Source organism: Macaca fascicularis, chromosome Y (assembly GCF_037993035.2).
Source record: "Macaca fascicularis isolate 582-1 chromosome Y, T2T-MFA8v1.1".
NCBI lineage: Eukaryota > Metazoa > Chordata > Mammalia > Primates > Cercopithecidae > Macaca > Macaca fascicularis.
The window spans coordinates 11199385-11343563 of NC_132903.1; the positions used below are offsets into that span (position 1 = coordinate 11199385).

A 144179-nucleotide genomic window follows, 5' to 3' on the forward strand; every position below is an offset into this window, starting at 1 on the left:
CCCCACACTCATGTTCTTACACATACCTGCATTCCCAGCCCAGATACTTTCATGCAGAGGACCCTGGATCAGGGGGTCCCTGGCAGAGGTCTTTCTTGGCTGCCTCTACTGAGGCCACCTTTTTGGGGGTTCCTGAACATGACATGCTTTTCTCCATTCTTCTTCTTCTTCTTCTTTTTTTTTTTTTTTTTTTTTTTTTTTTTTTTTTTGAGACAGACTATTGCTCTGTCATCCGGGAGGGTGCAGTGGGTGATCTCAGTTCACTGCAACAACCTCCGCATCTACGGTTCCAGTGATTCTCCCGCTTCAGCCTCCTGAGTAGCTGTAACTACAGGCACATGCCACCACACCCAGCTTATTTTTTTATTTTTTATTTTTAGTAGAGACAGGGTTTCACCATTTTGGCCAGGATGGTCTCGAACTCCAGACCTCATGATCCACCCACTTCAGCCTCCCAAAGTGCTGGGATTACAGGTATGAGCCACTGTGCCCAGCTGCTTTTCTCCATTATAACTCAATATTCAGTATCTTCCACTCCTAGCCTTGCCCAGACTCCCACCCTTCACTGCAGGGTCCATAAATTCCCACCAAAAACGAAATAGTAGGATCGTCATGTTTGGCAGCCCCTATCGAAGCAGGGAAACGATCACCCTCATATCCCAAACTCCCCTCCTCAGAGCTGCTCCATGGGGAAAACATGGAACATTCTGGGAGCTGGTACTTCTTCCTGTTTTGCTTCTTGCTTATATTATTGTATAAGTGAATAAAATCTTGATTTTTTTTTTTTTTTTTTAGTTTGGTTGCTTTCCTAACTGACCACCTTAAAACCTGGCACCTCAGCTCTCTCTACAGCTCAGCTCTTGACAGAGGCTATATTAATATAATGAAAATAAATCTGAGAGTGAAAAATGTTAACATAGAGTCATTTCACAATGACAAATTGGTCAATTAATGAAAATGTGACAATCCGAAGTGTTTCGAAATACATGAGGGCAAAAACTGATAGATTGCAAGGAGAAATAAACACATCCATAATTGTAGTTGGGAATGTCAATAATCCTTTCTCAATAATTAATTGAACAAGTGGACAGAAAATCACCAAGGATATAACAGATTTGAACAATACTATCAAACAACTCCTAATGGATATTTTCACAACACTCCATCCAATGGCAGAAGAATACATATTATTTTCAAGTACACATGGGCCATTTATTAAGACTAACTGTATTCTGAGCCATAAAACAATTCCCAGAATATGTAAAAAGATTCAAGTCATACAAATATGTTCTTTGACACAATGAAATCAAATTAGAAATCAGTAGAAGAGGGATAACTGAAAAATACCCAAATATCTGGAAACTACATAACATGCTTCTAAATAACTCATAGTTCAAAGAAGAAATCAAAAGGGAAATTCCAAAATATTCTTAACTGAATGAAAATGAAAATACAGCACATCAGAATCTCTGGGATGCCACTAATGGAACTGTAAAGCACTAAATAACTATTTTACAAAAAAAGAAATGACTCATGGCAATGACCTCAGGATCCATCTCAAGAAATAAATAATAAAAACAAGAGTAAACATTAAGCTCAAAGGAAGCGAACAGTAGGAGATAATAAAGATCAAAAGAGAAATCAATAAAATATAAGACAGAAAAACAATACAGAAAATCAACAAAAACAAAGCTGTTACCTTGACAAGAAAAATAAAACAGGGCAGGGCGCAGTGACTCATGCCTGTAATCTCAGCAGTTTGGAAGACTGGGGCAGGTGGATCACCTGAGGTCAGGAGCTTGAGATAAGCCTGACCAATATGGTGAAACACCATCTCTACTGAAAAATGCAAAACTTAGCTGGATGTGGGAGCACACATCTGTAATCCCAGCTACTCAGGATGCTGAGGCAGGAGAATAATCTGAACCTGAGAGGTGGAGGAGGTTGCCCCATTGAGCTGAGATAACTTCATTGCACTCCAGCTTGGGCAACAAGAGTGAATCTCTATCTCAGAGAGAAAAAAAAAGAAAAAGAAAATGGATAAATATTGAGATACACTGATTAGTAAAAAAGAGAGAAAAAATTTTCGTATTAGGAATGAGAAAAAGGGTATCACTAGTTTCTAAGATATTAAAAGGATAAAAAGGAATATCATTTAAAAAAATTTATGCCTATAAATTTCACAATGGAAATGAAATTAACACATTTCCTAAAACACATAAAATGTCAAAGGTCAGTCACAAATAAACATTCAATAGCTTATATGTTTTAGAAAAATTCAATATAATGTGCACAGTGGCTCACGCCTGTAATCCCAACATTTTGAGAGGTTGAAATGAGCAGATCACATGAGGTCAGGAGTTTGAGACCAGCCTAACTAACATGGCAAAACCCTGTCTCTACTAAAAATTCAAAAAAATTAGCTAGGCATGCTGGCACACACATGTAATCCCAGCTACAAGGGAGACTGAGGCAGGAGTATCGCTTGAACCCAGGAGATGGAGGTTAAAGTGAGCCAAGATTGCACTACTGGGCTCCAGCCCAGGTGACAGAGAGAGACTTCACCTCAGAAAATAAATAAATATATAAATGAAAATAAATTTTTAAAATTTCAATTTGTAGTTAGAAATCTTCCCATAAAGAAAATTCAAGACCCAGATAGCTTTGCCAGTGAATTCTACCAAACATTTAGTGAAGAAATAATACCAATTCTATAGACACTATCCCAGAGAATTTATGAGGTGAGAATACTTGTAAGAGAGCAGAATTACCATGATACAAAAACTTTACAAAGATATAACATAAAACAACTATAGGCCAAGATCCTTCCTGAATATAGAAGAAAAAAAATGAAAATTTTAGCAAGTTGAATTCAAAATATATAAAAAGAATGAAGTGTCAAGATAAATTGGGATTTTCCTTCCCAGAAATTCAGGATGATTTTACACTGAAAATAATACAATTCTCTATGTTAGCAAAGAGAAAAATCATATGATCATCTCAAAAGACACAGAAAAAACAGGTGGCAAAAATGTAACACATATTATTAAATAAAAACTTTCAGGCTGTGCATGGTGGCTCACGCCTGTAATCCTAGCACTTTGGGAGGCCGAGGCGGGTGGATCACGAGGTCAGAAGATCGAGACCATCCTGGCTAACACAGTGAAATCCCGTCTCTACTAAATATACAAAAAATTAGTTGGGTGTGGTGGCAGGCATCTGTAGTCCCAGCTACTGGAGAATGACGTAAACCCAGGGGACAGAGCTTGCAGTGAGCAGAGATCCAGCCACTGCACTCTAGCCTGGGCAACAGAGTGAGACTCCGATTCAGAAAAACAACAACAAACAAATAAACAAAAAACTTCCAGCAAATGAAGCCTAGAAAAGCATTTCCTCAAACTGATAAAGGGCATCTCTGATAGTTAATACTGAGTGTTAACTTGATTGAATTGAAGGATGTAAAGTGTTTTTCCTTGGTGTGTCAGTGTGGGTTGGCAAGCCACCCAGGTGCTGAGGCAAGAGATCAAGGGCACAAGCTGTTCCAGTATAATAAAATATATAAAATAAGAATAGTCATACTATATATTGATAATAGATATGATTATATATGAATATCATTAATCATTTATAGCAATAACTCTTTACTCCAATATTATAATAATCCTTGTTCTACAATTATAACTTAAGAAAAACCAGGCCATACAGAGATAGGAGCTGAGGGAACACAGTGAGAAGTGACCAGAAGACGAGAGTGTGAGCCTTCTGTTATGCCCGGGCAGGTCCACTGGAGGACTCCTTGGTCTAGCGGTAATGCCAGTATCTGGGAAGACTCCCATTGCCAAGTGGACCTTGGTCTAGCAGTAGCATCAGTGTCAAGGAAAAACACCCACTATTTAGCAGATTGGGAAAGGAAGCCTACCTTTCCCCACAGTAGTTCAGAGAAGACTCTATTTCTCCATCCCTTGTGGAGGGTCTGACATCAGTCAGGCCTGCCCACAGTTATCCATAGGCCTAAGCGTCTCCCTTTGATGCTGTGCTTCAGTGATCACACTTCTACTCTGCTTTCATGTTCCATCCTGTACACCTAGCTCTGCCTTTTACATAACAGTAGCAAATTAGTGAAAGTACTAAAAGTCTCTGATATGCAGAAATAATGGCATAAGCTGTCTCTCTCTCTCTCCTCTCTTTCTCTTTGCCTCAGCTGCCAGGCGGGGAAGGGCCCCCTGTCCAGTGGACACGTGACTCACGTGACCTTGTCAATCTTTGGAGATGACTCACACTCCTTACCCTTCATATTTTGCCTTGTGTCCAATAAATAACAGCGCAGCCAGGCATTTAGGGCCACTACCGGTCTCCGTGTCTTGGTGGTAGTGGTCCCAGGGGCCCAGTTGTCTTTTCTGTTAACTCTTTGTCTTGTGTCTTTATTCCTACAATCTCTCATCTCCACACATGGAGAGAAAACCCACTGACCCTAGGGGGCTGGACCCTACAGTCAGTGAGGGTGTTGCCAAAGGAGATTAACATTTGAGTCAGTAGACTGGGAGAGGCAGACCGGCCCTCATTCTGGGTGGGCACAATCTAATCAGCTGCCAGCACAGCTAGAATAAAGCAGGCAGAAGAACATGGAAGAACTAGACTTGTTGAGTCTTCCGGTTTTCATCTTTCTCCTACGCTGGATGTTTCTTGCTTTCAAACATTGGACTCTGGGTTTTTCAGCTTTTGGAATCTCGGACTTAACATCAGTGGTTTGCCAAAGGCTCTCAGGCTTTCAGCCACAGACTAATGGCTGCACTGTTGGCTTCCCTACTTTTGAGGTTTTGGGGCTCAGACTGGCTTTCTTGCTTGTCAGCTTGTAGACGGCCTATCATGGGACTTCACCTCGTGATCATGTGAGTCAATACCCCTTAATAAACTCTCTTTCATATATACATCTATCCTAATAGTTCTGTACCTCTGGAGACCCCTGAATTATACAGCATCTATGAAAAATCTATAGCTAACAACATACTTAATGATAAAAGACTGAATGCATTTCCTCTGTAATCAGGACTAAGACAAGGATGTCTGCTCTCACCAGTTGTGTTCAACCTTGTGCTGGAGATTCTGGAACATATAATCAGACATTTAAAAAAAATGCATCCAGAATGGAAGAAATGAAACTGTCTTTATATATAGTCAACATGACCGTCTATGTAGAAAATCTAATAGATACCACAAAATAGTTAGAAGTAATAATTTGATATTAGTTAATGTTTTACGATAAAATATCAATATAAAAATCAATTGTGTTTCTACAGACTAGAAAAGAACAATCAGAAGTTGAAATTTTAAAAATATTTTGAATAACATAAAAATATAAAATACTTAGGGATAAATCTGACATAAGATATGAAAGACTTGTACACTATAAACCATAATACATTGCCAAGAGAAATTAAAGACCTATATAAATGGAGAGATATACCATGGATTAAAAGACTCATTATTGTTAATATGCCAATATCTCCAAATTATGGATTCAATGAAATCCAATCAAAACCATAACAGACACTTTTAGAAATTGACATGATGATTCTAAGATTAATATGGAAATAAAAAAGACTTATAGTAGATGAAACAACTTGGGAAAAGAAGAACTAAATGGATTAACAGTATCTCACTTCAAGACTTATTATTAAGCTACAGTAACCAAAATAGTGGGTGCTGACATCACAATAGATAAGGGATATCATTAAAAATATAGAGAGCCCAGAAAGTGACCTATACATATATGGACTCTGTGTGTGTGTGTGTCTGTATACAAATGTGCAAATACAATTAAGTTGAGAAAGGATAGTATTTTCAACAAATGGTGCTAGAATAATTGGTTACCATAGGCAAAATTCATACTTCACACTATACATAAAAATGAAATGAAAAATGCGTCACAGGCCTTAGTTAGAAACCAAAAACTATAACGTTTCTAGAAGAAAATCTTTGTGACTTTGCATTGGGCAAAGATTTCTTAACTATGACACCAAAAGCATTATCCATAAAAGAACAAACTGATAAACTGGATTTCATCAAAATTTAAAACTTCTGTTCTTCAGATGACACTATTAAGAAAATGTGAAAACAAGCCAGACTGGGAGAAAATATTTGTCTAATAAGAGCCTTCATCCAGAGTTATAAAGAACCCTCAAAACTCAGGTAGAAAAACAATGAAAAAATGGGCAAAAGATTTGAACAGACACTTCCACAAAGATGGGAAATAACCACATGAAAACACGTTCAAAATCTTAGTCGTTAGGAAAATGCAAATGAAAGGCACTATATGCCTACAACAATAGCTAAATTTAAAAAGATTGACAACACCACATGTTGTCAAGGAGGTGGAGGAATTGGAACTCATATACTGTTGGAAACAAAAAATTGAAAACAATGTGGCTACTTCTTAAAGAGTCAAATGTATACCTGCAATATGATCCAGCACTTGTATTTATTTATCGAAGAGAACTAAAAGCATATCGTAAAAAGACTCATATATAAATGTTTATAGCAGCTTTATTTGTAAAAGTCCCAAATTGGAAACAACCCAAAAGACCTTAACAGGTAACCAGATAAAGAAACTTTGGTATATTCATACAATGAATACTATTCAGCAATAAAAAGAAAGGTCTATGGATACATATGACAATATGAATGAATGTTAAAGTAATTATGCTCAGTAAAATAAGCCAGACCCAAACAAGTACTTACTGTATTATTACATTTTTATTAGCCTCTAGAAAATTAAAACTAATCTATATCATAGAAAGGAGATTAGTGTTTGCCTGAGAAGAGGGTACACAGAGAGAGACAAGGAGAGATTACAAACTGGCACAAGGGTACCTTTTGGGGTGATGTATATTGTTCACTATATTGACTGGCTTCATGGGGACATACATATGTCAAAGCTTATCAAACCATACACTAGATATATTTGCGGTTTATTTTATGTCACTTATACTTCAAAATGCTGTTAAAATTCTCCACAAATTAGTTATAGTAGGAATGTTCCTCAACATAATAAAGACCATATTTGACAAGCCCACAGCCAATATCATACTCAGTGGTAAAAAACAGAAAACTTTTCCTCTATGATCAGGAACAAGGGTGTCCACACTCACCACTTCTATCATGCATAGTACTAGATGTGCTACCTAGAGCAGTTAGGCAAGAAAAAGAAAAAGAAATACAAGGTGTTCCAATCAGAAAGGGAGCGGTAAAATTGTCTCTGTAGGTGACATGACCTTGTATATAGAAACTCCACCAAAAAACTGTTAGACCTAAAAAATGAATTTAGCAAAGCTGTAGGATACCAAAATCACCAAAAAAAAAAAAAAAAAAAAAAAGGAATTGCATTTCTACACACCAACAACAAACTATCTGAAAAAGAAAGAAAGAAAATAATCCTTCTTACAAACACAATAAAAATACTTAGGAATAAATTTAATCAAGAAGTTTAAATATCAATATATTGACAACTATAAAACACTGAGAAAATAAATTGAAGATGACACAAATAAAAAGAAAGATATCACATGTTCTTATATCAGAATGAATATTATTAAAATGTCCATATGACCCAAGGTGATCTATAGGTTCAATGCAATCTCTATCAACATTCTAATGACTGCATTCTTCACAGATAGAGAAAAAATGATTCTAAAATTCATATGGGAGTGGCGCCCAAGATGGTCGAATAGGAACAGCTCCAGCCTCCAGCTCTTAGTGTGAGTGACACAGAAGATGGGTGATTTCTGCACTTTCAACTAAGGTGCAGACTACTACAGCTCCTAGTGTGATGTGTCACACGGCTGGGTACACCCTTAGATGAAGCATCCAGAGCAAGAATCAGACAGCAACACTCACTGTTCACCAATATTCTAACTTCTGCAGCCTCCGCTGCTGATACCCAGGCAAACAGGGTCTGTAGTGGACCTCAAGCAAACTCCAACAGACCTGCAGTTGAGGGTCCTGACTGTTAGAAGGAAAACTAACAAACAGAAAGGACACCCATACCAAAACCCCATCAGTATGTCACCATCATCAAAGACCAAAGGCAGATAAAACCACAAAGATGGGAAAAAAGCAATGCAGAAAAGCTGGAAATTCAAAAAATTAGAGCGCATCTCATCCTCTAAAGGAACGCAGCTCATCACCAGCAATGGAACAAAGCTGAATGAGGAATGACTGATGAGTTAAGAGAAGAAGGCTTCAGTCGATCAAATTTCTCAGAGCTAAAGAAGGGACTACGTAACCAGCGCAAAGAAACTAAAAACCTTGAAAAAAGAATGGATGAATGGATAACTAGAATAATCAATGCAGAAGAAGACCTTAAAATAACTGATAGAGATGAAAACCATGACATGAGAACTATGTGACAAATGCACAAGCTTCAGTAACTGACTCGATCAACTGGAAGAAAGATTATCAGTGATTGAAGATCAAATGAATGAAATGAAGGGAGAAGAGAAATGTAGAGAAAAAAGAGTAAAAAGAAACGAACAAAACCTCCAAGAAATACGGGAGTATGTGAAAAGACCAAATCTACATCTGAATGGGGTGCCTAAAAGTGATGGGGAAAATGGAACCATGTTGGAAAACACTCTGCAGGATACCGTCTAGTAGAACTTCCCCAACCTAGTAAGGCAGGCCAACATTCAAATTCAGGAAATACAGAGAACGCCACAAAGATACTCCTCAAGAAGAGCAACTCCAAGACACATAATTGTCAGATTCACCAAAGCTGAAATGAAGGAAAAAATGTTAAGGGCAGCCAGAGAGAAAGGTCAAACCCACAAAGGAAAGCGCATCAGACTAACAGCAGATCTTTTGGCAGAAACTCTCCAAGCCAGAAGAGAGTGGGGGCCAATATTCAACATTCTTAAAGAAAGAATTTTCAACCCAGAATGTCATATACAGCCAAACTAAGTTTCATAAGTGAAGGAGAAATAAAATGCTTTACAGATAAGCAAATGCTGAGAGATTTTGTCACCACCAGGCCTGCCCTAAAAGAGATCCTGAAGGAAGCACTAAACATGGAAAGGAACAACTGATACCAGCCATTGCAAAAACATGACAAAACGTAAAGTCCATACTAGGAAGAAAATGTATCAACTAACGAGCAAAATAACCAGCTAATAGCATAATGACAGGATCAAATTCACACATAACAATATTAGCTTTAAATGTAAATGGACTAAATGGTCCAATCAAAGGACACAGAATGGCAAATTGGAGAAAGAGTCAAGACCCCATCAGTTTGTTGTATTCAGGAGACCCATCTCACATGCAGAGACACACATAGGCTCAAAATAAAGGGATGGTGGAAGATCTACTAAGCAAATGGAAAACAAAAAAAGCAGGGGTTGCAATCCTAGTCTCTGATAAAACAGACTTGAAATCATCAAAGATCAAAAGAGACAAAGAAGGCCATTACATAATGGTAAAGGGATCAATTCATCAGTAAGAGCTAACTATCCTAAATATATACGCACCCGATATGGGAGTACCCAGATTCATAAAGCAAGTCCTTAGAGACTTACAAAGAGACTTAGACTCCCATACAATAATAAGAGGAGACTTTAATACCCTGCTGTCAACATTAGACAGATCAATGAGACAGAAAGTTAACAAGGATATCCAGGAATTGAAGTCAACTCTGCACCAAGCAGACCTAACAGACATCTACAGAACTCTCCACCCCAAATCAACAGAATATACATTCTTCTCAGCACCACATCACATTTTTTTTCCAAAATTGACCACATAGTTGGAAGTAAAGCACTCCTCAGCAAATGTACAAGAATAGAAATTATAACAAACTGTCTCTCAGACCACCGTGCAATCAAACTAGAACTCAGGACTAAGAAACTCAATCCAAACTTCTCAACTACATGGAAATTGAACAACCTGCTCCTGAATGACTACTGGGTACATAACAAAATGAAGGCAGAAATAAAGATGTTCTTTGAAACCAATGAGAACAAAGATACAACATAGCAGAATCTCTGGAACACATTTAAAGCAGTGTTTAGAGGGAAATTTATAGCACTAAATGACCCCAGGAGAAAGCTGGAAAGATCTAAAATTGACACTCTAACATCACAATTAAAAGAACTAGAGAAGCAAGAGCAAACACATTCAAAAGCTAGCAGAAGGCAAGAAATAACTAAGATCAGAGCAGAACTGAAGGAGATAGAGACACAAAAAACCCTCCAAAAATCAATGAATCCAGGAGCTGGTTTTTTGAAAAGATCAACAAAATTGATAGACCACTAGCAAGACTAATAAAGAAGAAAAGAGAGAAGAATCAAATAGACTCAATAAAAAATGATAAAGGGGATATCACCACCGACCCCACAGAAATACAAACTACCATCAGAGAATACTATAAACACCTCTACACAAATAAACTAGAAAACCTAGAAGAAATTGATAATTTCCTGGACACTTACACTCTCTCAAGACTAAACCAGGAAGAAGTTGAATTCCTGAATAGACCAATAGCAGACTCTGAAATTGAGGCAAAAATTAATAGCCTACCAACAAAAAAAGTCCAGAACCACACGGATTTACAGTCAAATTCTACCAGAGGTAAAAGGAAGAGCTGGTACCATTCCTTCTGAAACTACTCCAATTAATAGAAAAAGAGGGAATCCTCCCTAACTCATTTTATGAGGCAAACGTCATCCTGATACCAAAGCCTGGTAGAGACACAACAAAAAAAGAGAATTTTAGACCAATATCCCTGATGGACACCGATGCAATAATCCTCAATAAAAGACTGGCAAACCTAATGCAGTAGCACATCAAAAAGCTTATCCACCATGATCAACTGGCCTTCATCCCTGGGATGTAAGGCTGGTTTAACAAACGCAAATCAGTAAACGTAATCCAGCATATAAACAGAACCAAAGACAAGAACCACATGATTATCTCAATAGATGCAAGAAAACACCTCTGACAAAATTCAACAGCCCTTCATGCTAAAAACTCTCAATAAATTCAGTATTGATGGAACATACCTCAAAATAATAAGAACTAGTTATGACAAACCCACTGCCAATATCATAATCAATGGGCAAAAACTGGAAGCATTCCCTTCGAAAACTGGCAGAAGACAGGGATGCCCTCTCTAACCACTCCTATTCCACATAGTGTTGGAAGTTCTGGCTAGGGCAATCAGGCAAGAGAAAGAAATAAAGGGTATTCGGTTAGGAAAAGAAGAAGTCAAATTGTCCCTGTTTGCAGATGACATGATTGTATATTTAGAAAACCCCATTGTCTCAGCCCAAAATCTCCGTAAGCTAATAAGCAACCTCAGCAAAGTCTCAGGATACAAAATCAACATGCAAAAATCAAAAGCATTCTTGTACACCAGTAACAGACAAACAGAGAGCCAAATCATGAATGAACTCCAAATTCACAATAGCTTCAAAGAGAATAAAATACCTAGGAATCCAACTTACAAGGGATGTAAAGGACCTCTTCAAGGAGAACTACAAACCACTGCTCAGTGAAATAAAAGAGAACACCAACAAATGGAAGAATACAGCATGCTCATGAATACGAAGAATCAATATTATGAAAATGGCCATACTGCCCAAAGTGATGTATAGATTCAATGCCATCCCCATTGAGCTACCAATGACTTTCTTCACAGAATTGGAAAAAACTGCTTTAAAGTTCATGTGGAATCAAAACAGAGGCCGCATTGCCAAGACAATCCTAAGCCAAAAGAGCAAAGCTGGAGGCATCATGCTACCTGACTTCAAACTATACTACAAGGCTACAGTAACCAAAACAGCATGGTACTGGTACCAAAACAAAGATATAGACCCATGGAAGAGAACAGAGCCCTCAGAAATAATACCACACATCTACAGCCATCTGATCTTTGATGCTCATGGATACGAAGAATCAATATTATGAAAATGGCCATACTGCCCATTCTTGACAAAACAAGAAATGGGGAAAGGATTCCCTGTTTAATAAATAGTGCTGGGAAAATTGGCTAGCCATAAGTAGAAAGCTGAAACTGGATCTTTCCTTACTCCTTATATGAAAATTAATTCAAGATGGACTGGAGACTTAACTATTAGACCTAAAATCATAAAAACCCCAGAAGAAAGCCTAGGTAATACCATTCAGGACATAGGCATGGGCAAGGACTTCATGTCTAAAACACCAAAAGCAACAGCAACAAAAGCCAAAATTGACAAATGGGATCTAATTAAATTAAAGAGCTTCTGCACAGCAAAAGAAATTACCATCAGAGTGAACAGGCAACCTATAGAATGGGAGAACATTTTTGCAATCTACTCATCTGACAGAGGGCTAATATCCAGAACCTACAAAGAACTCAAACAAATTTACAAGACAAAAACAAACAACCCCATCAAAAAGTGGGCAAAGGACATGAACAGACACTTCTCAAAAGAAGACATTTATACAGCCAACAGGCACATGAAAAAATGCTCATCATCACTGGCCATCAGAGAAATGCAAATCAAAACCATAATGAGATACCATCTCACACCAGTTAGAATGGCAATCATTAAAAAAATCAGGAAACAACAGGTGCTGGAGTGGATGTGGAGAAATAGGAGCACTTTTACACTGTTGTTGGGACTGTAAACTAGTTCAACCATTATGGAAAACAGTGTGGCGATTCCTCAAGGATCTAGAACTAGAAATACCATTTAACCCAGCCATCCCATTACTGGGTATATACCCAAAGGATTATAAATCATGCTGCTATAAAGACACATGCACACGTATGTTTATTGCAGCACTATTCACAACAACAAAGACTTGGAATCAAGCCAAATGTCCATCAGTGACAGACTGGATTAAGAAAATGTGGCACATATACACCATGGAACACTGTGCAGCCATAAAAAAGGATGAGTTTGTGTCCTTTGCAGGGACATGGATGCAGCTCGAAACCATCATTCTCTGCAAACTATCGCAAGAACAGGAAACCAAATACCTCATATTCTCTCATAGGTGGGAATTGAGCAATGAGATCACTTGGACCCAGGAAGGGAAACATCATACACTGGGGCCTATTGTGGGGAGGGGACGGGGGGAGGGATATCATTAGGAGATATACCTAATGTAAATGATGAGTTAATGGGTACAGCACACCAACATGGCACATGTATACATATGTAACAAAACTGCACATTGTGCGCAGGTACCCTAGAACTTAAAGTATAATAATAATAAAAAAATACAGCTGAAAGGATGTTGTAAAAAAAAATAAATAAATAAAAAATAAAATTCATATGGAACCACAAAAAACCTTGAATAACAGAAGCAATCTTTAGAAACAAGAGCAAAGCTGGAGGCATCACATTTCCTGATTTCAAACTATGTTACAAGGCTATATTAATCTAAACAGCATGGTACTGGCATAAAAACAAACACATAAACTAAAAGAACAACGTAAATTTGAACAGTAGAGGTACATTTATATGTGAATATTCTTCTGTTTCTGCCACACCTGAGACAGCAAGACCAATCCTCCTCTTTCTTCTCTTCTTCAGTTTACCCAACAGGAAGACAAGGAGGATGAAGGTCTCTCCACTTTGACTTAAAAAATAGTAAATATATTTTCTTTTCCTAACGATTTTCTTAAAAACATTGTCTTTTCTATAGTTTACTTTAGTGTAAGTATACAGCATATAATGCATGTAACATATAAAATACACGTTAATCAACTGTTTGCTATTGGTAAGGCTTCTGGTCAATAGTAGGCTATTAGTAGTTAATTTTTCAGGGATTCAAAAGTTTATGCAAGAGCTGGCCACAGTGGCAGACACCTGTAGTCCCAACTACTCAGGAGCCTGAGGTAAGAGGATCCCTAAAACCCAGTAATTCAAGGCCAATCTGGGCAACATAATGAGACCCCATGTCTTAAGAGAAAGTTATGTGCTGAGTTGTGACTGTGAAGTGGTCAGTGCTCCAACTTCATGTTATTCAAGGGTCAACAGGATATTATATGCAGAATCTAAGAGAGACTTGAAGTCATCAAAACATAGAGTACAATGGCAGTTGCCAAAGAATGAGGGTGGGGGAAATGGGTAGATTTTGACCTAAGGGCAGAAACTTTCAGTCATAAATGAGCAATTTCTGAGAATCTAAGTATATATGTGATAATGTATATATTAATTTGATTGTAGTAATCATTATACAATGTATTAGGTTGGTACAAGCTAACTGCACTGGCCTAATATATGTATATCAAATAATTACATTGTACACCTTGAATATTACAATCTTCACCAATTAAATAAAAATAAAAATGGTCAGATGAGTTTAACAATTAAGAGTAAGACAGAAGGAAAAGTCAGTTAAGATTTTGTTTGTAGTTAGAGAAGAAATAGAGCCAAATATGTAAAATTTCCTTGTTCAATTAAAAATCATTTAAAAGCACTAATGTGAATGTATGCTAATTGTGCAATGGTTTTGTACAGTGTGGTCATCTACAAGTTCAAATGCTACACAAGTATTTAAAAAACCATTGTGAGAATGTTTAGAGTCTAATGCTGAGTAAAGGAGATTGAAAGATTGTGCCTAAACTAATGGGTGACAACTTTCCTTCTTACTATCAAAACTTGTTTTGAGCAATACTTAGTAATAAAATAGGAATGGAAATATTTTAAGGCTATTAATTTTTAATCAATGACTTAAAGACAGTCACTCATTTTTTTCTAAATGATTCAAAACCTAAACAGGTGGTATGGAGGAAAACCCAGCACTTTTTGAGAAGTTTGAATAACAGGCAATTGACCACATCAAACAAATTGATCTCTAGGTAGACGTTGAAAATCCCTCCTCTAAAATGCTTGAAACCAGAAGTGTTTTGGATTTGGCATTTTAAAAAATATTTACATATACATAATGGCATATCTGGGAATGAAACCCAAGTCTAAACATGAAATTCATTTATGTTTCATATATACCTTAGACACATAGTCTGAAGGTAATTTTATACAATTTTAAATAATTTTGTGTATGAAACTGTGTACACTGAATCATCTGAAAGTAAACTTTCACTATATCATGTTAGCAACTCAAACACTCAGATTCAGGGGCATTGCTGGATTTGGAATTTTTGAATTAGGGATGCTCAACCTGTACTGATTTTAAAAGAAGGCTTTCCTGGGAATGATATGGCCCAATAGCAATAGCAACTGCCATTAAAACCAAAAAGCTAGATTGAAATATTATCAGAATAAGTTGCCACATCACTGATTATTCACTAAAACACTTCTATTCAAAAAGCCCAATTTTTGTGTATTGCTGAAATAAGACCTGAGACCAGGTATCACAAATTTACAAATGTATCACTTAAGCTTTTTAAAACTTTATTACCAGGATCCCTGGTCCTCTGGGTGCCATGACAACTCCAACTGGAAAAATAAATGAAATTCCCTTTGGCTAGAAACTGTGTTCATGTCATTCATGAGGCCCCTAGGTGTCTACTGAAGATGATATAAGCTACAGTTCACAAAATCATGTTGCATTTGTTCCATAAGCCCACTGAACACCTGTTTTGTAGCTGGTTCCCCATGCTGGGCATACAAGAATGAATAAAATACAGTCTCTGCCCTGGAAGAATTTACAAAGAAATTGTGGTTCTACAGGTGCTGTGGAACTGCAAAGAGCACGTAAATGTTAGCTTAATGGTATCTTTCTAACATAAAAACTTTTTTTATTTTATGTCTTCTGTTTTCACATTGTCATTGCAAAAAGAAAAAAAAAGCAACTCAATTCAGAAAAGAATAAACAAGATTATTTAAAACTCTCTGAAATCGTACCATCAAGAAACAAGCATTGCTAACATTTGGTGAATATCTTTCTTGAGCATTCATGTATTAAACACATGAGAATTATATTCTAAATGCTATTTTTATAAACTCAGTACTATTTTTCAACATTCCCTTTCCTAAGCAGCAGCATGTAGTAGAGCTCATGAGACACTGCATCTTATTTTAAAGTGATGTCAGCTATTATCATTTATATGGGTTGGCCCATAATGAAAGTCTGCAGAATCTAACACAAGCCACCTATGTTCATTTACCTCCACCTTATCTTGTAGGTGCTGCCTCTTGTACCAGTGCGCAAGGAACCTTGACCTTATAACTAAAAGGCCTTGCCTCTGGTGCTGACCATGTTCTGACCCTCGGCCATCCCTTAAACCTCCCTAAGTTCCAATGTTCTCTTCTGTAAAATGAGGGTTGTAAATATTTGCACTGATAGTCTTCTTCCCACTGGCTATTCCCTCTACAAAAACTGGGCTGCTTGACCTTCAGGAATCTACAGGCCAGTGGGGGAGACAGGTAAGAAAAAACGAAATTGCAAAACACTGTCAAGGGCTACCTCTACTCTAAAACCCTAACAGTTTGTTCTCAAATTAGTATCTAGAGTGACTCTTTAAATACATAAATCAAATCTTGCCACTTGTATTAGTCTGTTCTCATAATGCTAATAAAGACTGGGTAATTTATAAAGAAAAAGAAAAAGAGGTTTAACGGACTCAGTTCCACCTGGCTGGGGTGGCCTCACAATCATGGCAGAAGGTGAAGGAGTAGCAAAGGTATTTCTTACATGGTGTTAGGCAAGACAGTATGTTCACGGGAACTGTCCTTTATAAAACCATCATATCTCATGAAACTCATTCACCATCATGAGAATAGCATAGGAACAACCTGCCCCCATGATTCAATTACCTTCCACCAGGTCCCTCTCCCAACACATGGGGATTATGGAAGCTACACTTCAAGATGAGATTTCAGTGGGGATACAGCCAACTGCTCTACTCAAAAATACTTCAGTGGCTCTGAACTCATTGAGTGAAATCCAATGTCCTCATTATGATCTCTGAGGGCATTTGTGATCTGGCCACTCATTACCAATCTGTCCTCACTCCTGCCACTGTGTTCCTCCCTCATTCCACCTCCGCCACACAGACAACCTTGCTGTTCCTCAAGATTGCTAGGCATGCTTTTTCCTCAGACCCTTTGCACTGGCTGTCCCCACTGTCTGCAATGCTCTTCCCCAAGGTATCAGTATGATTTCCTACTTGACCTCTTTCAAGTCTTTGCTTATTTATAACTTTCTGAGTAAGGCTTGCTGCGACCATTCTATTTAAAATGGAAATCCCACTCTGCTGAAGCCATCTGGATCTCCCTTGCCACCTTGCTCTGGTACTACTTCCTAACCTTCCATATGTGTCACTCCTTATTCTCCTTATCGTCTTTTTCCTTGACTAGAACACAAGCACTACAAGGGCAAACATTTTTGTATGCTTTGTTTCCTGATGCTTCTGTCTTAAACAATGTCTAGTGTAGTAGATGCCAAACAAATGCTTGTTGAATTAATTGGACAGAGTTGAACAGAGAATGGAAGGTGGGAAGACTCCCTCGTCACACAACTCTGGTGGCACCCTTCACATAGTAGTTCATGTGATGGCATCTCCTGGAATTGTGTAACTGCACAGGCTTCACAGCTGTGTGGCAACCCCAACAGCAACTATGGAAGTACTTTGTCAAAGAGTATGAATTATTAAATAAAAATATTTTTTCTAGTAATGAAAAATATATAAAAAAAGGAAAACAATCATCTCAAATTCTCCAACCTAGTAATAATACCTTCATCAATATTTGCTGAACATCCTTCTAGACACTGCTGCACTGATATTTATACATAACAAATCTTCATTTTGCATGTGACATCATATCATAAATGCTATACTAATATCTTTTATTTTTACCCAATATTATATTACAGTGAGTTCTATGTGTCAGTAAATATAAATCCATATCCTCTCTTTAAACAAGGGGTCTGAAAATTAAGGCTCATAAGCCAAATCCATCTTTTTTTTTTTTTTTTTTGTAAACAAAGTTTTATTGGAACATGAACGTGCTGATTCCTTTATGTACTACCTATGGCTGTTTCTGCACTACTATGGCAGAACTGATTATTTCTGACAGAAGCCATCCACAAATCTACAATACTTACTATCTACTCTTTTCCAGGAATGTTTGCCAGCCCTGCTTCAAAGCTGAGTATTAAATGGTATGAAAATACTCTATTTTAATTATTCCTCTATTAGAACATATTTACCTTGTTCCAATTTTTTTGATGAATAGGTTGTATATACATATTTCAACTCATGTCCAGTATGTTACTTTAGGATAACTTCCTAAAAGTGGATTGGCTGGGTCCAGACATGAACTCTGTAAAGGTTCTTGATTCACATGATTAGAATGCCCACAGCATGGAACCCTCATCTATTTCTGGACTTTTGTATCTCTTTATGTAGTTCGGTTTTGTTTAATTGACTCAAGTAAAATTAGAGCTTGTGTGAACTCAACTAAGGGTAACAGGAATTTCCACCCACAATCCAGCCAGTAGTTTGCCAGAGGCCAAGAGAGATCCTGTCCAGGCAGCTCCAAAGAGGCCAGGGATCTGTTGAGGAATGGAGAAACACAGAGGCTAAAAACTTAGAAGAGAGCAGCCAGGGACGATGCAGGATCCTTTGACCATGCCAAAAGATCTGAACTCTGGGCCACATCTGTCCTTTTGACCCCATCCAGATACCAAGAGTTTAGCCATCCATGCTCCACACCGCTGTAGCTTTTCTTCTCCTGTGAACCTGTAACTGTGTCTCATTAGATTCCTCTGAAATTTGTTATTGATTATCTAGGAAATAAATATAACCAACTTTTTGTCTATTTCCCAATTGTTATGACTGGTGGAAATAATCAGCATAAAATAAAACCGACAACAGATGATAAAACACATGGCAACATTGCTATTAATTAAAAATGGACAGAAGACTCACATCCTTTTAATATAATGTATTCAAATTTTATTTTTGTTTTTATTTGTTATTTCAATAGCTTAAAGGGTTCAAGTGGCTTTTGGTACATAGATGAATTGTATAGTGGTGAAGTCTGAAACTTTAGTGGACGCATCACCTGAGTAGTGTATATCCTACACAATACGTAGTTTTTCAGTCCTCATGCCTCACCCACCTTCTCCCCTTTTGATTCTCCGACGTCCATTGTGTAACTCTGAATGTCTTTGTGTCCTTATATCTTAGAATATTTTTTAAAATTCTGCAGAGATATTATTATATACTTATTTCTAACAATTCTGGGGAGGTAAACGTTATTGTACCATTTCAAAGTCTTTTTTATAAAGTGTACATTTCTTTTTTTTTTTTTTTTTTTGAGACGGAGTCTCGCTCTGTCGCCCAGGCTGGAGTGCAGTGGCCGGATCTCAGCTCACTGCAAGCTCCGCCTCCCAGGTTCACGCCATTCTCCGGCCTCAGCCTCCCGAGTAGCTGGGACTACAGGCGCCCGCCACCTGGCCCGGCTAGTTTTTTGTATTTCTTAATAGAGACGGGGTTTCACCGTGTTAGCCAGGATGGTTTCGATCTCCTGACCTCGTGATCCGCCCGTCTCGGCCTCCCAAAGTGCTGGGATTACAGGCTTGAGCCACCGCGCCCGGCCTAAAGTGTACATTTCATAGCAAATAAGATTTTAGTTTGACTACATAAATTTACATGTGAGTTTTGTTGGGTTTATAGGCCATATTATTTTTTACCCATCTACTATATTTTTTAATGGGCTTCTGGGGAGGATTTTATAATGTTATGCTAGCTTTTCTTATTTTTATTGGAATATGCTGTTTATTGAAGATTTCCTATGTCAAAGAAACAAAGGAGAAAAATAAAATTAGAAATTAGTCATGGCCTCTATGGAGTGCTGTCACCAATGTGCAAATACCAGAAGCAAATTGTTTTTGTTTTATTTTTATTGGTATGACTCATATGGTGACTTCATTTAAAGACACTGTCCCCGAAGTTGAATTATACATGAAAGCAAATACGGGAGACAGGAAGCAGGAAAGGAAAAGAGCAAAATCAATAAAGCGACATCTCAAGTACCATGAATGATCCTGTTATTTTTTCCCTCTCATCAGGGCTGACTCAAGGCCAGGGCTGCAAAATACAGAGAAATATCAATTAAAAACTAAACTGTCTGTATTGACTGTGGTCACACAGGTGAAATTTTCTTGAGAGAAAAAACAAACTTGTTGGCTTCTTGAGGGCAGAAATATTGTTGTAGCATCTCTATATTGCCAACACTTAGTAAAGAGCTAGTATAGTTCTTTTTGAATAAATGAATGGGTAAGGAAAAAAATAATATGCAAATGAAAATATGTCATGATTTACAAACTTGGGACTTGTCTAGTCTTGCTCAGTGGTTCTCAACCTTGACCACACGTTAGAATCATTTAGAGAGTTATTTTTTCTTCACTTTTTACTGATGTATTATACGTATTATATACAGAAAAGGACACATTTCTAAGGGAGCTTTTAGAAACTGCTAATGACACCCAGGCTGGGCGTGGTGGCTCATGCCTGTAATCCCAGTACTTTGGGAGGCCAAGGTGGGTGGATCACGAGCTAAGGAGATCAAGATCACCCTGGCTAACACAGTGAAACCCCATCTCTACTAAAAACACAAAAAATTAGCCAGGCATGGTGGTGGGTGCCTGTAGTCCCAGCTACTCAGGAGGCTGAGGCAAGAGAATAGCGTAAACCCAGGAGGCGGAACTTGCAGTGAACCAAGATCGCGCCACTGCACTTCAGTCTGGGAGACAGAGTGACACTGTCTTGGGGGAAAAAAAAAAGATTTGGAAATTTCTTATAAAGTTAAACAGATACTTACGGTATGACCCAGCAATTCCACTTCTATGCATTTACGCAAGAGAAATGAAAACATATCTCCACACAAAGACCTACAAGAATGTACATGGAAACTCTATTCATAAGTCAATACATGGAAACAGCCCAGATACCCATCAACAGGTAAATGGTTAAACAAAATGTGGTACCTACATACAACGAAATACTAATCAGTAGTAAAAAAGAATAAACTAAGGATATATGTAACAATATGATGACTCTCATAAACACGCTGAGTGAAAGAAGCCAGACTGTTAGATTCCGTTTATATGAAATTATCAAATAATCACCATTAATCTATAGTACCAGATCAGGGGTTGCCTGGGATTAAATGTATGGTATTTGAGGATGATAGAAATATTCTATACTTGATTAGAATGGTGTTTATAGGGAGGATACTTATCAAAATTCATTGCACTGTACACTTAAATGCATTTTGTTGTACATAAATCACTACCTTGGAAGGATGGATAAAAAAAAAACTACTGACACTGAGACTCCACCTCAGACCAATTAAATTAGAATCTCTAATGGAATCCAGACATTAGACCTATTTAAAAGAGCTCTCTGAGTTGTCTGATGTGTAGGAAGGGGTAAGAACCAGTGGCCTTAATTTAAGAGAATATCAGGAGAAAATAAAATAACAAAATAAATATTTAAAGAGTGACATGAAGGATCACGGATGATTTTCATTTTCTTCTTTAAGCTACTCTTTATTTTTGGATTTTTTCCATCATGAATTACATGCATAATTTTAAAAGACAGTGTTATTTTATTTACCTATTCTATTCCTCTCATCCTCTCCAATTTTGTCCTATCATTCATTTTGGTTCAAAATCATATATGTTCAGATAAGCCATTATCTGACATTCATTCATCCAAAGCTGATTAATCATCCTCCTATGCAAAGGACTGTTTTAGGAACCGAAGGTGCAAAAAATGACAAATAAGTCTACTCCAGGCAATCAAAGATATAGGTGACATAGATGCACACATTTATTTTTAAAAGAATCTCCAAATATTGTAGTAGCACAAAGATGACAAGAGATAAGAATATGTTAATTTATTCTTGTGTGTTTCCAGAAAGTGGTGTGAAAATTTCTTTAAAAACTTAAAATGCACCTAACATAGGACCTTGATGTTCAATTCCTGGGTGTTTGCCCAAAATAAATAAAAGCATACATCTACACAAAGACTTATACACTAATGTTAATAGTAACTTTATTTGCAATAGCCCCAAACTTGAAATAGCCCAAATGCCCATCAGTAGAAGAATGGAAACACAAATTGTGGAAAATCCTTATTATGAAATACTACTCAGCAATAAAAAGGTAGAAACTGATATATGCAACAATATGGATGAATCTAAAAATTGAATGAAAAAAGTCACAGATCAAAGAGTTTATACTGTATGATTCTATTCATATAAACTTCTAGAAAGCTTGAACTAATTTATAGTGACAGAAAACATCATTAGTTGAGGGTGAGGTGGTGAATGAATTACAAGAAATTATCTTCACTGTTTGATGGTTTCACAGTTGTATACATATGTCAAAACTCAGCAAGTTGTACAATCTAAATATCTGCAGTTTATATACAGCTTATGCTGCAACGAAGCTGTCACAATTAAAAGGAGGGAGGGAAGGAAGAAAAAGTGAAACCAACAAGGCTGTGAATGGGCCTGAGTGAGACCCACGTCAATCAATTTGTATCTTTGCTAACAATAGAGAATCATTTTGTGGGTCTGGGCTAGGGAGAAGAATCTGGTGTCTTCCTAGGTTTTAGAGTTTGTTACTAATAGGAGAAGCAGCCAGTGGACAGGAGGACACCTGGGATGGGCCTTCTTTGAACATGAGAAGAATCTGTTTGGATGACAGACATATCAAGAAAACATGCAGCGGAGTCCCAGCACTTCTGTTCTCACTGATTCTTTGGATTAAGTTAGTGATTTCAATCACTTATTCAACAAACAAAAAGATACCAAGACCTTTTAGTGGGGGAAACAATTGTCTTTAATGGTGCTGGGACAACTGAATATCCAAATGCAAAAGAAGGAAGTCGAGACCCTACTATATAAAAAGTTAACTCAAGATGAATCAATAACCTAAATATAATATAAAGCTAAAATTGTACCCCTTAGAAGAAAACATAGCTGTAAATATTCATGAAAGTGGATTTGGCAACAGATTATTACACATGACACCAAAAGCATGAAAAGCAAAAATAAATAAATTCTATTTTGTCAAAATTTTAAAATTTTATGCATCAAAGGAAGGACATTACCAAAAAAGTAAAAATCCAGTCTACAAAATGGGTGAAAATATTTTTGAATCATATTTTTGATAAAGATCCAGTATTGAGAGCATATATATAAACAACTTTCAACAACTATAACAAACCTAACAACCCAATTTAAAAATGAGCAAAAGACTGAATAGATATTTCTATAAAGAATATATACAAATGGCAAACAAACATGTTTTACCAGTGGTCAATAATATTATTCATTAGGGAAATGCAAATAAAAGCCACAATTAAGTATCACTTCACAGCCTCTACGATGGGTATACTTTTTTAAAAATGGAAAATAACAAGTGCTGGTGAGAAATTAGAACTTGAACATTGCTGATTTTAATGTAATATGGTTAAACTGCTGTGGAAAAGAGTTTGGAAATCTCTCAAATGATTAAACAGAGAATTACCATATGACCCTTAAGTTCATCTCTGTGTATACACTGAGGAGAATTAAAAATAAGAATTCAACAAAAAATAATAGATGCTGGTGAGATTGTGGAGAAAAGGGAACGCTTATACTCCAATGGTGGGAGTGTAAATTCGTTCAACCCTTACGAAAAGCAGTATGGCAATTCCTCAAAGAGCTAAAAGCAGAACCACCATTTGACCCAACAATGCTATTACTGGGTAAATACCCAAAGAAATATAAATAATTCTACCATAAAGAAAAATGCACACAAATGTTCACTTCAGCAATATTCACAATAGCAAAAACAAGAAATCAATCTAAATGTCCATCAATGGCAAATTGGATAAAGCAAATGTGGTATATATACACTATCAAATACTATGTAGCGATAAAAAAAGAACAAGATGATGTCTTTTGCAGGAATGTGGATGGAACTGTCTGGAGGCCATTATTCTCAGCAAACTAGTGCAGGAACAGAAAACCAAATACTGCATGTTCTCTCACTTATCAGTGGGAGCTAAATGAGGAGAACTTTTTTTTTCTTTTTTTTTTTATACTTTAAGTTCTAGGGTACATGTGCATAACGTGCAGGTTTGTTACATATGTATACTTGTGCCATGTTGGTGTGCTGCACCCATCAACTCGTCAGCACCCATCAACTCATCATTTACATCAGGTATAACTCCCAATGCAATCCCTCCCTCCTCCCCCCTCCCCATGATAGGCCCCGGTGTGTGATGTTCCCCTTCCCAAGTCCAAGTGATCTCATTGTTCAGTTCCCACCTATGAGTGAGAACATGCGGTGTTTGGTTTTCTGTTCTTGTGATAGTTTGCTAAGAATGATGGTTTCCAGCTGCATCCATGTCCCTACAAAAGACAGGAACTCATCCTTTTTTATGGCTGCATAGTATTCCATGGTGGGATTGTAAAGTAGTTCAACCATTATGGAAAACAGTATGGCGATTCCTCAAGGATCTAGAACTAGATGTACCATATGACCCAGCCATTCCATTACTGGGTACATACCCAAAGGATTATAAATCATGCTGCTATAAAGACACATGCACACGTATGTTTATTGCGGCACTATTCACAATAGCAAAGACTTGGAATCAACCCAAATGTCCATCAGTGATGAGAACTTTTGAATACGAAGAAGGAAACAATAGGCACTGGGGAGACCTTGAGAGAAGAGAGAGGAGCAGAAAAGGTAACTGTTGGGTATTGAGCTTAATTCCAGGCTGATGCAACAATCTGTACAACAAACACCCCATGACATGAGCTTATCTATGCAACATACCTTCACATGTGCACCCAAAACTAAAATAAAAGTATAAAAAAAAGAAAATAGGGACTCAAATAAGTATACATGCACACATGTTTATAGCAACACTATTTATAATAACCAAAGGTGGAAACAGTCCAAATTTCCAGCAGGGAGAATGGATAAACATAATGTGGTATATTCATAGAATGGAATATTATTCAACCATAAAAAGGAATGAAGTGTTTGATACATGCTACAATGTATGCTAAGTGAACAAAATATACTAAGTGAAAGCAGACAAAAGGTCACATACTGTATGATTCCATTTATATGAAATATCCAGAAAACGTAAGGGAGCACATTGGTCGTTTCCAGGGATTTCAGGTGTAGTGGGATGGGGAAAAATTACTTAACAGTATTTTTACTTTGACATGATGAAAACATTTTAGAACTAGATAAAGGTCCTGTTTGTATGACATTATGCATGTACTTAGTACTACTTTAAAATGGTTAATTTTATTATTTTAATTTCACCTCAACATATTATTTTTTAAGAAGGTTCTCCATATTCTAAACATATCACATCTGTTCTGTGTAAACCACTGCATTCTAAGAAAAGAGCATGGAGTAAGATGGGATTGAAGTTTAAGTGACAGAAGAATTTAGGGTGGTAGTTAAACTGGGGGGCTCTGCAGTCAGATGCCTGACTTTGTAGCTAATTAGCTCTGTGACATTAGGTAAGATATTTTATAAGTATTTGTGTTCTCATACATAAAAAATAAAAACAATATCTAACTTCACTAGGATGTTGTAAGGATTAAATGAGGTGAGTTACTTAACAAAATTTTGTACAGAGCCTGACATATGGTAAATTTTAGCTCAACCTATTCTAAGTGAATTTTTTTCTCCCTCAAATTTTAAGTTGTCCTCAAATTTCACATTATAGTCCTAGTTATAGCTTTTATAAAGCTCAGTAAAAATACTTCTATCTCTTTGATTAATTAAGAGCAAGGCTGACTAGAAGCCCCTAGTGCTTGTTTCCATCAGAAACAAGAATGACTAAAAAAGACCCTACCTTTTAATAAGAATAACTGAAGGAGAGTTCCAGACAAAATCAGAGAAGAGCAGGAACCTGATAAGCACAGAAACAGAATAGCCACAAAGAGAACGGAGGAAATGTCAGGCCTTTACCACTCCCTCCCCAAACTGAGATAAGCTGGGAACAAAGAGGAATTTCTCCACACAGTGAGGAGGTAAGCAAGTGAACCCCAGCAACCCCCAATACCACCTTGGACACGCATAGACCTCACTATGGCAGAGGTGCCCTGTAGTCATCACAGGCAGTATCTAAGCCCAGTTGAAGGAACTGTCTAGAGCCCACAAAGCTGTGTGCTCTCCAGAGAAGCAGTTAACACTACTTTCCCCTCTGTGGCCCATATGGTTACTGTGCTACACCATCTTGCAGCTAGACCTATGGCTTGCACAGGGTGCAAGTAGGCACAGGTCCCCTTCATCCCTGAGGCTAAACTGCCACCAAAACAACCCCAGACTAGTGACTGAACATCCCCAAGGTGAGCTGTAAGCAGCTGTTACACCCTTCCTAGTGGGGCCAAGTGGAGCTGATCCACCTACTCTTTCCCTGACCCCTCAGGCCAGATATGAAACAGTACTCTGCCTCCTAGAAAACAATACCTTAGATACTTTGAGCAGTCATGCCTCCCTGTGCCTAAGTTTTAGCAGTGCCCCGTATCCCAGAAAATGGTGTCTGGGCCAAGTGGGGAATCAGTGCCCTGGCCAAGCTGAGCAGCTGTGTATCTCATGGCTAAACTGCTGTAGTACCCTGCATCCCAGAGAAACAAAACAGTGGATGAAATGAGACAATGTGGCTTACAGGCCAAACAACTCTACTTTCCTAAGTACCTGGAGAGCTGGACTAGACACTTACAGCTTGAGCTCTGAGACACCCCTCTTTCTGGGAAGTAAAATCACCATGGTGCTATTTTCTGCCTAACAGGGCCCAAAGGACAGCTGTGCTCCACTATTCAGGGTACTTGCTACTGCTACACCTGGCCTCAGAGAGTCTGAATACTGCTGACTCCACCATCACAATGTCTAGAGGAGGAGGAGGAGCTGCCTCCACAGCCCCAACCTGCTCAACGTTGCCATTGATCCCTATTGGCTTGGGTTAGTGAATTGCAGCACTACCCTGCTACCTAGGCCCAAACATCCAGAGCAACACTTCTTCCCCAGAGCTGGTCCAGTGCTATTCCCTGACTACTAGGGATAGAATCACAGCTACAACCCAAATCCTTGGACCCAAGCTTCTAGAGAGGACCTCAGAGTCACAGATCCTGGCTCTTTGGGCAACTTGCATTCAGCCTCACCACAGAGAACAAATAAACACCCCAAGACCCAAGTGCCGCAAAAAGTTCATGAGACCTTCAGCCTAGGATGCTAGCACCATTCAGAGCACCTAAACCTGGAACCCAGCTATAGCTACTTACAGGCCATGTCAGATCTGTCTCCTAAAGGGATACTCTAGCCTAAATCTCCCCAATGTGTGGAAAATGAGAATGAAGAAACCCCCCAATACCTTTGACACAGAGGATATTAACAACCTATGCCACCAAGACTACCACAAACTTTTATGGCCTAGGCAACTGAGGTACCTACAGCTACTGCTGACATTGAATGCAGCCAAAGAAGCTACATGAGGTCACACCACTGCACCTGTCTTGAAACGCAGTCACTATACCCTTCTCAACTGGCACATTAAAACTCAGATGCACATGAATGTCTCCCTGTACAAAAGCAAGAGAAAAGTATAAGTCACATATAAGGGAGTCTCCATTAGACTCGCAGTGGATTTCTCTTCAGAAATCTTACAGGCCAGGAGAAAATGAGATGATATAATTCAAAGTACTAAAAAAAAAAATCAGTCAAGAATACTATTCCCAGCAAAGCAATCTTTCATAAATGAGGCAGAAATCAAGTCTTTCTAAGGCAAGCAAAAACTGAGGAAATTCATCACTACTAGACTGGCCTTACAAGAAATGCTCAAGGAAGTCCTATATCTGGAAGTAAAAAGATGATAATCACTACTATAAAGACACATACAAGTATAAAGATCACTGGTAGAGCAGATATACAAAGAAAGGAAAAATAATCAAAACTTACCACCATAGAAAACTACCAAACTGCAATGATAAACAAGACAGAAATAAATGAACAAAGGATATACAATACAACCAGAAAATAATTAACAAAATGACAGGAGTAAGTCCTCACCTATCAATAATACCTTGAATTTAAACAGATTAAATTCCTCACATAAAAGACTTAGGCTAGCAGAATGGATTGAAAAAAAACAAAAATGACCCAACTGTATGCTGCCTACAAGTAACTGACTTCACCTGTAAGGATACTTGTGTGATTATATAGACTGGAAGTGAAGGAATAGAAAAAGATATTCCTTGTGAACAAAAACCAAAAGTGAGTTGGAGTAGCTATACATATCAAATGAAACAAACTTAAAGTCAAAAACTGTGAAAAGAGACCAAAAACGTCATTAAGTAATGACAAAGGTTCCAATTGAGCCAGAGGATATAACAATTGTGAATATATATTCACCCAACATCAGAGCACCCAGATACATAGAAACCAAATGTTATTAAATCTAAAGGCAGAGAGAGACTTCAATATAGTAATAGTTGGGGACTTCAACACTCTTTCTCTGCCTTGGACAGATATATACACAGAAATCAATAAAGAAACATTACATAGGAAATGAATCTGAGACCACACAGACCTAAAAGATATTTCTGGAACGTTTCATCCAACACCTGCAGAATACGCATTCTTTTCATCAGTACATTCAGTACATGGAACGTTCTTGAGAACAGACCACATGTTCATCCACAAAATAAGTTTCAACAAATTTAAATGAACTGAAATCGTCATAAGCATCTTCTCCTACCACAGTGGAATAAAACCAGAAATCAGTAACAAGAGTAACTTTTGAAATTACACAAATACATGGAAATTAAACAACACGCTCCTTAATGAAAAGTAGATCAATGAAAAAATTAAGAATTCAAAAATACCTGGAAACAATGAAAACAGCAACATTTGAAAACCCATGAGATACAACAAAAGCCATATTAAGAAGGAAACTTATAAATACTTCTATCTGAAAAGTGAAAAGAAAATTGAAAACCTAACGATGCATCTCAAGGAACCAGAAAAGTAAGAGCAAACCAGGACCAAAATTAGTAGAAGAAAAAAATAATAAAGATCAGAGCAGAAATAAAATAGATATGACAAAAATACAAAAGATCAACAAAAGATAATGTTGGTTTTGTGAAAAGATAAACAAAATTGGCAAATGGTTAGCTACAAAAACCAAGAATAAAAGAGAAAATGGTCAAATAAATAAAATCAGAAATGAAATAGGAGACATAACTCCTACTACAGAAAGATAAAGGATCATAAGCTATTATTCTGAACAACCATACACCAAAAAATTGGAAAACCTAGCAGAAAGAAACAGATAAATCCCTGAACACATAAAGATTGAACCAATAAGAAACAGACAACTGAACAGACCAATTATCAGTAACAAGACTGAATCTGCAATAAAAAGCCGCCCATCAAAGAACTGAGGAACTGTGGGCTTCAATGCTGAATTATACCACAGGTTTAAATAAATAATAGCAATTATTCTCACACTCTTTCAGAAAATTGAAGAAGTGAGAATTCTACAAAGTTCATTCTTTGAGGTCAGCATTACTCTGATAACAAATCCAGACAAGGACACAACAAAGAAAGAAAACTAAACAACAGTATCTCTGATGAACATAAACACAAAAAACCTCAACCAAATATGAACAAACTAAAACCAACAGCACATTAAAAAGATCATTCCCCATGACCAAGTGGGAGTTATTCCAGGGATGCAAGGGATTCATCTTGGTAGAGCAGATATACAATGGAGAAAGGAAAAAGAATCAAACTTCATCACTATAAGAAAATACTAAATGGCAACAAGAAACATTAAGACAGAAAAAATCAACAAAGGTTATACAAAACAACCAGAAAATAATTTAAAAAATGACAGGATGGTTCAACAAAGCAAACCAACTTAAATACAATGCATCACATTGACAGAGTGAAGAACAAAAACTATTTGATCATTTCAATAGATACAGAAAAAACATTCGATAAAATGCAATAGGGTTTCATGATAAAAACTCTCCATAAGTCAGATGTAAAAGGAACACATCTGAACACAATAAAGGCCATATATAACAAACCCACAGCCAACATTATACTGAACAGGGAAAGTTTCAAAACTTTTCCTCTAAGATCTGGAATAGACAATGATACCCACTTTCATAACTTTTATTCAGCATAGTACCCAAAGCCCTAGTCACAACTGGGCAAGATAAAAAAGTAAAGAGCATCCATATTGGAAAGGAAGAATTCAAATTGACCCTGTTTGTAGACGACATTATCATACATGTATATAAAACCCTAAAATCACCACCAAAAAACTTTTAGAAGTGAAATGAATGCAGTAAATTTGCAGTACACACAATTAATATATGAAAACCAGTAGAATTTCTGTGTACCAACAACAAGCCAGCAGGAAAAAAAAATCAAGAAAGCAATCCCATTTATAATAGGTACAAAAACTAAAACAAAGTATCCAGGAATAATTTTAATTAATGAGGTAAAAGACCTCCAGAAGGAAAATTATTTAAAAACTTATGAAATAAATAGGACACAAAGAAGTAGAAAGACACCCCATGTTCATGGATAGGAAGAACTAATATTGTTAAAATTACCATTCTGCCAAAAGTTATCTACAGATTTCTTGCAGTCCCCATGAAATGCCAAAGACATCTTCATAGAAATTAGGAAAAAAAAATCCTAAAATTCTATGAAACCACTAAAGACTCCCAAGTAGTGAAAGCAATCCCGAGCAAAAAGAATAAAGTTGAAGGCATCACACTAGTGAATTTCAAACTGCAAAGCAACAGTAACCAAAACAGCACGGCATATTGGAGTGATCTCTGCACTCTCATGTTCATTGCAATACTATTCACAATATCCAAGATTTGGAACCAACCTAAGTATCCTTTAACAGATGATTGGATAAAGAAAATGTGATACATCTACACAATGGAGTACTACTGAGCTATTAAAAAGGACGGCATCCTGTCATTTGCAAAAACATGGATGGAACCAAGGATGTTATGTTAAATGAAATGAACCAGGCACAGAAAGACAAATGCTTTTATTCTCACTCATATGTGAGAGCCAAAATAATTTATCTCATGGAGGTAAAGAGTAGAACGGTAATTAACTGAGGCTATGAAGAGTGAGTGTTGGGGCTGGGGCTGGGGATTAAGGGAGGCTGTTTACTGGATACAAAAATATAGTTAGAAGGAGTAAGTTCTAGTGTTTTATGGCACAGTAGGGTGACAATAATTAACAATAATGTATTGTGCAGTTCCAAATAGGTAGAAAATTAGGAATGCTCCCCACACAAACAATGATAAATGTTTGAGGTGATGGATATCCCAATTACTCTGTTTTGATCGCCACACATTGTACGGAAGTATCAAATTGTCACATGCATCCCATAAATATGTATAATTACTATGTATCAGTAAAAAAATTTCTGTACTTTGATTTGTAGAGTCTGCTATCTATGAGACAGTATAAAAAGCAATGGCCCACATGTAAAGTCTGTTTCTCATTTATCTGAATCTCAGGGTGTATAAAGTTAAGAAAATTACACCTAAACCTAGACAAGCCTAGTACTTTCAAAGGAGCTGATGAAGACCAAATGAAATCATATATATGACAAACCCATAGCCAATATCATACTGAATGGGCAAAAACTGGAAGCATTCCCTTTGAAAAGCAGCACAAGACAGGAATGCCCTCTCTCACCACTGCTATTCAACATACTGTTGGAAGTTCTGGCCAGGCAATCAGGCAGGAGAAAGAAATAAAGGGTATTCAATTAGGAAAAGAGGAAGTCAAACTGTCCCTGTTTGCAGATGACATGATTGTATATCTAGAAAATTCCATCATCTCAGCCCAAAATCTCCTTAAGCTGATAAGCAACTTCCGCAAAGTCTCAGGATACAAAATCAATGTGCAAAAAATAACAAGCATTCTTATACACCAATAACAGACAAAGAGAGAGAGCCAAATCATGAGTGAACTCCCATTCGCAATTGCTTCAAAGAGAATAAAATACCTAGGAATCATCTTAACAAGGGATGTAAAGTACCTCTTCAAGGAGAACCTACAAACCACTGCTCAATGAAATAAAAGAGGACACAAACAAATGGAAGAACATTCCATGCTCATGGATAGGAAGAATCAATATCGTGAAAATGGCCATACTGCCCAAGGTAATTTACAGATTCAATGCCACCCCCATCAAGCTACCAATGACTTTCTTTACAGAATTGGAAAAAAAATAAAGTTCATATGGAACCAAAAAAGAGCCCAAATTGCCAAGTCAATCCTAAGCCAAAAGAACAAACCTGGAGGCATCACACTAATTGACTTCAAACAATACTACAAGGCTACAGAAAGCAAAACAGCATGGTACTGGTACCAATACATAGAGAACAGAGCCCTCAGAAATAATTCCACACATGTCCAATCATCTGATCTTTGACAAACCTGACAAAAATAAGAAATGGGGAAAGATTTCTTTATTTAATAAATGGTGGAGGGAAAACTGGCTAGCCATATGTAGGAAGCTGAAACTGAATCCTTTCCTTACACCTTATACAGAAAACAATTCAAGATGAATGAAAACCCTCAAAGAAAACCTAAGCAATACCAGTTAGGACATAGGAATGGGCAAGGACTTCATAACAATGGCACCAAAAGCAATGGCAACAAAAGCCAAAATTGACAAATGGAATCTAATTAAAACAAAGAGCTTCTGCAGAGCAAAAGAAACTACCATCAGAGTGAACAGGCAACCTCCAGAATGAGAGAAAATTTTTGCAATCTACTCATCTGACAAACGGGTAATATCCAGAATCTACACAGAACTCAAACAAATTTACAAGATAAAAACAAATAACCTCATCAAAAAGTGGGCAAAGTATATGAGCAGACACTTCTCAAAAGAAGACATTTATGCAGCCAACAGACACATGAAAAAATGTTCATTATCAGTGGCCATCAGAGAAATGCAAATCAAAACCACAATGAGATACCATCTCACACCAGTTAGAGGGGCCATCATTAAAAAGTCAGGAAACAATAGGTGCCGGAGAGGATGTGGAGAAATAGGAGCACTTTTACACTGTTGTTGGGACTGGAAACTACCTCAACCATTGTGGAAAAAAGTGTGGCAATTCCTCAAGGATCTAGAACTAGAAATACCATTTGACCCAGCCATCCCATTACTGAGTATATACCCAAAGGATTATAAATCATGCTGCTATAAAGACACATGCACATGTATGTTTATTACGGCCCTATTCACAATGGCAAAGACTTGGAACCAACCCAAATGTCCATCAGTGATAGACTGGATTAATAACATGTGGCACATATACACCATGGAATACTACTATGCAGCCATAAAAAAGGATGAGTTCATGTCTTTTGTAGGAACATGGATGAAGCTGGAAACCATCATTCTGAGCAAACTATTCCAATGACAAAAAAATCAAACACTGCACTAATAGGTGGGAATTAAAAAATGAGATCACTTGGACATAGGAAGGGGAACATCACACACCAGGGCCTATTTTGAGGTGGGGGCAGTGGAGAAGGATATCATTAGGAGATATACCTAATGTAAATGACAAGTTAATGGGTGCAGCACACCAACATGGCACATGTATACGCATGTAACAAACCTGCATGTTGTGCACATGTACCCTAGAACTTAAAAGTATAATTAAAAAAAAAATCATGAATATGAAGTAGCTCTGAAAACCCTAAAATCCTATGCAAATATCAGAGTAGGCTAATGTAGTAAGAATGGGATATGAAATCCTCCCTGCCACCTCCAGCATTTCATGAAGGAAAAATAGAAATTATACTCAGGGAATGCTGGACTATGTACAATTATTCACTCATTTATTAGTGTTCTACTCATTCAAGGTCCTCTTGGAAAAAGGGAATCATTCTAGAACATATCCCAAAGAGCCTAGCATAATGAGCTACTTCCTATTACCAAAGAACGTACACAAAAGACTACATGTCAGGATACAGTCATTCACCAAACTATGGCTGCTCTGTACACAGACCACTTGTGAAGTTCTAGTTACTGAAATGTAAAGGCTAGATAAAATTTAGGTGGGTTTCAGAGGGAGGCAGGGGGGTAGACTGGTGGATAGGAAGCTAACCGCATTGATGTGTTGCCTAATTTAATCTCACAGTAACATTATACAGTAGATATTAGTACTGTTGTTTTACAAAGGAGGAAACAGAGGGTCAGTGAGAAACTTGTCCAAGCTTACTGAGGAAGTATTTGGGGCTAGGATGTAAAGTTCACTGTTTTTTATGACATTATAGTATCTAAGTGATCAGAGGCATTTAAGAATGTTTGTAGTAGCATGGTTTGTAACAGCAATCAACCAATCAATACAATTTAAACATTTAAAATTTTAAAATGAAACAGAAAATCCAACTGTCCCTCCAAGCAAGGGAAATAATAAACCATAAAATTTTCAACTGATACAACTAAAAAGCAGTGAAAATAAATACAATCTCAACTAAAAAGCAGTGAAAATAAATACAATCTCCCAGTCAGCACGCATGAGTCTAACAATGTGCCAAAAAGAAAAAAAGAAAAAAAAAAAAGTTGGCCCGGCGTGGTGGCTCATGCCTGTAATCTCAGCACTTTGGGAGACCAAGGAGGGTGGATCACAAGGTCAGGAGATCGAGACCATCTTGGCTAACATTCGTGAAACCCTATCCCTACTAAAAATACAAAAATTATTCAGGCATGGTGGCATAAGCCTGTAGTCCCAGCTACTTGGGAGGCTGAGGCAGGAGAATGGCATGAACCTGGGAGGTGGAGCTCGCAGTGAGCTGAGATCACGTCACTGCACTCCAGCCTGGGTGACACAGCGAGACTTCATTTAAAAAAAAAAAAAAAGTTTCAGTATATGTTCCTTTAAAGTTCAAAATCATGTGAAAAGAAACACTTTCTTCAGCAGATGATTAAACCAAAATTCAATTTAGTGGTTTCTTCTTCTTGGGGAGGAAGAAGGTGTGATCAGGGAGGGCACCTTGTTTTAATTAATTAAATGTTCTATTTCTCAAGTTAACTTGGGTATTATTCTTTACATAAATACTTTTATAATTTTTAAAACACACATATATACAAAAAGAATATGGATATCAGATGCTAAGGCTGTCTCTGGAACTTGATCTCAACATATTTTTGATACTGATTTGTTATCATTCTCGATTAAAGATGTAAGAGGTATTAGTTAATTCCACAGCAGGAAAAGGAGCAATGACAGGCCATACTTTTCTAAAAACCATTGGTAATACTGTTTGTAAAATCTGTCAAATGGGTTACAGGCACAGTTCTTCACTCCAGGAGGCAAGGAGTGTCTAATCCCATGATATCCACTCCACCCCTCCCACTCGAGCCTAGTCTCTCACCCTTGGCTTCCCTGCTCTTGGCCTTGGAATCCAGCTTTGCCTCTGTAGTCACTCCCTCCTGTCACTGATTTCTGGCCACAAGTCTTGGTTTTCAGCCTTTTTATTCAATCTGGTTTAGCCCATTCATGAGTCACTCTTGCTTGTGGACAGCTTGCATTTCCAGGCATAAGCTAGGCAGGGAAAGATGAATTCGATAAATTAAGCCAATGAAATCCTTTACGAAAGTCATAATGGACCTGACAGGGCTGTTTCTATCCTAAATTCAGGGGTAGCTTGAGATGATATGAGAGCTCCCCAATTGAGGCCATATTTCTCAAAGTATGTGTCACAGTGGTCAGAATCACCTGGGGCACATGTTAAAAATGCAGATTACTGGGCCCATACAGAGCATTAAAATAGGAGCGTCTGAGAATGGAGCCCAGAATTTGACCTCTCTGAAAAACACCCCTGATGATAGTTCTGATGCTGCTTAATTTCCATGTAAAATTGGTATCGAGGAAACCTGCCCTATGAAATACTGTGCTGATATAATCATGGACACAACATTGGATGGTGAGCATATGGGTTTGTCAAAGAAAGAAGACACATCACCAACTAGAATGATGAGCAGCAACCAAGTTATGTCCAGGAAAAAAAAAATGCAAGGTCAAGCTTTTCTCATATAGCAGGTTTACTGCTTAAACACTGTTCAGATTTTACTCACACAGTGATGCTGCTCCAACACTACGTAGCAGATCAGCATAGAGAGACCAAAAACAAAGAGAAAATGTCCTCTGCCTTTTAAATTACCTCTCTCCATTCTTATTGGCCCAGTCAGACTTATGGAGGGTGTGGAGGCGGGAAGAGTCACATAAAAAATTTTAAACAAATGTAAAAGGGGAGAGGAAACATGTCCATTTAAACAGCTGGACTGGTTGTATCAGTATCAACTGCCTTTATTCTACAGTAGAGTTTCATCTAAGATTGAGCCAGAAGAGAGGGTGTCTCTATCCATTTTATTTTGAGTAAATACAATAGATACAATTAGAACCTTAGTGTAATTTTGCTACATTTTTCCATAAAAAGAGCTAATTAAGGATTATAAAACCTCCAACTTTCCGAAGTGCTTAAAATGTTACTATCGCTTCACATTTATAAAGACTGTGTATGACCTGAATATCCCAGTCATGCAAGCATTTGTTCAATTGTTAAATACTTAGTGAACTGGTATCTGGAAGTTTTACACGTGGAAAAATGCACATTTCTGGCATGCGGCCTTAATGAAGGTGTACATAAGATACAAAGCCTTGTCTTGGAAAAATGAACTACAGACTTAACTAGATAATTTTGTTTCAGACCAGTTAAAATGTAAAATATAAGCTACCATAGAATTTAATTGTACACTGTTAAGTTTCAATTTCTGTATCAAGAGACAATTTTTTTTTTCATTTTTTTGGGACTGGCCCACAGCTACAGCCATATTGGACAGATGTTTTTAACTCTAAACGCAATGTAGAATTACCTATCATTTCTTTGCTATGCAGATTGAATATTTCACGAACATTCAAAAACACCCATTTATGGTTTGAACTTATGTCTATTGTTTTCTACTACAAAATGTACTGTTTACAGATGGAAAATTCTGTCTTTGATAAGTGGTGAGGAATTGCTCACAACCATCAGTTACATACAGAGACATACTACAAATAACGCTGGGAAGTGATATATTACAGTTACCAAAATATATCCAGTAACAATCCTCATCTAGGAATTCCAAATGATCATACTCAACAGCTGGCCCCATTTGCAAGACTTGGTCAATGGAAAATACTGCTCCTTTTCTCTCCCATATGTTTCTCCACCTTCTCTATTGCCATCTTTGTGAAAGCAGAGTGGCATGCTGTCTTATCATTCCTGTTCCCTAATTATCCTCAATTGACAGTAATGAATGCAGGCAAGGTGATTAAGCAATGTGGCAACCCATTTTTATTAGTTTATGTTTAAGGCCAAGAAAATTTTAGTGAAGAGGGGCTAGAGGTGCTTTATCATGAGAGGGAAGTGCTGTGGAGTATTTATTTTTAAAAGTCAATGACTTCCTTGCAAGACAGTTACTATCAATTTTGAAGTTATTTTGAATTAAAGGTAATCTGATTTTAGAAAAAGAAAAAAACCAACATGTAGAATACACTTACAGAGGTGACCAACCTTTTTAGAGTTGCTTGATTTTGCTGTAACTTGAAGTTTTTACAAAAAAGTGCTGAATTGTATTTTTCAATTCCAAAGACTTGATTTTGTGTTAATAATTTAATACTAAACTATACAAACATGCTTGAGATAACAAAACTGGTGTAAAGCAACTATCTTAACCCATATGTAGTCTGGTTTTGGGGTCTGAAATTACTATAAACTTATTCAGCTTGATCAGCTAGAATCAAATATTCTGGATAATGGTTATTACATATGTAACCATAGATACATGCATATACAGACACACATATGTATACATATATACACATATTCACATAAAAGAATTATGAATTTTTAGCCTATTATTGGACACTAAACTTCACAGTTTAACCTTTGGTTATGCAGAAAGCACTGGTTGGTACCCTGCAGCACTTTGGAGTCATATTTATGGTTATGAATCAGTAAGCTTATGAACTAATGAAATACAGGAGTGTCTGAGGAGAGTTTCCTCTCCACTGGACTCACTTACAGAACTGAGTACTAAAACTAGAGTTATAAGAGGTGGTATTGATTTTTTTGATTGTATCCATGTGAAGTATATGCAATATAAAACATTTCAGCCTTATTAGGCAAATATGGTACCCCAAAATAAATTATGTAGAGACTAGGTCCAAAGTGTACAAAAACACAGCATGTTTCATAGGGTCCAAAATGAGGGGGACAATAGCCATGAGACAGCAGAGTCAGATGTATGTGTCAACACTCCTACTTCACACTGCTATTGATGAACCTCTTAAATTTATCTTTGTACCTAAATTTGCTTTTATAAGCTAACTCTGCCAGATTAGTAAACTGAACTTTACCCTTTTGCATTTTAAGAATCTAAACCTTGTTACACAAATCTAAACCCTGTTACAGTTCCCACCCAACTCCCCACAATTTCTGATTATTACATCAGAAATCTTCAAAAAACACTTTTGAAGAAAAAAATTTATTTTTATTCATTTATGCAAAGACAGTATCAGCAATAGGTAACAGAAACATATTTCTAAGTTTAGAATTAATTTTCCATTTTGAAAGGTTCAGGACTTTATCACTTTTATCTTACTCTTTTAAATACTTCACTCCAACAAAGGCAAACATTTATTCCCTAACTTTTCCTTAAGGTCATATTGGAATAATTACAACTAGCTCTTTAGAATATAGGTATCATTTATAGAAATCTGGAGACTTAATCACAGAATGATATATGTCAGAATGTCAAAGCACTAAAAAAGCTACAGATAATTTTTTAATGGACAAATGGTGCTTTCAATTTCTCAGGTGTAATAAAGCCCTCTTGGGAATTCTAAAGTTAAAAGACTCTTTCCTTCAGATTCAGAATGAAAATTTTGAGAAAAAATAGACCCCACTGGGCGCTAGTAATATGGCCCATAGTAACTACATTAATTTAGAGTCTCCATGTTTTAGGGATGAAGCCATTGAAAGGCCAGAAAGCCACTTTAAACTCATGTCCATGGCAGATAAAATGATAAAGACACAATTGTTTCCCTTAGAAAGGTATTATATCCCATGGCTACCATTCCAGGGCTTGGCCCTTGAACTGCTCATACAGCTACTTTCATTCTTTAGATCACCAGTTCTAAGAGCAAACCTCCTAAAAGACTAGTAAAAGAGGTGGGGAAAACAAGACTGTGGGTATAGCAAAAGAGCTCTGGGGCTCCAGCTGTGTGTCACAATGTAAAATGAGGACACCTGCTAATCTAGAAACAATGTTAACTTACTCAGTTAAGAATTCTAGCACGTTCTTAAGATATACTTACTAAACAACTTCATATACAGGTATAGTTATATATAACTAAACAACTTTCGTGGTTTAGAAATATTAAAACTACCTACTTTGACTCTTCTGGACATATTTTACTTTACAAAAGGAAATATAACAGGTTAAAAAACAAAAATAAAAATCTATAGCAAATAACTAATACTTCAATGTTTTTATAAAAACAATTCTTTTTCGCATACTCTGATTAACCTTTGAGTGACATAAAGAAGTTACAGCATTCTTTAATACCAGTTTTTGCACAATTAGACATAGTCATTAAGTTTAGCATTTCAAAGAACAATGTTTTTACAAAAAAGAATGGTAACTCCTTGAGAAAGAGTTTAGTTTGTTAGTAAAGTTTAGTTTGTCTTGGATTCTTTAAAAAATTGGGCCCAGAATTTTAGTTATCTTAATTACTATCTCAATCAAATTAGATACGTATGTGTAGATTCTAGATAAAAGATAAAATATTTTTAATAAACATATGTATGACTCACTGATTGGACTGTTTGCTTGGAGTCTGTTTTACTGGGTTTAGATAAGAAAACTTCAATAAAGCTAACTACATATTGAGTGCCACTAATTAAAAATACCATTTTAAAAATTTTGCTTTTGTGGTAAATTTCTAGATAAATCATAAATGCAAAACTCAATATTGTAAATACTGTACTGTTCACAGGTACTTGCAGAAATGAAATGCTTGTATTCAGACTATCAAAATTCTTGTCTTTCAAATTCGGTTTTAAAAACTTTTTTTTTTGAAAATCAGTATTTCCTTTTTAACACTTAAAATGCAAATTTCAACTTTTTAAAAATCCTTGCAGATAAATCTTAATTTACTTTCAGTCTCAATTATTTTTACTTTCTGCAATATATTCAACACAGAACCAGGTTCTAAACAAACATCTAATGAAGAACAGTTTCAATGTAAGATTAAACTAGAGTTGAATAATACAACTTATACAGGAAGTTTCAGTGTGATTTACCAAAATTCGGAATTTCTGTAATAGTGGAAAACTTTCAGCTTAATATTCAAAACCAGCAACTTCCCATGAAACTGGATAGCTGAGAAGATCAAACAGATTTAAATACTGCCCAGCTTCTTCTAAAGTGATGCACTCTTTTAACCTGGAAAACATAGAAATAGTAATTTTATTTTACCGAAAATTTCTGATGACTACCATGGATCTGAAAATTGTCAAAACTTAAACCATTTGTTTTGGGTTTAAACATTACAAATAATGAGATAAAAAGATGATTCTTTTTGAGAAGGATTTTTGAACACTGGGATAATAAATATACCAAGATGGCTAATTTTATTAAACAGTTTAGTTAAAAAAGAAATCAATAATAAATCCCAGTAAACTCAGGAATAACAGGACTTAGACTCAATGTCATTTTTTTTTTTTTACTTCTTAGTTAATAATTTTGCAGTAATGTCCCAAAGACAGCTGTAGAAAATGAAATTGTAAAGAATACTGTTTTCACTAACTGAACTGCATCTAATAGGAACCACAGCTTGCAAACAGCTCTCCAATCTGAAATTTCATGTTTTTAGGTTAAAATATGTACGTTTTTGGCATTTTAAGACATATCATTAACCTATAAAGGTATATCATATTTAGAAATGAAGATAAAAATTTAAAATACATGCAAAACTTTCTTTTCACTCTATGTTCCCTACGGTGCAGAGAGAAGTGAGATGCCTTACACAGAGGAATGGGAATGAGCAAACAAGTAATAATATAATAGTATTTCCTTTTCTATAAAGCTAACTGTGCCCTTTTTCTAAGACTTCAGTTTCACTGTCATATAAATAAAAGTGGTTTCTGGAAGTTACCTCATCTGACAAAACAGTGATACACTATTTAGGTTAAAATCTAGAAAACTGGTCACCAACATGTATTTTCAGAGGTCATGTAGGAAACAAGATTGTGAAGGGGATAGAGAATTAAGACAACGAAGAGTGAAATTAGTTACGGAAATTGTTAAGTACATTCAAAAATACCTCAGGCATTCTAATTCAATACAACAACATGTAGTCAATCAAAGTAGGTCTAGATGTCAGACAACTGCAGGATGCCAACTTCTGATTCCTCTCCCAAATAAGCAGAAAACTCTGAAGTTTTAAAGGGAGTCTTCTGTCTAACACCGGGTGAGAACTCAAGTTTAAAAATATTTTCTGGACTGGGCATGGTGGCTCACACCTGTAATTCCAGCATTTTGGGAGGCTGAGGCAGAAGGATCACTTGAGCCCTGGAGTTCACGACAAGCCAGGGAAATACGGTAAGATGCTCTCTCTTTTAAATAAAAAAAAAAAATCTTTTGGCTGGGCGTGGTGGCTCATGCCTGTAATCCCAGCACTTTGGGAGGCCGAGGCAGGAGGATTACAAGGTCAGGAGATCGAGACCATCCTGGCTAACAAGGTGAAACCCTGTCTCTAATAAAAATACAAAAAAATTAGCCAGGTGTGCTGTCATGTGCCTGTAGTCCCAGCTACTGGGAAGGTGCAGGCAGGAGAATGGCATGAACCCAGGAGGCGGAGCTTGCAGTGAGCTGAGATGGTGCTGTCTCAAAAAAAAAAAAAAAAAAAAATTAACTAGCCAAGTGTGGTGGTGCATGTCTGTAGTCCTAACTATTTCGGAGGCTGAGGCAGAAGGATCCCTTGAGTGAAGGAGATTGAGGTTGTAGTAAGTCGTGATTGCGACACTGCACTCCAGCCAAGGTGACCAAACGAGGTCAACTCAAAAAAAAAAAAAAAGATTATCTTCTGCTTTGAAAATCATTTAAGTAGTACTGTAGACACCAATGTAATCATTAGAACTTTGGGCAAGGTAAGCTGATGTACAATTCCAGTTCTTTCTTTTCTAAATTGTAGAATGAAGCAACAAGAGAACCAACGTCAACTTTAAATATGTTTACTCCCTGTTGCAATGATGTTAAGAACTTAATGCTGCCATATGGCTCTACTCTTCTACATTATACAGGAGATCAATAATATAACCCTTTAAAAAGGCTGAGCTTCATCCTATATCCAGTCACAGATGGGGGGAAAAAAAAAGCTAGTTCTGTTTTAAGGCACAAAGTAATGGTTAAACATTCCTTTTGTATGTCAACTGTGTAGCCAGTTTTGACAAATCTGGCAGTTCCACTAAAGGTTAAACATGACTTAGCAATTCCATTCCCAAGTGTATATGCAAGAGAAATAAGAATATCCATCCACACAATAACTTGTACATGAATGTTCACAGCATTATTTATAACAGCTAAAAAGTGGAAATAATCCAAATGTCTTTAACAGATGAATGGATGAACAGAATGAGGAAGTATCTATAAATAAAAAAGTGAAGTTCTGATACATGCTAGAATATTGATGAACCGTGAAAACATTATGCTGAGTGAAAAAATCCAGTCACAAAAGGCCACATTATATATGATTCCATATACATGAAAGTCCAGGAGAGGATAATCCTTACAGAAAGAAAGTAAATTAGTGGTTGCCTAGGGATACACGAGTTCCAGGAAAATGGCAGGTGACTGCTAAGGTAGGCGTGTGATTTTTGGGGTGATTTAAATATTCTGAAAATGATTGTGGTCATGGCTGCACAACTTCAAATATATGAAAAAACAGTGAAGGGCACACTTTAAGTAGGTAAATTGTATTTCTCATATTATTTCAATAAATCTATTATTTAAAAAACACCTTCCCTTTATTAACCAGAATATTTCTTTCCCATTGGACTGACCAAGTTAGTTCCTTTTCATATTCATAGACTTAGAACTACAAGTACCCAGAAACCTTTAGTACTGTACCTTCTCATTTTAGAGTTGTAAAAACTGGAGATTTAATAAGATTTATCTACTCAACATAGAAAGTGGGATCAGAAATCAGATCTTTCTGGAATTCAACTAGCCACATTCTCTTCTAATTCACCAACTCTGAATCAACCTATACTTCTTTTTACTCAACTTTTTACTGCTTCACTTTATCCCTTCACACTGTTCAGGTGTATCATCTGAGTAAACCATTTCTTTTCTTTAGTTCAATATGTATGCATTAAGTTCTACTTCTTCGTCTTTTTTTTTTTTTTTTTTTTTTTGAGACAAGGTCTCTCACTCTGTTGCCCAGGCTGGAGTACAATGGCACGATCATGGCTCAATGCAGCCTCAACTTCCCAGGCTCAAGCGATCCTCCTATCTCAGCCTCCTCTGGAGTAGTTGGGACTACAGGCATGTACCATCACAACTGGCTAATTTTTGTATTTTTTGTAGAGATAGGGTTTGCCATGTTACCCAGGGTGGTCTTGAACTCCTGAGCTCAAGCAATCCATCCACCTCAGCCCCCAAAAGTGCTGGGATTACAGGCTGCACCTGGACAAGATCTGCTTTCTGTATCTAAAATTTTCTTTTACTATTTCGTCAAGGCAGTCAATTAACCCTCTTCTCTAGTAAACCCTTGCAGTCACAAATTTCTGCTGCAAGATTCTTCCCTAAATGTCACTACACTGTATCAAGGTTCGGCAGCAGAAAATGCACTCCAGGTAAAACCCACTCTGGTTTACTGGGTTACAATCAAATGCCAACAGTTCAATTAAATGCTCTAAGAAATCTCAAAATACATACACCACAGGAAAACAGTTTAAGGCTAACAGGTGCTTTTAAATTATGCATACTGCTCCTTTCATACCTTGAAGTAGTCATCCTGAGTAACAACAGAATTTATCAGTCTGTTCTCTTGATTAAACAGACAAGATACCACCGTTTGTATGCTTCGGTCCACAGATTTCTGAAACATAGAAGTTTTCAGTAATATAAAGATAACTCTTTCTTTCACTCACTTTTATTTTTTTGATGGTTTAATGAACATATTAGTTTATTTCTAAAGAAATGCAAAAAAAAAAAAAAAAAAAAAGCTAAAAGAGGCTCTGAGCAGTAACTCATGCCTGTAATCCCAGAACTTTGTGAGGTCGAGGCGGACTGACCACTTGAGATCAGGAGTTCAAGACCAGCCTGGCCAACATGGCAAAACCCTGTCTCTACTAAACCCCATCTCTACTAAAAATTAGCTGGGTGTGGTGGTGGACATCCGTAATCCCATCTACTCAGGAGGCTGAGGCAGGGAGAACTGCTTGAACCCAGGAGACAGAAGTCGCAGTGATCCGATATCACACCACTGCACTTTCAGCCTGGGCAACACTGTGAGACTCCATCTCAAAAAAAAAAAAAAAAAAAGACATTCATAAAAATGAGATTCACAGTTGTTACCACACATCACTCAGTGTGTAGTTTTCTGACAAATCAAAGAATTACTTTAGAACTTTAGTGACAGAATACTGGTTTAAAAAGCCCAATTTTTTAAATCCCTAATTGAACTCCAATGTTTCAAGAAAAAATACTCAGGACAAAACCTGACAATTATACTGTAACATTATGTTTTAATATTTATTTGCATTTTTAAATCAGGTATCAAATCAAGGAATTTACATTCCATTGGGACTTCTTCAGTATTATACATATTACCAGCACATCAACTACTTCCACACTCTCACCTATTTAACAGAACTTACGTGATGCAAGAGTGACAGTATTGTTATTACAGAAATTTGCAGTAATGATAAAATGAAAAAACAACCCTGTCTATTTCAATATTTGAATAATTACTACTGACTTCACTGTTGGGAACTTCTGCCACACGTTATGGAGAGCATGCCATAAATATTTTCCACTGCTTAAGATGAAAATTGTTGTAAAAGAAAAGGGAAACAAAATTCATACTAATTCTTCTTTTGAGGAGCAGAATAGATGTTTCCCTTTTGTGGGCCATTTCCAGAGGGTGTAGTAGTTTCATGAATTAAGCATTCATTTGGCACAACATCACCTCCTGTATCAACTTTACTACAGTGATAATAAAGAGCTGATTAAGCCTATATTTAAAATAATGAAATATAATTAAACAGATACATGAAACTTTTAAAAGCCACTTATTTATTCTTCAAAAAGGTGAGCTGGTATCAAAAGTTTCAATGTAGGCTGTGTTGAAATTCAATTGTATTACTTCAGAAATCTTGTTTTAAATGAAAAGTTGAAATACATTAAGGCAGCCTTTTGTTTTAAAATGTCTTCCAGAAATCAACATAATCAGAACTAGAAGGACTATAAGAAACGAATGCAGTAAGGGAGTGTTTGAGAATTTTAGCACTTATTATACCCTTCAAATATCCAATTGTGATGCAAGACAGCAGCTCTGGTGTGTTAGAGGTAATACTTTTGGTTTCATTACTATTCTTATGAGTAATTAGCAGCAAAACATTTGTTTCTCTTCAACAAATTTTTTATGGCTGGTAAAGCCAGAGGCATATTCTAGGCAGATACATGCCAATTCTAAAGCCACATTAACACTACTATTCCTGGATTATATCATCTATCAACAAGTAACTGAACACTTATCAGATATGTGGACCAGCCATTGTTTCAGCACACAAAAATCTGAGAGAGAAAAAGGCACTGTTGCTCCATGGGAGTTTACAACTGGGTTAAAAACAAGGTAACAAAATGTAAAACATTAATATAAGGCACCATTTAAAAATATCTATAGGCATATATGAAATAGAAAAAAAATTCAAGAAAGATGAAGTATGTTTCACTAATTCACTTTACTCAATAACCCCTTTTGCTATTCAACAGGCCACTGTGATGGCATCTTAAAAAAAAAAAAGGAAAACAAAATTATTCATATATTCCTACACGTTTTGAAAAACACATGAGATATACAATATTGAAGCACTTATCATGTTGGCTCCTTTGTTATTAAAATGAAAGAGGCGAAGAGTAGGAAAAAGAAGTACTTTGTTTCTATTCCCTCATGTTTTTGTTGTTACTTCTGTATATAAAACCTCACCGCTTTCCCAATTTTCTGGAGTTGGCATTGTGGAAATCTCAAAGATACTAGTTCTTTCAATTTATTATTTATTACTATAGACATGATTATGGGTCACAGATACAGTCATATCTATGAAAAGAGGCCCAGAGAACTATTATCCTCAAGCAGCCAGTTAAAATAATAAAAAACTGTAATTCTGTGCTCTAAGAATGGGGTAATAATTTTATTTCACTCTATCTCCCTAAAAAAAAATTATGAAACTCAGTTTGGATATTTCAGCTATTTGATAGCAAACACACAAAAAAATAGATGCTGAAATACAGATGGGGACACCAAATCTCAGGAAACTGTTCTACAGAAAAGTCATTGCTAAGTATAGTTATTCCATTACTTCTAAATAATACAGAGGTCTTCACTACAGACCAATTCTAAGTATTTTCTTAAATTTTAGGTACATTCCTCTAGATTAAAATGACTATCCAGGCAATTTGTATAAACAAGTTAAAGGCCTCAATAATATCTGAAAGTAAAACATTTTATTCCCTCTTCAATTACCTGATGATTATATACAGGCAACTGATATCCAGTGATGATCTGACCTGGTGAACCTGGATAAGTAGGATACGCCTAAAAGTAAGTTTACAGAAAGAATTAATTAATACGGTAAAACATTTTTTTAAATTAGAAAGAAATATTATTCCCAATATAAAAAAAATGAAAAACTTGAAAATATTTCTTACTTTTCTATATACAACAATGCAGAATTCTAAATGAATGACTTTAGGAAAAAAGAAACATTCTCTGTCAAGTGCTAAGTCCCGTTGGGTGGCGCGGGGGAACAGACAAATTACAAAGTAGTGACCATTTCACCAGGCAAAGTTTACCTTACTGTGTACTTATTCCCACCCAAAAGTTATTTCTTACACTGGTGATAAGGTTCCATTAAGATAGATTTGCTATTTATTTGTCAATATACTTCCAGACAGTTTTGTGTTTGACAGTATTATAGGTTAATATGTAGTTCTCCTATAGATATTATGGTTTTTTTGGTACCTCATTTTGAAAAACTAAGGGGAGTATATAATCCAAAACTGGAGAAGAGGCAGTACAACGTCTTACATATTTCAATAAATACTTATTGTTTGAAAACATATAGGTAGCAGCATACATGAATACACCCGGATTCACCATGTATTGGCTCACTGTGAATGTCAGAAACAAGGAGGGCTGTTTTCCTAGCCATTATTTAGAGAAGGAAAAAGAAGAGGAGGTATACCCTACATGTTTCAAGTACATGAAAAATGCCAACAAATGAGAGACACTGAAGAACTATTTCACTACTATTTTGTTACTTTATTTTCCATCAAAGAAAATGTCTTTTAAACTAAGACATAAATAAAATGAACTAAGAAGAAAATAAACATTATTTATCACCAGTAAGTGATAGAGTATGTCAAATCTTACTTTAATTATCAAAATTACCAGGATCAGAGAAATCAGATGCCAAAAATTCACAGGATTTATATGTATAGTAAAACACATCAGAAATCTACATATTTCAGAACCAGAATTTATCCAGCAGTTTACATGAGCAGTCATCTGGAAATCACTGCAAGTAAAGAAGAGCTAGATGAACTGCTAACCTTAGAGAACAATAAACTAGGCAGAAACGTAAGAACAGCCGCTTTCAAATATTTTTGCAACTAGTTATAAGTGGGGAAAGCAGCTTGGGTGTTTTAGAGGTAATACTCCTTTTTATTTGTATTCTTATTTAAGAATAATTAACAGCAAAACATTTCCATTTCTCTTCAATTTTTTTTTTTTTTTTTTTTTTTTTTTTTTTTTTTTTTTTTTTTTGCGGCTGGTAAAGCCAGAGGCAGATTCTAGGCAGATGCTAATTCTAAAGTAACATTAATACTACCTTTCTTAGATTACTCACTCTATCAACAAGTAACTGAACACTTACTATGTGGACAGCCACTGCTTAAGCACACTAAAACCCGAGAGAGAAAAAGGCACTGTGGTGTCCCTGGGAGATTATAATTGGGTTAAAAAGAAAGCAACAAAACATTAATATGAAGAACCACTTAAAATATTTATAGGCATATATGTTATGGAAAATAATCAAGAAACAACAGGAAGTACACGGTAGACTACTTCACTTTACCAGAGGACAAACTTACCTCCTTTGATCTCCAACAGGCCACTGTGGTGGCATCTTAAAAACAAAAAAAAGGAAACCAAAATTATTCAAATATTCCTACACATTTTCAAAAACACATGAGATACATAATATTGAGGTACTTATGCTGACTCCTTTATTATTATTATAATAAAAGAAACAGAATGGAAAAAAGAAATACTTTATGGTTTTAATCCCTGACACTCGTGTTGCTACTTCCACATATAAAACCTATTTCCTCAATTTTTTGGATTTTGGCATTGTGGAAATCTCAAATATGTTAGTTTTTTGAATTTATTATAATGGATATGATTATTGGTCACAGATACAGTCATATCTATGAAAAGAGAACCAGAGAACAACTATCGTTGTTTTAGCATTTTAGCAGCCTGCTAAAATGAAAATAAATATAATTTGAATTCTGTGCTCTAAGAATTGGGTAATAATTTTATTCACTCTATATCCCTAAAAAATTCATGAAAGTCGGGCTGGATGTTTCATTCAGCTATTCGACAGGAAAGGTGAATACTACATGCTGAAATATAGAAGGACACCAAATCTCAAAAAACTGTTCTACAGAAAAGTTATTGCCAAGTATATTTCTGTCAAAATACTCCATTACGGCTAAGTAATACAGAGGTCTTCATTCTAGACTAATTCTAAATGTTTTCCTAAATTATAGGTATATTTCATGAGTTTAAAATGACAAACTATTCAGGAAATTTGTATAAACAAGTTAATGGCCTCAACAATATCTGAAAGCAAATCACTTTACTCTCTCCTACATTACTTGATAATTATACACAGGCAACTGATATCCAGTGGTGACTGAACTGGTGAATTTGGATAAGTAGGAAATGCCTGAAAATAAAGTTTATAGAAAGAATGAATACGATAAACCATTTTTTTAAAATTAGAAATATCATTGCCAATATCACAACATGAAAAACTTTAAAATATTGTTTTTCTATATACAATAATGCAGAATTCTAAAGGAATGACTGACTTTATGAAGAAAAATATTCTCTGTTAAGTGCTACATTTTGGGTGGGGGAACAAATGACAAAGTAGTGACTATTTCACCAGGCCAAGTTTATTTATACTGTGTACTAATTCACACCCAGAAGTTATTTCTTTCACTGGCAATAATACTCCATTAAGACAGATTTCAATGTAAGTTAGATAAATACATTTGCTATTTCCCTGTAAAGATACTTCTAGACTGTTTTGTATTAGACATTATAGGGTAATATTTAGTTTTACAGATGTTATAGCTTTTTCTGTACTTCATTTCGAAAAACTAAGTGCAGTATATAATCCGTAACCAGAGTAGACATAGTACAGTATCTTGTATGTTTCAATAAATACTTCTTGTTTGAAAATATGTAGGTAGTAGCATACATGAATACACCCAGATTCAATAATAGCTCACAGTAAATGTTAGAAACAAGTAGGGCTTTTTTTTCTAGCCTTCGTTCACAGAACGAAAAAGCAACAGAGGTATACCCTACACGTTTCAAGTACATGGAAAACGTCAACAAATAAGAGACACTGAAGAACTATTTCACTACTATTCTGTTACTGTATTTTCCATCAAAGAAAATATCTTTTAAACTAAGACATATATAAAATGAACTAAGAAGAATATAAACGTTATTTATCACCAATAAGTGACAGAGTATGTCAAATCCTACTTTAAGTATCAACGTAACCAGGATCAGAGAAATTAGATGCCAGAAACTTATAGGATTTACAGATATATACTAAACCACATGAGAAGTCTACCCATTCCAGAAGCAGAATATACCCAGAAGTCAGCAATTTATATGAGGAGGCATCTGGAAATCACTTAAAATAAAGGATATCTAGATGACTTGCTAACCTTAGAGAAGAATAAAGTAGGCAGACAAAAAGGAGAGCTGCTTTTATTCACTTTAGGAACTGGTTATATGGAGGGAAAGCAGCTCAGGTGATTTAGAGGTAATACTCTTGTTTATTCCTACTCTTATTTAAGAGTAATTAACAGCAAAACATTTCTGTTTCTCTTCAAGAAATTTTTTATTGCTGGTAAAGCCAGACGGAGATTCTAGAGGGATACATATTAATTCTCAAGCCACATTACTACTACCTTTCTTAGATTATATAGTCTATCATCATGTGGACCAGCCATTGCTTAACTACACAAAAACCTGAGAGAGAAAAAGGCACTGTTGCTCCCTCTAGAGTTTATAATTGGGTTAACAAGAAAGTAAAAAAATAAAATAAAATAAAACAACAATATGAAGAACCACTTAAAAATATTTATAGGCATATATGACACAGAAAAAAAGCAAGAATGAACAGGGAGTGTATGTTTGGCTAATTCACTTAACCTCAAGTACAACATAACCCCTTTGCTCCCCAACAGGCCACTGTGGTGGCATCTTAAAAAAAAAAGAAACCAAAACTATTAAATTATTCCTACACATTTTCAAAAACACATGAGACGTACAATATTGAAGTACTTATTCTGCTATCTCCTTTTTTTAAAAGAAGTAACAGAATCGAAAAACGTTAAATACTTTGTGTTTCTAGTCCCTGACGTTCTTGTAACTCACATACATGAAACCTCCCATTTTTCCCAATTTTCTGGAGTTGGCGCTGTGGAAATCTCAAAGATACTAGTTCTTTCTGTATCTAATAATTATATCTAATTACCATAGATATAATTATGGGTCATAGATAGTCATATCTATAAACAGAGATCCAGAGAACTACCATCATGAAACAGCCAACTAAAATAAAAATATAATTGGAATGCTGTGCTCCAAAAAGCGGGTGGTAATTTCATTTCACTCTATCTCCCTAAAAAATTCATGAAAGTCAGTATGGATATTTCATCCAGCTATTTGACAGTAATGATGAAAACCACATTCTGATATAAAGAAGGGGACACCAAATCTCAGAAAACAGTTCTACAGAAAAGTTATTGCCAAGTATATTCCTGTCAAAACATTACTCCATTACTTCTAAATAATACAGAGGTCTTCATTCCAGACTAATGCCAAGTGTTTCTTAAATTTTATGCACACTTCACTAGTTTAAAATGACCAACTATTCAGGCAATTTGTATAAACAAGTTAAAGGCCTCAATAATATCTGAAAGCAAATCATTTTACTCCCTCTTACGTTACCTGATAATTATATACAGGCAACTGATGTCCAGTGATGACCTGAACTGGTGGATCTGGATAAGTAGGATATGCCTGAAAATCAATTACACAGAAAGAATGAATTAACATGGTAAATCATTTTTTTTAATTAGAAAGAAATATCAATCCCAACATAACAAAAATATGAAAAATTTGAAATACTAGTTATTTTTCTATGTACAACAATGCAGAATTGTAAATGATTGACTGATGAAGAAAGAAATATTTTCTGTCAAGTTCTACCCTTGGGTGTGGAGGGGGAACAGTCAAATGACAAAAGAGTTGAGTATTTCACCAGGGTAAGTTTGCTTTACTTATACTGTGTCCTTATGTCTACTCAGAAATTATTTCTTACACTGATGATAAGGCTGTAATAAGACAGATTTCAGTTTAAGTTAAATTAATACATTTGCTATTTGCCTGTAAAAATACTTCTAGACTGTTTTGTATTTGACAATATTATAGGGTAATATGTAGTTCTAGAGATGTTACAGCTTTTTCTGTACTTCATTTCGAAAAACTAAGTGCAGTATACAATCTAATACTGGAAAAGAGACAGTATAATGTCTTCTATGTTTCAATAAATACTTACTGTTTGAAAACATATAGGTAGCAGCACACATGAATACACCCAGATTCAAAAATGGCTCATAGTAAATGTTAGAAACAAGTAGGGCCTCTTTTCTAGCCATTGTTCAGAGAAGGAAAAAGAAGAAGAGGTATACCCTACACGTTTCAAGTACGTGAACTGTCAACAAGTGAGACACACCAAGAACTATTTCACTACTATTGTGTTACTTTATTTTCCATCACAGAAAATGTCTTCTAAACTAGGACATAAATAAAATGAACTATGAAGAAAATAAACATTATTTATCACCAATAAGTGATAAGAGTATGTTAAATCCTTCTTTAAATAGCAAAGTAACAGGGATCAGGGAAATTAGATGCCAGAAAATCATGGGATTTATAGATATGTTAAACCATATCAGAAATCTACCCATTCCAGAACCAGAATATATCCAGAAGTCAGCAATTTACATTAGGAAGCATCTGGAAATCATTTCACATAAAGAATAGCTAGATGAATTGCTAAACTTAGAGAAGAATAAAGTAGGCAGACAGACCATAAGGAGAGCTGCTTTCAAATACTTTAGGAACTAGTTATTTGGGGAAAAGCAACGCGGTTGTTCCAGAGGTAATACACTTTTTAATCCTTATTTAAGAGTAATTAACAGAAAAACATTGCAAATTTCTTTATCAAATTTTTTATGGTTGGTAAATCCAGATGCAGATTCTAATCAGATACATGTTATTCTAAAGCCAAATTAATACTACCTTTCTTTGATAAAGGCACATTAGGTCTACCTTTCTTTGATTATACAGTCTATCAACAAGTAACTGAACACTTATCATTATGTGGATAAGCCATTGCTTAAGCACACAAAATCCTGAGAGAATAAGGCACTGTTGCTCCCATGGGAGTTTACAGTTGGGTTAAAATTGTAACACATTAATATAAAGAACTATTTAAAAAAATTAATAGGCATATGTGACATGGAAAAAAATCAAAAAAGAAGAGGAAGTATACATTTCACTAATTTGCTTTACCAGAGGTACAACATAACTCCTTTGCTCCCCAACAGGCCAACGTAGTGGAATCTTAAAAAAAAAAAAAAAAAGGAAACCAAAGTTATTCAAATATTCCTACACATTTTCAAAAACACATCAGATACCTAATATTTAAGTACTTATCGTGATGGCTCCTTTGTTATTATAAGAAAAGAAACAGAATGGAAAAAAGAAGTACTTTAGATGTCTAATCCTGACATCCTTGTTGTCACTTCTATAAATAAAACCTCGTGGTTTTTCCAAATTTTCTGGAGACGACATTATGGAACTCTCAAAGATATGAGTTCTTTGAATTTATTACCACATACATGATTGTATGTCACAGATATATTTGTATCGTTGAAAAGAGACCCAGAGAACTACTATCATGAAGCAAAAAGCTAAAATAAAAATATGATTAGAATTATGTGCTACAAGAATTAGGTAATAAACTTGATTTCACTGTATCTCCCTAAAAAATTGAAGAAAATCAGTCTGGATATTTCAGCCCTTTGACAGAAAAGATGAAAAAATACATGCTGAAATAAAGAGTGGAACACCAAATCTCAGAAAACTGTTTTACGAAAAGTTATTGCCAAGTATATTCCTGTCAAAATATTATTTCCTCACTTCTAAATAATACAGAGGTCTTCATTACACTTATTCAAAGTGTTTTCTTAAATTTCAAGTACATTTCACTAGTTTAAAATTACAAAATATTCAGGCAATTTGTATAAACAACTTGAAGGCCTACATAGTATCTGAAACTAAAACATTTTGCACTCTCTTCAGTTAGTTACCTGATAATTATATACAGGCAAGTGATATCCAGTGATGACCTGCCATGATGAATTTCGGTAAGTAGGATATGCCTGAAAATAAATTTCACAGAAAGAAAGAATGAATATGGTAAAACATTCTTTTAATTAGAAAGAAATATCATTTCCAATATAACAAAAATATGAACTTTAAAATATTAATTATTTTTCTATTAACAACTATGAAGAATTCTAAATGAATGAATGTCGTTAAGAAGAAAGAAACATTCTCTGTCAATTGCTACCCTTTGGGAGAGAGGGAGAACAAATGACATAGAAGTGACTACTACACCAGGTAAAGTTTACCTTATTCATAGTGTATACCTCAACCCACTCAGAAGTTATTTCTTATACTGGTGATAAGGCTCTATTAAGACAATTTCAATGTAACTTAAATTAATACATTTGCTACTTCTTTGTCAAAATACTTCTAGACTGTTTTGTATTTGACAATATTATAGGACAATATGAAGTTCTTCTACAGATGTTATGGCATTTTCTGTATTTCATTTGGAAAAACTAATGTCAGTATATAATCCAAAAGTGAAAAGAGACAGTATAATGTCTTCTATGTTTCAATAAATACTTACTGATTGAAAACATATAGGTAGCAGCATACTTGAATACACCTAATTCATTAATGGCTCACACAGAATGTGAGCAACAAGTAGGGCTTTTTTTCTAGTCATCGTTCAGAGAAGGCAAAAAAAAGCAGAGGTATACCCCTACATTATTCCATTACATGGAAAATGTCAACACGTAAGACACTGAAGAACTATTTCACTACTATTTTGTTACTTATTTTCCATCAAAGAAAATGTCTTTTAAACTAAGACATAATAAAATGAACTAAGAAGAAACTAAACGTTATTTACCGCCAGTAAGTGACAGAGTATGTCAAACCCTTCTTTAAATATCAAAGTAGCCAGGATGAGAGAAATTAGATGCCAGAAACTCATGGGATTTATAGATACAGTAAAACACATCAGAAATCTACCCATTCCAGAACCACAATATATCCAGAATTCAGCAACCTATATGAGGAGGCATCTGGAAATCATCTCAAGTAAAGAATAACTAGGTGAATTGTAAACTCAGAGAAGAATAAACTAGGCAGACGCATAAGGATAGCTGCTTCCAAATATTTTTGGAATTAGCTACATGGGAGGAAAGCAGTTCAGATGTTTTAGAGGTAATACTCTTATTTTTTGTTCCTATTCTTATATATGAGTAATTAATAACAAAATATTTCTGTTTCAGTTCAACAAAATTTTTTTTTTATGGCTCATAAAGTCAGAGGGAGATCCCAGGCAGATACATGCTCATTCTAAAGCCACATTAATACTACCTTTCTTGGATTATATAGTCCATCAACAAGTAACTGAACACTGATCATTATGTGGACCAGCCATTGCTGAAGCATCCAAAACCCAGAGAGAGAGAAAGGCACTGTTGCTCCCATGGGAGTTTATAATTGGGTTAAAAAAAAAGTAACAAAACATAACACATTAATATAAAGAAGGAATTTTTTTTTTTTTTAAGACAGATTCTCACTCTATCACCCAGACTGGAGTGCAGTGGTGCCATCTTGGCTCACTGTAAGCTGTGCCTCCTGGGTTCACACCATTCTCCCACGTCGGCCTCTGGAGTAGCTGGGACTACAGGTGCCCACCACCACTCTCACCTAAATTGGTGTTTGTATTTTCAGTACAGACGGGGATTCACAGGGTTAGCCAGGAAGGTCTCAATCTCCTGAACTTGTGATCTGCCCAACTAATGATTTAAAAACACTGGTAGGGCACATATGACATGGAAAAAAATCAAGAAGGAATAGGGAATATATGTCTGACTAATTCACCTTACCAGAGGTACAGTGTAATTCCTGGGCTCCCCAACAGGCCACTGTGGTGGCATCTTGATAAAACAAAAAGGAAACCAAAATTATTTAAACATTCCTATACATTTTCAAATGAGATACACAATATTGAGGTACTTATCATGCCAGATCATTTGTTATCATAATAAAAGGAACACAATACAAAAAAGAAGTACTTTAGGGTTTCGAATCCCCGAAGTTCTTGTTATTTCTACATATAATACCTCACCCTTTACCTAAATTTTCTGGAGATGTCATTGTGGAAATCTCAGAGATACTAGTTCTTTCAATTTATTACAATAGATATGGAAATGGGACATGGATATAGTCATATCTACGAAAAGAGACCCAGGGAACTACTATCACGAAGCAGCAAGCTAAAATAAATATATAATTGGAATTCTATGATCTAAGAATTGGTTAATAATTTTATTTCACTCTGTATCTCTACAAAATTCATGGAAGTCACTCTGGATGTTTCAACTCTTTGATAGTAAGGATGAAAAAAAAATACATGCTGCAGTACAGAAGCGGACACTAAGTCTCCAAAAAATGTTCTACAGAAATGATATTGCTTCGTGTATTTATGTCAAAATTCATTGCACTGCTTCAAAATAATACAGAAGTCTTCATTGAAGACCAATTCTAAGTGTTTTCTTAAATTTATGTACATTTCACTAGTTTAAAATGACAAAATATTCAGGCAATTTGTATAAACAATTTAAAGGCCTACATAGTATCTGAAAGTAAAAGATTTTAGTCTCTCTTCAATTACCGCATAATAATATACAGGAAAGTGATATCCAGTGATGACCTGACATGGTGAATTTCGGTAAGTAGGATATGCCTGAAAATAAATTTCACAGAAAGAATGAATGAATATGGTAAAACATTCTTTTAATCAGAAAGAAATATCATTCCCAATACAACAAAAATATGAACAACTTTAAAATATTAATTATTTCTCTATACACAACCATGAAGAATTCTAAATGAATGACTGTTGTTAAGAAGAAAGAAACATTCTTGGTCAATAGCTACCCTTTGGGAGGAGAAGGAGAATGAATGACAAAAGAAGTGACTACTATACCAGGCAAAGTTTACCTTATTCATAGTGTGTACCTCTGCCCACCCAGAAGTTATTTCTTATACTGGTGATAAGGCGCTATTAAGACAGATTTCAATGTAAATTAAATTAATACATTTGCTATTTCTCTGTCAAAATACTTCTAGACTGTTTTGTATTTGACAATATTATAGGGTAATATGAAGTTCTCCTACAGATGTTATGGCATTTTCTGTACTTCATTTTGAAAAACTAACGTCAGTACATAATCCAAAACGGATAAGAGACAGTACAATGTCTTCTGCATTTCAATAAATACTTATTGATTGAAATCATACAGGTAGCAGCATACATCAATACACCTAGAATCAGTAATGGCTCACATGGAATGTGAACAACAAGTAGGGCTTTTTTTCTAGTCATTGTTCAGAGAAGGCAACAAAAGCAAAGGTATACCCTTACATTATTCAAGTACATGGAAAATGTCAACAAATGAATACTGAGGAACTATTTCACCACTCTTTTGTTACTTATTTTTCATCAAAGAAAATGTCTTTTAAACTAAGACCTACATAAAAAGAACTAAGAAGAAAATAAATGTTATTTATCACCAGTAAGTGATAGATACTTTCTTGGATAATATAGTCCATCAACTATATAAAGAAGGCAAATCCTTCTTTAAATATCACAGTAGCCAGGATGAGAGAAATTAGATGCCAGAAACTCATGGGCTTTATAGATACAGTAAAACACATCAGAAATCTACCCATTCCAGAACCAGTATATATCCAGAATTCAGCAATCTATATGAGGAGGTATCTGGAAATCATTTCAAGTATAGAATACCCAGATGAACTGTAACCTCAGAAAGAATAAACTAGGCAGACGAACAAGGACAGCTGCTTTCAAATATTTTTGGAACAGGCTACATGGGGGCAAGGCAGTTCAGATGTTTTAGAGGTAATACTCTTATTTTGTTGTTCCTATTCTTATTTAAGAGTAATTAACAACAAAATATTTCTGTTTCACTTCAACAATTTTTTTTTACGGCTGGTAAAGTCAGAGGCAAATCCCAGGCAGATACATGCTCATTCTAAAGGCATATTAATATTACCTTTCTTGGATTATATAGTCTATCAACAAGTAACTGAACACTGATCATTATGTGGACCAGCCATTGCTGAAGAACCCAAAACCCAGAGAGAGAAAAAGGCACTGTTGCTCTCATGGGAGTTTATAATTGGGTTAAAAACAAAGTAACAAAACATAACACATTAATATAAAGAAGGATTTTTTTTTTTTTGAGACAGAGTCTCACTTGCAACCAGACTGGAGTGCAGTGGTGCCATCTTGGGTCCCTATAAGCTGTGCGTCCTGGGTTCACACCATTCTCACACCTCAGCCTCCGGAGTAGCTGGGACTACAGGGGCCTACGACCACAAGCACTTAATTGGTGTTTGTATTTTTAGTAGAGATGGGGATTCAAGTGTTAGCCAGGAAGGTCTCGATCTCCTGACCTTGTGATCTGCCCAAAAATGATTTAAAAACATTTGTAGGGCATATACGACATGGAAAAAAAATCAAGAAGAACAGGGAGTGTATGTCTGGCTCATTCACTTTACCAGAGGTACTGCATAACTCCTGGGCTCCCCAACAGGCCACTGTGGTGGTATCTTGGAAAAATAGAAAAGAAACCAAAATTACACAAATATTCCTATACATTTTCAAAAACACATGAGATACACAACATTGGTATACTTATCATGCCAGATCATTTGTTATCATAATAAAAGGAACACAATAGAAAAAGAAGTACTTTAGGTTTCGAATCCCCGAAGTTCTTGTTGTTATTTCTACATATAATACCTCACATTTTACCTAAATTTTCTGGACATGGCATCATGTAAATCTCAAAGACACTAGTTCTTTCAATTTATTACAATAGATATGGTAATGGGTCATAGATATAGTCATATCTATGAAAAGAGACCCAGAGAAATACTATCATGAAGCAGCAAGCTAAAATTAAAATATAATTGGAATTCTGTGATCTAAGAATTGGGTAATAATTTTATTTCACTCTATATCTCTACAAAATTCATGGAAGTCACTCTGGATGTTTCAGCTCTCTGATGGCAAAGATGAAAAAAAAAATAAATGCCGCAGTACAGAAGTGGACACCAAATCCCTGAAAACTGTTCTACAGAAATTATATTGCTTTGTATATTTATGTCAAAATTCATTGCATTGCTTCAAAATAATACAGAAGTCTTCATTGAAGACCAATTCTAAGTGTTTTCTTAAATTTATGTACATTTCACTAGTTTAAAATGACAAAATATTCAGGCAATTTGTATAAACAATTTAAAGGCCTACATAGTATCTGAAAGTAAAAGATTTTAGTCTCTCTTCAATTACCGCATAATAATATACAGGAAAGTGATATCCACCAGTGATGACCTGACATGGTGAATTTCGGTAAATGGGATATGCCTGAAAATAAATTTCACAGAAAGAATGAATGAATATGGTAAAACATTCTTTTAATTAGAAAGAAGTATCATTCCCCTATAACAAAAATATGAACAATTAAAAAATATTATTTTTCTACACGCAACTATGAAGAATTCTAAATGAATGACTGTCTTTAAGAAGAAACAAACATTCTCTGTCAATTGCTACCCTTTCTGAGGGGAGGGAGAACAATTGACGTAAGAAGTGACTACTACACCAGGTAAAGTTTACCTTATTCATACAGTGTACCACCTTTGCCCACCCAGAAGTTATTTCTTACACTGGTGATAAGGCTCTATTAAGACAATTTCAATGTAACTTAAATTAATACATTTGCTACTTCTTTGTCAAAATATTTCTAGACTGTTTTGTATTTGACAATATTATAGGACAATATGAAGTTCTCCTACAGACATTATGGCTTTTTCTGTATTTCATTTGGAAAAACTAAGGGCAGTATATAATCCAAAACTGAAAAGAGACAGTATAATGTCCTTCATGCTTCAATAAATACTTAATGATTGAAAACATATATAGCAGCATACTTGAATACACCTAGATTCATTAATGGCTCACACGGAATGTGGGAAACAAGTAGGGCTTTTTTTCTAGCCATCATTCAGAGAAGGCAACAAAAGCAGAGGTATACCCCTACATTATTCAAGTACATGGAAAATGTCAACAAATGAGACACTGAAGAACTATTTCACTACTATTTTGTTACTTATTTTCCATCAAAGAAAATGTCTTTTAAACTAAGACATGAATAAAATGAACTAAGAAGAAACTAAACGTTATTTACCGCCAGTAAGTGAGAGAGTATGTCAAACCCTTCTTTAAATTTCAAAGTAGCCAGAATGAGAGAAATTAAATGCCAGAAACTCATGGGATTTATAGATACAGTAAAACACATCAGAAATCTACCCAATCCAGAACCACAATATATCCAGAATTCAGTAACCGATATGAGGAGGCATCTGGAAATCATCTCAAGTAAAGAATAGCTAGGTGAACTGTAAACTCAGAGAAGAATAGACTAAGCAGACAAATAAGGACAGCTGCTTTCAAATATTTTTGGAACTAGCTACATGGGTGCAAAGCAGTACAGATGTTTTAGAACTTAATACTCTTTTTATTGTTCCTATTCTTATTTAAGAGTAATTAACAACAAAACATTTCTGTTTCTCCAAGAAATTTTTTTTTTACAGCTGGTAAAGTCAGAGGCAGATTCCAGGCAGATACATGCTCATTCTAAAGCCACATTAATATTACCTTTCCTGTATTACATAGTCTATCAACAAGTAACTGAACACTGATCATTATGTGGACCAGCCATTGCTGAAGCACTCAAAAGCCAGAGAGGCAAAAAGGCACTGTTGATCCCATGGGAGTTTATAACTGGGTTAAAAACAAAGTAACAAAGCATAACACAAAAAATAATGAAGAATTTTTTTTTTCTTTTTTTGAGAAGAGTCTCACTCTGCAACCCAGACTGGAGTGCAGTGGTGCCATCTTGGCTCCCTATAAGCTATGCCTCCTGGGTTCACACCATTCTCTGGTCTCAGCCTCCCGAGTAGCTGGGACTACAGGTGCCCACCACAATGCCCAGCTAAATTTGTGTTCCTATTTTTAGTAGAGACGGGGTTTCACCGTGTTAGCCAGGAAGGTCTTGATCTCCTGACCTTGTGATCTGCCCACCTAAAGAATGATTTAAAAATATCTGTAGGCATATATGACATGGAAAAAATCAAGAAAGAACAGGGAGTAAATGTTTGGCTCTTTCACTTTACCAGAGGTACTGCATAACTCCTGGGCTCCCCAACAAGCCACTGTGGTGGCATCTTGAAAATAAAGAAAGGAAACCAAAATTATTCAAATATTCCAATACATTTGGAAAAACAGATGATATATACAATATTGAGGTACTTATGCTGGCTCCTTTGTTATTATAATAAAATAAACAAAATAGACAAAAGAAGTACTTTAGGTTTCGAATCCCCGAAGTTCTTGTTATTATTTCTACACACGATAAGTCACCTTTTAGCCAAATTTTCTGGAGGTGGAAATCTCAAAGATACTAGTTCCTTGAATTTAGTAACGTAGATATGGTAATGGATCATAGATATAGGTATATCTATGGAAAGAGACCCACAGAACTACTATCATGAAGCAGCAAGCTAAAATAAAAATATAATTGGAATTCTGTGATCTAAGAATTGGATAATAATTTTATTTCACTCTGTATCTCTACAAAATTCACGGAAGTCAGTCTGGATGTTACAGCTCTTTGATGGCAATGATAAAATAAAAAAGTACATGATACCATAGAGAAGCGGACACCAAATCTCCAAAAACTGCTCTATAGAAATGATATTGCTTCATATATTCCAGTCAAAATTTATTCCATTGCTTCAAAATCATACAGAGGTCTTCATTCTAGACCAATTCTAAGTGTTTTCTTAAATTTTACGTACATTCACTACTTTAAACTGACAAAATATTCAGGCAATTCGTATAAACAATTTAAAGGCCTACATAGTATCACAAAGTAAAACCTTTCGCTCCCTCTTCAATTACCTGATAATTATATACAGGCAACTGATATCCAGTGATGACATGACACAGTGAATTTCGGTAAATAGGATATGCCTGAAAATAAATTTCACAGAATGAATGAACGAATATGGTAAAACATTCTTTTAATTAGAAAGAAATATCATTCCCAATATAACAATAATATGAACAACTTTAAAATATTAATTATTTTTCTACATACAACAATGAAGTGTTCTAAATGAATTACTGTCTTTAAGAAGAAAAGAAATATTCCCTGTCAATTGCTACCCTTTCAGAGGGGAGGGAGAACAAATGACATAAGAGGTGACTATTACACCAGGCGAAGTTTAACTTATACATACTGCCCACTCAGAAGTTATTTCTTATACTGGTGATAAGGCTCTATTAACACAGATTTCAGTATAAGTTAAATTAATATATTTGCTATTTCTTTGTCAAAATACTTCTAGACTGTTTTGTATTTGACAATATTATAGGGTAACATGAAGTTCTCCTACAGATGTTATGGCTTTTTCTGGACTTCATTTTGAAAAACTAAGCGCAGTATATAATCCAAAACTGGAAAGTGACAGGATAATGTCTTCTATGTTTCAATAAATACTAATGATTGACAACATATAGGTAGCAGCATACATGAATACACCCAGATTCATTAATGGCTCATACATAATGTGAGCAACAAGTAGGGCTTTTTTTCTAGTCATTGTTCACAGAAGGCGAATAAAGCAGAGGTATACCCCTACATTATTCAAGTAAATGGAAAATGTCGACAAGTGAGACACTGAGGAACTATTTCATTACTATTTTGTTACTTATTTTTCATCAAAGCAAATGTCTTTTAAACAAAGACAGTAAGTAAAATGAACTAAGATGAAAATAAATGTTATTTATCACCAGTAAGTGATAGAGTATGTCAAATCATTCTTTAAATATCAAAGTGCCAGGATGAGTGAAATTAGATGCCAGAAACTCATAAGATTTACAGATATAGTAAAACACATCAGAAATCCACCCATTCCTGATCCACAATATATCCAGAATTCAGTAACCTACATTAGGAGGCATCTGGAAATCATCTCAAGTAAAGAATAGCTAGGTGAATTGCTGACCTCAGAGAAGAATAAACTAGGCACACACATAAGGACAGCTGCTTTCAAATATTTTTGGAACTACCTACATGGGGGCAAAGCAGTTCAGATGTATTAGAAGTAGTAACTTTTTTTTTTGTTCCTATTCTTTATTAAGAGTAACTAATGACAAAACATTTCTGTTTCTCTTCAAGAAATTTCTTTTACGGCTGGTAAAGTCAGAGGCAGATTCCAGGCAGATACATGCTCATTCTAAAGCCACATTAATACTACCTTTCCTGTATTACATAGTCTATCAACAAGTAACTGAACACTGATCATTATGTGGACCAGCCATTGCTGAAGCACCCAAAACCCAGAGAGACAAAAAGGCACTGTTGATCCCATGGGAGTTTATAATTGGGTTAAAAACAAAGTAACAAAACATAATACAGTAATATAATGAAAGATTTTGTTCTTGTTGTTTCTTGAGACAGAGTCTCACTATGTCACCCAGACTGGAGTGCAGTGGTGCCATCTTGGCTCCCTATAAGCTATGCCTCCTGGGTCCAAACCATTCTCTGGTCTCAGCCTCCCGAGTAGCTGGGACTACAGGTGCCCACCACAATGCCCAGCTAAATTTGTGTTCATATTTTTAGTAGAGACAGGGTTTCACCGTGTTAGCCAGAAAGGTCTCGATCTACTGACCTTGCGATCTGCCCACCTAAAGTATGATTTAAAAATATTTGTAAGGCATATAGGACATGGAAAAAATCAAGGAAGAACAGGGAGTGTATGTCTGGCTCATTCACTTTACCAGAGGTACTGCATAACTCCTGGGCTCCCCAACAAGCCACTGTGGTGGCATCTTGAAAATAAAGAAAGGAAACCAAAATTATTCAAATATTCCAATACATTTGCAAAAACAAATGATACACACAACATTGAGGTACTTATGCTGGCTCCTTTGTTATTATAATAAAAGAAACACAATAGACAAAAGAAGTGCTTTAAGTTTCAAATCCCCGAAATTCTTGTTATTTCTACATATAATATGTCATCTTTTACCCAAATTTTCTGGAGGTGGAAATCTCAAAGATATTAGTTCTTTGAATTTATTACGATAGATAGGGTAATGGGTCACAAATATAGTCATATCCATCAAAGAGAGCCAGAGAACTACTATCATGAAGCAGCAAGCTAAAATAAAAATATAGTTGGAATTCTGTGATCTAAGAATTGGGTAATAATTTTATTTCACTCTGTAGATCTACAAAATTTATGGAAGTCAGTCTGGATGTTTCAACTCTTGACGGCAAGAAGAAAAAAAAAATACATGCTGCAATACAGAAGCGGACACCAAGTCTCCGAAAACTGTACTACAGAAATGATATTGCCTCATACATTCCAGTCAAAATTTATTCTATTGCTCCAAAATCATACAGAGGTCTTCATTCTAGACTAATTCTAAGTGTTTTCTTAAATTTTACGTACATTTCATTACTTTAAACTGACAAAATACTCAGGCAATCTGTATAAACAATTTAAAGGCCTACATAGTATCGGAAAGTAAAACACTTTGCTCCCTCTTCAATTACCTGATAATTATATACAGGCAACTGATATGCAGTGATGACCTGACATGGTGAATTTCGGTAAGTAGGATATGACTGAAACTAAATTTCACAGAACGAATGAATGAATATGGTAAAACACTCATTTAATTAGAAAGAAATATCATTCCCAATATAACAAAAATATGAACAACTTTAAAATATTAATTATTTTTCTATATATAACAATGAAGAGTTCTAAATGAATGACTGTCTTTAAGAAGAAACATTCTCTGTCAATTGCTGCCCTTTGGGAGGGGAGAGAGAACAAATGACATAAGAAGTCACTATTACACCCAGCAAAGTTTACCTTATACATACTGCCTACCCAGAAGTTATTTCTTATACTGGTGATAAGGCTCTATTAAGACAGATTTCTATGTACATTAAATTAATACATTTGCTATTTCTTTGTCAAAACACTTCTAGATTGTTTTGTATTTGACAATATTATAGGATAATATGAAGTTCTCCTACAGATGTTATGGCTTTTACTGTGCTTCATTTTGAAAAACTAAGGGCAGTATATAATCCAAAATTGGAAAAGAGACAGATAATGTCTTCTATGTTTCAATAAATACTTAATGATTAAAAACATACAGGTAGCAGCATACTTGAATACACCCAGATTCAGTAATAGCTCACATGGAATGTTAGCAACAAGTAGGGCTTTTTTCTAGTCACCGTTCAGAGAAGGCAACAAAAGCAGAGGTATACCCCTACATTATTCAAGTATATGGAAAATGTCAACAAAAGAGACACTGAAAAACTATTTCACTATATTTTGTTACTTATTTTCCATCAAAGAAAATGTCTTTTAAACTAAGACATTAATAAAATAAACTAAGAAGAAAATAAATGTTATTTACCACCAGTAAGTGATAGAGTATGTCAAATCCTTCTTCAAATATCAAAGTAGCCAGGATGAGAGAAATTAGAGGCCAGAAACTCATGGGATTTATAGATACAGTAAAACACATCGGAAATCTACCCATTCCAGAACCACAATACATCCAGAATTCAGCAACCTATATGAGGAGGAATCTGGAAATCATCTCAAGTAAAGAATAGCTAGGTGAATTGCTAACCTCAGAGAAGAATAAACTAGGCAGACACAGAAGGACAGCTGCTTTCAAATATTTTTGGAACTAGCTACATGGGGGCAAAGCGGTACAGATGTATTAGAAGTAATACTTCTTTTTTTGTTTCTATTCTTTTTTAAGAGTAATTAACAACAAAACATTTCTGTTTCTCTTCAAATTTTTTTATGGCTGGTAAAGTCAGAGGCAGATTCCAGGCACCATGCTCATTTTAATGCCACAATAATACTACATTTCCTGGATTATATAGTCTATCGAAAAGTTACTGAACGCTGATCAGTATGTGGACCAGCCATTGCTTAAGCACCCAAAAGCCAGAGAGAGAAAAAGGCACTGTCACTCCCGTGGAAGATTATAATTGGGTTAAAAACAAAGAAACAAAACATAACACATTAATATAAAGAAGAATTTTTTTTTTTTTTTGAGACAAAGTCACCCTCTGTCAACCAGACTGGAGTGCAGACATGCCATCCTGGCTCATTGTAAGCTGTGCCTTCTGGATTCACACGATTCTCCTACCTCAGCCTCCCAAGTAGCTGGGACTACAGATGTCCCCTACAATGCCCAGCTAAATTGGTATTTGTATTTTTAGAAGAGATGGCGTTTCACTGTGCTAGTCAGGAAGGTCTCAATCTCCTGACCTTGTGATCTGCCCATCTAAAAGATTTAAAAACATATGTAGGGCATATGATGTGGAAAAAATCAAGAAAGAAAAGGGAGTATATGTTTGGCTCATTCACTTTACCAGAGGTACTGCGTAACTCCTGGGCTCCCCAACAGGCCACTGTGGTGGCATCTTGAAAAAACAAGGAGGAAACCAAAATTATTCAAATATTCCTATACATTTTTAAAAACACATGATACACACCATATTGAGGTACTTATCATGCCGGATCCTCAGTTATCACAATAAAAGAAACACAATAGACAAAAGAAGTATTTTAGGTTTCAAATCCCCGAAGTTCTTGTTTTTTCTACATATAATACCTCACCTTTTACTCAAATATTCTGGAGATGTCATTGTGGAAATCTCAAAGATACTCGTTCTTTGAATTTAGTATGATAGATAGGGTAATGGGTCACAAATATAGTCATATCCATGAAAAGAGAGCCAGAGAACTACTATCATGAAGCAGCAAGCTAAAATTAAAATATAATTGGAATTCTGTGATCTAAGAATTGGGTAATAATTTTATTTCACTCTATAAAATTCATGAAAGTCAGTTTGGATGTTTCAGCTCTTTGACGGCAAAGATGAAAAAAAAAATACATGCTGCAATACAGAAGCAGACACAAAACCTCCGAAAAATGTTCTACAGAAATGATACTGCTTCATATATTCCTGTCAAAATACATTCCATTGTTTCAAAATAATACAGAGCTCTTCATTCCAGAGCAATACTAAGTGTTTTCTTAAAATTATGTACATTTCACTAGTTTAAAATGACAAAATATTCAGGCAATCTGTACAAATTAAAGGACTACATAGTATGTGAAAGTAAAAAATTTTGCTCCCTCTTCAGTTACCTGGTAATTATATACAGGCAACTGATATCCAGTGATGACCTGACATGGTGAATTTCGGTAAGTAGGATATGCCTGAAAATAAATTTCACAGAAAGAATGAATGAATACGTTAAAATATTCTTTTAATTAGAAAGAAGTATCATTCCCCTATAACAAAAATATGAACGACTTTAAATATTATTTTTCTATATACGACTAGGAAGATTTCTAAAGGAATGACTGTCTTTAAGAAGAAAGAAACATTCTCTGTCAATTGCTACCCTCTGGGAGGGGTGGGAGAACAAATGACATAAGAAGTCACTATTACACCAGGCAAAGTTTACCTTATTCATAGTGTGTACCTCTGCCCACCCAGAAGTTATTTCTTATACTGGTGATAAGGCTCTATTAAGACAGATTTCAATATAAGTTAAATTAATACATTTGCTATTTCTTTGTCAAAATACTTCTAGACTGTTTTGTATTTGACAACATTATAGGGTAATAATATGAAGTTCTCTTACAGATGTATGGCTTTTTCAGTACTTCATTTTGAAAAACTAAGGGAAGTATATAATCCCAAACTAGAAAAGTGACAGTATAATATCTTCTATGTTTCAGTAAATACTTAATGATGAAAACATATAGGTAGCAGCATACTTGAATACACCCAGATTCAGTAATGGCTCATACGAAATGTTAGCAACAACAAGGGCTCTTTTTCTAGTCATCATTAAGAGAAGGCGAAAAAAGCAGCGGTATACCCCCACATTATTGAAGTACATGGAAAATGTTAACAAATGAGACACTGAAGAACTATTTCACTATATTTTGTTACTAATTTTCCATCAAAGAAAATGTCTTTTAAACTAAGACATAAGTAAAATGAACTAAGATGAAAATAAATGTTAGTTATCACCAGTAAGTGATAGAGTATGTCAAATCCTTCTTTAAATATCAAAGTAGACAGGATGAGAGAAATTAGATGCCAGAAACTCATGGGATTTATAGATACAGTAAAACACATCGGAAATCTACCCATTCCAGAACCACAATACATCCAGAATTCAGTAACCTACATTAGGAGGCATCTGGAAATCATCTCAAGTAAAGAATAGCTAGGTGAATTGCTAACCTCAGAGAAGAATAAACTAGGCAGACACAGAAGGACAGCTGCTTTCAAATATTTTTAGAACTAGCTACATGGGGGCAAAGCAGTTCAGATGCATTAGAAGTAATAACTTTTTTAAATTCCTATTCTTTTTTAAGAGTAACTAATGACAAAACATTTCTGTTTCTCTTCAAGAAATTTTTTTATGGTTGGTAAAGTCAGCGGCAGATTCCAGGCAGATACATGCTCATTCTAAAGCCACATTAATATTACTTTTCCTGGATTTTATAGTCTATCAACAAGTAACTGAACATTGATTATTATGTGGACCAGCCATTGCTGAAGCACCCAAAACCCAGAGAGAGAAAAAGGCACTGTTGCTCCCATGAGAGTTTATAATTGGGTTAAAAACAAAGCAAAAAAACATAATACAGTAATATAATGAAGGATTTTTGTTGTTGTTGTTTCTTTTCTTGAGACAGAATCTCACTCTGTCACCCAGACTGGAGTGCAGTGGTGCCATCCTGGCTCACTGTAAGCTGTGCCTCCTGGGTTCACACCATTCTCCGGCCTCAGCCTCCTGAGTAGCTGGGACTACAGGTGCCCACCACAATGCCCAGCTAAATTTGTGTTCATATTTTTAGTAGAGACGGGGTTTCACCGTGTTAGCCAGGAAGGTCTCAATCTCCTGACCTTGTGATCTGCCCACCTAAAAATGATTTAAAATATTTGTAGGGCATATATGACATGGAAAAAATCAAGAAAGAAAAGGGAGTATATGTTTGGCTCTTTCACTTTACCAGAGGTACTGCATAACTCCAAGGCTCCCCAACAGGCCACTGTGGTGGCATCTTGAAAAAACAGAAAGGAAACCAAAATTATTCAAATATTCCAATACATTTGGAAAAACAGATGATATACACAACATTGAGGTACTTACACCGGCTCCTTTGTTATTATAATAAAAGAAACACAATAGACAAAAGAAGTACTTCAGGTTTCGAATCCCCAAAGTGTTTGGTGTTATTTCTACATATAATACCTCACCTTTTACCCAAATTTCTGGAGGTGGAAATCTCAAAGATACTAGTTCCTTGAATCTAGTATGATAGATATGCTAATGGTTCATAGATATAGTTGTATCTATGGAAAGAGACCCACAGAACTACTATCATGAAGCAGCAAGCTAAAATAAAAATATAATTGGAATTCTGTGATCTAAGAATTGGGTAATAATTTTATTTCACTCTGTATCTCTACAAAATTCATGGAAGTCAGTCTGGATGTTTCAACTCTTTAACGGCAAGGATGAAAAAAAAATACATGCTGCAATACAGAAGCGGACACCAAATCTCTGAAAACTGTTCTACAGAAATGATATTGCTTCGTATATTCCAGCCAAAATTTATTCCATTGCTTCAAAATCATACAGAGGTCTTCATTCTAGACCAATTCTAAGTGTTTTCTTAAATTTTACGTACATTTCACTACTTTAAACTGACAAAATACTCAGGCAATCTGTATAAACAATTTAAAGGCCTACATAGTATCGGAAAGTAAAACACTTTGCTCCCTCTTCAATTACCTGATAATTATATACAGGCAACTGATATCCAGTGATGACCTGACACGGTGAATTTCGGTAAGTAGGATATGCCTGAAAATAAATTTCACAGAAAGAATGAATGAATACGTTAAAATATTCTTTTAATTAGAAAGAAGTATCATTCCCAATATAACAAAAATATGAACGACTTTAAAATATTCATTATTTTTCTATATACAACAATGAAGAGTTCTAAATGAATGACTGTCTTTAAGAAGAAAGAAATATTCTCTGTCAATTGCTACCCTTTGGGAGGGGAGGGAGAACAAATGACATAAGAAGTCACTATTACACCAGGCAAAGTTTACCTTATACATACTGCCCACCAGAAGTTATTTCTTATACTGGTGATAAGGCTCTATTAAGACAGATTTCAGTGTAAGTTACATTAATACATTTGCTATTTCTTTGTCAAAATACTTCTAGACTGTTTTGTATTTGACAGTATTATAGGGTAACACTATTTTGACTGAACCTAGGTGTCCAGGCAAAAATAAACAGGATCTGACAGTATAATAGGGTAACAATATTATAGGTAAGTTCTCCTACAGATGTTAAAGCTTTTTCTATACTTCATTTTGAAAAACTAAGGGCAGTATATAATTCAAAACTGGAAAAGAGACAGTATAATGTCTTCTATGTTTCAATAAATACTTAATGATTGAAAACATATAGGTAGCAGCATATATGAATACACCCAGATTCAGTAATGGCTCACACGGAATGTTAGCAACAACTAGGGCTTTTTTTCTAGTCATCGTTCAGAGAAGGCAACAAAAGCAGAGGTATACCCCTACATTATTCAAGTATATGGAAAATGTCAACAAAAGAGACACTGAAAAACTATTTCACTATATTTTGTTACTTATTTTCCATCAAAGAAAATGTCTTTTAAACTAAGACATAAATAACATGAACTAAGAAAAAAATAAATGTTATTTACCACCAGTAAGTGATAGAGTATGTCAAATCCTTCTTTAAATATCAAAGTAGCCATGATGAGAGAAATTAGATGCCAGAAACTCATGGGATTTATAGATACAGTAAAACACATCGGAAATCTACCCATTCCAGAACCACAATACATCCAGAATTCAGCAACCTATATGAGGAGGCATCTGGAAATCATCTCAAGTAAAGAACAGCTAGGTGAATTGCTAACCTCAGAGAAGAATAAACTAGGCAGACACAGAAGGACAGCTGCTTTCAAATATTTTTAGAACTAGCTACATGGGGGCAAAGCAGTTCAGATGCATTAGAAGTAATAACTTTTTAAAATTCCTATTCTTTTTTAAGAGTAACTAATGACAAAACATTTCTGTTTCTCTTCAAGAAATTTTTTTATGGTTGGTAAAATCAGCGGCAGATTCCAGGCAGATACATGCTCATTCTAAAGCCACATTAATATTACTTTTCCTGGATTTTATAGTCTATCAACAAGTAACTGAACACTGATTATTATGTGGACCAGCCACTGCTGAAGCACCCAAAACCCAGAGAGAGAAAAAGGCACTGTTGCTCCCATGAGAGTTTATAATTGGGTTAAAAACAAAGCAAAAAAACATAATACAGTAATATAATGAAGGATTTTTGTTGTTGTTGTTTCTTTTTTTGAGACAGAATCTCACTCTGTCACCCAGACTGGAGTGCAGTGGTGCCATCCTGGCTCACTGTAAGCTGTGCCTCCTGGGTTCACACCATTCTCCGGCCTCAGCCTCCTGAGTAGCTGGGACTACAGGTGCCCACCACAATGCCCAGCTAAATTTGTGTTCATATTTTTAGTAGAGACGGGGTTTCACCGTGTTAGCCAGGAAGGTCTCAATCTCCTGACCTTGTGATCTGCCCACCTAAAAATGATTTAAAATATTTGTAGGGCATATATGACATGGAAAAAATCAAGAAAGAAAAGGGAGTATATGTTTGGCTCTTTCACTTTACCAGAGGTACTGCATAACTCCAAGGCTCCCCAACAGGCCACTGTGGTGGCATCTTGAAAAAACAGAAAGGAAACCAAAATTATTCAAATATTCCAATACATTTGGAAAAACAGATGATATACACAACATTGAGGTACTTACACCGGCTCCTTTGTTATTATAATAAAAGAAACACAATAGACAAAAGAAGTACTTCAGGTTTCGAATCCCCAAAGTGTTTGGTGTTATTTCTACATATAATACCTCACCTTTTACCCAAATTTCTGGAGGTGGAAATCTCAAAGATACTAGTTCCTTGAATCTAGTATGATAGATATGCTAATGGATCATAGATATAGTTATATCTATGGAAAGAGACCCACAGAACTACTATCATGAAGCAGCAAGCTAAAATAAAAATATAATTGGAATTCTGTGATCTAAGAATTGGGTAATAATTTTATTTCACTCTGTATCTCTACAAAATTCATGGAAGTCAGTCTGGATGTTTCAACTCTTTAACGGCAAGGATGAAAAAAAAATACATGCTGCAATACAGAAGCGGACACCAAATCTCTGAAAACTGTTCTACAGAAATGATATTGCTTCGTATATTCCAGCCAAAATTTATTCCATTGCTTCAAAATCATACAGAGGTCTTCATTCTAGACCAATTCTAAGTGTTTTCTTAAATTTTACGTACATTTCACTACTTTAAACTGACAAAATACTCAGGCAATCTGTATAAACAATTTAAAGGCCTACATAGTATCGGAAAGTAAAACACTTTGCTCCCTCTTCAATTACCTGATAATTATATACAGGCAACTGATATCCAGTGATGACCTGACACGGTGAATTTCGGTAAGTAGGATATGCCTGAAAATAAATTTCACAGAAAGAATGAATGAATACGTTAAAATATTCTTTTAATTAGAAAGATCATTCCCAATATAACAAAAATATGAACGACTTTAAAATATTCATTATTTTTCTATATACAACAATGAAGAGTTCTAAATGAATGACTGTCTTTAAGAAGAAAGAAACATTCTCTGTCAATTGCTACCCTTTGGGAGGGGAGGGAGAACAAATGACATAAGAAGTCACTATTACACCCAGCAAAGTTTACCTTATACATACTGCCCACCAGAAGTTATTTCTTATACTGGTGATAAGGCTCTATTAAGACAGATTTCAGTGTAAGTTACATTAATACATTTGCTATTTCTTTGTCAAAATACTTCTAGACTGTTTTGTATTTGACAGTATTATAGGGTAACACTATTTTGACTGAACCTAGGTGTCCAGGCAAAAATAAACAGGATCTGACAGTATAATAGGGTAACAATATTATAGGTAAGTTCTCCTACAGATGTTAAAGCTTTTTCTATACTTCATTTTGAAAAACTAAGGGCAGTATATAATTCAAAACTGGAAAAGAGACAGTATAATGTCTTCTATGTTTCAATAAATACTTAATGATTGAAAACATATAGGTAGCAGCATATATGAATACACCCAGATTCAGTAATGGCTCACACGGAATGTTAGCAACAACTAGGGCTTTTTTTCTAGTCATCGTTCAGAGAAGGCAACAAAAGCAGAGGTATACCCCTACATTATTCAAGTATATGGAAAATGTCAACAAAAGAGACACTGAAAAACTATTTCACTATATTTTGTTACTTATTTTCCATCAAAGAAAATGTCTTTTAAACTAAGACATAAATAACATGAACTAAGAAAAAAATAAATGTTATTTACCACCAGTAAGTGACAGAGTATGTCAAATCCTTCTTCAAGTATCAAAGTAGACAGGATGAGAGAAATTAGAGGCCAGAAACTCATGGGATTTATAGATACAGTAAAACACATCGGAAATCTACCCATTCCAGAACCACAATACATCCAGAATTCAGCAGCCTATATGAGGAGGCATCTGGAAATCATCTCAAGTAAAGAATAGCTAGGTGAATTGCTAACCTCAGAGAAGAATAAATTAGGCAGACACAGAAGGACAGCTGCTTTCAAATATTTTTAGAACTAGCTACATGGGGGCAAAGCAGTTCAGATGTATTAGAGTACCTTTTATTTGTTCCTATTGTTTTTTAAGAGTAATTAACAACAAAACATTTCTGTGTCTCTTCAAGAAATGTTTTTTTCGGCTAGTAAAGTCAGAGGCAGATTCCAAGCAGATACATGCTCATTCTGAAGTCACATTAATACCACCTTTCCTGGATTATATAGTCTATCAGCAAGTAACTGAACACTGATCATTATGTGGACCAGCCATTGCTGAAGCACCCAAAAGCTAAGAGAAAAAGGCACTGTTGCTCCCATGGGAGATTATAATTGGGTTAAAAACAAAGAAAAAAAAAATAACATATTAATATAAAGAAGGATTTTTTTTTTTTTTTTGAGACAGAGTCTCACTCTGTCAGCCTGACTGGAGTGCAGTCATGCCATCCTGGCTCCCTATAAGCTGTGCCTCCTGTGTTCACACCATTCTCCCACCTCAGCCTCCCAAGTAGCTGGAACTACAGATGCCCACTGCAACGCCCAGCTAAACTGGTGTTTGTGTTTTAGACACGATGGCGTTTCACCGTGTTAGCCAGGAAGGTCTCAATCTCCTGACCTTGTGATCTGCCCACCTAAAGATTTAAAAACATATGTAGGGCATATATGATGTGGATAAAATCAAGAAAGAACAGGGAGTATCATTTTGGCTCATTCACTTTACCAGAGGTACTGCGTAACTCCTGGTCTCCCCAGTAGGCCACTGTGGTGGTATCTTGAAAAAACAAAAAGGAAACCAAAATTATTCAAATATTCCTATACATTTTCAAATACATGACATACACAATATTGAGATACTTATCATGCCGGCACCATTGTTATTATAATAAAAGACAATAGAAAACAGAAGTACTTTAGGTTTTGAATTCCTGAAGTTCTTGTTGTTATTTCTACATATAATACCTCACATTTTACCCAAATTTTCTGTAGATGTCATTGTGGAAATCTCAAAGATACTAGTTCTTTGAATTTATTACGATAGATACAGTAATGAGTCATAAATATTGTCGTATTTATGGAAAGAGACCCAGAGAACTACTATCATGAAGCAGCAAGGTAAAATAAAAATATAATTGGAATTCTGTGGTCTAAGAATTGGGTAATAACTTTATTTCACTCTGTATCTCCACAAAATCCATGGAAGTCCCTCTGGATATTTCAGCTCTTTGATGGCAAGAATGAAAAAATAAATACATGCTGCAATACAGAAGCGAACACCAAATCTCCAAAAACTGCACTACAGAAATGATATCGCTTCGTATATTCCTGTCATAATTTATTCCACTGCTTCAAAATAACTCAGAGGTCTTCATTCTAGACCAATTCTAAGTGTTTTCTTAAATTTATTTACATTTCACGAGTTTAAAATGACAAAATACTCAGGCAATTTGTATAAACAAGTTAAAGGCCTACACAGTATCTGAAAGTAAAACATTTTACTCCCTCTTCAGTTACCTGATAATAATATACAGGAACCTGATATTCAGTGATGACCTGACATGGTGAATGTGGATAAGCAGGATATGCCTGAAAATAAATTTCACAGAATGAATGAATGAATATGGTAAAATATTCTTTTAATTAGAAAGAAATATCATTCCCAATATAACAAAAATATGAAAAACTTTAAAATATTAATTCTTTTTCTATATAAACTATGAAGAATTCTAAATGAATGGCTGTCTTTAATAAGAAAGAAACATTCTCTCTCAATAGCTACCCTTTGGGAGGGGAGGAAGAACAAATGACATAAGTGCCTATTACACCAGGCAGAGTTTACCTTATTCCTACTGTGTACCTCTGCCCACCCAGAAGTTATCTCTTAAACTGGTGATAAGGCTCTATTAAGACAGATTTCAATGTAGGTTAAACTAACACATTTACTATTTCTATGTCAAAATACTTCTAGACTGTTTTGTATTCAACAATATTACAGGGTAATACTGTAGTTGTTTTACAGATGCTATGGCCTTCTCTGTACTTTCTTTCAAAAAACTAAGGGCAGTATGTAATCCACAACTGGAAAAAAGACACTGTAAGATCTTCTATGTTTTTTTTTTTTTTTTTTGAGACGCAGTCTTGCTCTGTCACCCAGGCTGGAGTGCAGTGGCCGGATCTCAGCTCACTGCAGGCTCCTCCTCTCGGGTTCACGCCATTCTCCTGCCTCAGCCTCCCGAGTAGCTGGGACTACAGGCACCCGCCACTTCGCCCGGCTAGTTTTTTGTATTTTTTAGTAGACACGGGGTTTCACCGTATTAGCCAGGATGGTCTCGATCTCCTGACCTCATGATCCGCCCGTCTCGGCCTCCCAAAGTGCTGGGATTACAGGCTTGAGCCACCGCGCCCGGCCAGATCTTCTATGTTTAAATACATACTTTCTGATTGAAAACATATGGGCAGCAGCATACAAGAATACACCCAGATTCAGTAATGGCCCACAGTAAACATTAGAAACAAGTGGGGCTTTTTTCTAGCCATTGTTCAGAGAAGAAAAAAGAAGAGGTACACCATACATGTTTCAAGTACATGGAAAATGTTAACAAATGAGAGATACTGAAGAACAATTCCACTATTTTCTTACTTTATTTTTCATCAAAGAAAATATGTTTTAAACTAACACATAAATAAAATAAGCTAAGAAGAAAATAAACATTATTTATCAACAGTAAGTGATACAGTATGTCAAATCCTACTTTAAACATCAAAGTAACTAGGATGAGAGAAATTAGATGCCCGAAATTCATGGGTTTTATAGACAACAGTAAAACAGATCAGAAATCTACCCATTCCAGAACCAGAATATATCCAGAAGTCAGCAATTTACATGAGGAGGCATCTGGAAATCATCTCTAGTAAAGAACAGCTAGATGAATTCCTAATCTTACAGAAAAATGAACTAGGCAGGTACTTGAGGATGAAACTAGGCCTCATAAAACTTAGAAACTAGGCCTCATATAAAAAAAATTAACACCAGGTGGCTCTGGATAGGGTCCCACCCTGCCTCGATAGGGTTCCACCCTGATAGGGTCCCACCCTGCCAATTCCGGGAAACAACCTCATGGGGTCCCACCCTGCCAATTCCGGGGGTCCCACCCTGCCTCGAAGTTCCCGGAATCAGCAACTCCAAGAAAAAACCTCATAAGGTCCTGCTCTAACCAATTAGAACAAGACACCTTGCTCAGGCCATAGCTAGACCCAATTACCACGCGCCTAAAGCTTTGTTTGAATTTCGCGCCTTAAGCTGTGTTTGAACTTGTGTTTGCCTATATAAAAAACCTATAACAAGCACTCGGGGTCCCAGGGCCAACTTAGAGCTTGGGACCCTAGCGCGCTAGTAATAAATAACTCTCTGCTGTGAATCTCGTGTCGGTGATCCTTCGCGGCGACCCCTGCCCAGGAGGGAATCAACAGTTCGTCCAAGGACCCCCGACCCATCCGGCGGAGACCCATCTGGCCCGGGCCACGGACTGCTGACTGAACGGACCCACCAGGTACTTTCGTTTTGTTCTGTCTGTCTTGCCGGCTAACTCTGAGCTCTGGGGAGTACTCCTTCTGAATTAAGTGGGGAAGGGGAACAGACGTGTCCAGCACCTTCCCACTTATGCCCCCAGGGGACGCCCTGGCGGTAGTCTGGGGAAAGGCTGACGACTCAGTCAGCCTTCTTAAATCCGTAGGCAAGTTGCTCCTGCCATCTGAATATTTTGTGATCCTGTGGCGCCACTCTCTGGCCGCGCGGCTTCTCCTTACTTGCCTGGTCTTTGTCTTTGTTTCTTTCGTTTTGTCCTTGTTATACGTGGACGGAATGGGACAGACGTTGATGACTCCTTTGTCTCTAACCTTGACTCACTTCCCTGACGTCCGGGCTCGAGCCCACCATCTCTCTGTAGAAGTCCGTAAGGGACGATGGAAAACATTCTGCTCGTCCGAATGGCCAACCCTCCATGGGGAGTGGCCCCGGGACGGAACATTTAACCTCTCAATTATCTTGCAGGTTAAAGCAAAAGTGATGGATCCTGGGCCACTCGGACACCCAGACCAGGTGGCCTACATAATTACTTGGGAGGATCTGGTCCGAAGTCCTCCCTCTTGGGTGAAACCCTTCCTCCATTCCCCTTCCTCATCCCAATCTACCCTCCTTGCCTTAGAAGCCCCAAAGAATCAGGATCCAGACCCGCATAAGCCAGTCCTCCCAGACGAACCCCAGAGGGACCTCCTCCTTCTTGACCCCCTGCCTCCTCCACCTCAAAACCCCCTTCTGGGACCTCCACCTTACGCTTCACCCTTGCCCCCTGTCTTGTCCCCGGCTCTTTCCTCTACCACCTCGGCCCCTACCCTTTCTCCAACTTCTCCCTTGGCCCCTCTCTCCACCCCGTCTCCTTCTCCAGCCCCGCCCAAGCTCACCCCTCGGACGCCGCCGCCGACACCTCCTCGTCTCCGCTTGCGGCGGACTGAGGACCCAGAGGGCCCTTCTACTTGGCAATCCTCCCTTTTTCCCCTCCGTACTGTCAATCGCACGGTCCAGTACTGGCCCTTCTCTGCCTCTGACCTCTACAACTGGAAAACCCATAACCCTTCCTTTTCCCAAGACCCCCAGGCCCTAACCTCGTTAATAGAATCCATTCTCCTCACTCACCAGCCCACTTGGGATGATTGCCAGCAACTCTTGCAGGTCCTCCTAACCACTGAAGAAAGCCAGCGAGTCCTCCTGGAGGCCTGGAAAAATGTGCCAGGACCAGGAGGCCTCCCAACCCAACTTCCCAATGAAATAGACGAGGGATTTCCCCTCACCCGCCCAGACTGGGACTATGAAACGGCACCAGGTAGGGAGAGTCTCCGAATCTATCGCCAGGCTCTGTTGGCGGGTCTCAAAGGGGCAGGAAAGCGCCCCACAAATTTGGCCAAGGTAAGGACCATAACTCAGCAAGGGATGAAAGCCCGGCAGCCTTCATGGAAAGGCTTCTGGAAGGGTTCCGAATGTATACCCCATTCGATCCAGAGGCCCTAGAACATAAGGCTACTGTAGCTATGGCATTCATAGATCAAGCTGCATTAGATATCAAAGGAAAACTCCAAAGACTAGATGGAATCCAAACCTATGGATTACAGGAATTGGTTAGGGAGGCAGAAAAAAGTATATAATAAGAGAGAAACCCCTGAGGAAAGGGAAGCCAGGTTAGCGAAGGAACAGATGGAGCGAGAGGATCGTAGGGACCGAGTGAGAAATAAGCATTTAACAAAAATCCTGGCAGCAGTTGTGAAAGAGAAAGGACCAGGAAGAGAGGGAGAAAAGCAAAGGCGGCCAAAAGTGGAAAACGACCAGTGTGCCTACTGCAAAGAACGGGGACATTGGATCAAAGATTGCCCCAAGCGTCCTAAAGACCAAAAGAAACCTGCCGCTGTCCTCACCCTAGGTGAAGATAGCGAATAGGGGTGTCAAGGCTCTGGAGCCCCCCCCGAGCCCCGGCTAACTCTCTCTGTAGGGGGGCAACCCACCACCTTCTTGGTGGACACAGGCGCCCAACATTCAGTTTTGACAAAGGCAGACGGGCCCCTGTCTTCCCGCACATCCTGGGTCCAGGGGGCAATAGGGGGAAAATTGCACAAGTGGACTAACCACCGGACAGTTAACCTTGGACAAGGAATGGTGACACATTCCTTCTTGGTGGTACCTGAATGCCCCTACCCCCTCCTAGGGCGAGATCTTCTGACCAAGCTCGGAGCCCAAATCCATTTCTCCGAGACAGGGGCCCAGGTATTAAATCGGGACGGTCAGCCCATCCAAATCTTAACTGTGTCTCTGCAAGATGAGCATCGGCTTTTCGACGCTCCGGTCATCACTAGCCTCCCTGATATTTGGTTGCAAGATTTTCCCCAAGCTTGGGTGGAAACGGGAGGACTCGGGCTAGCTAAGTATCAAGCCCCAATCATAATTGATCTGAAGCCCACGGCGGTGCCCGTGTCTATCAAGCAATATCCCATGAGCTGAGAGGCTCATATAGGAATTCGGCAGCACATTAACAAATTTCTAGAACTCGGAGTGTTGCGACCTTGTCGCTCGCCCTGGAACACTCCTCTTCTGCCAGTAAAAAAGCCTGGTACTCAGGATTACAGGCCTGTCCAAGACTTGAGAGAAATCAACAAAAGAACCATGGACATCAATCCCACGGTCCCCAATCCTTACAACTTACTCAGCACCTTAAAACCAGGCTATGACTGGTATACAGTATTAGATTTAAAAGATGCTTTCTTCTGTTTACCTCTGGCCCCCCAAAGCCAAGAACTCTTTGCCTTTGAGTGGAAGGATCCTGAGAAAGGAATTTCAGGCCAATTGACCTGGACCCGGCTTTCCCAAGGATTCAAGAACTCTCCCACTCTCTTCGATGAGGCTCTTCATCGAGACCTGACCGACTTCCGGACCCAAAATCCAGAAGTGACCCTACTCCAGTATGTGGATGACCTCCTCTTGGCTGCTCCTACAAAAGAAACCTGTATGCAAGGTACCAGGCATCTACTCCAGGCACTGGGTGAAAAAGGATACCGGGCATCCGCCAAGAAGGCACAGCTTTGTCAGACCAAGGTAACATATCTGGGGTATATCCTGAGTGAAGGGAAAAGGTGGCTCAGCCCTGGGCGCATAGAGACAGTGGCTCGCCTTCCACCACCACAAAATCCCAGGGAGGTACGTGAATTCTTGGGAACTGCTGGGTTCTGTCGCTTGTGGATACCCGGTTTTGCTGAACTGGCCGCCCCGCTTTATGCACTCACCAAGGAGAGCACCCCTTTCACCTGGCAGACAGAGCATCAATTGGCTTTTGAGGCACTAAAACAAGCACTCTTGTCTGCCCCGGCCCTTGGGTTACTGGACACCTCAAAGCCCTTTACCCTCTTCCTGGACGAGAGGCAAGGAATTGCCAAAGGGGTCTTGACCCAAAAATTAGGGCCTTGGAAAAGACCGGTAGCACACCTGTCTAAGAAGCTAGACCCTGTAGCGGCCGGCTGGCCCCCGTGTCTCCGTATCATGGCAGCCACCGCTATGCTGGTCAAGGACTCTGCTAAGTTAACCCTTGGGCAGCGACTGACTGTTATTACCCCACATGCTCTAGAGGCCATAGTGCAGCAGCCTCCGGACCGGTGGATAACCAACGCACGCCTAACCCACTACCAGGCCCTCCTACTGGACACGGATCGCGTCCAGTTTGGCCCTCCGGTCACCCTAAACCCTGCTACGCTGCTGCCGGTACCAGAAGACCAACCAAGCCCACACGATTGTCGGCAAATACTGGCTGAGACCCATGGAACACGAGAAGATCTTAAAGACCAAGAACTCCCAGACGCGGATCACACCTGGTACACAGACGGCAGCAGTTACCTTGACTCAGGTACCCGGAGGGCAGGAGCGGCAGTAGTAGATGGTCACAACACCATTTGGGCACAATCATTACCTCCTGGCACGTCTGCACAGAAGGCTGAGTTAATAGCACTAACCAAGGCCCTAGAGCTGTCCAAGGGAAAGAAAGCTAACATTTATACTGAGAGCCGATATGCCTTTGCAACGGCTCATACTCATGGAAGTATCTATGAAAGAAGAGGTCTCCTAACCTCAGAAGGAAAGGAAATCAAGAACAAAGCTGAAATAATTGCCTTATTGAAAGCCCTTCTTCTTCCTCAAGAAGTGCCTATAATTCACTGCCCCGGGCATCAGAAAGGACAGGATCCAGTCGCAGTAGGAAATAGACAGGCTGACCAAGTAGCCAGGCAAGCCGCCATGGCGGAAGTACTGACCCTAGCCACAGAACCTGACGAAACCAGCCATATAACTATTGAACATACTTATACCCCAGAAGACCAGGAAAAAGCAAAAGCCATAGGGGCCATAGAAAACAAAGACACTAAAAACTGGGAAAAAGGAGGAAAAATAGTCCTTCCCCAAAAGGAGGCCCTGGCAATGATCCAGCAAATGCATGCCTGGACACACTTGAGTAGTCGAAAGCTAAAATTACTGATTGAAAAAACTGACTTTCTAATCCCAAAGGCAACTACCCTTGTAGAACAAGTGACATCTGCCTGTAAGGTCTGTCAGCAAGTAAACGCTGGGGCTACCCGAGTGCCAGAAGGGAAACGAACTCGTGGTAACCGCCCAGGAGTCTATTGGGAAATAGACTTCACTGAAGTAAAACCTCACTATGCTGGATATAAGTACTTACTAGTGTTTATAGATACCTTTTCAGGATGGGTAGAAGCCTACCCCACCCGGCAAGAAACGGCACACATAGTAGCCAAGAAAATTTTGGAAGAAATCTTTCCTAGATTCGGACTTCCCAAGGTAATTGGGTCAGATAACGGGCCGGCCTTCGTTTCTCAGGTAAGTCAGGGGCTCGCCAGGATATTGGGGATTAATTGGAAATTACATTGGCCTATAGACCCCAGAGCTCAGGACAGGTAGAAAGAATGAATAGAACAATAAAAGAGACCCTTACTAAATTGACCTTAGAGACTGGTTTAAAAGATTGGAGATGCCTCCTATCCTTAGCTCTGTTAAGGGCCCGAAATACGCCTAACCGTTTTGGGCTCACTCCATATGAAATCCTCTACGGAGGACCTCCCCCTTTGTCAACCTTGCTTAACTCCTTCTCCCCCTCCGATCCTAAGACTGACCTACAGGCCCGGCTAAAAGGACTCCAAGCAGTACAGGCCCAAATCTGGGCCCCCTTGGCAGAACTGTACCAACCAGGACATCCACAAACCAGTCACCCCTTCCAGGTGGGAGACTCTGTCTACGTTAGACAGCATCGCACTCAAGGACTAGAGCCTCGGTGGAAAGGACCCTACATTGTTCTCCTGACCACGCCCACAGCCATAAAGGTTGACGGAATCTCCACTTGGATCCACGCATCCCACGCCAAGGCTGCTCCAGGGACGCCCGGACCAACACCACCTGAGACATGGAGACTCCGATGCTCCGAGGACCCGCTCAAGATAAGACTCTCTCGTATCTAGCCCCTTGCTTGTTACTAGCCCTCCTTCCCTGCGTTGCTGGCAGTAATAACCCCCACCGGCCATATAACCTGACCTGGCAGGTAACTGATTTTAGTACTCATGAGGTCTTAGATAAAACCTCAAAAATTGCTCCTATAGGGACTTGGTTCCCTGACCTCTATTTCAACCTAGACAAAATAGCAAAGATAGATGACATGGAAGGGGGAGAATGGAGAAAACAGGCTAGAAGGGTGTCCGTAAGCCGGAACGGGTTCTATGCCTGTCCCGGATTCAGGACAGGAGAAATGAGAAAAACTTGTGGAGAAATAGATGCCCTGTTTTGCGCTAGTTGGTCCTGTATAACTACTAATGATGGAGAATGGAAATGGGCCACGAAACCCTGGTACATAACCATGTCCTTTGTCCAGCGCTGCACCAGAACCCGATATTCAAAAACTTGCAATCTGGTCCGCATCAAGTTTGAAGATGCAGCAAAATCTGATAACCGTTGGATATCCGGGTTAACATGGGGCCTATATTTATACCAAAAGCCACTGTATGGAATCCCTATCCAAATCAAATTAATAGTCAACCCTATCACAGCCCCTGTCGCAGTAGGACCAAACCAAGTTTTATCAGAAACAGGGAAGCCCCTGGTTCCTGCATCGAGAGAGCCCCAACCAAGAGCTCCTAAAAGCACTTCCCCGCCCTTAATCTCCACCTCCTCTAAATACACACCCTCAGCCCAAAACGTCACCCGCGGGCCCCTTGACTTGGGAATAGGTGACAGGCTCCTAAATCTCATAAAAGGCTCCTATTTCGCTTTAAACCAGACAAAGCCAGAATTTACCTCCTCTTGCTGGCTATGTCTGGCAACAGGCCCCCCTTACTATGAAGGCATCGCCTCCACTAATAATTTCACTAACTCCGCCAATCCTACTGGATGCGCGTGGGAACAACAAAGAAAACTAACCCTGGCTGAGGTTTCTGGGTCGGGGACCTGCATAGGCCGAGGGCCCCCTAGTCACCAGCATCTTTGTAATGTAACCTTGACAGTACCCAGCTCCAATCACTATTTGGTCCCCTCCGAGACGGACTGGTGGGCTTGCAACACTGGGCTCACCCCCTGTGTATCCACAGCCGTTTTTAGCAGCGGCACCCACTATTGCGTATTGGTACAAGTTGTTCCCGGAGTATACTATCACTCTGGAGACTCCTTTGATCTCCGGTATGAGCAAAAAACTCATACTAGACCAAAGAGAGAACCTATTTCCCTCACCCTCGCCGTTATGTTAGGAATTGGGGTAGCGGCTGGAGTTGGGACCGGGACAGCAGCCCTAGTGCATGGTAACCATCATCTGCAACAACTTAGAATAGCCATAGATGAAGACCTTAGAGCCATAGAACAATCTATCACAAAACTTGAAGAGTCCTTGACTTCTCTGTCTGAAGTTGTATTACAAAACCGACGAGGACTAGAAATTGTCTTTCTGAAAGAGGGCGGGCTCTGTGCAGCCCTGAAAGAGCAATGTTGTTTTTATGCAGATCATTCAGGAGTAGTTAAAGATTCTATGGCAAAACTAAGAGAAAGATTAGACAAGAAAAAAAAAGAGAGAGAATCTCAGCAAAATTGGTTTGAAAATTGGTACAACCGATCCCCTTGGTTTAGCACCCTAATCTCCACCATCTTAGGACCCCTCATCCTGCTCACGCTCATCCTGACTTTCGGGCCATGCATACTCAACCGCTTACTCACCCTTATTAAAAATAGATTAAACATAGTACATGCTATGGTTCTGACCCAACAATACCAGACCCTCAGGACTGAAGAAAAGGCTCAAGATTGAGCCTCTGACACAAAAAGAGGAGGGAATGAAACTAGGCCTCATAAAACTTAGAAACTAGGCCTCATATATAAAAAAATTAACACCAGGTGGCTCTGGATAGGGTCCCACCCTGCCTCGATAGGGTTCACCCTGATAGGGTCCCACCCTGCCAATTCCGGGAAACAACCTCATGGGGTCCCACCCTGCCAATTCCGGGGGTCCCACCCTGCCTCGAAGTTCCCGGAATCAGCAACTCCAAGAAAAAACCTCATAAGGTCCTGCTCTAACCAATTAGAACAAGACACCTTGCTCAGGCCATAGCTAGACCCAATTACCACGCGCCTAAAGCTTTGTTTGAATTTCGCGCCTTAAGCTGTGTTTGAACTTGTGTTTGCCTATATAAACAACCTGTAACAAGCACTCGGGGTCCCAGGGCCAACTTAGAGCTTGGGACCCTACTGCTCTAGTAATAAATAACTCTCTGCTGTGAATCTCGTGTCGGTGATCCTTCGCGGAGACCCCTGCCCAGGAGGGAATCGACAGTTCGGTTCCAACAAGGAGAGCTGCTTCCAAATACTTTAGGAATTAGTTACGTGGGGTGAAAAAGGAAGAGATAGGAAGAGATTTGTTCATGTGTCTATAGAGGTCATTCCTAATAGAAAGACTGACAATGTATGTAGATTTTTTGCTCATATAACAAACATTAAGAAGAAGAAATTTCTAACAGAAATAATAAATTTCCCATCACTCAAGGTATTCAAACAGGGATTCTATTGCCACCTACTATGGGAAGTGTAGATACAATTGCACAGAAGGAATGATGACTAAAATAAGACAACAGGAACGTAAGCAGTTCTCACCTGAACGTACTGAGTTATAGGATTCAGCGCGACTCGGGGCTGAAGATACGTTTCAGCATTTGGATTACTCCAGACATTCTGAAACTGCGGTGGAGGAGGAGGATTAAATACCAAACGACGTGGCTGCACACGATAAGCACCTTTTTAAAAAGCAAAAAGGAAAAAGCCTATTTTTAGTTATCTGAAAATCTACACGTGTCAAAAAGAACAATGTCTTTTCCTACTCACACAAATTTTGTTTTCTGATTGCAGGGCCCAGCTTCAGTTTTTTACCCTGGATATGGATCTGTGACTGAAAATAAAACAGTAACAAAACTAGACTCAGTTTTCAAGTCTTGACTTCCAAGACTTGGGTAAATATATAAAGTCTTCTGAAGTTTCTATTATTATAGAAGATCCGTATATCTTCTATACAGATAATATAGTATATCTATATAGTATATATAGATACACACCAAATTATAATTTGTCATCATGAAGCTACCTTACTTATCCTTACTACTCTAATCAGTGTCAAGAGGCATCAAGTGAAAGGTGATCAAAAACTTTTCATCACCCTTTCTACAACCCTTTCTACAACCCTTCCTGCCTGTAGTTCATGAACCTAGGTGTCCAGTCAAAAATAAACAGGATCTAACAAGTTATGTGGCTACTCTAAGTTTGGATTTTGAACAGAAAGTATATCTTTCTCCAAATTTTACACAAGACTTAGTATATCACTAACACTAAATGTTGTATCAATAAAATAAATAATAGATTTTTCTATTAGATTACTTACTTCTACTATCTTCTGGACATCCACGTCATTAAAAAATGAAACAAATCCATAGCTATAAAGGCAGATAAATGAAGTATAAAATCACCATCAGGCAGTACATAGTTCAGAACTTCTGCTATTCTATATACAGCAGTGATCGTGACAAAAGATAAATAATATACCATGATAACTACTTGTTAAGATGTACATGACAGATCCTCTACAAATACTTCTTTTTCCTAATCGGAACTATGTCAAAATGTGCTAAGATTAGGACAGTGTGAAAACTTTATTGATTAACAAAGAATTCATATCTGTGAACCTGAAATTAACTTACTATCTAAGACAAGACGGTTAAAATTTAAGACATTGTGCAGTGTATGAAGAAAACAATTATTTGACAAAACTGGTAACTCATTTGTATGAAACAGGAATTGCAGACATTTAAAAATAAACATTAGAAAAATGAATAAATAAAAGAGTTGGCAATAACCTTTTATCCCCTACATGAAAGAAACTAACACGGCAAAAAATTTCATTTATACATGTGTCACAGTATCACTTTTGAAGTCTTCTTTGACACACTATAGGTGACTAGAGTTCAGGTATTTTTGATAAAATTACTCACCCTTTGGAGACACCAGTTCGATCTGTGATTATCTTCACTTCTTTCACTGAACCATATCTACCAAAGAAGCTTTTAATCTCAGTTGCATCCATCTATGGAAAAGAATTGAATTCCAAGAGTAAAAATTCAGCATTCAAAAATTTCCATTTTACTACAATTTTACTACAATGAGGTGAAAATTTCTCCCCCAGTTTTACCTAAATGACCGGTAGCTCTTTGTCAAAGATATTTTTAGTACCTATGGGTCAAAAGTAAACCCAACTCTAAGCCTCCATGAAGTACAAAGAAAAAAAAAAAAATTAAGTTTGTAACAGGGCCCAAATCCCATTGTTCATAATGCACTTTAAGGCAAAAATGAGGTATGAATACAATACCCTATCATCAATTCCACCAACAAAAACAGTGTTTGGCATGATTCTGCCTTCTGGTAAAACATAGCCTTGGCTAACTGCAGCAGATGAAGACTGGGTGCTAGTTTCTCTGGAGCTGGTTGAGTTTGGAGTCTCAGGATTTGCAGCAGGCTGTAATTTGGAAAGTAGACATCATAATTAGATATACAGGCAAAACCCATACATAATGTGAAATATAATTTTTGTGTTTTAAGTGTAAAATATTTTATAAAAAGTATTTTCATTGTAAATTAGTCACCACTGCAGCTAAGTTCAGGTTCAGGATCTAAACTAATCAGAGTACATCCGGATGGAATTTAACCAAAGGATATAGTACTTTCTTAAGCCCAGTGTTGCTCATCACCGAGTCTTGTACAATGCTGTGAAAGAATACTTATTTAGTATTTGTGAAAATACTCTGCGAATTAGTTAAAAAAAAATCCAAAACTAGAAAGTTCAGATTTATATAAAGTTATTAAAATCACCCTGTTCTATATTCATAAACTTTTCACTTTACTGAGTATACTAAGGATAAACCTTAAAAAAAAAAAAAAAAAGAGCCGCATCAAAAAGAAAATAAGCCTCAAAGTTTTAAACCAATTTGTCTTGCTTTGCCTTTTTCAACATAATTAACATGAGTTTTTACAATGTTAGCACTCCCTGTATTAGTATACCTGCTTTACTTTAGAAATGGCTCATGCAAACAGTATTGTTCACATGTCACAGCTCCTTCTAAAAAACAGGTTATAATCCTCTTCCCTCATAGTAGGGTGTTCAAAGCTTCTTTTGAAATAACATTTTTCTCCTGGGTAACACCACATCGGTCCGACTGATAATTCTAATTTTCACAATGGGCTGACAGATATAAATGATACCATCTTTATTTTCAGAAAAAAAATCACATACATATAACTCATTAATTTTCTAGGTTCTGATCAGAACTGTCTTTATTCCTTCCACAGTAGACTCTAAGGTTAATGTAAAATTTTCTGAAGCAGAATTCATAAGTTATATACATATATACATATATACATACATACACACACATACACACACACACACACACACACACATATATGGAGAAACAATCTAGCATAGTGAAACAAAAATTAATCTAGTCAGGAGATCTAGGTTTATGTTCCTTATTGGTAAGTGGTTATTTATAAGCCACTTACTTGCCAGCTGTGTATCTCTGGGCAAATTTCTTTGAGAACAAAATGAGATAACATCTGTGAATTCATTTTGTACGTATAAAGTGGTAAAAGCGGTATGCCTATGTAAGTTGGTGTCCTGTTATTTGATTTTATTTTCAGTAGATTTTTTTCAAGTTTCTTTTTGGCTTTACTATTTTAGCTGACTTATTTTGGAGAAATTTTAATTAAGAACTAAATGAAACACCAGGAAAATATTACACATTGTTAATTTAAAAATCACTGGTGAAGTGCCTGTTGACTACAAAAGGTAAGTACAAAAGGCTGCAAAAGAGAAAGCTACTACACATATACTTGTTGAAAGAAAACAAAAGACAAGAGAAACTATACGTCTTTTTGTAAAGCACAGTGATGTCACAGAAGTTAATAAGAAAGTAGAGTTCCTGCTTTGTTAATAAGATGCTAGAAGTTACTGATTCTACACAGCTTTGGTAGAGATGATCTCTAAATTCTCAAATCATCTGAAGGTGAGTTTATTGCTTTTCTCTATTCTTTTGTGCTTATACTTGCTATTTTGGGTTTGTTACTAACTCCTAATTCTTTCCTTTAATAGGGCTACTTCATGACAACGATGTGAAAGAGAAATTTAAAAAACTATGTCTAAAGTTCTTCCTCTCTAAAAATTTCTTATATCATTGTTTTTCTAGATGACATTAAGCTGCATTATCCTGAACTATTGGGGACTTGATTAGATTTCCCTTCCCTATAGATAATTTACCAATCCCTTCTCAGTTCATTCAGAAATCACAAACAGAATAAAACAAAACAAAAGGAATTCTGAAACTCCTGTGGTTTCTTTTTCTCCTTTTCAATTCCCTCTTGATTTGTGGATGAACTTTGGATACGTTTTTCTTTGATAAACAAGCTATTGTCTCTGCACCATAATGTTGGATGTATTTTAATTTAAAGATGTAAGATCTGGCAGAAAACTATGTCAGATTATTACTGGTTAGGGAAATGCACTGATTCTCAACTGGGGAAGATTTCTGAGCCCCAGCAGCATTTAGTGATGTTTAGAGATGGGCTGTCACAACTGAGATGTATTCCTGGAATCTGATGGGCTGAAGGCCAGGGATACTACTGCACATCCTACAATGTAAAGACAGCCTCCTACAATAAGGAATTATTTGGTCCCAAATTTTAAAAGGGTGTGGGTTAAGAAACCTTGTGACAGTGCCACAAGAATTGAAGAGGAAATTTATTGTTTAGGAAGAACCTGATTTTCATCGGTCAGTAAAGTGTATCTTTTCATGACCTCAGATTCAGTTTCCGTGCTTGAAAACAAATGGTTGGAAAACATCTCTGATATCTTCTGATTCTCATACTCTATACAACACTAAAACAGATGCTTGAAACAAGGGTAGTTTGGTATAGAATAAAAAATGCATTTGATATTATGAGAAGTTGGACTTTAGCTTGGATCTTACAAATTGGCTGTCTCTGCTTAACTGGAATCATACATATAAATTCACTGAATCACTTTAATAGTGTCATAACATTTTAAATTAAGGAAGTCATCATGATGTCCTTGTCCTCAGTCAGGAGGTGGCTTTACTTACATCGAAGTAAGCAATGTACTTCATACTTATCTGCCTTGATTAGCAGTGATTGTTCAATTCCTACTGTGTGTGTATGTATACATAATTATATAATGTACATACAAAAATCCAATATCAATAGACAACTGTGATTAATTTTAAACTATGGACAAAAATATAAATGAATTTGCTTAAGATAAGCAAAAGTTTAATTTTAAAGTAAGTACCATCATAACCATCAATAGCGTCCTGAAAAGAAACTACATTAAAGAAGTAATTTTCTTAATCATACTTTTAAATGAGTTGGTGAATTTTGAAATGAGAAATGTTGGAACAGGGAACGGGGTGAGCTTCAAGACCATCACATACACAACTCTCATTGCTATTTATAGCAAATATATTCCCTGTTATATGTGGACAACCAAGTGACAAAGACAGCTAAAAGTTGGAATAATTTATCATTATTTAAACTCCTGGGATGTTAGCTCTTTTGCCAGTATTATCTATTTCGATTGCTACGTGAACATATAAGCAAATTAGTATTTATATAAACTGACCAGGAAAAAGCCTATCATTTGTAGTCATCAAAGTTACATTCACAGCAACAGGAAGAAGAGCAAATAAATAGAACATTAAAATTAAGAAAATATGATATGAAAATCAGAATTAAAACTTCAAGTAAATTCAAGAGCAGATTCTAGCAAAGTTGTGGGTAGGGAGGATCAAATTCAAGCAATAATCCTAGCAAAACTAAGCAAGAAAAAACAAGAAAGCAGAACTATATGAGACCTGAAAAATGCATTGTGGCCACAAATAATAAAAGAAAGCTACGCGCAAACTCCATTTTCAAAGAGGAAAACAGTATTTCTCAATGCATTTAACAAAGTTAAAAGCATACTAAGTAACAAAACCTCATCCAGATGATCCATCCCTGCCCTCAACACAAACACAACATTCCAGCAATATATAGAGTGTTAAGTTTATATTGGGAATGCAAGAATACTCCATTCACAGGATATGTTACTTTAATTCATTATTGTAAAAGCATTTGATAAAATACACTATCATTTTAAATTTTTTAAAAACTGAAGTAAAACAGAAATAAGAGCACTTTTATTTTCCATCAATCTAATTCTACTCTATCATCAAACTTATAGTGAAATACTAGAAGAGTCAACTCCTTTGAAATCAGGAGTAAGGTAAGGGCACCAGGGAACCTCCTTATTATTACTAAATATTTTTTCCACTATGTATGACAAAACTGAATATTAATACAAAGTTTTTATGAATCAAGAAGACAAATAAAATTTAAAAAGTAATTTGAAAAGCTAATGATCAATGATCAGCTTCATGGATGATTTAAAAAAGCACACATCAACATAATGTATTTTTCAGCTATTAGGTTGAAAATTTAAAAACTCCTAGTAACTTTCTGATTTACCAAGAGTACCTCGGAAAAAGTTTATCATAATTTGATAGGCGGGGATACTTACCACTATACTAATTAGGAGAATTAGTGATAAAATTGTTATAAAAGGGGCAAAGCGCTTTCACCCAGCAATTACACTTATAATAACTAGTCTCAAGAAATTAATAGTACAAGCATGCCAAGATATTTACACAAAGATATTCATAGCATTATTATTATTATTTTTTAGACTGAGTCTCCCCTTTGTTGCCTAGGCTGCAGCGCAGTGGCATGATCTCAGTTCACAGCAATCTGCTTCCCAGGATCAAGTGATTCTGCTGCCTCAGCCTTCCGAGTAGTTGGGATTACAAGTGTGCGTCAACACGACTGGCTAATTTATTTTGTATTGTTAGTAGAGACAGGAAACAAAAGTCATTCAAACATTCCTTCACATTTTCAAACACACATGAGATACACAATATTGAAGTACTTATGCTGGTTCCTTTGTTATTTATTTATTTATTTTTTATACTTTTTAAAAATTTTTTTTATTTTTTTAAAATTTATTTATTATTATTATACTTTAAGTTCTAGGGTACATGTGCATAACGTGCGGGTTTGTTGCATATGTATACTTGTGCCATGTTGGTGTGCTGCACCCATCAACTCGTCAGCACCCATCAACTCGTCATTTACATCAGGTATAACTCCCAATGCAATCCCTCCCCCCTCCCCCCTCCCCGTGAAAGGCCCCGGTGTGTGATGTTCCCCTTCCCGAGTCCAAGTGATCTCATTGTTCAGTTCCCACCTATGAGTGAGAACATGCAGTGTTTGGTTTTCTGTTCTTGTGATAGTTTGCTAAGAATGATGGTTTCCAGCTGCATCTATGTCCCTACAAAGGACGCAAACTCATCCTTTTTTATGGCTGCATAGTATTCCATGGTGTATATGTGCCACATTTTCTTAATCCAATCTGTCACTGATGGACATTTGGGTTGATTCCAAGTCTTTGCTATTGTGAATAGCGCTGCAATAAACATACGTGTGCATGTGTCTTTATAGCAGCATGATTTATAATCCTTTGGGTATATACCCAGTAATGGGATGGCTGGGTCATATGGTACATCTAGTTCTAGATCCTTGAGGAATCACCATACTGTTTTCCATAATGGTTGAACTAGTTTACAATCCCACCAACAGTGTAAAAGTGTTCCTATTTCTCCACATCCTCTCCAGCACCTGTTGTTTCCTGACTTTTTAATGATCGCCATTCTAACTGGTGTGAGTTAGAGACTTACAAAGAGACTTAGACTCCCATACAATAATAATGGGAGACTTCAACACTCCACTGTCAACATTAGACAGATCAACGAGACAGAAAGTTAACAAGGATATCCAGGAATTGAACTCATCTCTGCAGCAAGCAGACCTAATTAATAGACATCTATAGAACTCTCCACCCCAAATCAACAGAATATACATTCTTCTCAGCACCACGTCGTACTTACTCCAAAATTGACCACGTAATTGGAAGTAAAGCACTCCTCAGCAAATGTACAAGAACAGAAATTATAACAAACTGTCTCTCAGACCACAGTGCAATCAAACTAGAACTCAAGACTAAGAAACTCAATCAAAACCGCTCAACTACATGGAAACTGAACAACCTGCTCCTGAATGACTACTGGGTACGTAACGAAATGAAGGCAGAAATAAAGATGTTCTTTGAAACCAATGAGAACAGAGATACAACATACCAGAATCTCTGGGACACATTTAAAGCAGTGTGTAGAGGGAAATTTATAGCACTAAATGCCCACAAGAGAAAGCAGGAAAGATCTAAAATTGACACTCTAATATCGCAATTAAAAGAACTAGAGAAGCAAGAGCAAACACATTCGAAACCTAGCAGAAGGCAAGAAATAACTAAGATCATAGCAGAACTGAAGGAGATAGAGGCACAAAAAACCCTCCAAAAAATCAATGAATCCAGGAGTTGGTTTTTTGAAAAGATCAACAAAATTGACAGAACACTAGCAAGACTAATAAAGAAGAGAGAAGAATCAAATAGATGCAATAAAAAAATGATAAAGAGGATATCACCACCGACCCCACAGAAATACAAACTACCATCAGAGAATACTATAAACACCTCTACGCAAATAAACTGGAAAATCTAGAAGAAATGGATAATTTCCTGGACACTTACACTCTTCCAAGACTAAACCAGGAAGAAGTTGAATCCCTGAATAGACCAATAGCAGGCTCTGAAATTGAGGCAATAATTAATAGCCTACCAACCAAAAAAAGTCCAGGACCAGATGGATTCACAGCTGAATTCTACCAGAGGTACAAGGAGGAGTTGGTACCATTCCTTCTGAAACTATTCCAATCAATAGAAAAAGAGGGAATCCTCCCTAACTCATTTTATGAGGCCAACATCATCCGGATACCAAAGCCTTTGTTATTATAATACAAGAAACAAAACGGAAAAAAGAGTACTTTAGGTTTCTAATCCCTGACATTCTTGTTGTTACTTTTATACATAAAACCTCAACTTTTCACCAATTTTCTGGGGTTGGTATTGTGGAAATCTCAAACATATTAGCTCTTTGAACTTATTACCACAGATATGATTATGGGTCAATATACAGTCGTATCTATGAAGATACTCAGAGAACTACTAATGTGAAGCAGTCAGCTAAAAAAAAATACATAATTCGAATTCTGTGCTCTAAAAATTGAGTAATAATTTTATTTCACTCTGTCTCTCTAAAAAATTGATAAAAGTCAGTCTGGATGTTTCAGCTATTTGGCAGTAAATATGAAAAAAAAAATGTTACAATACAGAAGGGGACACCAAATCTCAAAAAACTGTCCTACAGTAAAGTTATTGCAAAGTACAATCCTTTCAAAATATTACTCAATTACTTCTAAATAATACAGAGTTCTTCATTCTAGACAAATGCTAAGGGTTTTCTTAAATTTTAGGTACATTTCACTAGTTTAAAATGACAAACTATTAAAGCAATTTGTATAAACAAAGGCATCAATATCTGAAAGTAAATCATTTTACTCCCTCTTAAATTACCTGATAATTACATACAGGCAAATGATATCCAGCGATGACCTGACCTGGTGAATTTGGATAAGTAGGATATGCCTGAAAATAAAGATTACAGTAAGAATAAATGAATACAGAGAAACATTTTTTTAATTAGAAATATTCCAAATATTAAAAATATGAAAAACTTTAAAACATTCATTATTTTTCTATATACAGCATTGCAGAATTCTAAATGAGTGACCGATTTTATGAAGAAATAAATATTCTGTTAAGTGCTATGCTTTGGGTGGGGAGGGGGAACAGACAAATGACAAAATAAGTGACTATTTCACCAGACAAGTTTACTTTATTTATACTGTGTACTTATGCCAACCCCGATGTTATTTCTTACACTGGTGATAGGGCTCTATTAAGACAGGTTTGAATGTAAACAGGTTTGAATGTCAGTTAAATTAATACATTTGCTATTTCTATGTTAAATATTATGAAGAGTTTTGTATCTGCCAATATTATAGAGTAACATGAAGTTCCCCTACAAACGTTATGGTTTTTTCTGTACTTCATTTTGAAAAACTAAGCACTGTATATAATCCACAACTGGAAAAGAGACAGTATAATGTCTCCTATGTTTCAATAAATACTTACAGTTTGAAAACATATAGGTAGCATCATACATGAATACAACCAGATTCAGTTACGGCTCAAAGTAAATGTTAGAAACAAGTAGGACTTTTTTTCTAGCCTTTGTTCACATAATGAAAAAGAAGCAGAGGTATACCCTACACGTTTCAAATACATGGAAAATGTGAACAAATGAGAGACACTGAAGAACTACTTCACTACTATGTTGTTACTTTATTTTCCGTCAAAGAAAATGTCTTTTAAACTAAGACAAAATTAAAACAAACTAAAAAAAAATAAATATTACTTAACACCAATAAGTGATAGAGTGCGTCAAATCCTACTTTAAATATTGAAGTAACCAGGATGAGAGAAATTAGACGCCAGAAACTCACGGGATTTACAGACACAGTAAGCATATCAGAAATCTACCCAATTCAGAACCAGAATATATTCATAAGCCAGCAATCTATATGAGGAGGCATCTGGAAATCATTCCCAGTAAGGAATAGCTGGATGAATTGCTAACCTTAGAGAGGAAACAACCAGGCAGACACATACAGACAGTTGCTATCAAACATTTTCGTGAACTCATTATATTGGGGGAAAGCAGTTCAGGTGTTTTAGAAGTAATACTCTTTTTTGTTCCTACACTTATTTAGGAGTAATTAACAGCAAAACATTTCTGTTTCTCTTCAACACTTTTTTTTTAAGGACGGTAAAGCCAGAGGTAGATTCCAGGCAGATACGTGCTCATTCTAAAGCCATATTAATACTATCTTTCTGGGATTATACAGTCTATCAACAAGTAACTGAACATTGATCATTACGTGAACCAGCCATTGCTTAGACACACAAAACCTGAGAGAGAAAAAGGCACTATTGCTCCCAGGGAGTTTATAATTACGTTAAAAAGAAGGTAACAAAACATAACACATCAATATAAAGAACGATTTAAAAATATTTGTAGGCATATATAACACAGAAAAAAATCAGGAAAGAACAGGGAGTATATGTTTGGCTAACTGACTTTACCAGAGGTACAGCATAATTCCTTGGCTCCCCAACAGGCCACTGTGGTGGCATCTTGAAAAAACAAAATGGAAACCAAAATGATTCAAATATTCCTATACATTTTCAAAAACACATCAGATATACAATATTGAAGTATGTATCATGCTGGCTCATTTGCTATTATAATAAAAGAAACAGAATGGAAAAAAGAAGTGCTATAGGTTACTAATTCCTGAAGTTCTTGTTGTTACTTCCACATACAAAGCCTCAACTTTTTTCCAAATTTTCTGGAGATAGCATTGTGGAACTCTCAAAGATACCAGTTCTTTGAATTTATTATGATTGATACAAGAATGGGTCATAGATATAGTCATATCTCTGAAAAGAGACCCAGAGAACTACTATCATGAAGCAGCAAGCTAAAATAAAAATCTGATTGCAATTCTGGGATCTAAGACTTGAGTAATAATTTTATTTCACTCTGTATCTCTACAAAATTCATGGAAGTCAGTCTGGATGTTTCAACTCTTTGATAGCAAAGATAAAAAAAATACATGCTGCAGTATAGGAGACATCAAATCTCAAAAATCTGTTCTACAGAAAAGTTACTGCTAACTGTATTCCTGTCAAAATGTTATTCCATTACTTCAAAATAATACAGAGGTCTTCATTCTGATCAATTCTAAGTGTTTTCTTCAATTTAAGCTACATTTCACTAGTTTAAAATGACTGACTATTCAGGCAATTTGTATAAACAAGTTAAAGGCCTCAATAATATCTGAAGTAAATCATGTTACTCCCTCTTCAAATACCTGATAATTATACACCGGCAACTGATATCCAGTGATGCCCTGACCTGGTGAATTTGGATAAGAAGGATATGCCTGAAAATAAAGTTTACAGAAAGAATGATTAGCTATGGTAAAACATTTTTTTTAAAATGAGAAAGAAATATCATTCCCAATATAACAAAAAAAAGGAAAAACTTTAAAATATTAATTGTTTTTCTATATACAACAATGCAGAATTCTAAATGAATGACTGACTTTAGGAAGAAAAATATTCTGTGTCAAGTGCTATCCTGTGAGTGGGGAGGGGGAAGAGACAAATTACAAAATAACTGACTACTTCACCATTCAAAGTTTACCTTACTTCTGTGTACTTATGCCCAACCAGCAGTTATTTCTTATATTGGTAATAAGGCTCTACTAAGACAGATTTCAACGTAAGTTAAATTAATACATTTATTATTTCCTTGCCTAAATACTTCCAGATTGTTTTGTATCTGACAATAATACAGGGTAGTACTGTAGTTCTTCTACAGATGTTATGGCTTTCTCTGTACTTTATTTCAAAAAACTAAGGGCAGTAAATAATCCACAACTGGAAAAGAGACACTGTAATATCTGCTGTTTCAATAAATACTTACTAATTAAAAACATACAGGTAGCAGCACAAAAGAATACACTCAGAATCAGTAATGGCTCATAGTAAATGACAGAAACAAGTAGGGCTTTTTTTCTAGCCATTGTTCAGGGAAGGAAAAAGAAGAAGAGGTCCCCACACGTTTCAAATACACGGAAAATGTTAACAAACGAGAGATACTGAAGAACTATTCCACTACTATTTTCTTACTTTATTTTCCATCAAAGAAAATGTCTTTTAACTAACACAAATATAAAATGAACTAAGAAGAAAATAAATATTATTTATCAACAGTAAGTGATAGAGCATGTCAAATCCTACTTTAAACATCAAAGTAACCAGGATGAGAGAAATTAGATGCCCGAAATTCATGGGTTTTATAGACAACAGTAAAACAGATCAGAAATCTACCCATTCCAGAACCAGAATATATCCAGAAGTCAGCAATTTACATGAGGAGGCATCTGGAAATCATCTCTAGTAAAGAATAGCTAGATGAATTCCTAATCTTACAGAAAAATGAACTAGGCAGGTACATGAGGAGAGCTGCTTCCAAATACTTTAGGAATTAGTTACGTGGGGTGAAAAAGGAAGAGATAGGAAGAGATTTGTTCATGTGTCTATAGAGGTCATTCCTAATAGAAAGACTGACAATGTATGTAGATTTTTTGCTCATATAACAAACATTAAGAAGAAGAAATTTCTAACAGAAATAATAAATTTCCCATCACTCAAGGTATTCAAACAGGGATTCTATTGCCACCTACTATGGGAAGTGTAGATACAATTGCACAGAAGGAATGATGACTAAAATAAGACAACAGGAACGTAAGCAGTTCTCACCTGAACGTACTGAGTTATAGGATTCAGCGCGACTCGGGGCTGAAGATACGTTTCAGCATTTGGATTACTCCAGACATTCTGAAACTGCGGTGGAGGAGGAGGATTAAATACCAAACGACGTGGCTGCACACGATAAGCACCTTTTTAAAAAGCAAAAAGGAAAAAGCCTATTTTTAGTTATCTGAAAATCTACACGTGTCAAAAAGAACAATGTCTTTTCCTACTCACACAAATTTTGTTTTCTGATTGCAGGGCCCAGCTTCAGTTTTTTACCCTGGATATGGATCTGTGACTGAAAATAAAACAGTAACAAAACTAGACTCAGTTTTCAAGTCTTGACTTCCAAGACTTGGGTAAATATATAAAGTCTTCTGAAGTTTCTATTATTATAGAAGATCCGTATATCTTCTATACAGATAATATAGTATATCTATATAGTATATATAGATACACACCAAATTATAATTTGTCATCATGAAGCTACCTTACTTATCCTTACTACTCTAATCAGTGTCAAGAGGCATCAAGTGAAAGGTGATCAAAAACTTTTCATCACCCTTTCTACAACCCTTTCTACAACCCTTCCTGCCTGTAGTTCATGAACCTAGGTGTCCAGTCAAAAATAAACAGGATCTAACAAGTTATGTGGCTACTCTAAGTTTGGATTTTGAACAGAAAGTATATCTTTCTCCAAATTTTACACAAGACTTAGTATATCACTAACACTAAATGTTGTATCAATAAAATAAATAATAGATTTTTCTATTAGATTACTTACTTCTACTATCTTCTGGACATCCACGTCATTAAAAAATGAAACAAATCCATAGCTATAAAGGCAGATAAATGAAGTATAAAATCACCATCAGGCAGTACATAGTTCAGAACTTCTGCTATTCTATATACAGCAGTGATCGTGACAAAAGATAAATAATATACCATGATAACTACTTGTTAAGATGTACATGACAGATCCTCTACAAATACTTCTTTTTCCTAATCGGAACTATGTCAAAATGTGCTAAGATTAGGACAGTGTGAAAACTTTATTGATTAACAAAGAATTCATATCTGTGAACCTGAAATTAACTTACTATCTAAGACAAGACGGTTAAAATTTAAGACATTGTGCAGTGTATGAAGAAAACAATTATTTGACAAAACTGGTAACTCATTTGTATGAAACAGGAATTGCAGACATTTAAAAATAAACATTAGAAAAATGAATAAATAAAAGAGTTGGCAATAACCTTTTATCCCCTACATGAAAGAAACTAACACGGCAAAAAATTTCATTTATACATGTGTCACAGTATCACTTTTGAAGTCTTCTTTGACACACTATAGGTGACTAGAGTTCAGGTATTTTTGATAAAATTACTCACCCTTTGGAGACACCAGTTCGATCTGTGATTATCTTCACTTCTTTCACTGAACCATATCTACCAAAGAAGCTTTTAATCTCAGTTGCATCCATCTATGGAAAAGAATTGAATTCCAAGAGTAAAAATTCAGCATTCAAAAATTTCCATTTTACTACAATTTTACTACAATGAGGTGAAAATTTCTCCCCCAGTTTTACCTAAATGACCGGTAGCTCTTTGTCAAAGATATTTTTAGTACCTATGGGTCAAAAGTAAACCCAACTCTAAGCCTCCATGAAGTACAAAGAAAAAAAAAAAAATTAAGTTTGTAACAGGGCCCAAATCCCATTGTTCATAATGCACTTTAAGGCAAAAATGAGGTATGAATACAATACCCTATCATCAATTCCACCAACAAAAACAGTGTTTGGCATGATTCTGCCTTCTGGTAAAACATAGCCTTGGCTAACTGCAGCAGATGAAGACTGGGTGCTAGTTTCTCTGGAGCTGGTTGAGTTTGGAGTCTCAGGATTTGCAGCAGGCTGTAATTTGGAAAGTAGACATCATAATTAGATATACAGGCAAAACCCATACATAATGTGAAATATAATTTTTGTGTTTTAAGTGTAAAATATTTTATAAAAAGTATTTTCATTGTAAATTAGTCACCACTGCAGCTAAGTTCAGGTTCAGGATCTAAACTAATCAGAGTACATCCGGATGGAATTTAACCAAAGGATATAGTACTTTCTTAAGCCCAGTGTTGCTCATCACCGAGTCTTGTACAATGCTGTGAAAGAATACTTATTTAGTATTTGTGAAAATACTCTGCGAATTAGTTAAAAAAAAATCCAAAACTAGAAAGTTCAGATTTATATAAAGTTATTAAAATCACCCTGTTCTATATTCATAAACTTTTCACTTTACTGAGTATACTAAGGATAAACCTTAAAAAAAAAAAAAAGAGCCGCATCAAAAAGAAAATAAGCCTCAAAGTTTTAAACCAATTTGTCTTGCTTTGCCTTTTTCAACACAATTAACATGAGTTTTTACAATGTTAGCACTCCCTGTATTAGTATATCTGCTTTACTTTAGAAATGGCTCATGCAAACAGTATTGTTCACATGTCACAGCTCCTTCTAAAAAACAGGTTATAATCCTCTTCCCTCATAGTAGGGTGTTCAAAGCTTCTTTTGAAATAACATTTTTCTCCTGGGTAACACCAAATCAGTCCAACTGGTAATTCTAATTTTCACAGTGGGCTGACAGATATATATGATACCATCTTTATTTTCAGACAGAAAAATACATATAATTCATTAATTTTCTAGATTCTGATTAGAACTGTCTTTATTATTTCCACAGTAAACTCTAAGATTAATGTAAAATTTTCTGAAGTAGTATTCATAAGTAATGTTGCAGAAACAATCTAGCATAGGGAAACAAAAATTAATCAAGTCAGGAGATCTAGGTTTATGTTCCTTACTGGTAAGTGGTTATAAGCCACTTACTTGCCAGCTGTGTATCTCTGGGCAAACTGCTTTGAGAATGAAATGAGATAACATCTGTGAATTCACTTTGTATGTATAAAGTGGTAAAAGCGGTATGCCAATGTAAGTTAGTGTCCTGTTATTTGAATTAATTTCAGTAAATTTTTTTCAAGTTTCTTTTTGGCTTTACTATTTTAGCTGACTTATTTTGGAGAAATTTTAATTAAGAACTAATTGAAACACCATGAAACTATGGCACATCGCTAATTTAAAAATCTTTGGTGAAGTGCCTGTTGACTACAAAAGGTAAGTACAAAAGGCTGCAAAACAGAAAGCTAGCAAAAATATACCTGTTTGAAAGAAAACAAAAGACAAGAGAAACTATACGTCTTTTTGTAAAGCACAGTGATGTCACAGAAGTTAATAAGAAAGTAGAGTTCCTGTTTTGTTAATAAGATGCTAGAGGTTACTGATTCTACACAGCTTTGGTAGAGATGATCTCTAAATTCTCAAATCATCTGAAGGTGAGTTTATTGCTTTTCTCTATTCTTTTGTGCTTATACTTGCTATTTTGGGTTTGTTACTAACTCCTAATTCTTTCCTTTAATAGGGCTATTTCATGACAATGATGTGAGAGAAAAACTTAAAAAACTATGTCTAAAGTTCTTCCTTTCTAAAAATGTCTTATATCATTGTTTTTCTAGATGACATTAAGCTGCATTATCCTGAACTATTGGGGACTTGATTAGATTTCCCTTCCCTATAGATAATTTACCAATCCCTTCTCAGTTCATTCAGAAATCACAAACAGAATAAAACAAAACAAAAGGAATTCTGAAACTTCTGTAGTTTCTTTTTCTCCTTTTCAATTTCCCCTTGATTTGCGGATGAACTTCGGATACGTTTTTCTTTGATAAGCTATATTACAGTATTGTCTCTGCACCATAGTGTTTGATGTATTTTAATTTAGAGGTGTAAGATCTGGCCGAAAACTATGTCAGATTATTAGTGGTTAGGGAAATGCATTGATTCTCAACTGGGGAAGATTTTTGAGCCCCAGCAGCATTTAGTGATGTTTAGAGATGGGCTGTCACAACTGAGATGTATTCCCGGAATCTGATGGGCTGAAGGCCAGGGATACTACTGCACATCCTACTCCTTTGCCAGTATAATCTACTTCAATTACTATGTGAACATGTAAGCAAACTGATATTTATATAAACTGACCTTGAAAAAGCCTATCATTTGTAGTCATCAAAGTTTTATTCCCTAGGCATCAAAGTTACATTCACAGCAACAAGAAGATGAGTAAATATAGAGAGTGCTAAATTTAAGAAAATATGATGTGAAAATCAGAAGTAAATCGAAGAGTAGATTCTCGGGGAGTGGTGGGTGGCGAGGTTGAAATTCAAGCAATAAACAATCCTGGCAAAACTAAGCAAGAAAAAGCAAGACAGCAAAAGTATATATGAGACCTGAAAAACAGGTTGTGGCCACAGATTATAAAAGACTGCTACATACAAACTCTATACAAATAAATTTGGAAATCAACGACATGGTAAACTCGTAGTGAAATTTCAATTTTTACCAAACAGTCTTAAAAAGAATACCTAATGTTATCTGGCTCAGTTTCCCTGGGAGTTTTTTCAACTTAGAAATAGATATCTTGGGTGTATGTGTGTGTGTCAGAGAGAGGTGTGCACACACACCAGAAACCTGAAATAAAGACAGAAAACACAGAAGAAGAGATCAAGAAATTTAAACCTTCTCTTCAATTTTCAAAGAGGAAAAAAGTATTTCTCAATGCATTTTACAAAGCTAACAGCATATAAGTAACAAGGCCTAATCAAGATGGTCCATCCCTCCCCTCAACACAAGTGCAAAATTCCAGGAATAAAGAATATAGTTTTTATTGGCAAAGCAAGAATACTCCATTCTCAGGACATGTTACTTTAATTCACCATTAAGAAAGTATTTAATAAAATACAGCATTCATTTTAAAATTTTTTAAAAACCTAAGTAAAATATAGAGGTATGTCCTTTTCTATCAATCTAGTATTATCCTACCATTAACCTTAAAGTGAAATACTAGAGCCATCTCCATTGAAAATAGGGGTAAGTTAAGGGCACCAGGGCACCTCCTTATTAGTACTACATATATTTTTCCACTATGTATGACAAATGTGAATAGTAATAAAGTTTTTATGCATCAGTAAGAAAAAGAAAATTAAAAAGGAAAATTAAAAAGCTAATGATACATGATTAAATTCATTGATGATTTTTAAAACTGCACATCAACACAATGTAATATTTTCCAGCTATTAGGTTGACAGTTTAAAAAATCTTAATACCGTTCACTGTAAGGGTGTGGAAGAGAGATCACTCTACACACCGTCAGTGAGAAAATACTGATACATGCTTTACCAAGAGTACCTTGGAAAAGGTGTATCATAATTTGATATGTGGAGATACCACTACACTAACGTGGAGCCTAATTTAATATTGTTATAAAAGGGCAAAGCGGTTTCACCCAACCATGCTACTGATGGTAATTCATCTCAAGGAGTTAATAGTACAAGCGTGCCAAGATATTTACACAAGGATATTCATAGCATTTTTTTTTTTTTTTTGAGACAGTCTCACTTTATTGCTTAGGCTGAAGTGCAGTGGCACTATCTCAGTTCACTGCAACCTGCTTCTCAAGATCAAATGATTCTGCTGCCTTAGCCTCCTGAGTAGCTGGGATTACAAGTGCATTCACCATGCCTGGCTAATTTTTTTGTATTTTTAGTAGAAATAGGGTTTCATCATTGTTCCTGAACTCCTGACCTCAAATGGTCCGCCCGCCTCATTCTCCTGAAGAGCTGGGATGAGAGGCGTGAGCCACTGTGCCCAGCCTGTGACAGTTTTAACACTGAAAAACTATTCATCATAAGGTAATTTCGTAAAATAATAATATAATTTTTAACATATATTGAAAATTAAAGTTACCTTCAGAATAACGTCCATATTAATTGAAAGATGCAAGTTGTAAAACAGTATTAAGCAGCATGATGTAACCTTTCTAAAAGTTGGCCTATCTATATGCAATAGCAATACATGCATAAAAATAAGCTGGAAGGCCATTCGTGTATCAAAAATTAACTGCGGTTATATATGTTGGGATTAAGATGGATTACTGTTTTCTTAGTGTGACTGTTTTCAAATGAGTAAACATACTATTATAATCAGACAAAAACTGGTGAAAGGGATTAAGATGGATTACTATTTTCTTAGTGTGATTGTTTCCAAATGAATAAACATACTTTCATAATCGGAAAAAATTGATGAAACTATTAGGATTTCTTCCCTTTACTTCTAAAAACGAAAAGTATTATTATAAATATTTATTACTTATAACTCAAAGTGATTATTTCTATCAGCACGGATAACTACATGTAGTACACTTATTGCACATAATGGCTGCTTAATTATGTATTTTTATTTTAATGTTTATACTTGGTAATATAAACTGTGTATAAATCTCCTCCTCTTATCTCTAAAAACGAAGAGACAGAATTATCAAAGCAGACACACACACATACAGCAAGTAATTCGCGTTTGTGACTCAGTGGTGGGTTAGCGCATTCAGAGCCGCATCTGCGGTGGCTCCCAAACAACGCTGGGCATTTACCAAACTCACGGAAATGCACACTCAACATTATCTACCACATGGACATTCTGTCAAAGATGCCTGGTTTATCCAGAGGGGAAAAATTGTGCCTGGAGTTTAAAAATTTTTTAAGTATCAATGGCAACTACTGAAGGTGACCTCACGCCGCAAAGATGGCATCAGGCGAGCTTTTGTGCCTGTCGCCACTGCAGGAGGGAGCCGCCATCAGCAAGTACCCAGCAGCTGGCAGGCACCAGGGGACCAGAGGCACTTCCCGCCCAGACCCCTCAGCTACCGGGCCGTGCCTGTAGGACACCCCACACGCCTTGCTAAGGTCCCCACAAACTCCACCCTACCCCGTACAAGGACCAAGAGAGAACCACTTCCACCAGAGGCACGTCCCACCCACCCCCTCAGCTAGCCGGACGTGCCTTCAGGACACCCCACATGACTCGCTAAAGCCCCCACAAACCCAAATCCAACCGCACCCCACCGCACCCCACCACACCCCACCCCGTACAAGCAGCAGGAGAGAATCACTCCTGAAGAAGTTCTGGCCCTCCCAGTTCAAGAAGGTCAGTCAGGAGGCCCGCCACCATCTTGCGGAGCCACCTGGAGAAAGCAGGAAGTGAGGTTGGCGGGGGGTCGGGGCGCGTGGGAGGGGTGGAACCCGCACCCCAAACCGCTACCAGGAGAGAACCCAGGGCAGGAAATGGGTGCCGCACCAAGGCTGTGGCCCTTGCAAGTGGCCTATGAGGCAGTGCTTCTCCGGGGCCCACCATCACGCCACGCTCGGTGTCCCGCCACTTCCGTGCCGGCCTCTCTGTAGGCCGCACCACTGCGAGGCTGCCTCTTCCCACCCTGCCGGACACGACTCATAGTGCGTCTAGGCGGGTGTCCCCAGAATGGGAAATCTGAGAGTGAGGCGGGGCCTGGTTTCGCCCACCGGTGAAGACCCCACAGGCGTTGGCCCTCAGGCCTCTCCCTCAACTCACCATGATGGCGGCAGGCAGCAGTTCCTGACAGGCTCAAGGAGGAACAGACGCTTGCTTCACCCACCACTTCTGGGTCTGCTGGTGAAGTCCGCGGGAACTGGCTGCGGGGCTTCGAGCAGTCAAAGGAGCCAAAGGCGAAGGTGTAAGTTAAATCAAGGGCAGGCGACAAAGCTAAAGAGCCTCTAAAAGCGGACCCGCCAGGCTGAGGAGCGCAGGCGGACTGAGGCGTGGGCCGCGGGATTCTGGGAGGTGCCTCCAGTGCCGGGTATCGGGGCGCGTGGTATCGGCCTCAGCCAATGGGTGGCAGCGCCCCCGCCCCCTGCTGGCGTTAGGTGGGGGCCTGCGGGGGACGACGGCGTCCCACACGCTGTGGTTGTGTACGATACGCAGGGTACGCCGTGCATGGGTGCAGGGCCAGTGCCTGGGGTCCCGCCCTCACATGGACCGAGAGACACACACATCACCTCCAAAACTTCCTTGAAATAAGTATGCATACTGAAATATGTGGTATAGTTTTGATAATCTAATGGGACTAGGCAGTAGTTTCAAAATGACTTCTGGAATGCACAGGGTTAGCACAATCACTGTTAGCTTCACACCCACCCCAAAATCTTTTTAAATGCCTACGGAAATAAAAAGAAGCAAGTCTGGAAAACGGAAGGAGACAGACGGGCCAGAAGCTTGGACTACTTTCTGTCAAGTTTGAGATAGAAGGGGTTGGATGGAAGAATATGCCAGTTTTGACATTCAGGATGTTTATTCTTTTTTTTTTTTTTTTTTTTTTTTTTGAGACGGAGTCTCGCTCTGTCGCCCAGGCTGGAGTGCAGTGGCCGGATCTCAGCTCACTGCAAGCTCCGCCTCCCGGGTTCCCGCCATTCTCCTGCCTCAGCCTCCCGAGTAGCTGGGACTACAGGCGCCGCCACCTCGCCCGGCTAGTTTTTTTGTATTTTTTAGTAGAGACGGGGTTTCACCGTGTTAGCCAGGATGGTCTCGATCTCCTGACCTCGTGATCCGCCCGTCTCGGCCTCCCATAGTGCTGGGATTACAGGCTTGAGCCACCGTGCCCGGCCAGGATGTTTATTCTTTCAAGAAACAGTTACTGAGTGCCTGTGATTACAAGGTACTGCAGATGCAGGCGTGAACAGAATAAAAGAATCTCTCTTTGCTCAGGGATTTTACATTTTAAAATCTAGGCCTTACAGGAAGATGCTAGGCCTTCCTAGAGAATTCTGAAACATTCTCAAGGTTGGCGCCAGGGCCTAGAGCAGCATCAAGCTGTGGGGCAGTTGGTGGAGCCAATCACATAACTTTGGGGACCACTGCAGCACCTTGTTATACACACAGGGCTGAGTGGCTGTCACCTTTATCCTCAGACTTCACTTCTGTACTGACTGAAAGCATTAAAATGTTACTTTTTGAACTGGCAAAATGGTGGAGTTCTATAACGTGAGAAGTGTCTCATACTATCACCTACTAATGCGGGATAAAAAAAAGTTTTTATTCAATAGGCAGCTAAACCCATAAAAAAAGAAGGGAAATTCCAAGTACCAAAAATAAACTGAAAACAAGAGCAATGACTTGTTCAACTGATTTTTCTTCCACCCTGGATATGGGGGCTGGGTTGTAGGGCAACCAGTCATGCTAGTTTGCCCAGAACTTACAGGTTTTAGCACTGAGAAATTACAACGTCCCTAAGGAAACCAGGAAGATTGGTCCCCCCAGATGTGGGCAAAATGTAGTTACTCTCTCTAACTTGAGGTGTGGATGTTTAGGAGCAGGAGGTAAGGGCTCGAGGTGGCAACTGGAAATGAGTACTCTGCAAAAAGCCATTGTCCCTAAAATCCTTAGGAAAAGGATGGAGTAGGAAAAATGCAAATCACCCATGAACGAGCATATGAGGAAGCTTGTCCCATCTCTGGATGAAGAAAATACGTATTTAACTCTGATTAAATTTTGAAACCCTAGACCTGCATGTCATCAAAGTTCATGGTTTAAATCTATAACAAATTATTGGAATCCGCAAGCCAAGAAATTGATCCTCCTACACCATCACCCTGTCTCCTGCCTGAAGAGATCCTAGACATGGGGCATCAAGAATTCCTGGCAGAAGCAAACATAAAACCAACTTGGATGAATGCTTCTACAACCTAGGCTGAAAGCGATTCTCATGAGAAAATGATTATTTAAGGATACGCTCACAATAAGAAATTATACACACTACTTACCTTGTATAAGAATGGCATACAAAAAATAAAGTTAAAACTTACAGAAGAAGCTGCTCAGTAGCAATAGAAACTAGAAGATAGTGGTAATATGCTCAGAATAAGACTTAGAGAAGAAGCTTCTTTTGGATTGTGTGTGTGTATGTTTTTTTGTGTGTGTGTTATTTTTCCCACTATTTGGAGTAATGCACTCTAAGCGCATTTAAGTGTTTGTTTTAATATTTTAAAATGTAAACTTAAAATATAAAGCTCATAATACAAAGGTCTTTAGGATGTTTTAGCTCTGCATACCCTCCCTTCTCTCAGTTTATAAGTTATTCACTACTTTAGCTCTATCCTGTTTTCATCATATAAAGTAGACATCGTTTTTTAAACCCACCCACAAATGTAATAATATTTTGCTTACCATTTCTCTGCATATCTCAGATCTTCTTTCTGAATCATTTTCCTTGTTCCTGTAGCAAATTACTTATGATTTGTGTGACAGTGTGATGTGGTACTCTTGGGTTTTTTCCCACCTGAAATATTTTGATTTTGCCCTTTTGTTTCATGATAATTCTACTGAATAGACAATTCTAGGTTTACAAGTATTTTCCCTGTCAGAATATTGAGCATTTTACTCTGTTATCTTCTAGTTCTCTATTGCTACTGAGAGTCAAAAGGACTGCTGTCAGTCTTTTTGCTGTTTAAGATCAATTTTTCTTTGGTGTTCTGAACTTTCCCAATTATGTCAATAGGTGTGGAGTTTTAAAAAATTTATCCTGCTTCGGAGTTTTAACACTTTCTGGATTTGTGCATTAGTTCTTAACAATTCTGAACAGTTTCACCCATTTTCTTGTTAAAGATTAGCTGGTTAAGGAATCAAACATTTTTTGTATTTATATTTCATGAGTGATTCTTAGAATTTACTTTTCTTTAGATCATGAATTTTTCAAAGGTTGGTGCTATTGTCTCGAAATCTTGTGAAATTTCTTAATAAAAAAATATTGTGATCAAAACTAATTGTATCCATGTCAATGTGTTGAGTAAGATTAGTGGCATAATTCATATGAGCTCAGAAATAAATCTTTATATTGCTACCTATATGTTGGGGGAGAAGAAAAAATGCTGTTGTCTTTGAACACCTCTGCCAGTTCTTCTGTGCTTCTAAAGCCTATGGCTTTGGAAAGAAGGCTATGCTTTTATAGGCACCCTTGAATTTCAATCACTTGCAAATCATTTCAAGATTTTTGTTGTATCTGCCCTGAGCCTCTATTGTTATTTACCTGTTTTTAAAATTAACTTCTTATCCTAAACAATAATATTTGCAAGCTCAGATGTACCGTTTTAGCTACACTTTGAACAATGACATTAAAATAAATACAGAATGATTTAGAATTTAAAACAATATTTGTTTATGCATCACTTCATACCACATTCTGCCAGGGCAACAGGTAACATAGTTTTGGAAAACACTGGATCTGCAGAACTGTATGGAGCTTTAGATACCCAAAGTTTGGCCCATGGGACTAAAAAGTAGAGTTTCAAATTGTTCTGCCTAATAAATGAGAATAATCAAATTACCAGGGGAGAAACCAAACAAGGCAGGGAAAATAGAAGTTCTGGAAGCTGGAGGAAGGAAGTAACCTTGCAGGTTGGCTTGCTTGCTCACACTTGTAATTCTAACAGTTTAGGAGGCTGAGGCTGATGGATGACCTGAATTCAGGAGTTTGAGACCAGTATGGGCAACATGGCAAAACCCTGTCCCTACCAAAAATACCAAAAATTAGCTGGGTGTGGTGATGTGCACCTGTGATCCCTGATCCTCAGGAGGCTGAGGTGATAGGATCATTTGAGCCTGGGAAGTGGCGGTTGCAGTGAGCCAAGATTGCCCCTACTGCATTCCAGCCTTAGTAACACAGTGAGACTGTGTCTCAGAAAAATGAAATTAAAATAACCTTGCAAAAAGACAAGAAGTTGGAGCATGCAGTAAAAGGTATCTGAGTACATTAGAATCATCTAGGGAACTGTGAAAAATTTATATGTCCATGCCTCACCCCAAACCAATTAAATCGGCTGAGTGCAGGGTTCAAAAGTCAGTAAATTTTTTAAGGAAATGTTTCTCTAGTTACTCCAATATGCAGCCAAATTTGAAAATTGGTGCTATGGAGACTTGCTACTCAAAGTATGATCCTCAGATCAGCAGCTTCACATCACCTGGGTACTGGCAAATCTCAGGTTCCATGCCAAACCTACTGAATCAGAATCTGCATTTTAACGAGATCTCCAAATGGCTCATGTGCAAAATGAAGGTCAAGAAGCATTGCCATAGAGGGGCACTTGTCATAAACAATTTGCCCCCCTACATTTGAGAATCCTTCACCTTAGAAATAAAGAGTCTACTTTCTCAACCTTTCTTGCAGCTACAGCTTGGGCAGGTAACATACACAACATCAATGAAGGAAGTAGAGCTACACAGAGGTTGTATAACTTCCCTGAGATCATAGTTGGTAGGTATCAGAGCTGTGATTTAAACACAGTCAGACTTTAAAGTCTGAGTTCTCAACCATTATGCTATATTAGCAAACTACGAGGAGGAAGAAAGGGGTAATATAGTGAAACAAAATTAAGTATTAAGTCTCTTCTTCTCAAGAAAGTAACTAAACAAGCCAAACCACAAGTCTAAGCCCCAAACAACACTGTAGTCTGAATGTTTTGCCTTCTCAACCCCTCACCTATTCATATGTTGAAACTCTAGTCCCTGAGATGATGATATTAGGAAGTGGAAATTTGGGGATGTGATTAGTTCATGAGGGCAGAGCTTTGGTGAATGGGATTGATGCCCTTAGAAAACAGGACTGAGAGAGGTTAGTTGCTCCTTCTACCATGTAAGAATACAGCAAGAAGTTGGCAGTCTGCACCCCAGAAAAGTTCCTCACCAGAACCTCACCATGCTAACACCCTGATCTTAGACTTGCCAGTCTCCAGAACTGTGAGATACAAATGTATACTGTTTATCAGCCACTCAGGTTCAGATATTTTTATTATAAGAGCCTGAACAGGTTAAGAAAAGTGGTACTGGACCTTTCATGTCTTCTTTCCCCCAATCCAGGCACTCTCTCCACCAGATCGATAGGGGCACAGAAGACAAGAAAATAAAGGTGTTGTCTTTGAGTCTTTAACTGGTATATGTCAAAAATTACAGAAGTAGTTAAAGGCAGAACTCATGAGATGAAAAAGTGTATATGGGAAAGAACTGGGAGGAACCATTTGAAACGGGTGCAGCATACAAAGGAGAGACTGTACGCTCCAGCTGAATCAGCACAATGTGGTACCAGTCCCCAAAGGCTTACAAAAGTTAAGTATGGGCCTTCTGTGCTTCTAGTATCAGTCCAGAGAGGGCTTCCAATAGACTCTTGTCAGCACAATTGTCATCAGTTATCCAGCACAAGTGACGAGTATCTCAACCATGAGTGAGGATGCTCAGCAGCCCCCCTGAAATGCAGAGTAGGGCATGCATACTTGGTGGTGGTGATTATGGCTTGAAGGGAAAGCTCCTGCCTGGACCAAATTGGATGAAAACAAAGCCATCTGGAAATCTCCCAGTTCTCCCTGTTCCCCAGGAAGTCAAACCACCCCTGATACAGAGGCAAGATGTTTAATCTGAACTTTGTTACACGGACAGCATTTATCCAACTCTATGCTAAGTGTTTTGCATTAAAACTTATTTTTTTTGTCTTAAAATTTTACTTCAATTCCCCCAAGCTGAAAACATATTTTCACACAAATACTTGTATATATTTATCAATTCTCATAGCAGCATATTTCCTAACAGCCAAAAACGGAAACTACCCATATGACAATCAGCTAATGAATGGATAAAGAAAATATAGTATATCCTCCATACAATGGGATATTATTCAGCAATAAAAAGGAGTGAAGTACTGATTCATGCTATAGCTTGGAAGAAACTTGAAAACACCAAGTGAAGTGAAATAAACCGGGACTAAAGGACTCATCGTGTATAATTTCATTTATAAGAACTGTCCAGAAAAGGCAAATTCATAGAGACAGAAAAATTAGTGGTTGCCAAAAGTTGGAGAGAGAGGTAAATGGGGAGTGACTACTAATGGGAATGGGATTTCTTTTGGGGGTGATACAAATATTCTGAAACTAGTACTGATAGTTGCGTGACTTGTGATTATACTGAAAACCACACTAAAAGGTTGTGGTATATTATATTTCAGTAAATATCAACTAGTAATATCTAGTTTTCATTGAATGTAAAAATATTTGTAGTACCTGAACTTGACCCTTGTGGATCTGATACTGAAAATTTTAATTAAAAAGCAAAATCTTGATAGTGCACAAACTGTGTCTGCCTTAAACAAGAAAAAGTAATGAATGCTTCAAAATGAAAACAAAAAATCACAGATGTGTTTGCTTAAAAAAAAGAAAGTGAGCTATTTAGGATGAAACAATTGAATTTTGGAGAAGCCTGCTTCACTAGTCCCCAAAGTACATTGATCATATTGTTTTATAACTTGGGAAAAATATTCTTTTTTTCAGATTATAACACAGTAAAGATGAACTTTAGGAATAGACTAAATGCTGTCTTTGATAAATAGAATTATTTCTAATATTAGGCTCATAATTTCTAAAAAGTCACAAAACACTATTCTCATGAAAAATTTTGGTGAAGCATAATTTATTTTAAAAAGTAAAAATAATGTTCTTGACATAGTTTATTCTTAAGGTAAAATGACTTTTTTGCTTTGTGCTGTAAAAAATGAGACATGCAAATTGAATGTTGATCACTGGCTCAACAAACTGATCATTGTGACTATTTTTTCTGTCTTCATTAGTCTAATCTAAGTATGCATTATACCTCATGGGCTCTCATTAATGTCCTGTTAATAAATTCCACTTTCAAAGTATTCTATGGTCAAGCAAGTTTGGGAAATGCTGCTGTGGCATAGTTCTTTGCGCATATTTACATCAGAAAGCTTTACCTGGCAGTGTGTTACTGTGGCTAAAGGAATTTACAATCCCCAATTTCAATTGCTTATTTTTAAAAAGGAGCTCAGTTTACATATCTCAGGTGGGTCAGCACCTCAGCATGCTGTCAGCATGACAGCAGTTCTGTCTCCACATTCACTTCAGCCATTTCCTTGGAGGGCATTACAGTGTTGTGTGTGGGTAACTACAAACTACATACACTGCCCAGAAGCAGCATGCCTCTTCCACTTACATGTCATTAGCCAAAGCAAACTATGTGACCACACCTTATTTCAAAGTGGACAGGGACATGCAATCCTATGTGTCTGAAAGGAAGATAACCCCACTAGTGAATGGCCCTAATGTCTATCCTCTAGTCTAGCCATTGTCCAACAGAACTGTAAAAAGAGTCACAAAGTAACTTCCAACTTACTAGTATCACTATTAAAACTGTGAAAAAGAAGCAGGCCAGATTAATTTTAACAGTGCATTTTATTTAAGTGAATTGTGGAAAATATTTTAACATATAGTCATACCAAAATTATTTATATATTTTATTCTTTTTCTCTACTAAGTCTTTGAAATCTGGTGTGTATTTTATGCTTATAGCATACACACACACACACACACACACACACACACCCCATGGCATCCCACCCAAAAAATCCTGAGACATGTACTTAGCATTGCACAGCCACTCAGGAGAGCTGGATGTTCTGGGCCCCACCACTCACATGCAGTAGCGTCTTGTGTAAGTCACTTAGCCTCACTGGGCCATTATGGTACTCATTTTATAAACTATTTATTACAGACAATACTTGTTATAATATTAGGGTCTGAAGAAACCCTTGGAGGTCATGGGCATCAGAAGATTCCCTAACGGGAATCACATCATGCATGTGAAGGAAGATTTAACAGCACATCTCAGAACCATGCATAGGAGCACATAATCATCCAAGACTTGAGAGGAGAAGGAATCATCAGCTCTGAGAAGGGAAAATTCCAGAAGCCTTCTAGAGGTGACCTTTGAGCCATGTTAAAGATGGAGAAGGATCATACCTTTGGCAGAAGTAGCAGAGAGGAAGACATCAGCACTTGGAGACCTGGAGAGTGCAAAGACAAGAAGAGAATGCTGAGGTGCTATGCTGATGAGTGGTAAGGATCTTCTCCCACGGGTGGACAGGTTGAAGGGGGCCTTGATGATCCGGCAGAAGTGGATAGGCTTGATAAATCAACAATGATGAAACAAAAAGTACCCAGGCAAGAGAAACACTGTAAATGTGGTGTTTAAGGTAGCTATTTAGAGAATATTTGTTTTTGGTCTTTGAACAAGTAACTAGGAAAAATATTTAACTTTTTATTTTGAAGTAAACTTAGAGGAAATTTGCAAACATAGTACAGAGATTTGCCATTTACCTTTCATGCAGCTTCCCCAATAATATATCACATACCATAATACTATTATCAAACCCAGCAAATCAGCATTGGTAAAATGTAATTAAATAATTTGCAGACATTTTTCAAATTCCTCCAGTTTCCCACTACTCTCTGTTGTTTTACTGGTCCAGGATCCAATTGAGGATTCCACTTTGCATGTAGTGATTATGTCTCCTAAGTGTTCGCCACAGGGAGACATTTCCTCAGTTTTTCTTTGTCTTTCGTGACCTTGACACTTTTGGAGAGTCTAGGCTAGTTATTTTGTAGAATGTTCCTCAATTTGGGTTTGCCTGGTGTTTTCTTAGGATCAGATGGAGATTATGGACTTTTGGCAAGAATACCACTGAAGTGGTGAAGTCTTCTTGGCACATCTCATCAATGGATACATGGTGTCAACATGTCTTATTATTGGTAATACTAATTTTGATCACATGGCCAAAATAGGCCTACCAAGTTTCTGCAATGTGAAGTTACGATTAGGGAAAAAAAATGGTTTGAAATCACATTTCATAGGATCTTATTAGGTTCTTACAGATTGATCTGATTATTCATGTGTCTTTAAAATGAATTGCTCATTCAGTCATTCAGTTATTATCTTAATGAGGACTTACTCTGTGTCAGGCATTGTGCTGGAAATGGTCATGAACATGATAGATGGGGTCCCCACCCTTGTGGAATCTAGTGAGAGAAAACATTAAATTGAACATCACTAGGTTGGAGTAGAAAGAAGTAAAAATGGGCTTTAAGTAGTTTGAGAGGAGGGAAATGTGTGGTGGCTGAGTGAAGGGAAGATGGTAAAGCTGAGATCTGAGGGGCAATGAGAATTATTCAGGGGAAGGGGGATTGACACTTAGGAGGGACCTCCTTTCTGACTATTTCTTAGCTTCCATTTTTAAATGGAGAAATTTATATTCATTATTAGAAATCAATGAAATTAAGACCAGTATTTTTTTAGTATCTAAGGTGATAATAAATTGAGATAATTTATTTGACAAGTTTTGTCTTGTAAACCCATTTGTTAAATAAAGGTATCCTGAATGGAGACAATAAAACAATACATGTGAAAAATGTTTGGGCAGAAAGACTTACATATTTGGATTAAAATACTAGACTTGAGACTGTCTTCCATTTAACAGAATTGACTGTGAATTTACCAGCTACCTCAGCACCAACAGAAAGAATACTTTCTCAATTAAGAATAGTGTAGTATACAGAAAAAAGTCACTGAGGGGGTCAACAATTTTTAAATTATTGACCATAACATAAACCTATGAAGAAGATTACAGGTTATTTTATGTAAAGGATAAGACCACATTAAAATGCATTGAGAAATATCACTGATGGTATTAGAGACAGATACAGTTAAGAAACAGATTTAAATGCATGAACATGTATCCAAAATAATTATTTTACTTGGGTTATATTTTAATACTCAGATAATCAAAATAAAGCAGTTTTAAATATTGCTTTAATGTATACAGAATATGTTACTTTTATTTTTTGAAATTAATTTATTTTTGAAAATAGTTTTTGAACTATTTTAAAGTTCTATATTTATGTTAGATATATAGTTTATATTAGATATATAGTATATATAGATTATATGTATGATATATAGTATATATAGATTATATTAGATATATAGTACTACATTACTATCAATTTAATAAAATGGTCACTTAAAAATGTTTCACACAGTTATCTAATTTGAATTTTTCCCACTTTTACCCTCAAAACGTATCAATTATATGTTCTCTCCACCTATGTTCTCACTAGCAAATCCAGGCCCCAACACTGGTGGTAAGCTAAAGGAAACAGGCTTTTCCCTTTTTAGAAGGCAGGAAAAAGGTGTGAATCCTCACTGTTGTCTTGTCACCTATTTTTTCCTTGCAACTGTCCTTTGCCTCATAATGCCACATAAATTGAGCACTGTGTGCTCAAAAGCTGTCCAAAGCACGTTGCATGAATCAACTCATTTAATCATTAAGGTAACCCTATGATAGATATTGTTATTATTCTCATATACAGATAAGGAAACAGAGGCTTTGTTCAAGTTAACTTACCAAAAAGTACATGATTTATAAATGTCAAATCTGAGATTAGGATCACAAACCTCTGTCATTAGCTATACTCTACATTTCCCTTTTAAAACATTCTGCTTCACCTGCCAAATTTCCAGATGTCTTGGAATGACTGTAGTCATTCAAGGATCTTCTTTAAGTATCTTTATTATTCTAAGTGCCCACACTTCTTACTGGTGCCAGAAAATTATCACTACCACCTGAGCAAGTGAACTCTGAATGGAGGGACATGCTGTAGTACTTCTACCTATGGGCAATAGCTCTTGAGAAAACGTCTTAGGTTCATGTAGGGCTGTGTCATCAACTGAGCCTTCATTGCAGACATTTGTCAGTGTCTTGTTGAAGTCGACCAGAACTCCTTTTAAGAGCAGAGTGGAAATACTGCTGATTTGGAGTCAGAAGACCTAGTTTCTGACCTAGTCAGAAATCGTGGCTTTCAGTTCCTCACTAACAAGATAAACACACTGTTTTGTATACTTAGCACAACTGTTTAGGTCTTCATATTAAATTGCTGAGAAGTATATTATAAACTGTAAGTACTATTAAATATTAATTATTGTTCTACAAGTCGTCCTGGAACAAGACTTTACATTTGTTCTATTCTTTGCAGTACTATATTATATTGTTTCACTGAATTTCTCAGCACCCCTATAGCTTAGGTATCATTATAATTATCATTTTACAAACAGGGAACTGAAGCACAGAGAAGATTAATGCTTTCCTATTTCAGTGAGCTTAGACTGCCATACAAAATACGATAGACTGTGTGGTTTACAAAAGATAAATTTATTTTTTCAGGGTTCTGAAGGCTGGAAGTCTGTGATCAGGATGTCAGCATGATAGGGTTCTGGTGAAGGCTGTCTTTCAGGTTGCAGATGGCTGCTTTCTTACTGTGTTCCTATATGTCAGAGAGAGAGAGAGAGAGAGTGCACAAGTTCTCTGATGTCTCTTCTTGCAAGTATACTAATCCTATCATGAGGGTATCATCCTCATGACCTTGTGTGAATCTGAATATCTCTCAACGACCCACTTTCAAATACCATTACATTAGGCATTGAGGCTTCAACATAAGAATTTTGGGAACTCATAATTCTGTACATAGCACTCCTCCTTTGATATGGTTTGGCTGTGTCCCCATCCATATCTCATCTTGTATCATAATCCCCCTAATCCCTATGTGTTCAGGTAGGATATGATTGGGGTTCATGGAGGCAGTTTCCCCCATGCTGTTCTCATGATGATGAGTGAGTTCTTATGAAATCTGATCATTTTATAAGGGTCTCTTGACCCTTCTCTACTCCCTCTTCTCTCTCTTGCCTGCTGCTGTGTAACACAGGCCTCTTCCTCTTCTACCATGATTGTAAGTTTCCAGAGGCCTACTTAGCCATGCAGAACTGTGGGTCAATTAAACTTCTTTTATTTATAAATTACCCAGTCTAAGGTATGTCTTTGTAGTGATGTAGAAATGGACTAATACATCCTTGCAGCAAAGCCAAATATTAAATTAAAGTTTTCCAACTCCAGATCTTGAACTCTTTCCCTAAAACCAGAGGCATCTCACATTATTTTGAAACTGACTTAATAGTCAAGGCTTTCCCTCTTACACCTAGTATTTCTTATGACAGATGCCATCTTAATAGAGATTGCAGTGTTTTTCTATGCACATCTCTAAATCAGATTTGAAAACATTCCTCCTTGGTAGTAATTTCTTTGTAAAAGGTACTAGCTGATAGGTCCTGAAATAAGCCCATCTAGAACCTCAGGAATGCCAAATGACCTTCTGGTTTCATGGTGCGCAATAATTTCAGAAATTATTAATATTATAGAAACATAAAGTTTTTAGAAATGGAAGTTTTGATCCTTTAACCCATGTAATATATATAATACGATTTTTTTCTTTAAACTCCTTTAGATAATGTTTTTTTCTTGGTGACCAATGTAGTTCTGAACAGTTTTAGTTTTTACATTTATAAAAAGCAGGGAAGCGAGACATCTGAGGTCAGGAGTTCAAAACTCCGTCTTAAAACAAAAACAAACAAACAAAAATTAAAAAGCAGGGAAGCAATGATTTTTGTTTTCCTGGGAATGTTCATCTCTATAAGCTTCTCTTGCTCTAGTTGAACACAGTGATCTGTTGTGATTAGATTAAAAACAGGGGTTGTCTGCTGCTCTTTTTTTCCTCCTGTCAATTCTTATTTCAAATTTTAGAATTTACTCTTTTGCTGCTTAATCAGATGTTTTGAATGGGAAAAATCATTTTGAAGTGTCTGTTACACTTGAAGTACTTGCTCTTAATGTTTTTATTTCTGCTTTACTCTATTTTTACCAAGAGAAAGACCAATTTGTTTTTTTACTTTAACAAAGCATTCTAGCTGGAATATCCCAGGGGAGGTCTTTGAAATTGCTGGTATTAGCAAACTAGAAAAACAGGCTTCTCAGAAGCCTGAAAAACATAAATTCTAAAACAAATATTTTTTTGTGTGGACCGAATTCATCTGAAATGAATTATTATTTACAGTTTAGCTTGGGGTTTTTCCATGTTAAAAGCCTGTGCCCATTTAGCTTGTATTAATTGGGTACTACTATGTGCCAAGCCCTTAGCTAGGAGCCAAAGATATAAAACTGAATAAAAGTGGGTCTGATAATAGTTGGATGAGGTGAAAGACAGTGTAAAAAAGTCAATAAATAGTATAACAGAGCACACTCAAGATTCTACAGAAGGTCTGAAGAGAGCGACCATTATTCCAGCTTCTAAAGGTTACTGAAATACAGCCTAAGAAATGCTTTAAGCAACCTGTTATGGTTAATTTTATGTGTCAATTTGATCGTGCCCTAGTATCCCCAGATATTTGATGAAACATTTTTCTGGCGTGTCTGTAAGGAAATCTCTGGGTGAGATTAACATTTGAGTAGGAAGATTGAATAAAGCAGGTTGCTCTCCCTAATGTGGATGTGTCTCATCCAATAGAACAAAAAGGCTGATTAAGAGAGAATTTCTTCTGCCTGCCGTCAAGCTGGGACACTGGTCTCTTCCTGCCTTCATCTCATGGAAACATTGAATCTTTTTGGGTCTTTTTGGGTCTTTTGAGCCTGATGACTTTGGAATAAGCTTCAACAATTGCCTATGCTGGTTCTCAGACCTTCAGACTTGGAGAGAAACTACACCATCGGCTTTTCTGGGTTTCTAGCTTGCTGATTGCAGATCTTGGGACTTGATAGCCTTCATAATCATGTGAGGCAATTTCCTATAATACACCTCTCTCTCTGTCTCTCTCTCTCCAAACACACACACACACACACACACACACACACACACACACACACACACACACACACCTTATATTGCTTCTGTTTCTCTGGAGAGCTTCGACTAATATGTAACTCCTCTATGCATAACCTGTGGGTACCTTTATGAAGTATCAACTTAGCAAGGCTAAACTTCATTTTCCACAAATTTCTTCCCTGTATGTTTAAGGTGAGCCACAAGAGATTTTGGGCTTAGGATCTGGAAGCAGTGGCAATACTGCTTTTATGTGCAAGGGGCAGAGTTGGGGGTTGCAGAGGTGGTTGGCGGAGAGGCACAAGATGCTGGTTGTGGCTCACACATCTTGTCGCTATCTGTTGGCTCACCTTGGTGTGGAGCAGCAGCTGAGCTGGCAGCTTTTCCACCTGCCACTGGATCTTTCTTTGGCTTTTCTGGCTCCAGTGAAGTGCACAGTTAGCTCTTTGACAAAAGGCACCCCCATCTGCTGCAGAACACCTGTGTTGTTATAGTTGGAAGCATTAGGAAGCATTGGTTCTAGTCCATCTTCTTGGGCACCAGCTTAAACTCATAGGTTCCAGTTTGTTCCTCACTTTACGTGAGAGTTTCTCAACCTCAGCATTATTGACATTTGGGTTGGATAATTCTTTACTGTAGGGGACTGGCCTATTCATTGTAGGATATTTAGCAGTTTCCCTGGCTTGTACTCAGTACATGTCATAGCCTACACCCAAATTGTGACAAGCCAGAATGTCTCCAAGCAGTACCAAATATATTCTGGGGGTCAAAATAGGCTCTGGTTAAAAACCCCTGCTTTATCACCATATTCCCTTCCCAACTACTTGCTGAAAACTTCAGGCTCTAACACTAGAGACAGATCCTTACAAAGCCTTTATAACCAAATCTCATAATTATGAGAGATCAAATCCCTGAATAAATCCTTTATTATATATCTCTCTCCTAATGGTTAAATCCAGACTGATAGCTGCCTTAGAGATGGCTGAATCTTCCTGAGTCTCCTGGACAGCTTTATTCATTTTCATGATCCCTTCGTATCAACAGTCTCCAGCGCCATCCCTACTTTAGCCGGGCCCCGATCCTCAATACCCTAGTGAGGTAACTGCCTTTGGAAGAGTGACAATCAGATCCACAAAAAGCATGCTTGAACTAAAATCTCAGTGTAAACCTGCCATGTAGAAATGTAGAATGTGTCCTGCCAGTGCTTCCAGGAGCTATCAACTGAGGACAGTGCTGTAGAGACTCAGTGGGACTTAGAATCACAGTGGATTTTTTTTGTTGTTGTTGTTTTGCTTTTTTAAGGATCTAAGCCTTAGAGGAACAGTTACAGGCTTTGTTTTCAAAAACTTGCAACATACTTTTATTCTATTTTTTCAAAGTGATTTCTATAGAAATAAATGGTAAACTGATGAAAATCATTTGCTGTTTAACTACTCTCTAGTTCCAGAGAACCTAAAAGTACATTATGTTTCATTTAGCCAAGTAAAAATCTATCATTAGCTTGGATCAAATGCTTCATTTTTTCATAAAGAGATAAGAATGTCCTTTCGAAAAATTAGCGAAAGTAAGAAGTATGGTAAAATCAGATATATTCAGTTGTAAATACGTGCTATGAGCTGGGCAATGTGTCTGGTGTGGGATATCTGGTGACCAACCAGACAGATAAGATTTTTGACCTTGTGGAACTTACAGTGAGTGGAGTAGGAGAAACATTCATTACACAAATAATCACATAAGGAGAATATGAAGTTATACATGAAGTTCTATGGAGGAACAGTATAGACTCTTTACAGAGAGAGATCAAATATAGATGGCAGCAGTAGTGAAGAGGGACATTCCTAAAGAAGTGACTAGGGCTCTGCAACCTAGAAGATTAGTTGGAGCTAGTGAGTGAGAAGTAGATGGAAAAGAGTTCCAAGCAGGGACAGCAAAGAACTTGGTACCTTCAAAAAGTTATTAAGAGTGCTGCAGTGGCTGGGTCTAGTAAACAGGGAGAAGATAGGAGGGAGATGAGCCTTCAGAGAAGAGGAGCAGTTAGATTGCTCCAGGACTTGCAGGCCAAGCTTGGGTTTTACTTTAGGGAAGAGCCATGGAAAGGCTTAAAGCCAATATTTCTTTGAGAAAATGATATTAATAAGGGAGCAAATCATAGAGCTATACATGATGAAGGGGTAGTCCAGAGAGGACCATCTCTATCCACTATCATATGGACATAATGATGATGGAGTAGTCCAGAGAGAGGGAATACCAAATTCAGAACTCTGAGTGGCATTCCTAGTGGGTTCAGAAAACTCCACAGAGGCCAGTGTAGCTAGAGTGGAGCAAGCAAGGGGAGAATATGGGAATAAGTAGGGCCAGAAACTCCAGGTTCTGGTGTGCCATTTGAGGACTCTGGCTTTTATCTGGAGGAAAATGGAGAACCACTGTGTACACAAGGGACATGATTTGACTTACATTTTACAAGGATCACTCGGACTGCTGTATTGTAAAAGATGGTGGGGTTGGGGCCAAGAGGGAAAGAGGGAAGTCTAACTAGAAGGTTATTGTAATAACTGAGGTCAGATAATGGTGTCTTGGAGCAGAATGACAGCCATAGAGCAGGTGAGAAGCTTCTAGATCTCACTGTGTTTTGGGATATTCACTTTTCTGCAATAAATTTGCATACCTTTCTCCTGTTTACTTGTCTACTGTCAGTTTATTTCATAGACTCAATTATCTAACTCTCAGAGAGAAGAGGGAAAGTTTTTCCTTCCCTAAAGTTCTGGCAGTGAAGGTGGTGCCAAATATTGCTAACTGTGAAGCTGCAGCTGAGAAACCCTGACATCTGATAAAGGTAAGACTCCTTACCATATCAGTCTTTTGGATATCTGCCTGTAGAGTCCAGTCGAGTGAGGGTGGTATATTAGTTAGGGCTCTCCAGAGGGGCAGAACTAATAGGATATATGTATATATGAAAGGGAGTTTGTTAAGGAGAGTAGACTCACACAATCACAAGGTGAAGTCCCATGACAGGCCACCTGCAAGCTGAGGAGCAAGAAAGCCAGTAGTGGCTCAGACTGAGTCCCCAAACCTCAAAAGTTGGGAACCTGACAGTGCAACCTTCGGTCTGTGGCTGAAGGCCTGAGAGCCCCTGGCAAACACTGGTGTAAGTTACCAAGAGTCCAAAAACTGAAGAAGTTGGAGTTCTATGTTTGAGGAAAGGAAGCATCAGCACAAGAGAAAGATGAACGTGAGAAGACTCAGCAAGTCAGCTCCTTCCACCTTCTTCTGCCTATTCACTCTGAAGATAGTTTCTTTTACTGTGCAGAAGCTCTTTAGTTTAATAAATCCCATTTGTCAATTTTTACTTCTCTTGCAATTGCTTTTGTTTTTGGCAATTTCATCATACAATCTTTGACCACATCTGTGTCCTGAATGCTATTGCCTAGATTTTTTTCTAGGGTTTTCATAATTTTGGGCTTTACATTTAAGCCTTTAATCCATCTTGGGTTAATTTTTTTATAAGGTGTAAAAAATGGGTCCAGTTTCAATTTTCTGTATGTGGCTATCAAGTTATCACTGGACCGTTTGTTAAATAGAAAACCCTTTCCCCGTTGCTTGTTTTTGTCAAGTTTGTTGAAGATCAGATGGTTGTAGAGGTGTGCTTTTATTTCTAAGTTCTCTGTTCTGTTCCGTTAGTCTATGCACCTGTCCAAAGCAAATTCTAAATTATGCTTTTTGACTTTGAATTAATGTCAAGATTTTCTAGCTGGCCCCCTGAAAATCTTTGAAAGATACATATTTCACTCTATAAAAGAGAGAAATTGAAATAGACTTATTTGACATGTTAAATTATAAGGGAAACATTGCCAAATAGTAAATAATGCTAAACTTCTTTAAGTTATATTTATGTGTATGTTATTAACATAAGTATTCTAAAAATTGTATGAAATTCCTTGAAATCCAATATATTATCAGTCACAATTTTGGTTATGTTAAAACGTTGCATACTACAGAAATAACCAAATTTTCCTGTCAGTTATGCCATTATTACAATGAACTCTCATTATATACTGAACTATGGCCATTTAAAATATTTTGTAAACTATAAGGAGTTATGCTTTTACTTTGATTATTCTTAAAAGCATTTGCAGTCAGGCACAGTCCAAAATTACTTCCTCTTGAAGAAGATTTAAGGAAAGGACTCTGACAAGTGCTATCGAATACAGATTGCTGATGATTTTATTCGTATCAGGTAAGAATTTCTAAAATTCTAATGAAGAAACAGATAGCTTTATTAAGCAGAACAATAATTAATTCCATGGGGCTGGATGAACTGATGAGGATTTTTTTTGTTTGTTTCTTTTCTTCGAGATGGAGTCTCGCTCTGTCGCCAGGCTGGAGTTCAGTGGTGTGTGTACGATCTCGGCTCACTGCAGGCTCCATCGCCCGGGTTCAGGCAATTCTGCTGCCTCAGCCTGCTGAGTAGCTGGGACTACAGGTGCCTGCTACCATGCCCAGCTATTTTTTTTTTTTTTGAATTTTTAGTAGAGACAGGGTTTCACTGCATTAGCCAGGATGGTCTCCATCTCCTGACTTTGTGATCCACCCGCCTCAGCCTTCCAAAGTGCTGGGATTACAGGCATGAGCCACTGCACCTAGACAATAATGATTTTTATGATTTCAAATTTGTTGGTTTAAAAAAGATTTTATTTTCCAGATTTAAGAAAACTTTTTTGAAACTCCTAATTTATCTATAGCTTACAACAATTTGGTAAATTATACTTTTGTAAACAGCATTGAAACATTTACATTTTCTCCCTACCTGATCTTTCCAGAATTTGGAAATTTGGAAATAAAATGAGTATTCTCATTTTATGGCATAAGGTTATTTGCCTAAGTTCGTAAGAATCTGTTCTCTTTGTAAGAGGATACAATTGAGATCACTGCTTATAGTACCAAGGCCTTTAATAGTATGCCATATTTTTATACACGACCAGACAGTTTTAAGGAACTAAGGTTAACTTTATGAAGTCAATAAGGCCTCCCCCACTGTAAAAACTGTATTGGTCGCTTGCATACGGTTGTTTTACAGGGTTCCTAGCCTTATGATGAGTAAAGACTGTCAACTCCTGGTAGGTTTAGGAACTTAAAAATATTTGGGGAAGTTAAAGAAGAGAAAAATTAATCCAAGTCTAAAGGTATTATAGACCAAATCTTATAGTGAGTCATTGACTTGGCTTCCTAGCCTAGAGAAGCTTTTTAAAAGTCTAATATAAGATTTCCTTTAAGCAAAACAGATTTTAAAAGAGCCTGTAGGCCAATCATTATTCTTGTTGCATGTATATAAATAATCAGGCCAAATTCAGTGATACTAAACTTATTTGCAATCTTTCTGTGATTATCTTTGGTAAAAACAGGAGGGTCCTATGGAGAGAAAGAATTATGTTAGAGAAGAAAACGATAGTACATCTGTTATTAGATTCTAGCTTATTGTTTTTCAGGGTTTGTTATTTACATACAGACTGGACTGGATCCTGAATTCCTCTAGTTTCCTCCAATATCTGGCTTCAACTTTCCAAACTAATGTTTGCAATTTTTCTTCCGCCCGTCTGACATGGAAATTGTGAAATTAAAACTGCCCTTTCCCTGAAGCTCTGCAAGCTAAAGTTGGATGACTTGATATAAACTTCAGAGAACTCACCACAGCAACTTATATGTGGACAATATTTGTGCCTATTGAAGTATGGACTACTCCAAAGGTTCACTGGAACCGCTGATATAAACTGCAAACCAGGAAAAAGGTGCTTCAAGCCCAAAATCTAGAAATATTCACAACTGGACACCCTCCAGACTCTGAAACTAGTTTACAAAGTGCTCCAAACAACCAGCTTTGTTTTTCTTTTGTTTCCATAGAAATGCATCGCATTAAATCCATGTTTGTGTGCACCATAAAGAGGCCTAATTTTGACAGGAACCCATCTGCAACACCACTTCCTGAAATGAGACACAGCTCTTTAATTGGATTGACCGATTCCCGTGTCCCTTCCACTCGGCTACTAACCTGACTTTTCTTTCTATACCAACTCATGTTTTAGTCTTTGAAACTCCTAGAGAAGTTTTAGACAGGGGAAATAAAGGAGTTCAGAATATGCCAAAATATGCCACTTTGGTATGCTGATTACTTCAGGAACTTCAAATACAGACAGAAGCTTTCTCTGAGCCCTCCTTATCTGCCTAAAGATGAATCCTTCAAAAGGAACTTGGTTGTCATGAATCCCCTCCCCCGGAATCTTATTAACCAGGGAAGATTGAACTGGATCATAGGAAAGAATGCTCCATGCATAGACATTTCTTCTGATGACCAATTTAAAATCATTTACTATTCCTATATCCCCATTTTCATGTCTTCTATGAAGAGGGCATATAAGCTTCTAGATCTGACTCCATTTGGAAGGTATTCATTTTTCCTTCATATTATGTCTCCATGCATGTAATAATTTTGTATACCTTTTCTCCTGTTAATTTGTCTACTGTCATTTTATTTTATAGACTCAATTATTGAACTCTCAGAGTGTAACGGGAAAGTTTTTCCTCCATTACATGAACAGCTGGATATGAGTATTGGGTTAGGGGAACTGTTAGCTTTGCATAAAGACATGTGAGTATCATCAACATGTAAATGTATGTAAAGCCACAAAAGATTGAAGATCTCACAAAGAACGGATGGTCTCACAAGCTCACAAGAACATAAGGACTGAGGATCAATATGGTTCTTCAGCCCAGGAGGAACCATCAAAGGCAGACTGAGAAGTCACAAGTGAAGTAGGAACAGAAGCAAGAGGTCTTGAAAATCAAGTGAAGACAGTATTTGAAGGATGAATGAGCAATCAATGTGTGAAGTAAGATTGGGACTAAACACTGATCATTGCACTTACCCACATAGCAGTTATTGGTGACCCTATAAGAGCAATCTGGGTTGCATGGTGGGATCAGAAGCCTGACTTCAAAAGATTAAGAAAGAATTGAATGAGAGCAGTAGAAGACAGCAAATATAGGTAACTCTTTTGAGAAGTATTTTTACTCTGAAGGCTAGGAGAATAATGGAGTGTTAGCTGGAAAGGTCAGTGGAGTCAACAGAAGGATTTGCTTGTTTTCTTTTAGAAAAAGGGAGATAATGCATGTTTTAGTGCTAATGGGAATGATCCAGCAGAGAGGCTGGAATTCAGACAGAGAGGAGGAACTGGGCTTGGATAGAAATAGTTCATGGGGTATCAGAAGAAAAAGCAGTATACATGGGAACACACACTTATGAGTAGGTAAACGTGATGGAGATAATCTGTGGAAAGTTCTCTTCTGATTGCTTTTATTTTCTCAGTGAAATCAGTCATTGGCTGAAAGTGTGGATGGGTAGGTGGTGCTGGAAGTTTGAGGATAGAGAAGGTATGAAACTGTCAGTGTAAGAGAATGGGAGAATGAATGAACTAGGGAAATGCCATGTACCAGGTGGGCAGCATTGCAGTCCTATGTAATGATGGGTTTGCTCTGGTAATTTTTCTAGCCACATGGATGCAGGTTTGGAGTAAGCAGAGAGTCAGCTGTTTTGCCAAGTAAAAACAATGAAGCAAGAGTAGGGGGATAAAAGAGTTAAGGGTTTATGAAAGACATTATTGTAATAATTGACCATGGAATTCAGGCTGGATAAGGAGGGAAATGAAGATATGAAGAGGATGAGGGAGAGTTCAAGTTGTGGGAACAATGAATTTTAGATCCTGAGGAAAGTATTACTGGAGTTGGGACATGTATGGAGAATAATGGCCCCTCAAAGATGTCCATGCACTAGTCCTCTGAATATGTAATTATGTTTGCTACCTTATACGGCAAAGGGGAATTAAGATTGCAGATGAAATTAAGAGACCTTAGAACAGGAAGATTATCAGAGTGGACTCAATGTAATCACAGGGTCTTTGAAAATGGAATGGTAGAAGAGAGTTGAAGGCAGATGTGACTATAGATAAAGGTCAGAGGGACATGATGTAAGAAGGACCTAATGTGCCATTGCTGGCTTTGAAGCTGGAGGAAAAGAGCTATGAAGCAAAGAATACAAGTGGCCTTTTGAGGCTGGAAAAAACAGGGGAATGGATCATTCCCAGACCCTACAGAAAGAAACATAGCTCTACCAACATCTTGATTTTAGCCCTGTGAGTCCCACATCAAACTTCTGATCTACAGACTGTAAGAAAAATTTGTGTTGTTTAAGCCACGAAATTTCTGGTGATTCGCTATAACAGCAAGAAAACACTGTGGGTTGAGGATCCCTTTTCTGAAATGCTTGGGACCAGAAGTGTTTTGGATTTGGGCTTATTTTGGATTGTGGAATATTAACTTATATGTAATAAGATATCTTGGGATTAGGATTCAAGTCTAAACACAAAAATTCACTAATGTTTTGTATTCACCTTACGCACATAGTCAGAAGGTAATTTTTTACAACATTTTACATACTTTTTGTACTTGAAATAAAGTTTTACACATGACATGAGATCACATGTGATATTTTCCACTTGTGGCATCATGTTGTTGCTCAAAATTTTGGATTTTGTAGCATTTTCGGAGTTTGGTTTTTAGATTGGTGATGCTCACCCTTTAATATAATATAAAATATTAGAGGAAGTAAGCTAGACATTCATATACCAAACCTCAAGGCTCTTCAAGGTTGTTATGAGTTTTGGTGGTAACAAGGTCAAGGATATGGCCATAGATGTAAGTCTGAAGGAAGGTGGTTAGCTACATTGTTGGAAGAGTATACCTCATAGAACTACACAGTTTAGAACTAAAATTTTATCATGATTTTTATATATTGGTCAAAATTAAATGGTCATTTATAAACATATTGGGTTTTTTTGTTTGTTTTTGCACCAGTGGGCACACCCAGCAACAATGCCATCCCTTGCCTTCCTGCAGTTGATCTTTATTAGTGTTTACTGCTCACTGGTATAAACAGTATGATTCCGAATTGGACTGGGGGAGATCTGGTCTAAATTAAAGCTGTGATAAATGTACACTGTTTACATTTCCTCACACCTTCTCTTCTCTACACACACACACACACACACATACACACACACATCAAATTATTCTGGAAATAAAATGCAAAATAAAATGAGAAAGGGTTCTGTTCTTCATTAATGGGTAATTATAAAGTGCTGGGACTCCCCTGCTGGGTGGAAAAGTAAAGCCCATAGCAGGGGCAAGAATGCTTAAGGGTGGGACATTCTTCATTGCTATTAACTGTGGGTGAATTATTATATTCACGTTTTTACCAAGAAATGAATGAAAATGAAGACTTGGGTAAGATCTGTACCCCCTCATGGAATCACAATGAAGGGAGAAAAGCAAGTGGGCACAACTGTTCACGTTGTAAAACCAGAGCCCAGTGGTCTACTCTTTTTTGATTTCCTTGCTCTTACTTTTTTAAAAAGTAAGCTAAATTATAAGTGCCTTGTAAGTCAGCTTTAATTCCTCATTTTAAACCACCTACTCTTTTATAAAAATGCAGTAAAGGTGATAGAGATGCTCTCTATTTACTTTGATTTATTTTAAAGATAGTTAAAGTTAGACAGTTAAAGATAGAGTATCAGCCCTGGGAGGAGAGGGAGAGAAGTGACTCAGCACCGTACTTAGACCCTGGGATTGCATAAATTGTTAGTGTCTCAAGTCAGTTGTGTGGAGAAGCCATGCTCTCAGAACCTCAGTTTCTTCATCTGTATAATGCAGGTGAGAGTGGTTCAATGGGTCTCACAGTTATTGTAAGAATTTAATCAGACTATTGATAAAAAATCCTAGCATAGTGCCTGGCACAGTGCTCAACGGAGTGATGTTATTATCATCTTTGTTCTTGGCAGTGAAGGAAGAAAGAAGAAGAAATCTGTGTCCTTTGTTGCCATTTCCCTTCTCCCAATACTGGCCACCTTGGGCTTAAAACTTTGTATTTGATCTAAAATTTGATTCTAAGTAATTTTTTTTATACACTACTTTCCCAAATAAGTAAAGGGAATAACTAAGAGGGAGTATCAACTAGTTTTTTGTTAATCCATATAATGATTTGTGAAATGTTTGTAAGGACACGTTGGCAAAAAGTCATGATTTTCTTTAAAGAGCTTATAAACGTTATTTAAGGATGGATCTGTACTTTCTAATAATAAGCCAGTCACCAGCCCCATGTGCCTACTTAACTGTAAACCAACTAAAATTAAATAAAATTAAAAATTCGACTTCTCAGTTTCACTAGGCACGTTTTGAGTGCTCAATAGTCACATGTGGCTGGTGGCTACCATACTGGATGGTGAAGATAAAGCACATGTTCATCACTGTTCTGTTGCATTCATGATAACTGGACTAAATTGGAGTTGGAGATGCACAGAATAGAAAATAAAAGAGAGGGGGGCACGGTGTTGAAAGACCAAATGGGAAGGTAAAGAAGAGGAATTTTATCAATTGCATACATTTGTGTAGAACTAGTCCCGCATTTTGCCATAATGAAGTCACAAACACTACAAAATTTCCCATTAGTTATCTGTGGATTGTGTTGGAAGGAATGCTCAATAAATATTTTCAGCTATCAAAAATTTTGCTTCATTTTGTAAACTTGTCTACTTCATTTTGCAGAATGATATTTCATTCATTTGTTATATTTGAGTGTTTCCTGTGTACCATGTGCTAGGTGAGGGAGTGAGATATCTGGTGGAAGAGTGTTCCAGGACTATGGGAAAGAAGTAGATCAAGAGAGGAACAAACAGGAATGTAGAGTGAGAAACAGATGGAGGAGAGAGGGTAGGATTAAATAAATTGATCAGAGAAGGCAGCCCTTAGCAAAGGGTCTTTGAGCAGGGTCTGAAGGAAGGGAGAGAGGGAGTGATGTGGTTACCTAGAAGAAGATTGTCCACATGGGCACAGGACCATAAGCGAGAGTGTGCCTGGCATAAGTAAGGAACAGCAAAGGGCCCATGTGGCTGAGCTGAGTGGGTGAGAGAATGAGTGTGGAAATGAGATCTGGGAGGTAATGGAGAAGAAAGGCTCATTATATTTAGTTTTACAGGACTTTGGTTTTTAGTCAGTGTAATATAGGGAGTTATCAGAGGTTTTTAAAGTAAGACAGGCTGGTTTAAATTACTGTATTAAAACAAGTCTTCTGTATCCAGAGTGGGCAGAGGATATCTTGGACCACGCTGGTAGCATGTGTAGAGGAAAATAAATAACTTTTTCTCATCCATCACTACATTCATGGCTAAGGTCCCCTTAACAAAAGGCAGATTCACAAGATAAAAGCATACACATTTGTTTAATTAAAGTTCCACCTGACACAGGAAACTATATAAGAAAATGAATACCCCAAGAAACAGGTAAACTTCTGCATTTTTGTGCTTAGACTTGATGAAGCGTGGACAGTTGCTGTGAAATGTGACTGGAGGACAAGAATATGCCCTAAGTCACAATAAACTGGAGGGATTTTAGCAAAGCCTGTTTGGTCAGATTTGTCTCTGTATCTTTGTGTCTTCAGAGACACTATGGATTGGATGTTTGTGTCCCCTACAAATTCATGTTGAAATTTAATCTCGAATGCTACCACATTAAGAGGTGGGACCTATGCGTGCAGTGGCTCCTGTCTGTAATTCCAGCACATTCAGATCCTGAGGCAGGAGAAGTGCTTGAACCCAGGAGTTTGCTACCAGCCATGGCAACACAAACACAGTGAGACCTCATCTCTATAGAAAAAATACAAAAAATTACCCAGGCATGGTGGTGTATGCCTGTAGTCCCACCTATTTGAGAGGCTGAAATGGGAAGACTGCTGGAGTCTGGGAGGTTGAATATTTTGCTTACAACCATTTAACCAGTCTCTAAAATGTTCCAAACTTTCCCTCACCCTCTGTTTCTGAGCCCTACGAACTCTTCCAACCTCTGCTCATTAACCAGTTCCAAAGCGATTTCCACATTTTCTGATATATATACAGCAATATCCCACTCTCCGTACCAGTTTTCTGTGTTAGGCCGTTCTTGCATTGCTATAAAGAAATACTGGAGACTGGTTAATTTATGAAGAAAAGAGGTTTGGTCATGGTTCTGCAGGCTGTATAGGAAGCATGGTGCTGGGAGCTGGTCAGCTGGTAGGGAGGCCTTAGAAATCATACAATCATGGCAGAATGTAAAAAGGGAACAGGAATGTCACATGGTGAAAGCAGGAGCAAGTGAGAGAGAGAGAGAGCTGGCCGAGAGGTGCCATATGCTTTGAAATGATTGGATCTCATGAGAACTCAGTCACTATCACAAAGACAGTGCCAAGCCATGAGGGATCTGCCCCATGACTCAAACAGCTCTCACCAGGCTCTACCTTCAACACTGGAGGTTACAATTCAACCTGAGGTTTTGTGGGGACACACATCCAAGCCATATCAGCCAGAAAACAAATTGACCTTAGACAATGTGGCAGAAGGGTTCCAATTGTTCAAGATTGCTTTCAACTTTTTTTATTACATGACCTTTCTATGGTATGGGCACTAAAACTAAAGCAAACAGTAGAAGTATTGGTACTCTATGGAAACATTTTTAGAGAAATGAAAAAGCAAAAAAGTCAGACAGAAATTACAATAAACTTCCGTGAAACTACACCGAGTGTGCCTGCTTCTCCTGCTTCCCCTTCCACCACCTCCATCTCTTCACTTCTGCGACCACTGAGGCAGCAAGACCAACCCTCCCTCTTCCTTCTCTCCTTTGCCTACTCATTGTGAAGATTACCAGAAAAAAGATGGTTGACTTCCACTTAATGAAAAGTATGTAAATATATTTTTCTTAGGATTTTTTAGTTAACATTTTTATTTTCTCTCATTTATTATTAATATAAGGATACATTATATGATACATATAACATTAAAATGTGTTAATTACTGTGTTTGTTACCAATAAGGCTTCTAGTCAACAGTAGGCTCTTAGTAAGGTCTTTGAGGGAGAACAATGTGATAAACAAATTTTCAAGTGGGTGGGAGTTGGGCTCTCCTAACCCCTGTGTTGTTCAAGGGTCCATTGGAAAATGCTAAAGTATTGCTTCTTCAGCTTAAAAATTTCGAAAACAAATGGCTTTTCTTAGGAAGAAAGTCATTTGTCACATTTCTCCCCAGTGTCTTTTCAATTGTTAAAGAGACGATCCAGAAATCATTACTGGCATAAGCTATATCCTCCAGGGGGCTTCTCTCCTGCAGCAGCCATCTCTGAAACCTGTCCTAATAAAGAAGCTACATTACAAGGCTTTTGATTGGTTGTTTCCCCCCCGCCCGGCTACTTGATTGAAGGCAGTAATTATGTCCACATTGTCTGACTAAATGCTGCTGGTGTATGCTGTTAGAGCTGGTTTCAGACAACTTTTAGAGAGCAGTCTGCTGTCCTCCTGGAATAGATCATGAAGGTTGGGGCTGAACCCCACAGCTCTCCCATGTGACTTGACACCTTTACTAGCAAGATAAGAGGAAAAAATGGTTCTGAGAACCTTGGAAAGTAGGAGGACCCCTGCTGTTCTCTAAAAGGCATTCTAAGAAAATACTTCACAGAAAATCAATTGTTATCACTTTAGACCTTTCCTTTAACTCGCTATATTCCATTGTACACTTATGTTTTTCTTCCAGTGGGACAAAGCAATATGTAAAAAATTGTGCTATGTCCCTGTGGTGTCTTGAAAGGAAGCTTATAAATTCTTAATATGCATTACTGTAAGTCAAGAGTTTCAAAGGGAATAGGGTATCAATAAAAATTATCCACAGGGCAGATGATGTTTTTGAAGCAGGGAGAAAGGATAGTGTTGGGACTGAATGATATGGGTTCAGGAAAGATGACATGAATTTGAAGAAAGGAAAGTGTGAGGTGAGACACAAAGCTTCCCACCCCTACCCTGTGAAGTTCTTGAATAAGGCTTCCTGGACATTTCATACTTTTGCTTCCCTGTGGCTTGAGAATTTCAGTTTCCAGAGGAATTAAGGGAAGATTTCAGATGCAAAAACTAGGTCCTATTGGATTTCCTGTTGGATCCATGGATTTGCTCCTTTTGCTCTCTCTGCCCCCAGTACTCCTTATTTTTTAAATCAAAGATTTTACATATACAGCCACTTTAACTCCAACTGCTATGTGGTTAACAGCATGGATTCTAGAAGCAAACAAACCCTGTGATCTAACCCCAGGCCTGATACTTCCTAGGTCTATGAACTCAGGCAGATTCGGTCAAAGAAAGCCGAATTCCTCTTCCAGAATGCGAGTCATGGAAACAAGAATCTCTCTCCCGGCAAGCAAGCAGTAAAATCCTCTCCTTTCTTCTTCCTTGAAGACCCTCATTCTAGGGGGTCTTGCCCCATACCCAGGAGGAAGAAATGCTACACCAAGAGAACAAGAAGAGTCTAAATAGACAGTCCTTGCTGAGTTTTCATCCTTGGTAATTATTGTTAGATCATACCTTTGTATCAGTGAAAAACAGTCAAACTCGGTAGGGGGCGGTGGCACGCCTGTAATCCCCGCACTCTGGGAGGCCGAGTCGTGTGGATCACGAGGTCAGGAGATTGAAACCATCCTGGTTAACACAGTGAAACCCTGTCTTTACTAAAAATACAAATAATAATAATAATGATAATAATCGTGGTGGGTGCCTGTAGTCCCAGCTACTCTGGAGGCTGAGGCAGGAGAATCGCGTGAAACCAGGAGGCCGAGCTTGCAGTGAGCCGAGATCACGCCTCTCCAGCCTGGGTAGCAAAGTGAGACTCTGTCTCAAAAAAAAAAAAAAAAAAGAAAGAAAGAAAAGAGTCAAACTCTATAAAATATTTGGAGACAATAATTCTGAGTCAAGTGTGAGAACTATGACACATGACACCATCCTGGGAGGTCCTGAGAACATGTACCCAAGGTGGTTGGGTTACAGCTTGGTTTTATATGTTTTATGAATACATAAGACATCAATCACTACATGTAAGGTATGCACTAGTTCTGTCTGGAAAAGCAGGGCAACTGGAAGCAGGGGCTTACAGTTCATAGGTGAATTCAAAGATTTTCTGATTGACAATTGGTTGAAAGAGTTACGTTATTATCTAAACACCTGGAATCAATAGAAAAGAGTGTCTGGATTCAGAAAAAGAGATTGTGGAGATCAAGGTTCTTATGATCTAGAATAGATGGTAAATGTCTCTTATCAGGCTTTAAAATGTGGCAGACTCTTAGTTAAATCTCTGTTGGATTAGGAAAGTACTTAGAGATTCCTCAAAAGCAATTGCAACAAAACCAAAATTGACAGGTGGAACCTAATTAAACTAAAAACTTTCTGTGCAGCAAAAGAAACTTATCAACAGAGTAAATAGACAAGCTATGGAATGGGAGACAATATCTGCAAACCATGTATCCAACAAAGGACTAGTATCTATAAATATAACAAACTTAAATCAACAAGAAAAAAAATAACCTAATTTAAGGTGGGCAAAGGACATGAACAGACACTTCTCAAAAGAAGATACATGAGTGACAAAAAACATGAAAAATTGCTCCACATCACTAATCATCAAAGTAACACAAATAAAAACCATAATGAGACACCGTCTCATACCAATCAGAATGGCTCTTTTGAAAAAGTCGAAAAATGCAGATATTGGTGAGGTTGCAGAGAAAAGGGAAAGGTTATACATTGTTGTTGGGAATATAAATTAATTCAGCCATTATGGAAAGCAGTTTGGGGATTCCTTAAAAAACTAAAAATAGAGCTACCATTTTAATTAGCAATCCCTTCGCTGGGTATACACCCAGAGGAAAATAAATCATACCTAAAACACACATGCACTCATATGTTCATTGTAGCACTATCACAATAGCAGAGACATGGAATCAACCTAGGTATCCATAAATCGAGGACTGGATGAAGAAAATGTGGTACATATACACCATGGAATACTATACAGCCTTAAAATATTATATTATGTCCTTTGTAGCAACATGGATGCAGCTGGAGGCCATTAACGTAAGTGAATTAATGCAGAAATACAAAACCCAATAGATAAGGTTTGGTTGTGTCCCCACCCAAATCTCATCTTGAGTTGTAGTTGCCATAATCTCCATGTGTCATGGGAGGGACCTGGTGGAAAATAATTTAATTACTTGCTGTTTTCATGATAGTGAGTTCTCAGAAGATCCAATGATTTTATAAGGGGTTTCCCCCACTTTTGCTCAGCACTTCTCTTCCTGCCTCTATATGAAGAAGGACACATTTGCTTCCTTCTGCCATGATTGTAAGTTTCCTGAGGTCTGACCAGCCATGCTGAAGTGTGAGTCAATTAAGTCTCCTTCATTTATAAATTATCCAGTCTTGGGTATGTCTTCATCAGCAGCTTGAGAACAGGTTAACACACAAACACTGTATGTTCTCACTTATAACTAGGAGCTAAATCTTGGGTACATATCAACATAAAGATGGGTAACGATAGACACTGAGGACTACAAAAGGAGGGAGGAAGAGTGGCAAGGTCTGGAAAACTTCCTATTGGGTATTATGTTCTCTATCTGGAGATGGGGATCTATAGAAGCCCAAATAGCATCACACAGTACACTCTTGTAACAAATCTGCACATGTACCCCCTGGATCTATAATAAAAATGGATGTTTAATAAACAAAAATAGCAGAATATTAACAGAATAAATTAGCAATTCCCAACATATGCATATAATATACAATATATACAATATGATCAGATGATGTTAGTTGGATCTAAAAAGCATGCCCTCTACAGAGTGTGGGTGAAGGAGGGTTGTATGTCTATCCATGCAGAATATGGACCCCTCTGCTTGCTCCTGTGTAAAAGTGCTTTCTAGGGCTGAGTATTCACGGTTAATGGATAAAAGCCTTGGCTCCCTGTCTGGCATGTGTTAGATATTATTCTTAATATCCTTGCTATTGGATATTTTTGACTGATTATAACTGGTGCTTTCAAGGGACATCAGCTGCATAGAGTCAAGAGACTCTGGAATTAGCATATTTGGTATTGGATCATAGTCTTGACTTGACCCAAAATCACCCATGGGAAGTTGGGTTTGAAGATTTCATAAAATCTGTACCTACCTCTAGACTCCCAGAATGTTGGCTGTAGGAGAAACCCGAGAACATTTCTGGCTTATCCTCTTTTGTAGAGAAGGAAACCCAGGCTCCCAGAGGTAAAGTTGTTTGAGATCCCGTAGCCTGAGCACATTAAACTCAGACCAAAAACATGAGGAATTTGTTAAAATATGTCCATTAACATATTTGCTTGGACTTTCTAGGGACCTTCCTTTTTGCTGTTCAGTATTTGAGCAGAAAGTCTATAATATGGTGCCCACGCCTGGTGGCTCACAGCGTAACCCCAGCACTTTGGGAGGATGAGACTGGTGGATCACTTGAGTTCAGGAGTTTGAGACCAGCCTGACCAACAAGATAAAACCCCATTTTTACTAAAAATACAAAAAAAAATTAGCTAGGTGTGGTCACGGCCGCCTGTAGTCCCAGCTACTCTGGAGGCTAAGGCAGGATAATTTATTGAAGCTGGGAGGTGGAGGTTGTAGTGAGCCAAGATCATGCTACTGTACTCAAGCCTGGGAGACAGAGAGAAAAATGAAAACAATAAATTTGTAATATCGTACACTGAAATAAAACAAGGCAAAATCTTAACGTTTTGATTGGTCCACATTGGACATGTGAGAGGAATACACTTCAATCCTATGGGCTTCCACACAATGTGAGCAGGCTGGGACGCAGGAGTGAGCTGAGCTGCTGGGGGACCTTGGCTGCTTAGTGGCAGCTGGCATTGCATAAAAGTGATGATTGGATGAGGTGTGCACTGGGGGAGCAGAAAAGCACCCTCTGTAAGATCAAACATGAAAGCCCTCTGCTCTCCAGACAAAAGAAGCAGTAAATTGAAGTAACTGAGTCTGAAATGAGGCTTCCCTGGAACTTGTCCATTTCATTCTAGTTCCCCCACCTGCCCCTTTCCTTCCTCAGGAGGACACAGTGGAGACCAAGAGGAGAAGGGTATAGGATGTGGGTAGGGGAGGAGGAGATGGAGGTGTGGCGCAGGAGATGGATGGATGGCAGTTCCATAGTTAAAGGACAGGAAGGGGAGGAACAAAGCAAGGGGTAACCAAAACAGACTGGAATAATAGTGACAGTTTATTGATATATACTTTGAAGGAAACAATAAATGAAGCACTTTATTTTCCCATTCTGCCTGAGGGACAGGTGCATGATTATCCTTGAAGGATACCAGAATATGCCACCCCAGAATATGCCCCTTTGCCACATGGGTTTTTGAGCTACTGAGCATTGAAAGTCAGCAGAGTCAGGAAAACCTCTAAAAATAGGGCACAAGTTTTTCCTTTGTAAGGGAAATTTACATTTATAAAGGAAATTTTCATTTGAAAAAGTTATCTCCTTCTACCTTATCTAAAAGAGGAGGACTCTTGACAATTATTATCAATGGAGAAAGCACTGACTTAAATCTGCATTACAAACCTTATTAAACAACTATTGTTTACCCTACTTTTCATGGTCACCTTGTCATATTTGTTTCTCCTGCCCTGAAGCCTCAAACTCCTTTTCCTTTGTCTAGCTTAAGATGATACAGAAGCCCAAATCTTAACCAACCCTTTGGGTTACTTATCACTGGAGGCTCCCACATGCATGCCCAATGCACATGTTAATAAACTGGCTTTTTTTCCTTGTTACTCTCTCTCTTGCCACTCTAATTCACAGGGCCTCAGCTGGAGAACCTATGATGGGTAAAAGAAATTTCTTTTTTGCTTCCTTATATCCGCATTATCCAGATGAATTTTAGAGATTCAACAAGCTTAAGGAATTTGCCCAGAATCACAGCCTCTCTAGATTGGAAAGCTAGGATTCAAACCAAAGCCAGTAGTCTCCATAGTCATCATGAGCTCCCACTCAGTGGACCTTAGCCCCCTAGTCCTGTAGATAATTGGAAACATATCCATTCAAAGCAGACAAACAGTGGGTGATCCAGGCTAGGAGGAGAGGAACCTGTATCTTGCTTGACATGAAAGGTTTACTGAGAGGTTGAAAAAAGTTCCAGGGAGTAGATGTGGTCATGGATATCCTTCTTTTTAGAAAAAAATAAGGGGATCTCTCAAAGCATTCTGAAGTCATCTGCTATGAGAAAAGGAGAAGTGGTGCAGAGGGCAACAAACTTCTCAGAATCCTGGGTCCAGACACTAGGGACAGTGGTGGACTCTACAGAGAGCTGCAACTTACTCTGCAAAACACTACTGACCAGTACTGAGAAAGAAGCCTCACACTACCAGGAAGGAAGTTACAGCCTCCTGCAGGGTAACATATTGTAAGCAGACAGGCAGGGTCTCTAGGGATTATAGAAATTTAACCAGCTTGAGTAATCAGTCTGTTTTACAGCCTCTTACCCTACTGCCTGTTTTTATCCAAACACCTTGTGGAATACAATCATCTGGTTGCCTGAAACTGGTTCCTGACAACTCCAGCAACTTATAGATGAACCTGAGTGAACTTTCCTCATGACCATGCTGAAATCTCCCCCAAGGGTGGAGCTGTAAGTTCATTACCATAATGTGTGACTTATATGCTGGCATGATGACTCGTAGTATCTGTGCCACTGGGGACCATTTCTTTTCTTCTTTTTTTTTTTCTTTTTGAGATGGAGTCTCGCTGTATCACCCAGGCTGGAGTGCAGTGGCATGATCTTGGCTCATGCAACCTCCACCTTCTGGGTTCAAACAATTCTCCTGCCTCAGCTTCCTGAGTAGCTGAGATTACAGTTGCCTGCCACCATGCCTGGCTAATTTTTGTACTTTTAGTACAGATGAGGTTTTACCATGTTGGCCAGGCTGGTCTTGAATACCTGACCTCAGGTGATCTACCTGACTTGGCCTCACCTGGCCTGAGGACCCCTTCTATATATACAATTATGCATCCTCTCCCCTCTCCATTTTCCCATAAAACTTTCACTCTGGGAGACACTACTTTGGAGAACACTGCTGGTACACCCCTTACTTTCAAAAAGTAATAAAACTCCTATTGATCAAAACCTGCATTCTGTGGAGAGTCCTTTGTTACTCACCAGGCAAAGAAATCCCGCTTTTATTCTGGTAGTAGTACACATATAAACATTAGCCACACAAGTACCTTAGAACAGAGTCAGATTGAGCCTCATTGTCATTACAAAGAGAGAGAAGTTACTTATGATGGGCTTATACTGAAAACCTTCACTGATGATTTGGTATCTGAAAAATATGTGACTCCTTGACCCAAGGAATTCAGAGATATTCCAGGTAAAGGTAAGGTCTGGGAATTGGAAAGAATGGACAGTGTGTGTTGTGGACTAAATGTTTGTGTCTCCTCAAAATTCATATATTGATGTGATAATAAGCATTGCGATAGTATTTGGAGGTGGACCTTGGGAAGTAATTAGGCTTAGAGCAGGTTATGAGGGTAGGGCCCTCATGATGGGATTAGTGCCCTTATAAGAAAAGGAAAAGACACAAAATTAGTCTGTCTCCACCGTGTGAAGATACAGTGAGAAGGGAGCATCTGTGGACCATGAGGAGGGTCCTCACCAAGAACCTGACCATGCTGGCCCTCTCATCTCAGACTTGTAGCCTCCAGGCTGTGAGAAATAAATGCTTGTTGTTCAAACCACCTAGTCTATGGAATTTTGTGATAGCAGCCAGAGCTAGGACAATGTATAATGAGAACTGTTAGCCATTTCATTTTGCTTGACGAAATCAATGAAGTGAGAAAAGTGGCAAGAAAGATAGAGTGGAGTGAAACTGGAGGGCTTTGAAGGTCACTTGATTTTTGAGATAATAGAGACACATTGAAACTTTTGAGGATGACATAAGTCCTTTGTGTAGGAAGATTAATCCTGCTCTTCCAATTCTTTTGTGGCATGGATGGTCAGAGCCTGAAGGCAGGGGGACTATCAAGCAGGCTCCTGAAATAGTTTTGTAGAAGAGCTGATGAGGTTCAGTATAAAATATGAGCCAAATGTGTGTGTCCTTTTCAGGTGGAAGCATTTAGGAGCTAGAGCAAGCTTCTCTATATGCTTGTTATATCTGCGGTCATGGCCAGCAATGTTCCAAATAGTGCAGGCATCTCCGACAGGGTCCTGAAGCAGGAATGAGGAGAAGAGCCTCCTGCCAAATCTTAGTAGCCTCCCAAAGCTACTAAGATTTGGGAGTTGTTTTCTAGCAGCATAACCTAGTCTTTCCTGACTGATGTAAGAACCACATACTTCTGAAGGCATTCGGTCAATTTAGGACTTATTGATTGCATGCTTACTCTGTGCCAGGCACTGTTTTAGATGCTAGGGATACGAGAGTAAGCAAAACAGACATGGTTCCAAGGGACTGATCATGGAGAGTAGGAGAAGAGAAAAGAAAACAGGAGCTGGAGGGTCACAGGACCTACCATTAGAGAACCAGAAGAGGACCCAGATGGTACAGGCTCCAGGAAAGCCATTAAGAACAGGAGAACACAGCATGAGCCAAAAGAGGGACAGCAGCCTGTGTCAGTCTTAAATCCTTAAGAGAACTGAAAGAGCCAGAAGAACTGGGTGCTATGCTAAGGTTTCCCAGCCTTGTTTCCCTAATGCCGTCATTCTTGAAGTGTGATCCCAGGCCAGGAGCATAAGCATCACCTGGGAACTTGTTAGAAGTACAGAATCCCAAGCCCCACTGCAGGCTTACTGAATTAGGGCTGTGGCCCAGTGACTTGTATTTTAACAAGCCCTCCAGGTTACTGCAGTTGGATGACCACTGCTCTGGAGCATCCGTCTTAAAGGATGTGACCAACTTCTTTATCAGAGCAGTGAGGAGCTCCTGCGTCCACTAGAGGAACTAGTGGCTGTGGTGAGAATTACTGTTAGTAAGACAGTCTCTGTGGTCCTCTCTGAAGACAAAAGCCCCTAGAGGGGGCACTGGAAGGGCAAGGATGCTATTTTGGGGTGACAAAGGGCAAGACCTCAAGGAGAAGCTAGTCAGCCGTTGGGACTCACAGATCATGCAACAGGCCGGGCACCCTGATTGCTTGGAGTTTCCCTGTTTCTGGTGTTGGTTAGACCTAGTGAGGAGTAAAGCTGCATTCTGAAAGATATGCAGGTGCTAGCCAAGGGAAGAGAATATGGAAGAACAGGATAGAATATGGAAGAGAATATAGAACAGGAAGAATATGGAAGAATATGGAAGAACAAAGCAGGTACTTAGGAAGAAGCAGGTATTGCTTGAACAATGCCAACTATTAGACACATCAATGTGCCTTGAGCCCAGCATGTGAGTGAGCATGTATGACATAAGGTAGTGGCAGTTAGGAAGATGCTAGGTCACATGGGTCCATATAAGAAATATGTGGATTGGAGGGTAATACTTGGGGAAAGTGAGTTATCAAGATGACAATCAATATTTCTAACTCAGAGTAGAAGATCTGTTACTTTCAGTACATGGGTTCTGCAATTAATTAATTCCCTATAGTCCCTCATAACAAAGATATCATGATAAAACCCATACCAACAATAAACAAATGGTATAGCCTACCTGCATTAGCAAATATAAATCCTGTATCACATAAAAAGCAATTCTTCAAAGAGGTAATTGTGTCATTTATTGAGAACTTAGTACTAGATGGGCAGCTCTTACTACATACAGACAATTTATATACAGTCATTCATTTATTCTTTATAACAGACCTATGCTTCATAGGTAGAGAGCAGTTTCTATATTTTAAAGATGGGAAAGTGAAATTCACTGACTTAGTTACCCAGCAAGATAATGGCAAGGAAGGAGGCAAACCCAGTATCCTGATTCCAGTTTCTAGGCTCTCAGCCACTTGGGCTTTTGTGTCTCTTGTGATCTATGGAAGCCAACAAATGGCCTGTGGGTTTGGAGTTGGCAGGGGCATGAAGGGGGCAGCTGTGTTTCCCTGGCCCTGGCATGGGATGGAATTAGGGAGCTCCGACCCTTTCATTATAAAAATGAAAGACCTCATCTATAAAATAATTACATTCACAAATGTGATCTAACATCAGAATTAAACATTTTACAAATTTGAAGAGCTTCTTAATGACCTTGGGTTTTCTTGGGTAATACCAATCTCTCGTTATAATCTGTTGTTGCCCAAGAAAAGCTGAGGGACTATCTGCTGTGAAGGATAAGCTAACATCTTATTTCAATAATGATTGTTTTAGAAATAGATAGCATATGCCATCTTCCACAGATGGCACAGCCTTGGCCCCTGCCTTCATGGCTTCACTTCTGTGTTCCTACTCTTCTTTTCTTCCTCCACCTCTATTAATGGAGTAAAACATTCCTTCCTCTTGTTCCATAGAGAGACATTACATCTAAACTCAGTCCCCTCAGTCTCTCCCCCTAAACTCCTAATATTCAGTATCAGTCAGGATGGTCTACATTATGCTATGGTAACAAACAACATGCCAAAGTTAGTGGCTTAAAACAATCAAAATTATTTATTGCTTATGATATAGTTGACTATAGCCCATCTGGGGACTTTGTTCTACACCACTTTCTGTCAAAGCCACAAGCTGAAGGATGCCCTACTACTCAAAATGTTGTCAATGTGGCAAGAGAAAGGGAATGTGACTAATTTTCTTACTGATTCATAAGACCTTCCATGTGCCATTTCCACTCACAGGTCCATGACTAACTTCAAGAGGAATAGTTCATCCTACCATGTACTAGTAGAAGGAGAAACAGAAACATCAGTGAATAGTACTCATGACTAGCACATAACCATAAAAGTTTATCAAATTATTTTCTCAAACAAAGATATAAAATTCTGGCACCAGTATCTGATAGAATACAATTTTTCTCAGGTCATTATATACATTGTTAAATAACTGAGAGTTATTCTGTTTTTCTTTCTCTCAGAAGTGGCCTGGGCACACAGGGGACCCAAAGAA

At 37.4% G+C, this 144179-nt stretch overlaps 1 protein-coding gene across 1 annotated transcript; it reads right to left on the minus strand.

The window, feature by feature from the left end:
* Window positions 1-38582: 38582 nt before the first annotated feature.
* On the minus strand, window positions 38583-100602 carry LOC141409523 (uncharacterized). Its single transcript, XM_074030520.1, has 35 exons — window positions 100463-100602; window positions 100089-100180; window positions 99482-99533; window positions 98932-98995; window positions 98704-98843; window positions 97248-97319; window positions 96457-96507; window positions 94840-94896; window positions 87562-87708; window positions 87188-87279; window positions 86581-86632; window positions 86031-86094; window positions 85803-85942; window positions 75596-75667; window positions 74805-74855; window positions 72869-72940; window positions 72084-72134; window positions 70125-70196; window positions 69340-69390; window positions 67450-67521; window positions 66668-66718; window positions 64027-64077; window positions 62143-62214; window positions 61356-61406; window positions 59470-59544; window positions 58674-58724; window positions 56761-56832; window positions 55973-56023; window positions 54092-54163; window positions 53292-53342; window positions 51663-51734; window positions 48491-48525; window positions 46863-46934; window positions 44115-44213; window positions 38583-40555 (listed from the first exon to the last, which is right to left on the minus strand). The coding sequence occupies exons 1-34, from the start codon at window positions 100499-100501 to the stop codon at window positions 44150-44152; spliced, it is 2343 nt and encodes a 780-aa protein (XP_073886621.1). The 5' UTR covers window positions 100502-100602; the 3' UTR covers window positions 38583-40555; window positions 44115-44149.
* Between the last annotated feature and the right edge of the window lie 43577 nt (window positions 100603-144179).

Bases quoted from the DNA above. Each gene is read 5' to 3' on its own strand.
- LOC141409523 (XM_074030520.1), bottom strand. From the start codon at position 100,501: ATGCCAAACACTGTTTTTGTTGGTGGAATTGATGATAGG. The intron at 96,508-97,247 runs GTATTTGAAGAG...TGTTTTTTCAAG, and splicing joins TGCCGGTGTATAATTATCAG to ATGCCACCACAGTGGCCTGT. The intron at 70,197-72,083 runs GTAAAGTGAAAG...ATTTATTTTCAG, and splicing joins GGAGTTATGCAGTACCTCTG to GCATATCCTACTTACCGAAA.